The sequence below is a fragment of the Sabethes cyaneus genome, chromosome 1 (genome assembly GCF_943734655.1).
Source record: "Sabethes cyaneus chromosome 1, idSabCyanKW18_F2, whole genome shotgun sequence".
Classification (NCBI taxonomy): Eukaryota; Metazoa; Arthropoda; class Insecta; order Diptera; family Culicidae; genus Sabethes; species Sabethes cyaneus.
In genome coordinates this window covers 94930194-95074372 of record NC_071353.1, presented here as the reverse complement: position 1 = coordinate 95074372, position 144179 = coordinate 94930194, and the positions used below count along the sequence as shown (strand labels likewise).

The window sequence follows — 144179 nt, the reverse complement described above, 5'->3', positions numbered from 1 at the left end:
ACCTTATTTCCGACAAACCTTGTCCACATTGATGGAGTGCCCTTTAACCAACTTAGTACTATCGTAGAATCTGTCCACAGGAATGCTACCGCAGGCAATCTAAGTGATGTTCTTATTTTTTGAAACAGCTCCGCGGAAAGTGCGGCACCGCAAAGCTCCAGCCGGGGAATTGATTGCTTTTTAAGGGGAGCCACTCTTGATCGCGAAGTGTGAAGTGAAACCTTTACATGGCCATTAGCATCGGTCGACCTCAAATAGGCGCAACTACCGTATGCTATTTCCGAGGCATCGGAAAACAGCTGCAGTTCTATTTCAATCGCCTTTGGTAACAGAACGAAACGATCTATACGAAGCATATTGAGAAGTGAAAGCTCTGAATGATACATCATCCACGATTCGTGCAAATGTGTCGGTAATTCACGGTCCCAGTCCCAAACTGTACCGTTTTCATCCACGAGTGCCCACAATGTCTGCATAAAGGCTTTAGCAGTCACCACAACTGGCCCAACCAATCCTAAAGGGTCAAAAATTTGGGCTATATAGGATAATACACACCGTTTCGTCAACTTGGTATTTGGAGTCAATTTGAGGTGGATTTGATATTTCAGCTGGTCAGTCATTGGCTCCCAATGTAGACCAAGAGTTTTTATGGTTTGATCTCGATCGAAGTTTACGTCCGATTGCAATGCACGATTTTCTGGAACAACATTCATGATTGCGGTTTGATTATTTGTTGCCCACTTTCTTAGCTGCATGCCTCCTGCTGCTAACATTAAATCCAACTGCTTCTGCAATTCAATTGCCTCTGCAACTGTCGCTGATCCTGAGAATAAATCGTCTACATAAAAATCTGTTTCAACGACCTTTGCTGCTATCGGAAACCGTCCTGCCTCGTCAGTCGCAAGTTGCTTTAAGACTCGTGTTGCTAAAAAGGGTGCCGATGCGGTCCCGTAAGTGACTGTCTTTAGTTCAAATGCCGTGATTGGTTGATCAATAGATGAACGCCAGAACACTCGCTGAAACTGAATGTCATCTGGATGTATTAGTATCTGGTGATACATCTTTTCAACGTCTGCGATCAACATGATGGCATGAGTTCGTGCTCGCATAATTATTGACCGTAGGTCCTCCTGCACTATCGGTCCAACAAGCAAACAGTCGTTAAGAGAAGGTCCCGTGTTAGTTTTACAGGATGCGTCATATACAACCCGAACCTTCGTTGTAGTACTACTTTCACGAACGACTGGATGGTATGGCATATAATAAGACGGCACCTTTTCGTTTGTGTTCTCCGTTACCGGTTCCATATGCCCCAGTCGATGATATTCACTCATGAAATCCACGTATTGCGCGCCAAGAGTTGGATTGCGAGCTAATCGTCTCTCCAGAAGCTGAAAACGATGTAGAGCAGTTTTGTTATTATCTCCCAGACTATGGATTAGGTTCTCTTTAAAGGGAAGACGCACTATATACCGTCCCTCTGGATCACATTTCACAGTTCGGCGAAAGAATTCCTCACAATAGGTTTCATTGGGGGAATAATTTGTCGCATTTTGTTCATCCTCTATCATCCAGAATCGCTCAATCTGTTTCTCTAAAGTGTCAACGGTAGCTATATTGCAGACGACAGGATAAGATACAAAGTTGCTGCTCGTTTTACCGGAGACCACCCAACCGAATTCAGAGTTGATTAAACATGGGAATGATTCACCGAGGGAAATCCGTCCAGGAGTAGCAAATATGTCAAAAAAGATCCCCGCTCCTAGTAGAACATCAATAGTGCTTGATTTGTCAAAGGCGGGATCGGCTAATGTGACACCATTTGGAATTTTCCATGTACTGGTCTCTAAATTAAGTGATGGAAGATCAATAGTAACCTTAGGCAGTATAAGTAATTCTGCACTAGTGTGAAAATCCGACGTTCTCGATTTGATGACTGCGTGAAATTGATATTTTACACGAGCTGAAGATCTCCCTATTCCAGCGATGGGTAGATCGACTCGCGTTTATTTTACGTTCATCAGTTGCGATATTCTCGTGGTTGCAAAACAGCATTCGCTACCAAAGTCTAACAATGCACGAACATGGTGTTCCCTTCCGACGTCATCGATAATAACGATTACCGCTGTAGCTAGTATAACCTTAGTCCGGCCAGGCATTTGTGAATTACAACTGGTTAGTCCTGAATGTGTCGCAGGTGGGTTTGATAGTGTTCGCTGACTCGCGTGTGCATTGGTTGGTGGTGGTGGGGCAATAGAACGAAGGTCGGCTGCAGTCGCGTGAGATGAGTGTTGAGATGTTGGATTGCCTTGCGTGCACAGCAACGTATGATGTTTAGACCCACATTTTTTGCAATAATTCTCCGATGCGCATTCTCGTGCAAAATGTCCCTTACGAAAACAATTGCGACACAGCTGATTTCTTTTGATGATTTTCTCCTTCTCTGATACTGGCAGACGAGCAAATGTCCCGCATTGCTAAATTGTGTGACTGTCAAGGCAGGCGATGCACTTCCGTGGCCGATATTCATTAAATGCTCCGTGTGTACCCAATCGAGGCTGGAACGACCGTTTGGGTTGCGCGGCTGTGGCTGTCCGTCGGACGGCTTGTTTGCTATTTGTTGAAGCACGTTGACCCTACGTTGGATGAACTCCGTGAGATCTCGAAAACGTACGGCTCTTTGTGATGCTGAATGCTCTTCCCAATCTCTTCGGGTTACGGAATCCAATCGGCTGGAGAGGAAATGTACTAAAAGTAGATCCCAATATTCGGTTTGCTCTCCCAGCTGCTTCAAAACCTTCACATTGGCTTCAAACTTCTCGACCAAAGAATGTAAGTCGCTGGCAGACTCACGACGAAGAGTGGGAAAATCGAACAACGCCTGTACATAATTTCGTTTCAAAACAGTGGGATTTTGGAAATGCTCAATTAGCAAATTCCAGCAAATGAGATTCAATGCGTCTCCTGCTAGTGACGACCGAAGGTAGTAGAATTTTTGTATGCTCAACAGATCAGTCGATGAATGTTCCAGTGAAACAAACAAATCATGGAAATTGAGCCAATTTTCGAAATTTCCATCGAAGATGGGCAGTTTTACATCAGGAAGCCTGACACGGCTTGTTTGATTACTCGGGGCTGCCACAGTGGGTGGCTGGGGAGTTGCAGTAGCGGAGGAATGTTGCAGCAAAAACCCTTTCACCTTGTAGAAGGCCGATTCAAATTCTGCTCTCTCCTTTAGGTACAACTCGAGCGCGTCGGGTGATTCATCTGTGGTTTCTAACTCGGCCTGCACGGTGGAGAATTCTGTCCATAAGGAAATTACTGCTTCTAACCGAACCGGTATCTCGGGTAGATCTCTTTCTGCGTTGAACTCAGTGACGAATTTTCGGATTAGCGAGAACGATGCTGCGACGCCGAGTTTTGAGGTTGCGTAATTTACGCTCCAGTCCGGACATGATAGCGGGATCTATAAATTGAGACCAAGTAGCTCGGACGAGAAAAACTATCGGAGTTGGAGCGGTAATTACCTTCTACAGGCAATGGTTTTGCCTTGTATAAATTTAATCCTGATTTTGCTGACTGGAACACGATGCGCTTCGTTGATTCGGCGATGCTGTCGCCCTTGGCGAATAGTAGAATAGTAGAATCCCCTCGGGATGACGTTGGTGAAATGATGAAGCGGGTGTCCGTCGATCTGATTTCTATTGAATTGTGCCTTGAATATAATTCAATAGAGCCGCGTCCAAAATGGCGAAAGGGTAGCGTCCTGATCGAGGTGTCCTGTCGAGTTCTCTCCACTATACGTTTATTGGCAGCCGGGTGAACGGACTTGGTCGACGTTCATCCGGCTCGAAGGACCAGATGTCGATAGCTCCGATGGGGGCAGAAAACCAGCAGGACGGCACCTCCAACCGGGGTAGAAAACCAGCTCGGATACAGCTGACTCTGAACGTCGCGTAGTGCAATTTCTCGATAACAAACTATCGAACTCTTGTTTGGTTTCACTAGCCACTACCGATTTATTTTATCTAAATTGACGCAACACCCTTTTAACTTAAACAAACATATATTTAGTTATAATTAATCTAAACTTGTTTTAAATATAAAATAGACAATGGTTATGCGACCGTGTCGCCGATTTAATGGTCTTTCCTGCTTGGCGCCAAATTGAGTACTGTCTGGTCGCTACCAGTAGGCCAAAGGCTCCTGCCTCTGAGCCAGCGATTGTTTGATGAGCCGAGGTTGGCAATGACAATTGTAACTGGCGATTTATCGGTGGCCCTAGCGGCTTGAATTCGTCGATCCAGTTCTGCGCTGGTCCACGCAGTGTTTTCGTCCGAACAATATGGCATAACTTTCTACACTATTAGGGTGACCGTAAATCTACCTACCTATAGGGTGTTACAAATTTTTGTGTTTTTAAATGCGTCCAAAAAAGTACAGTGTCTCCACAAAAGTTGTAGAACACAATAAAATAAGCAACTTCGCTGTACATAGTAACTATCTACCTCTTACTGGTTGCGAAGAGTAACGATGTTTTTAAAAATGCAGTGAAAATTGAAAAATTGAGATATCGAAAAGCGGCTACGAAACAATTTAGATAATTAATTTTTACACGTCAAAACAAAAATCAGCCAAATCGGTCCTCTAGATACTGAGATACACGCACCGTCGCTGAAAACATATGGTTTCGAGGAGAGCGCGTTTAAATTATTGTAGGTACAGCATTGCACTTCCCTTCAAGCGATCCCACAGTTTTACTGTAAATTCTCAACGAGTCCACGTACCGAAAAATACTCTGGGCTCAACATTTCTGAAGATAAAAGGCTCCCCCTTAAATATCAATCCTGCCCAAGAAAAAAATATTCAGTATAGTAAAATAGTTCAGTACAAATTTATCAGTATATTACATACACATGCATATGTGTTGATGATAACTACCATAGTGAGTCTTATCAAAAAGTTTAATTATGTTCCGAAGGCGTGTCGAATTCTATCTCAAATGACAAATGATATAGTATAACAAAGGTTCCTTTCACCAATAGGTGGATTAAATCGGGTTTTTTTATTGATTAAAGAGATTTTAGATTATAAATATTTTATAAAATGATTTATTAATAGCTCATATACTACTGCATTTGTTATTCAATATCTTAATAATACTAAAATATGTTATTCCAAACTCTGAATATAGTCATGTTATTGCTTTGTTATTCAAATAACACAAGTAGTTATTCTTTGGCCTTAAAAGAGTAAAATTTTGATATTATTTTTTGTTATATTACCAACTATGTCAGCCAAAACAAGACCAAATTTTGATATGAGTTATTCGATTTCCAATAACACATTTTGATATTATTTTGCTCTTCGCTCCTGCTCGGGCTACTATCTGGGACTGGGTAGCACTTTGTGAAAACGAAAATAGAAGTGTAACGTTGGAATGAAAGATTTCAAGTGCTAATAACTACTAAACTACTAAAAGAAACTCAACAATTTATATGTCGTTGGAAAGATAAAATGATCAGCAATTTTATAGAGGGGCGAGAGAGCATTTTTATGGACGGTGTAAGAGGGGGGGCTCCGAAACAAATGAAACACGAATTTTTTCAAAACTCGAGAACTATTTAAGCAAATGGAACCAAAATTGGCATGTGGATTTTAGGAGGTAGGACTTTTTGATGATGTATTGAGAACCCTTCCTCTTATAATAAGGGGGGGGGGGGGCTCCCATACAAATGAAATACAAATTTATTCATATATCTAGAACTAATCAAGCAAATGGAACCAAATTTGGCATGTGGGGGTTTCAGAAGGCAAGAATTTTTACTATGTTGAATTGAGACCCCTCCCCTCTTTAGGAGGATAATATACAAATTTCCTCATAACTCGAGAACTAATCAATCAAAAGGAACAAAATTTGGCATGTGGGGGTTTTTAGTGGCAGTAAACTAGTAAAACCTTCTCGGAGCAAAATACAGTGAATCGACGCCGTCAACTTACGTGCTTGTTGCTATTCATGTCATATTTGCGATGAACGTGCTTTAATCATATTTAATATAATAATCTGGAGGCTGATCATTCATTACTATTTCAACCTTTATGATGCACTCAAGTGATTTTTAAAAGAAATCGTCTATGTCTCAATGGTTGCAGGCGTTGTACCTATGAACCTCCGTCCACGTATTTTCAAAGCCACCATTACAGTCAATGAAGAATTGAATCTGAATATTTCGCTTAAAGAATCTGACTAAAGAAATGGCATCGGAGCTCAGTCACTCGCGGCTTCCTGTCATCATTTAACCTGATTTGCTCAACGATGATTGTTGTGCGTGATTCTGTTCAATGTTACTTGAAAAAGTTCTAACAATATTTTTTTCGAGCTCAACATTTGGGCGATTTTATAAACTGTACGCTACAAACTTGATTGCCTGGTGTTTTCGTTAGGCAGCACGGATCGATTTCGTGATAATACGATGATATTTGTTGCCGTTTGTTAGCAGTCAACATTTTCTCCCGCGTTGATCGACTGATACTCCGCAAGTTTTTGAGCAAAAGATTCAGAAAGTTTCATCGAGATTCATGCGCACTTGGTTTCGACGAACCGAAAATGAGCTCCAATGTAATTTCATTAGTCAGATTCTTAAGGTTTAGCTATCTCTGAGAAACGTTCGACTAATTGACACCTCGTCAAAACATAGTTAGCATAACTTTTGAGCTTCTTTTTGGTTTTTAACAAAACTCTCTCGTTACTACTAGTTAATTTCATCAAAAAAGCATAACTGAGCAAAGCAGCACTGAATATTATTTTTCAATGCAACTAGTCCGCTGAATTGCTGTCTTAACTAAACTTTTATGCCCGAGGTTGAACAATAGTGAAAGATTTACTCTTGCTTCTATAGTCCGGTCCGACTTCAGTTCGATAAAAATATCAGATCTCATATGCATAGCATTTATATGTATTACAATTTTCTAATTCAATATAACTCGCACAAGTACTTTATGCTTTTTTTTTGTTAGAAGGGGATTTGACTACTTTGTCCATTAATTTGAACTTTTGTAGTATATCCCTGTTTACCGTACATGCCATGCAAGCCAATTGCCATTATAGACAACTAGTCATTTGCTCCTGCACGCTCCCAGTCAGGTATAATATGGTTTATGAAACCGATAACCTTCCCGGGATTGGCAGACCAAATTTCACTAGGAGATAAGCATCTCTTGTCAAGAAATTTAGCTCTGCTCGTGTAAAGCGCACTACAACTGCAGAGCAGGTGCTCCGACGTTTCGCTTTCAAGATTGCAGAAGCGACAGACATCATTTTCAACATGACCCATGTTCTTTAAATGATGTCTACTCGGACAGTGCCCTGTTACTAGGCCGGTGTATGTACACAGAGCTCTCTTGTTGAGCTGTATGAGCTTTTTAGTGGTTTTTACGTTTGGATTAATGAATCTTTTTGACTAGTTACAACCTCTGACAGCCATCCAATTGGTCGTCACCTTTTGTTCTTCCCAGCGTTTAAGTTCCATTTCGATTGTGCATTTTGATATACCGCAAAAAGGCTCCGGACCGATGAATTTCGAATTTTATGCTTTATGCTATTATCAGACTTAATTTATTGTACAACCAGAAATGTGACTTATGTCTAAAAACAACCAATTGTGTAACCCATTTAGCGATTTTGAATAAGACAAAAGGTTAATAGTATAACCCTATTGAATCGCTTTTCATTGTTTCCTTGAAGCAAAAGGTCAGTTTTAGATTCAACCCATATTTTCCCCCGTAAGTGTTAAGTAAAGCAGATTAAGGGTATACAGACGAAAGGTCAAACATAACAGGCAGCCTGGCCCATATTGAAGCTAATTTACTAGTTCTGTTTGAAGGAGTGTATTTACTGAGAAGGAAATCACAAAACAATATATTAATATTATTTAATCAAGATTAGAATAACTTCTCGTTCGTGGTAGTATAATAAGAATCCTGGTTAGAATGCTGAGAACAATGCTCTCCACAAAAAATGTTCTTCTTGAACCACATAGGGTAATTGGCTTATAATGAATACTCTATGAAAGTAGATAATATATAAAGATAAAGATAAAGATAAAGATATATATATATATATATATATATATATATATATATATATATATATATATATATATATATATATATATATATATATATATATATATATATATATATATATACATTAAACTACACATTTTTTAAACGGATTTAGGTCGATAATGCAGGTATAAAAAAACAGTAAACGAGAAAAAAATAATGATTTTGTGCATTTCGAAATATTATTTTCTCTTTGTCACATAATTATTCTTGCAATGTTTTGCCTTTCTCTGCTCTAACATAATATAAAGGTAAAACTGACTCAAAAAGTTTTTAAATTGCTTATCTAGTGAGATGGAACGATTCAGGAAGTGTAGGAAAGACTGAATAACAGGTGTGGTCGGTATCATTCTTAAGCATATCATACTTTTGTATTAACTAAACGATACGAATAACTAGTAAAACAGTCTTGTAAAATAGTAGGTATCAAACTACGTAAATTGTAAATACCGTTTTTAAAACGTATAGAAAATCTGAGATAACTGACAACCTCTTCTTTTGTTGCCGCTTTCCAGAACGCTGTGAAAAGAAAAACTTAAATTTATTCTCTTTTCCGGCAAATTATATAAAGGTTATAAAAACTATGTCAAGTAAACAACCTTCACTATTTTCCAACCGGCGTTCCATTCCATTATATCCAATTATTCCAATCCTCAATGATCCAGACACTGGAATATTAGGTACTAGCAAGCATCTGCCGGCTACCCAATGCTTGCGTTATCCCAAAATATCCTATTATATTTTAATATCCGTCTCCGTTTATCGTAATTTGAATCTAGGATAAATTGCTCTTTGCAAAATTATTATATCAAACTGTGCGGAAGTTAAATCTGTAGACCATGGAGACAAACGAAACGAGGAGGGATGATTAGTGGTGGTGAAAGTGTCTATGGGGGTTTTAATAGCTTTGGTGGAATGTTTCTCTGGCACTGCTATTATACATATACTATCGAGCAGCAGAATTGAGCCTTGCGCATAGTACTGCCCAGAGCAAAAGAGAAGAGATTAACACATGGAAATTATCACAAATTAGTGCGAAGTCAAGTAATTTAACTGTTAATGAAATTTTAAAATTTTCAAAATAGCAAAGTAAATATTTGATCTTCACGTTCCTTGTCCGAATCAGATAACCTTACCAGAATTAGGTCATTGCAAATATTTTATGATGTTTTGGTCCTCCCGATGTTAGAGAACTGAAGAAGGGGGAGCAAAAAATTAAGATTTTTATGCCCTTTTACGTTATTATTATCCATGCAAAAGCCCACCAATTTTGGCGGCTTTTCGAAAATTATATTCTTTGAACTACCACTTTTATTTTGTGCTAGAAGCTAGAAGCATCCATTTTTCGTGTTCTTTTGGCTTTAAAACCCATAGATAATAGATTTTAAACAAAAAAAAATTAGTGAAGTTAAAAAAATTTTTTTTTGCCCCTGACTTTCAACGCCAATATTGAAGGAGACAAAAACTTTAAAAATAATTTGCAATGGCCTTATAACAAATCATAGTATTATGCTACGACCGTGTTTAGAACAAAATTTAGAAACTGGGTAATAGTTAAAATATTAAAAATGCAGTCAAATCTGCTTGCCAGTCATAACAAAGCGTTATGTTTTGAACATTATTATATCAAAAATTGTAATGACGTCCACAACCAGGGATGGTTCGATCACATTGACTCAGTTTTGATTCATTTGACAGTACCGTCTCTGTTGCTACCATCTACTATATTGTTATTTTATTGCGACGGACTTGACAAAAATAGCAAAACTATTATCGGAAGATTCAATAATAGTGCTGCTGCTAAAAAAGGTTTGAAGTCAGTCCCGGCGGCGTAGTGGTTAGCATTCACGCCGAGGACCCAAATCCCAAACAAATTCAAATCCCAACCCCGCAGAAGTCACGAATGACCCAAAACTGGTGAAAGTGACTATAATCTAAACAAAAAAAAAGTAGACTAATCTCAAGTTTTTAGTCTTGACCTTGAAATGCGGTCATACATATATATTAATATTTTTTGAAACGATGGTTCTACAATTGATGAAGGGACGGTAGGGGAAAGAAAGCATTGGACAAAAGGTAGGAAACAAAATGACTACTTGTCAAGCGTAGCTATCAATATCCCCCCCCCCTTTCTCTTCCGCCCTTCCCCTCCTTCACCAAAAATTTTCATTTCTTTCCCCTACCGTCCCTTCATCAATTGTAGAACCATCGTTTCAAAAAATATAAAAAAAAGGTTTCATACATTTTTTTTACATTTTCATAAACAACATCCTTCAGTCAGAATTAAACTCCTGACAAACCAGAACCACTCTTGAATAAAGGTAGATTAACGGATAGCAATTCAAATTTTGGAATTTTTTTCTCAAGCTCAAGCAAGCAAGAAGAAAATTGATTATTAAAGACATATCGCCCGTTGTTGAAAAAAATTAGTGTACATTTGAAAACGGTCCGTAATCGGCTGTTCGGTGAAGCATCCGTTTGATGTCGAAACAGGAGCATTGTACGGCCGTCATGTCCACTTTGCAAATGCATCTCTTGATGCTACCAATCAACTGTTTGCGATTCGTGGCTCTCCAGTTATTTTTGTACACCAAGGAGCTCAAAATCACGAAGAAATCTTCGATTGGGCGCCATTGAAGCAGATTTGTCGGGTTATGTTTTATGGCCTAATGCGATGATGCTTTATCCTGCCAAAACACGTATTGTCCATTTGCATTAAGGGAACATAAACGACTAAAATTTTTGAAAAAATCATTATTTTTTTATTTCAGATTTTGATTCTGCAGTCTTTTCCGCTTATTTTGATACTAATTTTGTAATGAGCCGATCACGGGAAGTGGCCGAAAAACGATCCTACATATAAGCATTCCAGTGCGGCGTGAAACAACCTCTTTTGAGCTTTGTAAACGAAACACAGCCAGAGAAAAAAGAAAAAGAAAAAGAAGACAAAATCTTATGTTTTCATTCATCTTTTTTGCTTTTTTTTAGTTTTTCTCAAGCTGTGTTTTATCTACAAAAGTTATGAAAGTCTTTGCCAAGCTACTACTAACAAACCAAAAAAACTACAAGGTATACAGCCCTAAGGGTTGTACGAAAGGGTGACGTAGGACTGTGTCATATAATACTCATTAAATAATATGTCAAACTAGATAATCTGTCTTACACAATTATTAATAACTGCTTGATAGAAGCTCAGCCAGGTGTATCTGGGACTGGACAATAAAATCGGTGCATTTCTTGAGTCATGAGGATACAAGCAGTTCACTTCCCTACTATTCCCTAGCAATTTAGCAGTAAATAGAGTAAATAGAGCAGAGATAGTTTGAACATTGTTTCACGATCCACTATGTAATTTAAGTATTCACCAGATTTTCACAACTAATTTAAGTTGAAATTTTAGATTCAATTTTAGATTCACGAATAAACAAACATTTGTTGCCATCAATGCACTGAGTTGTAGTGTATTTTTGTAATTTCGCTACGAAATTTATTATGAACTTCTTTCTAAACAGCTCAAATAGCATGCGATAATTTTCTATAAATATGCTTACCTGTCATTTCATGTGACGGAATTATAACGGTATGCGATGGATTGATATCTGCGGGCGATGCCTCTTCGTGCGACAAACTTGCAACTTCACCTGCCGAACTAGAAGCACTCTCACGCTTTCGTTTGCGTGATAATCTAGTACGCTCTGCTCCTGTTAAGGATATCCTTGGTTCAGTTACTACACCAGCCACTTGTTCACGAATACGTTTACGGTGGTTACGTAAATATAACGCCTGCAACCATTTAGACATAGCGAATTCTTTAACAAATCACTACTGTATTTCACAAAGGTTGAAATAGCAATGAATGGCCAGCCCACAGATCATTGTAATAAATATGTTATGCGTAGTTTGATATTTGAACCAACTTCCTTCAAATAGTTTCTGGCCGTTGGTTACAAATAATAATCAAAACCATTTTGCACATTTGAGATAAATTCTGATTATGCTTCATTTAATTAGTTTGCGGCCCTTAAAAGGGCCATTGGTTACAAGTAACATCAACCTCTTCAGTGCAGTCAACAATCGGTGTTGCCACCAATAACCGGTCTTGCCGCTAAATGCCGTTGGTTTCGCCACCAATAGCTGTCGATGGTAAATGCTGACCGTCCGTCAGTGCGATTGTGCGATGAATGAGCAGACGGCGAACCAAGAGTACCATTTTATAGTCACTGGCACTGCCGCTGCTGCTTGTAAGCTAGTGAGGTGGTGGGGGAAACCAGATCAATTGCTGCTGCTGCTCGAATGATTATCCGACGCTGAATGAGCAAGCATTTTCCATGGAACGTTGAAACGTTAACCATTTAGAAAAGTGAAGAAAAATCTTTTCATTCTTCAATTACTATAGTTCTTATAAGAACTGTTTAAGACCACAACGGCCTACTGCTGAATTTGCTGCCCGTCAGTCGATTTGCTTCCATTTGCTGTTGGTTTGCGAAAATAACCGCCAAAATGCCATTGGGTGCCTCGAATTGTCATCGAAAATGACATTAGATGCCGCAAAGGTCCTTGGATTTGCCTCCAATAGCCGCCAAAAATGCTATCGTTACCTCCCGATTGCTATCCTTGTTGGCTCCGATCGCTGGTGTTTGCCGCCAAATGCCGTAGTTTTCGCCACCAATAGCCGTCGATGGTAAATACTGACCGTCCGTCAGTGCGATTGTGCGATGAATGAGCAGACGGCGAACCAAGAGTACCATTTTATAGTCACTGGCACTGCCGCTGCTGCTTGTAAGCTAGTGAGGTGGTGGGGGAAACCAGATCAATTGCTGCTGCTGCTCGAATGATTATCCGACGCTGAATGAGCAAGCATTTTCCATGGAACGTTGAAACGTTAACCATTTAGAAAAGTGAAGAAAAATCTTTTCATTCTTCAATTACTATAGTTCTTATAAGAACTGTTTAAGACCACAACGGCCTACTGCTGAATTTGCTGCCCGTCAGTCGATTTGCATCCATTTGCTGTTGGTTTGCGAAAATAACCGCCAAAATGCCATTGGGTGCCTCGAATTGTCATCGAAAATGACATTAGATGCCGCAAAGGTCCTTGGATTTGCCTCCAATAGCCGCCAAAAATGCTATCGTTACCTCCCGATTGCTATCCTTGTTGGCTCCGATCGCTGGTGTTTGCCGCCAAATGCCGTTGCTTTCGCCACCAATAGCCGTCGATGGTAAATACTGACCGTCCGTCAGTGCGATTGTGCGATGAATGAGCAGACGGCGAACCAAGAGTACCATTTTATAGTCACTGGCACTGCCGCTGCTGCTTGTAAGCTAGTGTAGGTGGTGGGGGAAACCATATCGGCTGCTGCTGCTTAAATGATTGTCCGACACTGATTGAGCAAGCTATCGAACAATTTCGCATGTCTGCGATGGGGATAATGCAAAATGTAATGTTAAGTGCATCGTGTGGGATTCACGTTGGCCATTGCCCTCTGATTCCGCTTGTCTTTGGGACCGGTGTTGCCGTCAATAGCCATCGATGTTGCCGATTGGATTGGAAAAGGGGTGTGGCTTACAAAGTGGTCTCAAGGTTATCATTTGGATCCAAATCCTTTGGTGTATCTAATTGTCGTCCGTGCCTGTGAAGCTAGGCGATAACAAGGGAAATGTATGGAAAAATTCGACCTTGAATATTTACACACATTTTCACTATTTAGCGTATAAAAAATTATTATTAGTATGTTACTATAAAATTGCTGGACATTTTATCTATCCAACGACATATTAACTGTTATGTTTCGTTCAGTAGTATAGTAGCTATTAGCGTTTGAAATATTTCATTCAAACGTTACACTTCTATTTCTCGTTTTTACAAAGTGCTACCCAGTCCCAGTATAGTAAACAAAGACGTAGTCCTACGTCAAAAAGTTTGTTCCAATACGTTGTGTATTTTCTGAGAAAAAGGTACATGAACTTTGAAAATCGTGGTTTTGCAGAAGCGGCATTTTATTCCGTCGGGGTTGTTCCACGCCGCACTGGAATGCTTATGTGTATGATCCTTTTTCGGCAACTTCCCGTGGTCGGATCATTACAAAATTAGTATCAAAATAAGCGGAACAGACTGCAGAATCAAAATCTGTAATAAAAACCCGATTTAATCCACCTAGTGGTGAAAGGAACCTTTGTTATACGGTCTTACTTGCTATTTGAGATAGAAATCGACACGTCCTCGGAACATAATTCATCTATTGGTTATCGTTGCGTAGTACGTCGGTTTACATAAAATTTTTGAAAATTGAATAAGTTTACAAAATTTGAACAAAATAGGAACACTTTTAAATTTTGATAGATCCTTTTTTCATGAAATTGCTGAGTAAGGATAAGTAAGTTATTATTAATCTGAGTAAGTGCAAATAAAAGTAAGTTGTAAGAGGAAATCTTATCCTTTAGCATATACATTGTCTAGTAAAGGTCTAGTTTATAGGTTTTTGAACTACGCATAGTTTCCTGTAATGCCATCCTATTTGAATCACATCAATAGAGTTTTCTTGAATAATTTTCATCAATTTTTATTAACTCATGCTGTTGTATTTTATACAACACGTGTAGGTTTTTCAACGCCATCTATATATATAAAAATGAAATGCTGTTCGTGTGTCCGGTATAGACTCGCAAACCGCTCGACGGATTTTGATAAAACTTGGCATACACATTGCGTTTGATGTGAGGAATGTTGTTAGCATGGTTTGAGACCCCTCTCCCCTCTAGAAGGGGAGGGGGGGGGGCCTCGCATACAAATGGAACACAAATTTGTTCATAACTCGGGAACTAATCAAGCAAATGGAACCAAATTTGGCATGTGAAGGTTTGCGGAGGCAGATATTTTTTCTGTGGTAAATTAAGACCTCTCCTTCCTTTAAGAGGGGGGAGCTTCGATACAAATAAAACAAAAATTTCCTCATAACTTGACTATTTATTAAGCAAATGGAACCAAATTTGGCATGTGGGGGTTTCAAGAGACATGATTTTTTTCTATGGATGTTTGAGACCACTCCCCCTCTAGAAGGGGGGCTCCCATACAAATGAAACACAAATTTCTCTAAAACTCGGGAACTAATCAAGCAAATGGAACCAAATTTGGCATGTGAAGGTCTTTGGAGGTAGAATTTTTTTCTATGGTAAATTAAAACCTCTCCTTTCTTTAAGAGGGGGGGCTTCCATACAAATAAAATAAAAATTGCCTCATAACTCGACTATTAATCAAGCAAATGAATTTGGAAGTTACTGGAGGCAGAATTTTTTTCTATGGCGTATTGAGATTAAGCAAATCATACAAAGATCATACAAATTAAACAGAATTTTTTGCAATATTCAAAAAGTAAGATAATATAATACTTATTTTAAAAAGAAAATTGAAGAGAAAATACATTGTTGAAATGAAAATATGAAGAAAATAATGTTGTGATTACACTAAGTTTATGGTTTCTGACCAGTTTTCAACTGATTTCAATCGCACTGCACTGATGTTTTATTACGATTTTGCCAACATTACCATTTTAAGGGTTGGTAATAAAACCCAAATTGTTACGTTGCACGCTATGTCTGAAGGCACTTATTATTTAACTTACATGCACCTCAGATTTCTCTTCACAAGATGTTAGTATTAATCAAAACAACTAATTTAGAGCAGGTCTTAAAATATTCTATCTTGGGTTTTTTGAAAAATTCAATTTTTAAGGTTATTTAGGGGTCATTCCCTCTCAAGTGATCATATCCGTTGTAGTTGACCACATCCGATTTCAACTAAATTTGGTATAATTACTTATTCCGACCCCACCTTCGTTTTCCCAAAGTTTTGTACGGATTGAACAATCCCCCTTGCAGTGACGCTTCTCCATTTTTCTCAGATTTTCGAAAATTCTCATTTTTCACTGCATGTCACTGCAAGGGGGGTAGTTCAATCCATACAAAACTTTGAGAAATTAAATGTGGGGTCTGAATAGGCAATTATACCAAATTTTGTTGAAATCGGAGTTGGTCGATTACAACGGATATGATCTCTTGAGAGGGGATGACCCCTAAATAACCTTGGAAATTGAATTTTTCAAAAAACCCAAGATAGAATATTTTAAGACCTTCTCTAAATTAATTGTTTTGATTAATACTAACATCCTGTGAAGAAATATCTGAGGTGCATGTAAGTTAACTAATAAGTATCTTCGGACATAGCGTGCGTTGGGCTGCTCAAGTCACAAATGCTGATGCGTTGGATTAGAAATCTGCTGCATGATTTAGGAATATCTAGGGTAGTCAAAAAGAAAGTTCTTGGTTGCAAGATTACAATTAATCAAATCTTCAGGATTATGCATGTACCCCCTTTTTAGAATGGCGTAGCAACGCGCGCCGGGTCCTCTAGTATTGTTATAAAGTTACAAATCGTTGTTTAACTAACGTATATTCTTCAACAAACTTATTGTAAGCAAAATATCATAATTATTCAATGCATTAATAATTTAAATTGTTGGGAAAATTTATGCAGCAAAACTATCAGCAAATGCAAAATGTTTAAAATCTATCCGTCTGCTGGTAGTCGAGTAATTCGGAGTCAAAATTAGGGTATTTTTTGTAATCAAAGTTCAAACATACAGGTATACTATTCTCAGCAAAGTTGTGTATTTTTACTATTTGTACAATTTTGTAGTACATGAAAAAGTCCTACAACAGTTACAAAAAGAGCAAAAATAGAAAAACTGATTTTACAAATTCATATACAATAAATAAGATATTTTTATCTTCGCTGCAGAGATAGAAGGTTACAGTCTTTAGCAAAATTTCTTGTAATAATATGCTCTATAACTTTGCAGAACACATCAATGTGTTATATTGACACTGAAGAAAAATATTTCTCTTATTTCACTTTTAGGGGGATTAATCAAAATTTAAATTCCACCAGACGATAGAGCTTTCAATTTCATAAAGTCTTCCAAAGGTTCGATAAACCTAAAACCAAGTTTTCCCAGTCAAAACTCTAGTGCACACGTTTTCTTTGGTTTTGGGCTATTGTGCGCGCGAGTAACCGTGTTACAAAAGTTGGCGCGAGTGTTCGACGGTTAATATATTTTAACCGGTAAAACCAATTTATATGAAATTTTGCATATATATTCGTAGAGTCAAAACCTCTCGTTTGATATTAAAATAATTGAAATTAGGTAAATTATCTTGGTTAAAATCATTATAAATTATTGTTAATTTTGGTGTGGTGTATACGGTTGCTCATAACTTTCAAATTAAACGTCCAATCAAGAAACCATTCAATAGTGATCTATTAGGATATATTATCTTTCAAATGAGACTAATAGCGCAAAAATCGGTTTAGCCATCTCTAAGAAACAGGCGATAATTATTACCTTGTCAAAACAGGTTTTTTAAGCACAACTTTTAAACTACTTGTTTATTTTCAATTAAAAATTCCTGAACAATTTAGCTTTAATAAGGGCTTTCATTTGATACTATGACCGTTGAAATCGGTCATGTAGTTCCGAAGAAACCCGTGTCACGTATTTTTCACATTTTTGCTTATAACTTTTAAACGGAACGTCGTATCACGAAACAACTCAATAGTGATCTACTAGACAATAGCACCTTTCGATCAAAAGTAATATCGAGCCATTCGGTTCAGCCATCTCTGAGAAACAGGCGATAGAAAAAATCATTACATACATACACACACACACAGACATTGCTCAAATCATCGAACCCTATCGATTGGTATATGTGACTTGGCCCTCTGGGCCTCGGATCAGTTTCGTGTTTTTCGACCAATTTTTAAACCTTTGTTATAGTATAACAAAAGTAAAAAAAATGATTTTTTCAAAATTTTTAGTCGTTTAAGTCCCCTTAACCATTGTAGAAACGGAATCGAAATTTTCTTCAAGCACTCGTTCTGGTAAGCAAAGCAAAGCCATAGGTATACACATCCTGTTGAGAACTTGACCCTTCTTTATCGGCAGGCTTCGCATCCGGTGACAATTACCCAGCTAGCACCAACTCGTATATCAATGTACGAGAATTATCGTAAATATCTCTTAACAAATTCGGAATCGTAAATAAAGCTTGATAAAGTGCGCCCAAGTTGATTTTCAATCGTATGTAATGATAATAGGGTATGTTGCTGCTCCGTCAAAATGGCCTATTCCCGTCCTATCCAACTCAAATTATTAAAAATATCAGTATTTTTATGACACACAATGCAAAACTAGTTATTCCCAAATATTTTAGTTTGTGGTCTATCATACGCAATCAATCATTTTTTATCATTAAAGAAGTTCTACCAGCCAAATTTCCTTCGTTTTTTCGTGCGACAAAAAAGAAAATGTGGACTAATCTTTTTAATTTCCGACATTCATAAATGAAAATAACTCACGCAAGGCATTGTCGTTATTCTACAGCCAGGAAAACTTGCCTGACCTGCAGAAATTGTGCAGAATAACATTTGTCATGCCGTCCTACACAAATACATGCGCGTTAGCTTCGTAAACATTGTTGTGATTTTTAGTTTGGACGATGAAAAATTTTGATGAACGGATTTTAAAACGGTACGACGAATTTAAGAAATAAAGTCAGTTGCTTAATTTCAATAATATGCCTTAATAATCGCTTTTCAATGATTTCAAAGTTCACGGATCGGAAGGTAAGTGTGCTTTAGTCAAATCAGCACAAGAACTTTTGGAGTATTCATTAAATCCATCCAACAAATGATGAAAATTATAATGGCTTTATTTACTACGACGGGAATTAGAAATAACCCCTACCTGAAATACATACGATTTTCAGCACACAATCGTATAGCATTACGGAGCGAGTCGCGCTTAGCCGGATATTATCGTATATAAATACTTATATAGTCGGAACGGTAATTATTATTCCTAATTACGTATATCGCTACCAAAATAGTACCGATATGCCAGTTTTGCGCATTAAATACGATTTACTAGCATGTATATTTGTACGTAATGCTGAATTTTATCTTTTATGTACACATGAAAATGCTAGCTAGATACGGAGCTAGTGCAACGATCCTACTGACTCTATATAGCAGCACCTCCCAGCCGAGGTTCGAACATACGGCGACTGGCTTGTTAGGCCAGCGTCGTACTCCGAAGCTAACTGGACGGGCTTCGTTCTGTATTGGTACACATCTTGATTGATTGCCAAACCAGAGGGCTTGAACCAGAGCAGAAAGTGACGCAATGTACAGCATCACTTTCTGCTCAAACTTGTATTTTATGTTCGGAGATGCAGTAGAACTATCCATGGAATAGTATTATTCAATTCCGGGAACATGCGTCTTCGAAAGCGGAAAGTAACCTTCGTCGTCCAAAACAAAGCATTTTCCGGAACAATTATTTACCAACTAGCGGCATTGGGATTTCATAATTAAAATCTATCCTTTAGTGAATACCTGGGCTTTTATCTTTTTTCGGCACTTTATTCCAACTCTTTACAATGTTTTGTAGATGCACTGGTGGGAACAATTGAATTTTTTTGCGGCATCCCGTTGACTCACGGAATCACTGTTGTTGAAGGCACGAGAAAGAGAACGAAGTCGTTCTGCGTCCATAATTTTGGCTGGTCTTCTACTATTTTGCTTGCGAGCAGTTCTTGGGGATCTTAGGATATGGTAAATAGTCAAAGCCGCAAAATTTTGCCGAGATCTTTGTGTAATTTGTAGAAGAGTACAACGCGCTCGCGAAATGCTTCTTGTTTTGACGCCTTTTTGAGCAAAACTTGGCAAGCATAAACAAAACTAAAAATACTGGCAGAAAGAGGAGAGAGAGAAAGAAAGAGAGAGAGAGAGAGAGAGAGAGAGAGAGAGAGAGAGAGAGAGCTTAATAAATATATTGAATCTATTCGATATCCCAAGTAACAAAGTGATTTTTATTGTACTCTTATTATAGCTTTCAAGACCAATTTTAATCTTAAATGCCATCATAAGAGTGTAATAAAACCCAAATTGTTACTTGGGATAGCAGTGGTTTGGCAGTGTTATACGAAATTCTTTCAAACATACTTAAGGGGATCTGGACGTCAATTTTTTTTAAAGTTCTATATTATAAGTTTCGATGTTGGAAAGCATGCAGGACAATCCGTCACCTTGTCTCAGCTTTCGCCGCATCTAGAAAGGAACTCTCGGCGTCTACTTTCGATTCAGATTTGGGTTGAATTATTCAACTAGGAACTTTTAGTTGATCGAAACGTTAGCGTAAAGCTTACCTTCTTTTTTTGACTGAAGTCCCGAACATTTGATACAAAATACACGAACAGCTATAGCAGACACTGCACGAGTAGCATTTTCCCGACAAACTGACGCGGTTGATTTTCAAAACTACCTGAGTGTGAGTGATGTGCTACGTGAGAATTTTGGGGGCATTCTCGAGTCCTTTCGAATCGCGCAGAAGGTTGCGACAAGGGGTTCGACTGTCCTGTATGTTATTCAGCATTGCTATTGAAGGTATGTCCCGGCGAGCGGGCATCTAAACGGAAGGACGATCTTCAGCAAGAGTAGTCATCTAGCCTTCGCAGACGACCTCAACATCATTACTAGAAACCTTGGGACGGCGGAGGAAATCTGCACCAAACTAAAAACAGAGGCTAGGATGATTGGGTTAAAAATCAATGCGGCAAATATCCAAACCTTTGGTGGGAAGAGGTTTAGAGAACGCAACGTTTGCCTCTTATGGACAATGACTATTGATGTCGATGAACTGGAAGTGGTTGATTAGTTCGTATATTTGGGATCTCTGGTCACCGCCGACAATAATAGTAAGGAGATTCAATGACACATTGAAGCTGGAAGTCGAGCCTACTTTTCCCTGTGCAAGACGTTTCGATCTAGGATGCCGCCGCCACCGCACAAAGCGTACTACGTACTTGAGACAGTAGCTTTGCTTACGGAAGACGTACGTGCACATGCCGTATTTGAACGATAGCGGAGAGTGGAGTGGGCGTATGAACCACGAGTAGCAGGCACTATGGCAGTAGTACACTAGTGGCAGGATACTACGGTGGGCCGGCCACGTCGCAAGGATGCCAGACGACTATGTAGTAATATCAGTTCTCTTCAAGGAAAAGAGGGGCCCAACGTGCTATGTAGCTCGACCAGGTTGAAGCCGACTTGCGTGTGTCGAGACGCGCAACCAATTGACGACGAGTAGCCCAGGGCCAAGTACAATGGGGAGGAATTCTTAATACGGTGCGAGAGCCACCTTGGCTCTCGGCTGAAGAAGAAGTTGATACAAAATAGACGGATTGCGTGCTAACTTATCTATGGAGCCGAAAGCACTCTCTCAGAATTTAATGATACTTTGTGTATGTAAAGAATTCATGTAAATAGTACAGACGGTGGATAAAGTACAGACGCGCCGAGAGAAAAACTGTCTAATTCGGCAACACTTTTTTTGTTTATTTTATTTAAACAGTTTTGGCAACCAATCAGAATTGGATCAATCTTCCTACAATCAGCAGTAAGTTGCGTGAATCGCGAGGTATGTTTCGTGGAACTTCGGCGAATGATGACGCATATTTTGCCAATTGAACAAGCCAATTGAATTTTTTAAAGCATTATATGATATATTGAGGGTAACTAATCCATATGTTGCAAGTAAATCAATAGTTTAGGTTTTAACATTTCATGTAGATTACAAAACTTAGTCTTCCCTGCCTATACGAAACACAAGTTTGTTTACTTCGCTCATTTGACGGTTCGATTGATGTTTTATGCCGCGCTCTTTGCGCGTTTGTACTTTATCTACCGTCTGTAGTAAATAGTAACTTTGCATGCTTAGTTTTTCCAAATTGGTTCAGACTAACTTTCTTCTCTCTTTTTTAAATTGTAACTTTTTAAAATTGAAAATTATAGGAGTTATAAAGAAAAGATCTATGGCTAACTTTTAGAAAATGTTCTAAACTTTCATAAAAAAATCAGAGGGGTTGTGTACAAGACACGACCACATATATAGGTGACGCAGGACTACGTAAGTCTCTTTGTAGTGATAGTAACCAGTGATGCCAGATCAGCGGTTTTCCCGCTAGCTTTAGCGGGATTTCAACTCGGACAGCGGGACTTAAAAACCAAACAGCAGCGGCTAGCGGGAATCTAGCGGTTTTCTTAAATGACTCAGCGGGATCTCGATTTAGCGATATTTGGTAGGCGAGAAGCCTCCCAGTTAGCCTCAAGGTACACTCAAGTCGCTTTTTACGCGAAGGATACGTCCCGCGTAAATTCCAAAATTCGCGTAAAAAAACCAAAATTTCGTGTAAAAAAAACTTTGTAGATTTCAACACTACGCGAAAAAATAGACGTTTTGAGCACATCCGTGTAAATTCCGAAATTCGCGTAAAAACCGCGTAAATTCCGAAATTCGCGTAAAAAAACCGCGTAAATTCCGAAATTCGCGTAAAAATAGTCGCGTAAAAAGCGACTTCAGTGCACAATGCTTATCTAATAAACCATTTGTCGTATGCTAAAATCTTGGCTGGGAGAGGCTGAGAGATAGGATCGTTACACTAGCTCCACACTCTTCAACTCTAACTCTAACAGCTGGTTGCAAACTCTGTCGCATAAACATAGAAGGTCAAGTTTTGATAACAGAATGTAGCATCTAAGCTTTGCTTTGCTGTGGAGGCGTGAAGATTGCTGCTTGAACAAAATATCAGTGAGAACAAAGAGCCGATGCGCTTTACCGATATTTTTTATTTTTGTGTATCTTATAAATAAATATTGGAAACATTTCTTCTATTGTCACCGAAAACCACCATACTAAAAAATTAAATGAATTTCCCAGCTATGCTGAAATTTTCATGGTTTTTACATAGCTAGACACAGAAAGAAATATGTTCGGAAGGCTTCTTTCGAAATTTCAGTACGTGTTTTTAGACTCCTTAATCTTATAAGTTTTGTCCGTGCACGAAATTTCGTATTAAACGTAATAAATTATATAAGCAATAACAAGAAAATATTTCTTTTTCTCTCACCTGCAACCGAATTCGCTTTAAGAAAATTTCCCAAAAATTTCTTTAAGGAAAGAAATTCTTAGAATCTCCTTCTCTACCAATAATTATCTTATCTTTTTTCCGCATTCCGAGCAACTAAAGAAAAAGAAAATTACAATGTCTGTGGAAAGAAAAAATGAAGTTCTTTTTTTGTTTTCCGCTAGATGGCATCGAGAGCTTTTCTGTAATTTCTCCCTATTAGGCGTTGAAAAATCATCCAACTTAGTTTTTTGTAACCTTTGAATTCATCTACAATAACCAAAATGTTTCACAACATTGTACTGCCGCCAAATTTCAAACAAAACACTTCCGAAGAGATTTTCAAAGTTTTCTTATTTTGAAAATCCGATTAAATGCCTTAAGAGATTTCACAAATTCAATCCTATTTTATCAACAGCACATTTTTTCACTACACTTCTAATGAAACGGCAAGCATGCGTATTCATACAGAGTCGTATTATAACCGAACACTACAGCTATAGCACATTTTTCCAACATAGATATCAAATTCGCCGAGGTTTAATCGTTTCGCAGTAAAGAATTTGCGATCTGTTGGGACAACGCACTTGTGTCATTTTTTCTGCAACACTTTCCTAACACAGACATCAAATTGGACTAGGTTTAATCGCGTTCGTACGAAATCTGCTGGCACGAGGGGGTTTTATCACTCTTTCTGGCGTACTTCCCAAGCAAGGACATCAAATGGTCTAGGTTTAACCGTGGTGTTAAGAAATCTTATTGAAATGAGGCAACTTTGTCATTTGTTTTGGCTTATTTCCCAGGCACAGATATCAAATTGGTATAGGTTTAGATCATCGCAAAAAATCTTCCAACCAATCACGAAGCGAGAGTTCAGGTAAAACATAGGTTCATTATTTTCAATTTTTTAATACTTCAACATCAAGAATCCATACTTTTCTTTATTTGGGTCAATTCTTAGAAGATTTTCCGATCGATTGGTGTAAGAATATTGAAAATCGATCGGAAAACCGCTGAGCTAATAGCGTTCAAAACCTATCATTTTTCGAGACGCTCGCATTTTTCGATTTTTTGGAATGACACCCTATCTCAAAACTTGCCGTAAGACGTAGTCCTACGTCAAAAATACTGAAAAAATAAATTTCTTCACTGGAAAAAAAGCTTTTCAAATCTCAAAAATTGATGCAATTTTTTTGAAGACTAACGTCAAGGCGGACTTTTGAGCCTACTGTACATCACCGCTCAGCACAAGTTTAATGTTCCGGAGGAAGTAAAGAAGCAGAAACTTTCAAAGTTGGGGTCAGTCCCGGCGTAGTGGTTAGCATTCACTCCTCTCCCGCCGAGGACCCGGGCTTAAATCCCAATTCCGCGTAAGTCACGAATGACATAAGCTGCTAAAGTGACTATAATCTAATAAAAAAAAACTTTCAAAGTTTGTGTTTGCGAGAGTATTAGATAGGCACTAAATTACTTGAACACCCCCAACACGATCCACACGATCGCTGGTAATTAGGTCCCTTTTTATCTCACGCTTGATTCGTTCTGTCCTTTATCAGTACCGGTCACTATCAGCAGTGTAGAGTTTCTCTTTGATCTCTATCATTTCGGTCTCGCCGGCCAGCCGAATGTAATACATAGATGTACCAGTTAGTTGTAACCAAACCGTCGCGATAAATACACTCGCTTTCGTTAAGTCACGCAATAAAGTTTTTTAGTCTACGGAAGTGTAGTTTCTATCATAGAAACCAAAGTGTTCTCTTTCAACAAGACTGTCCGAACGAATCGGATCCTTTGCGCTATCATTTCTGGTCCTTCGAACCGGATCATCCGGCACCAGACAGGATCGATTCGCGGACACTTGTTGAATATGACTTTGTGCAACTCGCCTTAATTGCGAGATATTGAGCAATCGTTCGAACACGGACAAGTTCGAAACGTTGGACTGATGAAAGTGAATAGTGCATGCGAACAAAAAGTGCAGTTCAATCAGAAATTGAACTAAAATAACTGCTGAAAATGTGGATGAACAGAGTGGCTGACAAGGAACAATAGATCAGTGACAACGTGGTGCATATTGCGACGCCATCACGGTGCGCGTTGGGACGCCATCCCGCAGAAATACAAAGCGCCTTTGTGAAGAGGAATTCATCGCCATTATGAAGAGTAATTCCGCGCCATCGTAGAAGACCGCCGCCATTCGGAGGAGGTAATGTTTGGCAGATATTCCGGATTCCAGGGAAGTTTATGCATGTTAACGGTGGCTTGTTGCATGTAGCCAACCGTATTATTCAAAACTGGTCAATAAAAATTACGATTTGCATGTGAATTTGCTGGGTTCCGCTGCTGTCGATTCCTCTGTTGGTTGCTTCCCCTGTTGCTGTCAATTGGGTTGCAGAATTTGGACTATTCTGTACCACGAGGTCGCGTAGGTGGAACGTAGAGTCGATCTGTCAACTCAGTAGTCATCTATTACTGCAGTAAAAGTGATTAGTGGTTAATTATTCAATTGTTCGGCTTTCAGCGGCATTACCCGTGATAAAAATGAGTTCGAATGACGATTTACGAACACTGCGCACGATTCAGAATAAGTTAGCTGTGGTGCAAACTTTCATTAAAAATTACCATGACAGTAATCAGTGCGAAATTGAAGTGCGATTGCAGGTGCTCGAGGAAGCTTATAAGGATTTTTTCCCTCTTCGTGAATCGATAGAGCTGATATTGGATGAGAGTGAGGAGACCAGTAGTATCGAAAGTAGCTCGAAAGTATCCAAAGAAGAGGCGAAAAAGATCCGCGATGACAGAAACACACAGCAGCTTACCGAATTTGAGAATAAATACTGTGCTGTGAAATCCCAGCTTCTGAAGCTACGGCCTATACCTGAACCTCATCAAGCCATAGGTGCGAATCATGTCCAAGCAGAACAAACGGCATCGTTCACAAAGGTCAAGCTCCCCGAAATCCGTTTACCTTCGTTCAGCGGAAAAACTCGCGAGTGGATAGTTTTCCGTGATACCTTTCTGAGCTTGATTGAGCAAAACCCGAACTTAAACTCGATGAACAAGTTCACATATCTCAAGTCGTCGCTTACAGGAGATGCACTTCAGGAAATAAATTCTATCGATCTCTCAGCTGCTAATTACGAAGTAGCCTGGAAGGCTCTTCAGAGATGGTACGAAAATAAAAAACTAATCGTCAAGTCACATTTAGATGCACTCTTCTCGCTTGAACCTCTCAGGAAGGAGACGTGCGACGGATTACACTATCTAGTGAGCGAGTTTGAGAAAAACTTACAAATGTTGGACAAGCTGGGACAAGACACTGCCAATTGGAGTACTCTTCTAGCTTATATGATGTGCTCTAAGCTGGATGCAACCACACATCGTCATTGGGAAATTGAACACAACAGCAAAGACGTTCCAAAGTACGAGGAGTTGATCATCTTTCTTCGGAATCAGTGTTCAGTTCTCCAGTCCATGATTCCGCAGAAAACGTCCGCTGCTGAATCGCAACAGTTTAAATCATCAGCTTGTCATTCCGTTGTTAAGGTTGCTAACAAATGCCCGTTCTGTGGAGAACTCCGGCATTCACCATTTCAGTGTACGAAATTTCAGAGGATGAACGTATCGGAGCGAACCGAGGCTGTGATGAAGACGAGGCTTTGCAGAAACTGCCTCTAACCTGGTCATTACGCTGGGTCTTGCGAGAAAGGAGTCTGTCGCATACGAAACCTCTTAGAGCAAACCCAACTACACGACAAGCACAGCCCAAGCCGCAGCACTCAAACCAACAAGCACACACTCAGTTATACACTGCACTTGCAAACACATCCAATTCACACAATACAGACTTACAAGCCAGTACCAGTTATAGTCATGCTACCGATAGGCGTACCAGTCAGACTTATGTTGCACTTCCTGAAACTTCTACACCACATCAAACCCAGCTAGCATTTTCATATGTATAAAAAAGGAAAAAATCAGCATTACGTACAGATATACATGCTAAATAAATCGTATTTCATGCACAAAATTGGCATATCCGTACTATTTTGGAGGCGATATACGTGATTACGAATAATTTTGAGCGTTACGACAATATAAGTATTTATATACGATAATATCCGATTAAGCGCGAGTTGCTCCATACTACTCTACGATTTTGTGCTGAAAATCGTATGTATGTCAGTCATTATCATTATATACGACAAAAAATCAGTTTGATCACACTTTATACAGCTTTAGTTACGATTTGGAGTTTGTTAGGAGATATTTACGATAGTTTGCGTACATTGATATACGAGTTGGTGTTAGCTGGGAATTCTATTGTCAACGGCTATCGTTAAGATCAAAGACCGTTTCGAAAACAGTTTGTTGGCAAGAGCATTGCTGGATTACTGCTCCCAGCATTGTCTTATGACAAAGGAGTTCTCGAGAAAACTAAAGTTCCGAGGTACTCCTACGTACCTCTCCATTCAGGGAATCGGATCCTCCCAATATGTGTCCACAAGGCTGGTGGCCGCAGAAGTAGCTCCGAGGTCCCGCAAAACCTGTTCTTTCGAAGAACAAATGCAGTTTTACGTCCTTCCGAAGCTTACGGTATCGCTGCCTACCTTGAGTTTCAACCTGTCGGAATGGAACCTGCCCGATTCATCGTTTTTGGCAGATCCAGGATTCAACGCATCAGGTCCGATAGATATTATCATAGGGGCAGAGTACTATCTGGATCTACTTAGGGAAGGAAAAATTCTGGCAACAGAAACAGGACCCACCATACAAAAGACTGTGTTCGGTTGGGTCGTTTCCGGGCGTGTTGCGAGCGGCTCCATAAATGTTCCCCGCTCCATCGTCAACATTTGCGCTTCGGCAGACATTCAAGAGCAAGCCATCAAGTTCTGGGAGCTCGAGAAGTTAAAGAAGAAGAAAAAGCGGCAGAAAATTCCACGACTGGAGCTGTCATCAGCGCTACTGCTTGCTCACCTTTAGGAGAAGTGCTGGCTAGCATCACCACCGCCCAGATGGAAGAAGTGGTCGACACAATACTTCTCCAATCTACACAAACGAACCAAGTGGACCAGGAAGCGGGATAATATTCAGGTTGGAACAATGGTGCTTCTGAAAGAGGAAAATCTTCCGCCACTCAAGTGGCTCTTGGGTCGTGTTACTGAGATTAACTCTGGAAGTGACGGCAACGTCCGAGTAGTGACCGTGCAAACCAAGGAAGGCAGCTACAGACGAGCAATCAGTAAAATCTGTATACTGCCTATCTCCGACACCTTCTAATTCACCCAAGGGGAGACAGTGTCTCCTCCACCGGTGGGGGCCGGAAGGCCTCCACACCCCAGTAAGTTATGTATTGTTTTATATTTCAAAAAGTTAATGGAATATTTTATTCGCAGTCGTATCGTTATCTTGCTTCGATTGCAATAATTGCATGATGCATGTTGCAGTTAAGCTGAGTAAATCAGCCTGTTCAGTTGTCGGTGCTAGTCGCTAATGCAGCCAAAAGGGTTGTAATTCACAATACGCAAGGTAAATTCTGTTCCACGTTTGATGATTTTGAGGTACAATCGGTCGACGCAATTCCGGAGGTTGAAGAGCGCTATTCCATCTCCCGGACACTACGCTATAATCGTCGACGGAAATGGCCATTCCGTTTCAACGGTCTCATCGCAGTAGTCGTCCATATGAAGTCATCGCAGCCGCCGACAGATATCCACGAGTCATCAACGTTTCGTCAGTAAAGCACTTCCACCGCGGAAGGAGCTATCATCGGGCGCCAGTAGGGCGTCAGCGGAGGCCTCAAGGCGTGTGTGTGTGTGTGTGTGTGTGTGTGTGTGTGTGTGTGTGTGTGTGTGTGTGTGTGTGTGTGTGTGTGTGTGTGTGTGTGTGTGTGTGTGTGTGTGTGTGTGTGTGTGTGTGTGTGTGTGTGTGTGTGTGTGTGTGTGTGTGTGTGTGTGTGTGTGTGTGTGTGTGTGTGTGTGTGTGTGTGTGTGTGTGTGTGTGTGTGTGTGTGTGTGTGTGTGTGTGTGTGTGTGTGTGTGTGTTGTAACGCTTTTGATTAAGCCAACGTTTCCCAGAGATGGCTGGACCGATTTTAATGATCCTAGTGTCAAATGAAAGGTCTGGGTGTCCCATTGTTTGCTATTTAATTTCATATTGATCGGACTTTTAGTTCAAAAGTTATGTATAAAAATACGAAAAATATGGGATTTCATCATCTCATAGGTCCCTTAACCGATTTGACCAAAATTGATTGCATATGAAAGGGAAGTCTTTCAAAACCTTAACTTCAAGATTTCATGACGATTGGGCTTGTGGTTTGAAAGTTACATAAAGAAATGTGGAAAAAATGTGTTTAAAACTGCTTTTTGTTGCATATTAGCATTAATTCAATACGATACATCCTACAATTTATTATCATTTGAAAGTTACTGTTGAGATCTATAAAACGAAACTAAGTTACTGAAAATCGGACGATTGATTCAAAAGTTATTCAAACTTTAACACTTAAGTGCCGTATATTAAACCGTTAAAATGTATAAAATCGAAATAAATTAATCAAGGGTCGATTGTATTCAATGTATGTATTATGCATGTGTACGTATGCATGCATGCGTCTATGTATGTATGTATGTATGTATGTATGTATGTATGTATGTATAGATGTATGCGTGTATGTGTGTATGTATGTAGATGCGATTTACAATTTTAAAATTTGTATAGAAATTCAAGAAGAGCGAGAAACATTTTAATTGTCATTTTCTTCACTTGCAATCGAACGAGCAAGACAAAAAGCGAAGATAAGTATTTCATTTAATCATATAGGTATAGTGGTGTATAGTATTAAAAATACTAATGAGTTGATTTTCCCAAATGAATTTATACGAATTGCAAACAAATTTTGCGCATCAATAGATGCTTTTCCAATCAATAGATGCTAGAGCTTAGAAATTTTATATGAAAAACAGAAAGAAAGGACACTAATAATCCTGTACGATTTACGAATACGAATAAATATGGGTCCACTCATACCAGCAAAAATAACAAGCGTCGAAAATTCTATCGATCATATTTTCCATCCTCAAGCATGTTTATGGCGCTGATTTTGTTTCTTTGATCTTATCGTTTCCTAAAACATCTAACGGGCAATATCATATAAACGATACGATCAAGCTAATGACTATTTTTTCATTAAAGTTTATTCAAAAGAAGCTCAAGTTTTGATTTTCTTGCAAAAATAATTAACTGAAAGAGCGCCAACTAAGAATAAGTCCAATTTCTCTTTTTTTCATTTTTCATATATAATGCTCTACTCAGTTATTTGTGGATCTTGAAAAATAAGGAACGGATATTTAAAAATATAGTCAAGTTAATTATAGATGTTCCTGAGAAATTAAAATATAATTATTGCGCCAGTAGAAAGGCTAGGTCACACCGCTAGGTGGATTAATTCGGGTTTTTTGTTTACAAATTCAGTTTAAAAAGCACCCTCTCATTTGATTCAGAGCATCATCGCACTACCATCGGGGACTGGATTCAGCAGAGGATCAGGTCGCAACCGCAACCTGTCGTAACCATCCCCGTCAGTCCAACCAATCCATCGGTCGATCATAAGGCAATCTAGCCAGCGCGCAACATCGAACCCCGAAGCAGTCGGAAGTCGAAGCAGCAGTATGTTCCAATCCCAGTCGACGAATGTCAAAACAGCAGACCGTCGACGGAAGGTCGTCACCATTCTACAACGTAGCAATCTATCAGAAACAATATCAACCATGACCGTCGAATGCATTTCTCCTGCAGTCGAATGCATCGGCACCACAGATCAGCAGCAGTCGCAGTCTAATGTTTACAACGAATCGAATCACAATCGCTCACAGTAGCAGATGATCGCACCAAGCAGAATCAGCTGTAACAGAATAATAAAACCACCGTCTGATCAGTATGCAGTATGTAGTCGATCAACCAGGCGATCGGTATATACAAAGCAAAAATCCCAAATAGTGCACTAGTATATAAGAAAATTTGTTCACTAATCAGTTAGAGTAAGACAGTAGTTTTAGATTGAAATCTGAGAGATTTCAAGGCGGCCGGCATGTTTGCGAGAGTATTAGATAGGCACTAAATTACTTGAACACCCCCAACACGATCCACACGAACGCTGATAATTAGGTCCCTTTTTATCTCACGCTTGATTCATTCTGTCCTTTATCAGTACCGATCACTATCAGCAGTGTAGAGTTTCTCTTTGATCTCTATCATTTCGGTCTCGCCGGCCAGCCGAATGTAGTACATAGATGTACCAGTTAGTTGTAACCAAACCGTCGCGATAAATACACTCGCTTTCGTCAAGTCACGGAATAAAGTTTTTTAGTCTACAGAAGTGTAGTTTCTATCATAGAAACCAAAGTGTTCTCTTTCAACAAGACTGTCCGAACGAATCGGATCCTTTGCGCTATCAGTTTGCTGAGAAATACATGGTTTGGCAAGCGATCTGCTCATGTGGCAAATGGAGTGTGCCGTTCGTAATTGCCGGGACTGTAAACGGACAGATCTACCTCAAGGAGTGTCTACAGAAGCGTCTCCTTCTTCTGTTGAAGCATCCAGGGCTTCGACCGATCCTTTTTTTCTACCGCAGTCACACCAACGCGCGTTCAAGTTCACACCGTCCGTTTAGAGGTGGAATACGAACGCTATGCATAACACAACTGGCAGTTTGCTCAGTCAAACGCCGAATGCATGCAACAGAATGAACGCGTTCTAAAACGTTTTGCAAAGCAAAACGGGAGATTGACTGTTTGCTTTTGCTGAGATGCCGCATGAATTGTAAGACGGCAGCAGCACAAGCGGCAGATTGACTGGATAAGAAAAACAGTCAAATGATCGTTCAAAAAGCGGAGTTTGAATGCGGAAAGTTCGCATTCACGGCAGTCACATTCAACTTGCGATCCCTTTTCAAGCCCTGGAAGCAACATGATCTTCTGGTCGGATCTAGCTTCGTGCCACTATTCAAAGGATGTCCTGGAGTAGTACAAAGCCAACGGGGTTACTTTCGTACCCAAGGACATGAACCCATCCAACTACTCCTGTACGCCGCCACCGCCGACACTATTGCACGCACCGCAACCGCCGATGATTTAGAACCGGCGCGCCGCCTGGGTCCTTTTTCCCACCCACGCCGACGATGTAGCCCTACATTGACAAAAATGCGAGTCAAAATGTTGACAGCACATAGTAAACCCGTTTTGTAAATTCATTTTTATAATGTACCTTTAATTTAGATTCAATCAAACTGTTGTGTAGCTGTACCCTGAGTGTTATCACGTGCCGAAAACAACTAACGTAAACGAACTTCAGAATGACGTTTTCTGTCAAACTTCTCTCTTGCTTCCCGGTTTTCATTTCTTTTTAAGGAGATATAAGGGACTAAATTTTTTGAAAAACTCAAATTTTTTATTTTCAATTTTGATTTTGCAGTCTTTTTAGTTTATTTTGATACTAATTTTGTAATGATCCGACCGTGGGAAGTGACCGAAAAACGATCGAACACATAAGCATTCCACTGCGGCGTGGAACAACCTCGCCGGAATAAAACGCCGCTCCTGTAGGAACACGGTTTTCAAACTGTATGTACCTTTTTTTCAGTAACTGCACAACGTATTGAAACGAATTTTTTTGGTTTTATTGATAAAAGCTTGGCGAAGACTTTTATAACTTTTGACCTTAGTAAACTAAACACAATTTGAGAAAAAGAAGATGTCTGAAAAATAAAAATTTGTCTTCTTTTTCCTTAGACCAACCTAGTGTTTTTGTCTTGACCTTGAAATGAGGTCAAGCATATATAATTAATATTTTTAACGAAACACAGCCAGAGAAAAAGGAAAAAGAATATTTTTTTGAAACGGTAGTTCCTTTACAATTGACGAAGGAATGGTAGAAGAAAGTAATGAAATTTTTTAGAGAATGGAAATAGAGGAAAGATGACAGAGAGGTGGGGAGGGGGGGGGGGGGGGTTATTAGTAGCTACGCTTAACAAGCAGTCGATGTGACTCTTACCTTTTGTCCAATGCTGGAAGGTGCATGTGTCGAATCAAGCTATAATCTGAGGCCTGATGGTAAAGTTTAAAGATACGTCGCTCGCTTAATAGGGGGTTGTGCATTCTCCTTTTGTCCAGCGCCTCTTTCTGCCTCACTCTAAAAATTTCATTACTTTCTTCTACCGTCCCTTCGTCAATTGTAAAGGAACTACCGTTTTAAAAAATATTCTTTTTCCTTTTTCTCTGGCTGTGTTTCGTTTACAGAGCTCAAAAGTTGTAAAAGACTTCGCCAAACTTCTACCAACAAAAAAAGTTGTTCCGACACGTTGTGCAGTTTCTGAGAAAAAGTTTGAAAATCGTGTTTTTACAGAAGCGGCGTTTTATTCCGTTGAAGTTGTTCAACGCCGCACTGGAATGCTTAAGTGTTAGATCGTTTTTGTCCACTTCCCGTGGTCGGATCATTACAAAATTAGTATCAAAATAAGCGGAAAAGACTGCAAAATCATAATCTGAAATAAAAAAAATCAGAGGGGCTGTGTACAAGACACGACCGCATATGTAGATGACGCAGGACTACGTAAATCTCTTTGTAGTGATGGTAGCATGCATCCATGCATGTAATCATACGATTCTATATGTATATATACTATATGCAGCATATATACATGCTACATGCGTTGTATGTAACATTTATCAAAGTAGTAACATTGTAAACGTTCAATCCTCAATAGATTTCAGAGCTATTTCTATGTGCATATGGAAACAATTTAACAAAATCAAGAACATAAATTGCTTTCCTGCTACCTTACAGAAATTAAAGATTGTTTTTATTACCAATCGTTCCTCCACGTTGAAGGGATTTTACCAATTCAATCCCATTTTATCAACAGTACATCTTTTCACTACACTTCCAATACAACGGCAAACATGCGTATCGATACAGAACCATATCTATCCAGCTTTTTACGCGCTATAATGGTGGCCGCTATAAATTGTGTTCGTGATATGCGAACAATCTTTTCGACAACTCTGCATACATCAAATCTGGCACTCTTCTCTTGCAACACTACCGTGCTCTTTCTTTCGTTTACGTCAAAGAAGGAAAGCAAAACTGTGCGAAATGTAAACAAAACTATTGCCTTCCTTCTTTTGCGTAAACGAAAGAAAGAGCAATACTGCCGTACAGGAGAAGAGTGCCCAGTTTTGATGTATGCAGAGTTGTCAAAAAGATTGTTCGCATATTACGAACACAATTTATAGCGTCCTCCATTATAGCGCGTAAAAAGCTGGATACCTATAAAGAAGGATTTCTGTCTGTCTGTCTGTCTGTCTGTCTGTCTGTCCGTATGTTCCTTATAGAATCGAAAACTACTGAACCAATCGGCATGAAAATATGCATGTAGAGGTTTTTTGGGGCCAGGAAAGGTTTTAGTGATGGTTAGAAACCCCTCCCCCCACTAAGAGGGGGGGCTCCCATACAAATGAAACGCAAATTTCTGCATAACTTGACAACTAATCAAGCAAATAGAACAAAATTTGACATGTGGGTGTTTTCGGTGACAAGAATTTATTCTATGGTAAATTGAGAAGGGGAATTATAACTCCTCTCCTCTTTAAAAGGGGGGCTTCCATACAAATTTCCTCATAACTCGAGAACTAATCAAGCAAATGGAACCAAATTTGGCATGTGAAGGTTTTCGAGGGCAAGAATATTTTCTATAGTAAATTAGGACCCCTCCCCACTTTAAGAGGGGGGGCTCCTGTACCAAAGAAACACAATTTTCCTCATAACTCTAGAAGTAATTAAGCAAATGGAACCAAATTTGGCATGTGGGTGTTTCTGGAGACAAATTTCTTTTTGTAAATAAGGACCCCTCCCCACTTTAAGATGGGGGGCTCCTAAACAAACGAAATACAAATTTCCTCATAACTCGAGAACTAATCAAGCAAATGGGTCAAAATTTGGCATGTGGGTGTTTTTGGAGACAAATTTTTTTTCTATGATGAATTGGGACCCCTCCCCACTTTAGGAAGGGGGGCTCCTATACAAATGAAATGCAAATTTCCTCATAACTCGAGAATCAATCAAGCAAATGGAACCATATTTGGCATATGAAAGTTTTCTAGGGCATGAATATTTCCTATGGTGAATTGGAACCCCTCCCCACTTTAAGAGGGGGGGCTCCTATACAAACGAAATACAAATTTCCTCATAACTCGAGAACTAATCAACTGACGTCATCAAAGTAGAAACGCGTTTTCACGCTTCGGCTTATAATTCAGTCAATTTTCAATAGATTTCCAAGATATTTACACCAATTGATCGTGAAATCGATTGAGAATATTAAAAATATAGAAAACTATTGATTTTGTTTTTGAAATTGAATCTGAAAAATTTTTGTTTTTGAATTGATTTTGAAAATTTGAATTATTTTCATATTTTTGCCTTCCCTCGTCAGTGCTTCCCTAGCACGGATGACAGAAATATATACGATATAAACTATGGGTTAAGCTTCCTTATGATTGTATTTAATTTACGCCCTATAGAATCCGATCAAAAATGGTTGAGCTTCAGCTGTTGCTGCTTCCCACGGATAAGGCAACAAGACATGCAAATTCACCAAGCGAGGTGTTGGAGCTGGAGCACTCGTTTCGCTGCCGTGAAGGAATATCTGGCTGCTGATGTTCTAGAATTGGGAGGACATATGCTGCTCGCGACAATGAAACGATCAGAATTATCGTCACTTGCAGCTGGCCATCCGCAACAACGGAGAGTTGAACAAATTGCTGTCCCGTGAGAAGTGTCTTTGCGAACATCCAAACTGTTTTGTTGCTGCCCAAGAAGACGGAAAAGAAGGTTTAAATTTTCAGCATATCACGTCGAGAAACCGTTCTTTTAAGAACGAAACATATGTTCATGAAGATATGAGGAATTTTTGCTCACTGATTTTAACTCTATTTAATTTAGATTGATTCTAATGTTCGCTTCTTATCAAATAATTTTAACCGATCACCTGTCGTGGTTTTGTTCGCTTGTTGCTGCTGGACGCTTGTTGCGCTGGTTGCAGCCAACAAATATACTAGCTCCAAGTAAATGTGTTCGGCCAAGCGTCAAAATGAATGAAATTGGATTTAATCAAATGAAAGAGTTTTAGTAACATCTTTTGCATCTGAGCAACACAAATTTATCCATCACCAATGCTACAGTAATAATACGTAGCGTAATTTTTCTTTGGCAGCAATAGGCGAACGGCTCACTGGTAACTTTGCTCTTTTGTTCAGACAGACAGACAGACAGACAGACAGACAGACAGACAGACAGACAGACAGACAGACAGACAGACAGACAGACAGACAGACAGACAGACAGACAGACAGACAGACAGACAGACAGACAGACAGACAGACAGACAGACAGACAGACAGACAGACAGACAGACAGACAGACAGACAGACAGACAGACAGACAGACAGACAGACAGACAGACAGACAGACAGACAGACAGACAGACAGACAGACAGACAGACAGACAGACAGACAGACAGACAGACAGACAGACAGACAGACAGACAGACAGACAGACAGACAGACAGACAGACAGACAGACAGACAGACAGACAGACAGACAGACAGACAGACAGACAGACAGACAGACAGACAGACAGACAGACAGACAGACAGACAGACAGACAGACAGACAGACAGACAGACAGACAGACAGACAGACAGACAGACAGACAGACAGACAGACAGACAGACAGACAGACAGACAGACAGACAGACAGACAGACAGACAGACAGACAGACAGACAGACAGACAGACAGACAGACAGACAGACAGACAGACAGACAGACAGACAGACAGACAGACAGACAGACAGACAGACAGACAGACAGACAGACAGACAGACAGACAGACAGACAGACAGACAGACAGACAGACAGACAGACAGACAGACAGACAGACAGACAGACAGACAGACAGACAGACAGACAGACAGACAGACAGACAGACAGACAGACAGACAGACAGACAGACAGACAGACAGACAGACAGACAGACAGACAGACAGACAGACAGACAGACAGACAGACAGACAGACAGACAGACAGACAGACAGACAGACAGACAGACAGACAGACAGACAGACAGACAGACAGACAGACAGACAGACAGACAGACAGACAGACAGACAGACAGACAGACAGACAGACAGACAGACAGACAGACAGACAGACAGACAGACAGACAGACAGACAGACAGACAGACAGACAGACAGACAGACAGACAGACAGACAGACAGACAGACAGACAGACAGACAGACAGACAGACAGACAGACAGACAGACAGACAGACAGACAGACAGACAGACAGACAGACAGACAGACAGACAGACAGACAGACAGACAGACAGACAGACAGACAGACAGACAGACAGACAGACAGACAGACAGACAGACAGACAGACAGACAGACAGACAGACAGACAGACAGACAGACAGACAGACAGACAGACAGACAGACAGACAGACAGACAGACAGACAGACAGACAGACAGACAGACAGACAGACAGACAGACAGACAGACAGACAGACAGACAGACAGACAGACAGACAGACAGACAGACAGACAGACAGACAGACAGACAGACAGACAGACAGACAGACAGACAGACAGACAGACAGACAGACAGACAGACAGACAGACAGACAGACAGACAGACAGACAGACAGACAGACAGACAGACAGACAGACAGACAGACAGACAGACAGACAGACAGACAGACAGACAGACAGACAGACAGACAGACAGACAGACAGACAGACAGACAGACAGACAGACAGACAGACAGACAGACAGACAGACAGACAGACAGACAGACAGACAGACAGACAGACAGACAGACAGACAGACAGACAGACAGACAGACAGACAGACAGACAGACAGACAGACAGACAGACAGACAGACAGACAGACAGACAGACAGACAGACAGACAGACAGACAGACAGACAGACAGACAGACAGACAGACAGACAGACAGACAGACAGACAGACAGACAGACAGACAGACAGACAGACAGACAGACAGACAGACAGACAGACAGACAGACAGACAGACAGACAGACAGACAGACAGACAGACAGACAGACAGACAGACAGACAGACAGACAGACAGACAGACAGACAGACAGACAGACAGACAGACAGACAGACAGACAGACAGACAGACAGACAGACAGACAGACAGACAGACAGACAGACAGACAGACAGACAGACAGACAGACAGACAGACAGACAGACAGACAGACAGACAGACAGACAGACAGACAGACAGACAGACAGACAGACAGACAGACAGACAGACAGACAGACAGACAGACAGACAGACAGACAGACAGACAGACAGACAGACAGACAGACAGACAGACAGACAGACAGACAGACAGACAGACAGACAGACAGACAGACAGACAGACAGACAGACAGACAGACAGACAGACAGACAGACAGACAGACAGACAGACAGACAGACAGACAGACAGACAGACAGACAGACAGACAGACAGACAGACAGACAGACAGACAGACAGACAGACAGACAGACAGACAGACAGACAGACAGACAGACAGACAGACAGACAGACAGACAGACAGACAGACAGACAGACAGACAGACAGACAGACAGACAGACAGACAGACAGACAGACAGACAGACAGACAGACAGACAGACAGACAGACAGACAGACAGACAGACAGACAGACAGACAGACAGACAGACAGACAGACAGACAGACAGACAGACAGACAGACAGACAGACAGACAGACAGACAGACAGACAGACAGACAGACAGACAGACAGACAGACAGACAGACAGACAGACAGACAGACAGACAGACAGACAGACAGACAGACAGACAGACAGACAGACAGACAGACAGACAGACAGACAGACAGACAGACAGACAGACAGACAGACAGACAGACAGACAGACAGACAGACAGACAGACAGACAGACAGACAGACAGACAGACAGACAGACAGACAGACAGACAGACAGACAGACAGACAGACAGACAGACAGACAGACAGACAGACAGACAGACAGACAGACAGACAGACAGACAGACAGACAGACAGACAGACAGACAGACAGACAGACAGACAGACAGACAGACAGACAGACAGACAGACAGACAGACAGACAGACAGACAGACAGACAGACAGACAGACAGACAGACAGACAGACAGACAGACAGACAGACAGACAGACAGACAGACAGACAGACAGACAGACAGACAGACAGACAGACAGACAGACAGACAGACAGACAGACAGACAGACAGACAGACAGACAGACAGACAGACAGACAGACAGACAGACAGACAGACAGACAGACAGACAGACAGACAGACAGACAGACAGACAGACAGACAGACAGACAGACAGACAGACAGACAGACAGACAGACAGACAGACAGACAGACAGACAGACAGACAGACAGACAGACAGACAGACAGACAGACAGACAGACAGACAGACAGACAGACAGACAGACAGACAGACAGACAGACAGACAGACAGACAGACAGACAGACAGACAGACAGACAGACAGACAGACAGACAGACAGACAGACAGACAGACAGACAGACAGACAGACAGACAGACAGACAGACAGACAGACAGACAGACAGACAGACAGACAGACAGACAGACAGACAGACAGACAGACAGACAGACAGACAGACAGACAGACAGACAGACAGACAGACAGACAGACAGACAGACAGACAGACAGACAGACAGACAGACAGACAGACAGACAGACAGACAGACAGACAGACAGACAGACAGACAGACAGACAGACAGACAGACAGACAGACAGACAGACAGACAGACAGACAGACAGACAGACAGACAGACAGACAGACAGACAGACAGACAGACAGACAGACAGACAGACAGACAGACAGACAGACAGACAGACAGACAGACAGACAGACAGACAGACAGACAGACAGACAGACAGACAGACAGACAGACAGACAGACAGACAGACAGACAGACAGACAGACAGACAGACAGACAGACAGACAGACAGACAGACAGACAGACAGACAGACAGACAGACAGACAGACAGACAGACAGACAGACAGACAGACAGACAGACAGACAGACAGACAGACAGACAGACAGACAGACAGACAGACAGACAGACAGACAGACAGACAGACAGACAGACAGACAGACAGACAGACAGACAGACAGACAGACAGACAGACAGACAGACAGACAGACAGACAGACAGACAGACAGACAGACAGACAGACAGACAGACAGACAGACAGACAGACAGACAGACAGACAGACAGACAGACAGACAGACAGACAGACAGACAGACAGACAGACAGACAGACAGACAGACAGACAGACAGACAGACAGACAGACAGACAGACAGACAGACAGACAGACAGACAGACAGACAGACAGACAGACAGACAGACAGACAGACAGACAGACAGACAGACAGACAGACAGACAGACAGACAGACAGACAGACAGACAGACAGACAGACAGACAGACAGACAGACAGACAGACAGACAGACAGACAGACAGACAGACAGACAGACAGACAGACAGACAGACAGACAGACAGACAGACAGACAGACAGACAGACAGACAGACAGACAGACAGACAGACAGACAGACAGACAGACAGACAGACAGACAGACAGACAGACAGACAGACAGACAGACAGACAGACAGACAGACAGACAGACAGACAGACAGACAGACAGACAGACAGACAGACAGACAGACAGACAGACAGACAGACAGACAGACAGACAGACAGACAGACAGACAGACAGACAGACAGACAGACAGACAGACAGACAGACAGACAGACAGACAGACAGACAGACAGACAGACAGACAGACAGACAGACAGACAGACAGACAGACAGACAGACAGACAGACAGACAGACAGACAGACAGACAGACAGACAGACAGACAGACAGACAGACAGACAGACAGACAGACAGACAGACAGACAGACAGACTCACGCGTGAGTTTTTCTGCATAGCATAGCATTGACATGCTTCACAACTGATTTTGATTTTTGATGTGTTTTGAGATTTTGAGTTTTTACCATTACTGCTGTCTATACTGAGTCGCTGATATTCCTCGCTTTGAGAATTACTGCGTCACGTCACATGCACAAATAAGTACTGTTTCCGAGTAAGACAACAGTTTCAAACAAGCTGTTGCAGTACATAGGGTACGGGAGGGTATTCCCAGCACGCTACTAATTTCGGCATATATTACCTTTTTGGCTATACTTTCCCAAATAACAACTTTGTCGCTATATAACAATACTGAAACGAATGTAGCACTCATAAGCTTTAATGTGTTATAACTATTTTTATAAAAATGTCAGTAATTTGCTAAATTTTGTTCAATGAACATCAAAATCACTGTTTTTCCACCGGCACGTAATTAGGCTGAAAAAACCAGCAGCAATCGCTTTCGCGTATCCGCTCTTGATAATGGTTTGGAAAACACACAATTATGATCACGTTTACTTATTCTAGAAACTGAACAGCTGTGAATATGGTATCACAGAACAATTCTACTTCTTTTTATCACGGAAGAACACAAAAATTCCCTTCTGATATGAAAATATAAGTCAATTTTCATTCACTAGAACTTGCAGCATTTTGTTTTCAATTTCAGCATATGGTGCTCTAGTTACACTACTACCAATGTGTGAGGCAACTACTCCTTCTATCTGGTTAACATACCTAGTAACACCACTGACAACCACTTGCTTCTGGTGCTAGTGTATATGTACGATTCAATCATACAATAGCACCAGCGGTTGTCACTAATTATCTAGCAAAACTAATTATCTTCAATGAGCCCGGAATGTAGGCAATACCGAAACGTCAGTTTTTGTAAAGCATCTAATCCCTGTGCAGGCAATTTTGGCCCGTCGGATTTAAAAAACACAGACACCACTACAGAAAATGGGCTCAATTTAGCCGCAGCAATTTCATCATTTCTCGCGACTATAACTCAAATTCAGTAGCGTTTCATTAAAACCAAAGTACACGCCGATATTCCGCAAATAATATCCTATCAACTGGTATAAAAATCTTGTCTCGAATAAATATAGTTTCAACGTAATTCCTGAATATTGTTCAGGCTACCGCTTAATGGGCTGGAAATGCCCACCCGTACCCTATATGGATACAATCTGACAAGAGGAAAGAGAGACCGCTCACCTTTCTATGACATTTTACTTTCAGGACATCAATTTCGACTAAATTAAATGTTTAAAGATAAACTCGGTTTGAAGAAAAGAGTAGGCTTTATGCTTTAACAAAATTGTCTACTTTCAGGACATCAAATTGGACTAGGTTAAATGAGGTTGACGTAGTCCTCCGTAAAAAAAATTAAAATATTTCCTACCTGCCGCTCGTCTAGCTAACTATTTTTCATGAAAATCCAACGTTTGATTTTTGAGCTTTTTTTGAGTGTATTTCCATGAAAAAATAATCATTAGCTTGATAGAGCATTGCACCGGCAGATCTAATTACACTCTTTTGACAGCACCTGGTGGTTTGTTTACATGGTGCTAGATTTTGAATTAAGTTTTCTATCTTCGCCCGGCAGATAATGATCGAAATGTTTAGTTTTTATTGAAAAAAAGCGCTTTATATGCATTTTAAAGCAATTGATCGAAACCGCTGGATGAGACAAAAAACGTGTAAACTCTTGGTGGTTAGTGGTGTCATTTGACGGCAAAACGACGTCACCTTAAAATGATCTATTGCATCGTTCTTATGATGTAGTTAGGGGTTGTACAGAGCTTAGACAAAATGATCGAGATAGGCAAGATTTAATCAACTTCTGCAATACAGTAGGATTTCGAATTTGGCAACAAATGCGTGTCGCCAAAATCGAAACCCTTTTTCGATATGAAAAAAATTAATGTAAATGCTTTAGAAATTGACTAAATATCATTAATCAACGATTGCAACCATTTTATGTTTAAAAAATCCGACAAGAGCTATCCGTCCGGTGCAAATAAGTTATTGGCACCCTGCGGTAAGACGTAGTCCTACGGCAATGAAAATATTATTGTTCGAAACCACATAATTTTTTTTCCTTAACATACTGAGGGCATCATTTTTTCGTCATTTAAAGCATGTATGCGGAAATTGATTGATATGTATACCGTGGACCCCCGTTCGTTTGACCGTTTTTAATCTGAACACTTTTTAATTTGAACCCCGTTGGTTTGCACGACGTGCAAATTAAAAATGGTTCAAATGTCATTCTCAACATGGCATCATTTGCTTATGCATACAATGCACATAAACACGATTTGTTTGTACTGGTCTAGCATGTTTAATCAGTTTCACAATCTGTTTAACAACGATTTAGATGGAAATTCGATCGGAGAATGAAATATTCGCTGCTTGCAACTGCTAACTAAATCAAACCATCAAAACAATAACAAAGAGCAGGGCGGCCAGTTCGTACGAGTTTCAGTATATTTAGGGTGGCCAGTTGTTCAAATTAAAAAGTAACCCCGTTAGTTTGCATGAGGAATCGTTCAAACGAACGGGGGTCCACTGTATAAGCTCATTTTTGGAAGTGAAATGTCTTGTGTTGCCAAAAACGAGAACTTTTGTTGGCAAAAACGAGGCATGCCAAAATCGAACCATGCCAAATTCGAATCCAACTGTATAGGACATTTTTAGATAAAACCAATTGCATTCGACGAGAAAACTTTTCTTAGTTTTTTTTTAAATAATCCGAGATTCCGTCAGTGCATACCGGAGATATCCCGGATTATCCAGATTATGTCAAAAATTGATTTTGTTTCACCGCTTCTATATTTTTCTAGTATGAAAATTCATTCACATTTCTATTTTTTACAAAAACTATACCATGCTGCATCAAAATCCGGACGGTACCAATATCCGGACACCTTCTCTAATTTATCCTCAATAAGCAATAATATATACAATTTATGAGGTGTAGCAATGTGGATTACTTTGCAAATATATCTAAGATCCTTTCAACATAATCGGTGGTTAAGTAGGCTGCGCGAAATAACTTTAATAAATCCAAACGTAACGTTGGTGTCAAACAGTGTCTTCTTTCTGCGAGTTTTTTCAGATTACTAAAAAGTAGTGCTTTCGCGATTTAAGGTTTTGGGAACTTATTATTACGAAGAAACCAACTGTTTAGGCTTTGTATCAACAAAGAAGGTTAGTTTTAATTAATTGAGACGGTGGCATTGATTAAAGTGGTGAAATAAAGTGTATTTTTATAAATAATTTTGCTGTCCGGATTTAAAATCATGTTTTTAAATCCTGACTTGTATGATGGTAACTACCTTATGTTTTTCTTAGAAAATGAAAGGACACGTTGAACCAGGTAGAAGGTGTGGTAAGAGAAAGAGTCTCGATCCCCGGAACCGTCAAAATATTTAGAAATCTAAAATACTTTAAGCCATTTAATGTAGAAATACTTAATCACTTTCGTTCTCTGGTTATGTAAGGGTCAGTGTAGCACTTGACTAAAATCGTACCATTAATAACACCAAAGTGGCACAAAAAGTAAAACAAATGTATACAGTTATGATTTTTAATACTACATTTTAGAAGTGATTAGTTGTTTACTTATAAGCATACATTTCTTAGACAAAACATGAGAAAGTTTTGCCTGTCCGGAAAATGATTCAAAAGTGTCCGGATATTGATTCACTGAGAGGTGAGGTGTCCGGATTTATGAACAAGACAAGCCAGTTTATTTCTCTTATTTTAATGTATTTTATTGAGTTTTCATTGTAAAATTGACGTGTTATTGCAAATTTAAGCACTACATTTGATTATAGTATAAAGCAGTTACTAGAATGTTGCGAAATTATTGTTTACGGAGCATATTAAACAAATGACCTGCTTAAATGTCCGGATATTGATGCAGCATGGTAATCAATTTGCAGTTGATTGGTGGAAAGAGAACGTAAATCCGTCGAATAATAACCAAGATATGGTCATATGGCACGGTGAGCCAGAAGGGATCTATTCTAATGAGAAGTTGTTTGTTCTTCTAACACCGTATCATGCTCAAAATGATCGGTTGTGCTTAGCTTTGATCATGGACGTTCCAAAGCACAAACGGAATGTACCACAATACCAAAACTCATCAGCGGTCATGGTATGGGGATGCATTTATTGACAAGGGTATGAAAGTTGATGCAAAATACTATCTAGAAATGGTCTTAGAACAAAATTTGATACCTTACGTTCGGGGAATGTATGGTGAAGAAGATTACGGTTTTCAACAGGATGTAACTCAAGCTCACACTGGAAATCTTGTGAAGACGTGGTGCAAAGCCAATCCGATGGATTTCGTATCGAAAAAGGAATGGCCTCCACGTTCTCCTGATTTGAACCCACTGGATTTTTGTATATGATGGTACTTTAACGACTTTAACAAGCGTTTGAAGCGTGTAAAATGCGATTCAATAGAGTAATGATTGTTAGTTGCGTTCTGTATCTATGAGTAAACAACTTCGAAAAGTCAAATTCGAAATTCAGCCTTTATTTTGAAAAATATAGGACTTTGTTTATGTTCGAATACATAAATGTCACACTGTACACTGCCGATGTACCAATTAAATTCCGGTTTAGATAGGAGAATACTTGAAGATTAACTGCTTATCGACGTTGTTGGACTATTCAAAAACTGTTTCAAGACAATATAAGCATAGTTGAAAAGATTTTATTTTTCGCCCTTCTGGCCTCTCGCTTATTGAATAGCGATGGAGAAGCTCATAATTCATTTGACACGTGATTATTAGCACACGCAGTACACACCAGCGCATAGTGAGTCTGATGTAATGTAACTCTTCTCAGGATCAATTTCTCGTTTTTCTGTTGATTTTATATTTTATAAGTGAAATTGTATAGCAAAGGTGAAATGACACATGTGTGAAAAGTCGCGCTTTCACGTGGAATAGATAGAACTATTATAACTGAAACATCTTGAAATAGATTTCCACGTTGATTACTTCACTTTGAAAATAATAATTATCCTTTATAAGTGTTTATCGAACAAGTCTGCCATATATTATACGGATGAATTCTTCATCCAAATTGGAGTCAAGAATCGCTTTACAAGAATGCCCACGCCTGGTCATACTTCGACCACTAAGCGTTGTTTCGTATTGCTCGTAAAACTCTCGCAGAGCATCATTAAGTGAAAAGAATTCAACCACATCGTCTGTTATGAGCTCTCTAGCAACATCAAGGAGATTGGTGGTGGAAGTCGTCCCTCAAGCTATAAACGAATTGGAAAGTAAATATCGCAAATTGGTCTCCACGCACACGTAGCTTACGTTTCGGACATTCCGCACTTTATCTCTCCAACTTACATACACACCTCAATTAGTGTACTTTTTGTTACGATTGGTTGACTCCTGGTGGGCGGTCACAGTAGCGACGACAGTTATCCCCTCCATCATACACGAACTGCAAAATTCTCACTCATACACACTCTATAGGTTTGTCTCACTGAGAGAACATCACTACAAGAGAAACCGGCGTTGGTTTCGAATAGAATGCAGAATAGTCGTTTTATGCTTATGATCCCAACAAGGATAAGAGAAGAGCAATGAGTGAGTTCAAACATTGCATTTGGGTGCGAGATATGGGATGTTAATGTAGAACACTCACCGCTAACAAACTTATGTAGTAACATATCACTTGATATGCTACAATTAACCACCCGTTAGCGTGCTGGGCTTGATATCGTGAAATGCAGCAGCATGACATTGTGTATATCGTTGGCAATACATGTGAATCTACTATTATTATACTTTTCAGAATAATTACCATTCTTTACATATTACGGTTGTATTAATCGGCGAAAAGTGTTTAATGCAATTAACAACGATCAATTTGACGTCAATTTTCTATTCAATGTAATGGTGAGATAAAGCTGAGCTGTGATAAAGCTGAGCTGTGATAAAGCTGAGTGATGCCTTCCGATTTAAAATAATATCGTATACTACAGTAGGAAATGCGCGTCGCCTATGTTGCCAAAATCGAGACCCTTTTTTGATATGCAAAGATTGAATTGGCGTTAGAAATTGATTAAATACTTTTAAACAACGATTGCAACCATTTTATGTTTAAAAAGTCCGCCAAGTGCCATCCGTCCGGTGCAAATAAGTTTTTGGCAACGTACGGTAAGACGTAGTCCTACGGCAATAAAAATAAGATAATAAGGCTAGATCTCTTTTTCATCTGCCTCACTCGCGGACACTCAATAAAGAGTAATTCAAAATAGTATGTAATTATGTCGAGCAGTCTTGGGTTGCCAGAATTAAAGAATAGCGATGGAAGGTTTAAAATGACAATTTTTGAGAGACGCTTTAGTCCAATACCAACTTAGGGATACTAATGAATATACCTGAGTGGGAAAGCCAAAATATTAGCCTTGCAAATGATTATTATGTTTTTTACTATTTTTTACTATTGGCCACTTTCGGAGATATTGTACTATTCGGAGAAAGTACTATTTTTCGGCAACACAGTCAAGGGCATGAGGCTTCAAGATATTGCTATGATATTATGACAAATCGATGTGTTTTGAAAATATAGACAAGTTTCTAGAACATCGTGGGCCTTCAAAATCCCACCAAAAAAAGTTAAATGGATTTTTTTTAGTTTTTAGATGTTGCTCATACAAAAAATGTTGTAGATCGTTTATTTGAAGAGATAAAGCCAAAGTGCCTTGGGCAAAGATTTTTCAAATTTTATTTTCTACAAGTTTGCCGAAGAAGCGTTATTGTTTTATCAAATCGTTGAAAAAATAAAAATTTTATCTCCTTTTTAAGTGGATTAATCAAAAATTCATTCATGCCAAAAGTTGCTTTTGATGATATGCAACAACTTTGTCATAGATAGTATAACACTTTATTTACGTTTTTCCTCCTAAAAAAGTCAGTTTCGCGTTTTTCGCTTTTTAAACCACTGTGCATCCCCCCGCCCCACATAAACATCCCGCGGTTCCAGAGCGCCGCGTCGGTGATGGTTTGGGTGGCCGTATCCAAGCGTGGGAAGCTTCCACTAGTATTTATCGAGAAAAACGTGATAATCAACGCGTACTATAAGACCGAGGTTCTGGAGCAGGTTGTGGCCCCGGCACTTCGTGACCTCTACGGGAAAGATCACTACATCTTTCAACAGGACGGCGCACCAGGCCATACGGCAAATATCGTTCAAGCGCGGTGTCGAGAGAATTTGATTGATTTTCTCGATAAGACTTTGTGGCCTCCCAATTCCCCGGATCTTAATCCCCTGGATTTTTATGTAGGGTTGTAGATCTGGGACGAGAAGAATATCTTGTACAGTAGGACTTCGAATTTGGCAACAAATGCGTGTCGCCTGGGTTTTCGTGTAAGTGCGAACAGGATTAAAAATCTCTTTAGATTTCGCAGTCGCGAATAGGTACTGCAGGAATTTTTTCGGAACTGTTGTCTTACAAGGCAACACCGCTGAAGTGATATTTATGCATGTGAAGTAACGCAGCAATTCTCAAAGTGAGGAAAATCCGCGACTCTTTTATCAGAGAATAGTTTTGAATGTTTCAATTGCTGCTTTTCGTCAGGTAGTTGCCTGCATCCTGCAATTCTTTACATTCTTTAATTTCTTTCGAAAATAATGCAGAAAACAAGGCAAAAGGGATCCGTAGTGGAGTTGTACGAATGGGTGACATAGGACTATATCAAATTATTAGATCAAAAACTAATGTAAACTGCATTTCTGGCACATGTATGTTTATAAGAATCTGTGAGTGCCGTTGTTTAAGTGAATGTTTAAAAGAGAAGAGCGAAATATTCAAATTCAAATTTGAAAATACGTAAGCGGGGGTTCATAGGTACAACGCCTGGAACCATTGAGACATAGATTTCTTTAAAAAACACTTGTGTGCATCATAAAGGTTGAAATAGTAATGAATGACCAGCCGTCCAGCCCACAGATTATTGTATTTAATATGATTATGCGTAGCTTTAGCTTGATATGTTTCAATAATCTTACTTTTACTCGTTTGTGACCTTTAAAAATGCCATTGGCTACAAATAACATTAAAGCCAAAGCACGTTCATCGCAAATATGACGTTCCATTCGAATGGCCTTCTTTTTTGACATGAATGGCAACAGGCAAGTAAGTTAACGGCATCGATTCACAGTCTTTTGCTCCGAGAAGGTTTTACTAGTTTACTTTCACAGCTTACCGCTTGTTACATAGCAGAAAATATAGCACATACGCCAAAATTTCTGTTTTATTTGTATGAGAGTCCTTATCTCCCTACCACAGGGGTGAGGGGGTTCAAACTATCATAAAATAACAAATAAATTTTTTGTGCAACGTAAGAGCACCACAATCACTAGACACAATCGCGGACAAGACACTTCTAACTCTTACAAAATGTTAAAATAAAACAAATTACTTTAAACTTACACGTCGACCGGTTTCAGGCATCATATGCCTATCTTCAGGACGAGAGCCGATGTCCAACTGTAAGAGTTTGTAAGAGTTTTTGTTTTGTAAGAGTTAGAAGTGTCTTGTCCGCGATTGTGTCTAGTGATATCATAAAATAAATTCATGCCTTCATAAACCCCCACATGCCAAATTTGGTTCCTTTTGCTTGACCAGTTCACGAGTTATGAGGAAATTTGTATATTATTTGTATGGGAGCCCCTCCCATACAAATTCCATCCCCCTCCTAAAGAGGGGAGGGATCTCAATTCACCATAGAAAAAATTCTTGCCTTCTGAAACCCCCACATGCCAAATTTGGTACCATTTGCTTGATTAGTTCTAGATTTATCAGGAATTTTGTATTTCATTTGTATGGGAGCCCCTCCTCTTAGAAGGGGAAAGGGTCTCAGTACACTATCGAAAAAAATCCTACCTTCTGAAACCCCCACATGCCAAATTTAGTTCCATTTACTTGATTAGTTCTCGAGTAAGTGAGTGAAGAAATTTATGTTTCATTTGTATAGGAGCCCCCTCTCTTACGCCGTCTGTAAAATTGCTCTTTCGCTCCCTCCATAAGATTTCTGGTCATTTTATCTTTCCAACGTCATACAAATTGTTCTGTTTTGTTCAGTAGTTTAGTAGTTATTAGCATATGAAATCTTTCATTCCAACGTTACACTTCTATTTTCGTTTTCATTAAGTGCTACCCAGTCCTAGATAGTAAACAAAGACGTAGTCCTGCGTCAAAAGTCACTCTATCAATATAAATATGAGAACGGATGGTACGGTTGTCCCCGATTCTTCTTCCCCTGTAGATTCGAAAATGTATCATTGATCAGATAATGTTTGATCTCGATACATTTTAACGAATCATCTCTGCGGCATATGTTGCTCAGTGGGCCTGGCCGATTTAATACTTACTTTGTATATACATATATTTGATATACAGTTGGATTTAGAATTTGGCAACAAATGAATGTAAATGCGTTAGAAATTGAGAAAATATTATTAATCAACGATTGCAATTATCTTATGCTTGAAAAGTCCGCCGAGAGCTATCCGTCCGGTGCAAGTAAGTTTTTCACAACGGGATAACAAACTGACAGCTCCCATATATAAAAAACGTACCTCGAAATGCTGGTTCCTGGTTCCGCTACTAACCTTTGAGTGTGGTGAATAACTCGAAATAATAACATTGCATGAATTTTCATGCAATACGCGTGCAAATTTTGTCTTTCAGTATACTATTTAGAAACTATTGTTTCACCCAAGACCGTGAAAAAATGTTGGCATGGACCGACAATTCCAAAATCATTGTCGTAAATGCTTATTGCAACAAAGTTGATCTACCTTTTCATTCTACTTTTTTCGTTGAAATCTGCGTAAACAGATACAGAACGCATGCTTCAAGAACCTACAAAAAGGCATTTGTGTAAACGAAAACCAAAACAAGTAAAAGATTGTTTTTCTACATATGCTGGTTGGTACTGCAAAAAATTTCCACTCGGTTTGTTTACGTTTGTATATTTGCCGTGTGATGGATTAAGTAAATCTTATTTGCTTACGACTTTCATCTTATAGCGAATTCATAAATTAACCTGGGTTCGTGCCAACTCGAACCCGAAATTTATGAACGATACGGGCAGTTTGACAGATCGACCCGTAAACCGTAATGCTAGACAGTTTTAACCTGCGCTTCAAACTGAATGCTGTCAGTTTAACCGAAATGCAATCTCGGTTAATTTATGAACGCTTTGACAGCACTTCGATTAAAACTGAGTGCCAATCGACCTGAGGCAGGTTAATTTATGAATTCGCTATTAATTACATAGTTATAAACAAATACAACAAAGAATAAAAGCTATCGATTTACTATCAGCAAGATAAATGTGCAATTTTGTAATACGCGCATTTCAAATGTAACGCAAGATGAGCTTTTGCCTTCATAATTCATGCTACAAAAGTGAACATTTTCCTATAGAAATAATGCATCACTTATTATGGACGGCCCGAAAATGCGATTGCAGCGCCGCTCACAACACTGGTAGCAGTTACGGGAAACATGCACTGAACTGTCATTATAATAGGGGGTAGGTTGAATATGATTTGATTTGATTTATTTGATGTATAGGCTTTGCCCGTTATCACACTTAAAGATGTACATATAGATTCTAACAAGTAAATAAATACATAAAAATTTTACACATGATTATTAAAATACTGTTTAAGGTTATGTTTAGGTTTTTCGCAACCTGTGGTAAGACGTAGTCCTACGGCAATAAAAATATTATTGTTCGAATCATTCTATAACAACAATCTTTTTTTAATGAACACACTGAGGTAGGGTTGCGAAGTCTGAAAATTACAAAAACCGGCCGGTCGGTCCTGCCTTCAAACAATGCGGGAGGGGAAGGGGCATATTTTTACAGGATTTGCCTGGAATGTGTGATGTGCGTTAATGACATATTATTTGGGTAGTCGCCGGAAGACGGTTGACAGTTTCCCGTGAAAATGGGATGAACAGTCAGTTGTGGAGATAGCGAACGGTAAGACATCACAGTCGAAACCACAACGAACATTGAATGGATTATTGAAAATAGCTAGTTTCAGAGTGACAACTACTTGCTTCTGGTGTTAGTGGGCAACTGATTGTATATTACCGCCAGAAGCAAAGTATTGTCACTGCAAAACTGGCTATCTTCAATAAGCCACTGCTCAGGATAGCTAACAAATTTATCAGAAAATTTACAAATCAGGCAAAAAGTACAAATCCGGCTACATGTGTCGGAAAACCGGCCTTTTTATAGGATTGACCTGCTCCCGGCTTTACAGGCCAAAAACCGGCCACTCGGCAACCCTACACTGAGCGCATCATTTTTGCGTCATTTAAAGCATGTATGCGGAAACTGACTGATATTTAAGCATATTATCTAAATATCTTGTGTTGCCAAAAACGGATGCTTTTGTTGTCAAAATCGAGGCATGTCAAAATCGAGGCATGTCAAAATCGAGGCATGCCAAAATCGAACCATGCCAAATTCGAAATCCTACTGTATAGTTTATACAGAGTAAATATTAATACAGACAAGATGTGCGTTTGAGATTAGCTCTAACAAGCATTAGGATCAAACTGGCTGAGTGTACATTAGATTGATTGATTGATTAATTGATTGAATTTGCTAAATATTTTGTGCGCGAGAATTTGATTCTACAATCTATTTCAAAGTGAATATTTTGTTTTAAAACCAATTTTAAAATGAATTTTTTGTTTTTACAGTCTATCTAATATTTTGTGTACAAATCACTCACGTGTGAATATTTTGGAAATTTGTTGTATAAGTGTTGAACAAAAAATAATTTTTTTTTCGAATTTGATTCAGCAATAAGAAATTGATGGGTGGGCTATACAAAACCTGTGATAATTTAGCATCTTGTCTATAGAAAACAATAGTATTCGTTGTAGGAGGAACTAAATAAAGAAAAGAATGAATTTTCCTGTTCAATTAGCTTGTACCAATAATGGCGCTAATGTTTCTTTAATTGATTTTAGTGTTGCTTTAATTATGTTATTTCGTATACGTTGCTACCCGAAACAAACGGGTAGCGCAACTGAATGACTGTCTTCTAGCTACAAAGTTGAAACAAACGTCTTCTAGCTGCACCTAAAATAGTGTCAGATTGCAGAAATTCGATATTTTGGCAAATCGCATATTTTGGCACTGAAATCGCTTTTACGCGGTTTGTTTTTTACGCAAATTTCGGAATTTACGCGGTTTTAACGTGATTTTCGGAATTTACGCGGATGCGCTCAATTAGTCTATTTTTTCGCGTAGTGTTGAAATTCACTAAGTTTTTTACGCGAATTTCGGACTTTACGCGGTTTTTTTATTTACGCGGAACGTATTCTTCGCATAAAAAGCGACTTGAATGAACTTTAATTTTAAATGATGTAGTTCAACTATTAATACTCAAGAAGTAGTATCGTATAATGAACGTAATTGTTTTATTTAAAATGCTACGGTGACGACAATATGCGCATTAGCACAACTATAGGGGCTACCACAACTATTGGATCAACTACCCTAATTATATTTTTGCACAACTTTAAAGAACTTTTTGAAAATATTTAGAAAGTAGCATCCGACACACGTCGCGATGTTGATATAAGACCATGCGACTTTATGATACAGGATTTATGGTGCGGTATAGAGCTAGGGAAATTCTCAAGTTTTATAAGTTTTAAAATTTGTAAACTTAAATTATACAAAACTATAAAATGAGGAAAATGTACCATTTAATTTTACTAATGTAAATTTTAAACTTAATAGTAAATTAACAAATCATAATTATTCTGACAAGTTCAAAATCAACTTTGCGTAACATAGAGGTTTGCTCAAAGGAGTAGCACAAGAAAGCTTTTAAATTGAGTAGCGTGTAAATAGAACAAATTGCTGTTTCATCCTCAAAAACGAACCTTACAGTTCAGATCTGTCAATGACGACATTAAACTGGTCTAGCAATGGGTGTGGAAACATGGGGAAGATAATCTCTTAAGAGAACCGTATATATTTTAATTACTTATCGTACTTAATTTGATGTAGACATTTCCATTTCTTGGTACAGGAAGGGTGGGTAAACGAAAGTATATCATTGCGGTAGGCTAGCATCGCAATTTAGTATGTTGACTCAAGTTAGCTTGAAGTGGTTTTTAATAGCCGTACTCTTTAGGATCGTCTACTGGTGCGAATGTATTAGTGCCATACACAGATTACCGTGAGGAGAATTGGGGGCGTGGCATAAGCGGCTACAAGAGCGAGATTTCCAACGGAATCCAATTGGAAAATAAAAATGAAGCATACACGTTTGTGTAGTAGTGTATTCCGGCAGACGTACGACGTTGTACGTACCCCATTCGTATGCTTGTATTGAATTTATCTTTCCGCTTTTCCCAGGAAATGCGACATGTGAAAATTGTACAAACAGTCAGTCGTTGCTCAGTGAGCATTAGGGACTACGTCTTTTAGGATTTCTTCATTACAACGTGAAGTGTTAAAGTCCGCTTTGATAGATTGTGTGCCCGCGGTAAACTGAATAGGAATTTTGATCTAGCAAACGTGAATAACCTACATTTAAAATGAAACCACATTTTCCAAATATCAGCTGAAATAAATGCTAGTGTTACATGGTGCAGTATAATATAATTTTTCAGCGTATTTTGTTATTGAGAATAGTGACTAGTGCCACCGTTAAATTCGAGCTAAGTGGATACTATGGTTATGATGCAGTCACCAAAATCCGACTCCGGACAGCCGGGAAGCCCTCCTTTGTCACAGCCAAACTCTCCTTCGCTTTCGCAGGGAAAAAGTCCAGTGATTAACGAGAAACTTTCTAGTAATATGTTACTAAGCCTTACACCAACTGCAGCTAGTCCATCGGAGACTCCACAATCGAATATACATTCCCCACAATCTTTCAACTCTGACGGATTGCTGATTAGATTTCAAGATTATCAGTTATTAGACAGCAAAAACTTTGAATTGAAGAATAAATTTGCTCTTCTCTCCAAAGAGAAGAGTAGTCATCGCTCTTCAAATAGTGATCATATAGTGTATACTAAAAGTGACCGTGATCTTTTGGAACCAAGTGCGAAATTTTCGATAGAAAGACTTAAACAGTTGGCCGATCATAACATACACAATCGTTTAAGCCCATCTGATCTTGACAAAGTACCTTCTGGAAAATACTCCATTGACCATAGTGCAAAATATGTGGTGCCAAAAGAACCCGGAATGCAATCGATACAAAATCAATCTTTTCCGTCGGTACTTTCCGTCCCAGTGATCTCAGCGCCGTCGGTACTGACCAGCTTACAGACGGTCGGGCAACATGCAGCCTTCGAATCTTCCAGACAGCAACAATCATCATCTCAACACCCGGAGCATATCAAACAAGATTCACATCCACCCCAACAGCATTCCTTCGCTATTAAATATCCGCCGAGAAGTGTTTCACCGGCGGATTTAGATATCGAGAGATTCAAGATTGCGCGGTCTATAACAAATGGAAAGGAACTATCGGATTTTGGCTTTCGGATACAGCTAGGTGGCCTGTCAAGCAATTATGCAAGAAGTGATACCAGTGAAGAGCTGATCGTAGATGGAAATGAGGATAGTTCACACGATGCTACTTCGGTGAGTAATTGGTCTATCTTCAGTAAATATAATCACAATCCAGCTCGTTGAAAGCTATTTAGCAATGGTGGGCACCGCGAACCGAAAATTTAGCGACTAATCACTGATCTGCTAACTGAAAAAGTTAGCTCGCTAATCGCTAAACGCTAACTGATAAATTCAGATTAGCGAAAATTTCGCTAACCGCTAATCGCTAAATCTAAATTACCCAAAAATTACTACATCTTTGTTTGAGCATATCTATACCTATAAAAATGGATATCTGTCTGTCTGTCTGTCTGTCCCTATGTTCCTTATAGAATCGAAAACTACTGAACCGATCGGCGTGAAAATGTGCATATAGGAGTTTTTGGGGCCAGGGAAGGTTCTTATGATCACTAGCACTAGCAGATCACTAAGAGGGGGGGCTCCCATACAAATGAAACACAAATTTCTGCATAACTCGAGAACTAATCAAGCAAATGGAACAAAATTTGACATGTGTGTGTTTTTAGAGACAAGAATTTTTTCTATGGTGAATTGAAACCTCTCCCCACTTTCGGAGGGGGGCCTCCTATACAAATGAAATACAAATTTCCTCATAACTCGAGAACTAATCAAGCAAATGGAACTAAATTTGGCAGGTGGGGGGTTTTGGAGGCAGGAATTTTTTACATGATGGTTTGAGACCCCTCACCCCTGTGGGAGGGGGATAAGGACTCTCATACAAATAAAACAGAAATTTTTGCGTAGCTCAAAAACTAATCGAACTCGAGAAATTTTAGACTCTCATAAAACATTAATCAATAACAAGACCACCAAAAACCATCAACATTAGATAATTCAGCGCGAGACGGCCACAGGCCGCGAGTGTTGCCGGCGACCTGCCGTCGGAAGCGCCATCCACTGCGGGGGCAGCCCCCCGTAGAGATCACCTCTATCTAGGTTTATTCACCCCTGCGAAATGATTTTCCGCTTCCGATTTTCGCGAAATGCTATTCTGCGAAACTCTATATTCCGCGTTATGGTCAACCGAGAATTGGTGTTCCGCAAAATGGTATTCGGCGAAATGGTTTGTAATGATGGCGAATATTTAAATGCTATCCGCTTTATTTTATCAGGCTAAGCAATGGGAGGAGTTGTTTTCTACTTTACCGTGAGGAAAATTTGTATATTAAAACACCCATGAACTCCCCAGAAACTTGCAAAACTCAAGATTGTGACAAAGGTCATCCGAGATTCACGATTTATGTACAACACAGTTTAATTTGTGGCAATACAAAGGTTGTCGGATCAGCTAGTACTATATATAGCGCAAATATTGCGGAGTTTCCACCTATTTAGAATATACGCGAAAATCATTAGGGTGGTTATTTTCTGCGTTTACCACACATGTTAGCAATTCAGCAATTCAGCGTTGTTAAAGGTGCGATGCACCATCAGTTTTTCGTTATTGCCTCCCTGCGGCCCTCCTTGCCTGACAAGCATAGTTTTAGTGTATTTAGTAAGTACAGGATAATTTTTATTAAAAAACGAATTTGCGTAAGACTCGTAAAATTGCTGCAAGGTACAATAACTGTCATAACAATAATTTTTGGACATAGGGTAGTTCATCCAATAGTTGTGGTAGTACCAATAGTTGCGCTACTATTCATTATTACTGCATATTTTCGTCACCGTAGCTTTTTAAATAAAACAATTACGTTCATTACATAAAACAAGTTCTTAGGAGTATTGGTAGTTAGACTACACCATTTAAAATTAAAACATTATTTGCTAAACTGCCGATTTTCTAAAATCTAATCCAACTATAGGCGCAGTTGAAGCGCACAACTATAGGTGCTTATTTCTATAGTTGCGCTAGAATGTTTTTTCACGTAGCAGTTTAGCAATGTATACGGAATAACACAATTAAAGAAACACCAAACTTAATTAAGGGAACATTAGCACAACTATTGGTACAGAGGGATTCCACGCTAAGTGACGAAAAAATAACAAATTTTTTAATTCATCATTTTTGATTTAGCTGAAACTTTGCATAGCTGTTCTCCTTAAAAAATGGTGTCATTTTATCATATCAGATATTTTTTCGACTGCTTGTAAATTAAAAATACATGAAATTTTCAAAATATTATAACTTATTTGCCCTTCATTCGCCAGCAATGAAACTTTCAGAAAAAGTAGTGTTAACAAATGCACTATTTTAGAAATTTAACTTTTTAGTTTTATTTGTTTTTTGCAACAAAAAAACATTTTTACGGTGTCTTCAGCAAAGTTGTAGATAATAAAATTGCCTTTTTAAAAAAAATATGTGCACTGTTAAAATATGCGCTTTTTTAGATATTTACCCTCTTAGTTTTATTTTCTTTTTTTTTCTCAACAAAAAATATTTTTTTTCGGTGAACATATATTTTTTAGAAAGGCAATTTTATCATCTACAACTTTGTTGAAGACACTATTTCGATTAAATGAACCATTTTTCCAATATAAATTATTTAATGGATTAGCATTATTTTTGGTTAGGCCCTTTTGAGACAGCAGTCTAGATCTTAAAAAAATATCTGATATGATAAAATGTCATATTTTCTTAAACATAACAGCTATGCAAAGTTTCAGCTAAATCAAAAATGACAAATTAAAATCGATTTGCGAAACTCCGTGGAATCACTCTACAATATAATTGAATCGGAAAATTTATTTTTTTCTTTATAAAGCTTCTCATACAACGAATGCAATTGTCTTGCCTTGTGACAAATACTTTGTGTTTGATAAATTTATATCTCACAAGCATTAATTGAAGCATACACCTCAATAAACAAGAAAAAAATCAGAGGGGTTGTGCACAAGACACGACCGCATAGGTGACGTAGGACCACGTAAGTCTCTTTGTAGCGATCGTAGGATGTATCCATGTATGTAATAATACGATTCTTCATGTATACAAGCTACATACGGAACGTTTATCAAAGTAGTAACATTGTATGCATTCAAACCTCAAACGATTTTGGAGTTATATCCATGAATTGATTGAATCTATTTTATTAAAACGAAGCCAAGTCAGTAACTAAGCCAAACAGTAAATAATTTTTTATGATCCGTTTCTACGTTGAATAGTGCTTTTCCTCTGGTAATCGGCAGACGCTACGCGCGAGTTTCCAAAAAGTTGAAAGTTTTGCGCAACTTTTCTGCGGCTTACAAAAAAACACTGATGAAGCATTTACAACCTGCAGATGTTTTGGAAGTGGCAGAAAATGTCGCCCGTGTCCAGAAAACTTATTTCCGTCATTTGTTGGTCGTCCGCAATGGCGAAAAATTCAACTTTTCCCTCGTTGCCTGTGTTATTATGGTATTAACTGGGCAAGAAAATATAATATACTCTTCAATCGTTGTGTGGCCCTTAAAAGGACCGATTGTTTGATTATCATAACTCCAGCTTGCAATAAACTTGCACTAACGCACTTAACGTAATTCTCTGTTCGGTAAATTGGAGTACCGATAACCGCTAAACAGGCACGACTTGTTGCAACGTGACGTGGGATGCTTCTGATCGTTTTGTTGTCACGTGCAGCATATTTCCTGCTAATTCCAGAACTTCAGCAGCCAGATTTTTCATCACGGCAGCGAAACGAGTGCTCCAGCTCCAACACACGCTCAGCATACTTTCCTTTCCTCAGAAACCGATGAATACGACCGACCGGGAACTGCAGACGTGCACGACTGCGTCTCCGCTCGTATTGCCGATGGTGGTACATCTCAATAAAGAATTTTCAAGCCAATTAGCAACCAACGAGAAAGAACACATGAATAAATTGCTTGATCAGGAATTTCTTGGCAAAGTCAGACATTTTCTGTTTTTCGAATATACTTCTGCAAAATTATTTCGCAAACGAGCTGTTCTTACGACGGTATTTTATGTGAACTTTGCACACCTAAAAAAACTCACACTGTATAAACAATGCACTTTGAACTTTCTCCATGCACATTTTCAGTTGATTTTACCCAACGGTTCAAAAGTTGGAGCAATTTGAGTGTGCCGTGGACCGAATTTTACCGTGGACACCCTTTATGACTACTGTTAAGGGGACATGAACGACTAAAAATTTTGAGAAAATCATTATTTTTTATTTCAGATTTTGATTCTGCAGACTTTTCCGCTTATTTTGATATTTAATTTGTAATGATCCGACCACGGGAAGTGGCCGAAAAACGATCACACACATAAGCATTTCAGTGCGGCGTGGAACTACTTCGGCGGAATATAACGCCGCTCCTGGAGAACTACGATTTTCAAACTTTATGTACCTTTTTCTCAGAAACTACACAACATATTGGAACAAACTTTTTTTTGTTTTGTTGGTAGTAGCTTGGCAAAGACTTTGAGACTTTATGAGGTTTATAAACGAAACACAGCCAGAGAAAAAAGAAAAAGAAGATAAAATTTTATTTTTTCAGGTATCTATTTTTCTTTTTTTTCGTTTTTCTCAAGCTGTGTTTTGTTTACGAAACTGAAAAGTTATAAAAGCCTTTGCCAAGCTACTACCAACAAAACAAAAAAAGTTTGTTCCAATACGTTTTGCAGTTTCTGAGAAAAAGGTACATAAAGTTTTTAAATCATGGTTTTTCAGGAGCGGCGTTTTATTCCGCCGAGGTTGTTCCACGCCGCACTGGAATGCTTATGTGTATGATCGTTTTTCGGCCACTTCTCGTGGTCGGATCATTACAAATTTAGTATCCAAATAAGCGGAAAAGACTACAGAATCAAAATCTGAAATAAAGAATTTTTTTTTTGTTAGATTATAGTCACTTTAACAGCTTGGGTCATTCGTAACTTCTGCGGGGTTCGGATTTGAACCCGGGTCCTCGGCATGAGAGGCATGAATGCTAACCACTACGCCGGGACTGACCCAAAAGAAATAATGATTTTTTCAAAAATTTTAGTCGTTCATGTCCCCTTAAGAGATAAATCAAAATGAAGAGCTCTATCACAAGGATAGAAGAGAGGAAAAAATTCATGGTATTTTGTCGATGGATCGGTTTGTTCAGTATGTGTCAAATAGTGAAACATTTTATTATTGATTTTTATTAAATTTGTCGTTTGACTTAACTGAAATAAAAAATTGAAAGGGTCGTGTTCCAGACATGATCGCGTAGTTGGTGTAGAAGTACGCGAGGCGCCGTAAAGCTTCATATGTCAAGAGGTAGGAGCTAGCAGCAGCACCACGGTGTATGTAATGATCGCCCGTGCCTGAGAAGCAGTGCTATCATGCGTTAAATGTTTGGGGAGCTTGAATGGAACCTTGAAAGCTTTAGTTAATTTTTACAATCTAGCGATTAGAAAACAATCTTCTTATGAAAAAATCAGAGGGGTTGTGCACAAGACACGACTGCATAGGTGACGTAGGACCACGTAAGTCTCTTTGTAGCGATAGTAGGATGTATCCATGTATGTAATAATACGATTCTTCATTTATACAACCTACATACGTAACGTTTATCAAAGTGGTAACATTGTATAGGTTCAATCCTCAACCGATTTTGAAGTTATTACCATGAATTGATTGAATCTATTTTAGTAAAACGAAACCAAGTCAGTAACTAAACCAAACAGTAAATAAATTTTTATGATCTGTTTCTACGTTGAATAGTGCCTTTCCTCAGTTAATCGGTAGACGGTACACGAGTTTTCAAAAAGTTGAAAGTTTTGCGCAACTTTTCTACGGCTTACAAAAGAACACTGATAATAAAGCATTAACCTTTCGTTACTCGCGCCAGTTCGATTTATAGGCATACTAAAACCTAACATAATTCACTCGAATATTAATGACACTTGGTTGAAAACTTATGAAACTTTTTCCACCGTTTGAAAGATCTTGGTCTGCGGATCAACTTTGCTGAAAACAGTAAATTTCTTTATTGCTGGAATCTTAAGATACCGAGATAAAGTTAACGGTTCACAGGTGTTGTACAAAATACAACAGCGCGAGTAACGGAGGGTTAACAAGCTGCAGACGTTTTGGAAGTGGCAGAAAATGTCGCCCGTGACCAGAAAACTTATTACGTCATTGGTTGGTCGTCCGCAATGGTGAAAAATTTAACTTTTCCCTCGTTGGCTGTAATTATGGTATTAACTGGGCAAGAAAATATAATAAACTCTTCAATCGTTGTGTGGCCCTTAAAAGAACCGATTGTTTGATTATCATAACTCCTGCTTGCAATAAACTTGCACTAACGCACTTAACGTAATTCTCTGTTCGGTAAATTGGAGTACCGATAACCGCTAACCAGGCACGGCTTATTATAACGGACCAACCGGAAAGCCTCAGCAGCTATGCGATCAACGAAGCTGTTCGTGTATGGTCTTGAATCACGATGAAATACCACTCCAAGTGGCCAGCTGCAAGTGACGTGGGATGCTTCTGGTCGTTTTGTTGTCGCGAGCAGCATATTTCCTGCTAATTCCAGAACTTCAGCAGCCAGATATTCCATCACGGCTGCGAAATGAGTGCTCCAACACACACACACACACACGCTCAGTAGCCGACCGGGAACTGAAAACGTGCACGAGTTGACTTTCAAACGATGTTGGCAGTATCTCAGCTAGCGTTTGAATAATGCTGTTCGCCGGCTTACCACGTATTATGTACCAGAGCAAGCGACAAGAATCGGCCACACCTATTTTTCATGGTCCTTCATTCTATCGTCTACGTTAAATAAAATAGAGCATTTCAATTTCAGTCTGAACAAAAGAGCAAAGTTACCAGTGAGCCGTTCGCCTTTTGCTGCCAAAGAAAAATTACGCTACGTATTATTACTGTAGCATTGGTGATGGATAAATTTGTGTTGCTAAGATGCAAAAGATGTTACTAAAACTTTCATTTTATTAAACCGATGGTTTCATTCATTTTGACGCTTGACCGAACACATTTACTTGGAGCTGGTACATTTTGTTGGCTACTTCTTACCTTCCGAGAAGGCCAACTCAACCAGCGTCCAGCAGCAACAAGCGAATAGAAGCGCGAGAGGTAATCGGTTAAAATTATTTGATTAGAAGTGAACAATTAGATCAATCTAAACTAAATAGAATTAAAATCAGTAAGTGAAAATTCTTTAAATCTTCATGAACACATGTTTCGTTCTTAAAAGAACGGTTTTTCGACGGTTTCAATGACGCGCATTGAAAATCAATAGTTTTCTGTATTTTCAATATTTTCAATCGATTTTCCGATCAATTGGTGTTTATATCTTGGAAATCTATTGAAAATTGACTGAATTATAAGTCAAAGCGTGAAAACGCGTTTCTACTTTGATGACGTCATTTCCAACAACCAATCACGAAGCGAGAATTCTGGTAAAACAAAGGTTCATTAGTTTCAATTTTTCAATAGTTCAACATCACGAATCCATACTTTTCTTCATTTGGGTCAATTCTTAGAAGATTTTCCGAGCGATTGGTGTAAGAATATTGAAACACGATTGGAAAACCGCTGAGCTATTAGCGCTCAAAACCTATCATTTTTCGTGACGCTCGCATTTTTCGATTTTTTGGAATGACACCCTATCTCAAAACTTGTCGTAAGACGTAGTCCTGCGTCAAAAACATGCAATTTTTAGGTCCCACTTGCCACGGGGTACCTTATTGCGTTGTGAGTTTGGAATAATACTCTGCGGCGGTAAGGCGCCGTTCTGCTATATTTCGATCTCCTATCGATGTTGCATCCATTTAATTATAAGACTGAAAACATGTGATTTCATATTAAATTTTTGCAAGTAATGTTTTTAAAGGAGAAATTGACAGTAATTAAATTTTCGAATTTCGGAAGCCGTTTTTAGACCCAAAACAAAAACTTTGTTTTTAAAAATATATTCACTGCATTCTTCTTACCAAACGAGAATATAATTTCATCAAGAGATTTTATTTCAAACAAAAAACAACAGCTTTTAAAATTCTCAAACTCAATGATGACTCATTCCTCCTCAAAAACTTTCAGCCTACATTTGTTCGTAATAGATAAAACATTTATTTACAATGTGACACATAGGTATTCGAACAAAAATCATTTTATGCTTGCAGCGGCATATACAATTAATACAATCAAATTAAGATCATGTGTTTGGCATCATGACTTAAGTCTTGATTGACGTAGTTTCATTTTTGTATTGTGTCTCGTTCGGTGTGCACCTACCAGAGTTCGAGTTACGGTCGTTGATAATAAATAAATTGTGAAAGGATGCTACAAGCGGCACTATTTTCGTGACTTCAAACATCACGGCATAAAAAGAGGATTTGTATACTATATACTAAAAAGATTTGTCGAGACGGGATATGCTAAAAACCGTAAAAATAACCAGAAGAAAACGAAGCGTTAGATTTGCAATGGTCTAAAAGGTTGTTCGAGAATGAATTCGTCGCAGTTGCGACCGGTCCGCACGGAAAATGGCAGTTCAGCTGAATATCAAAAGGAAATCTCTTCGTCGAATTCTAAAAATGGATCTGGATACGAGAGCGTTTAAAAAACGTAAAATCCATGGATTAACGAAAACAACAAAACAAACATGGCAGGAAAGATGCAAACTGCTGCTCTGTCGGCACGGTGTTTGATAAGAAGTTAAGATATAAGAAGTTGTTTGTTCTTCAAACACCACCACATGCTCAAAATGATCGGTTGTGATCGGTTTCGATCATGGACGTTCCAAAGCACAAACGGAATCGATCATACACATACGCGTTCTAGTGCGGCGTGGAACAACCTCGACGGAATAAAATGCCGCTGCTGAAAACCCTCGATTTTCAAACTTTATGTACCTTTTTCTCAGAAAATACACAACGTATTGGAACAAACTTTTTTTTGTTTTATTGGTAGTAGCTTGACAAAGACTTTTATAACTTTTGAGCTTTGTAAATGAAACACAGCCAGAGAAAAAAGAAAAACAAGACAAAATTTGATTTTTTCAGTCATCTTTTCTTCTTCTTTTTCATTTTTCTCAAGCTGTATTTCGTTTACAAAGCTCAAAAGTTATAAAAGTGTTTGTCAATCTACTATCAACAAAATAAAAAAAAGTTTGTTCCAATACGTTGTGTAGTTGCTGAGAAAAAGGTACATAAAGTTTGAAGATCGTGGTTTTTCAGGAGCGGCGTTTTATTCCGTCGAAGTTGTTCCACGCCGCACTGGAACACTTATGTGTATGATCGTTTTACGGCCACTTCCCGTGGTCGAATCGTTATAAAATTAGTATCAAAATAAGTGGAAAAGACTGTAGAATAAAAATCTGAAATTAAAAATAAATGAATTTTTCAAAATTTTCACTCATTTATGTCCCCTTAATCGGTTTTAGTTTGATTGTAGTGAAGGATGATGAAGTGCATTTAGTGATAAGGTGCGGTATTACCCACACGGTAGAATCGAGGGCTCCACCGTTATATAAGATAACACTGCTCTTCAACCCTATGCCCTCGGTTTGCCATGAGTCCAATCAGTTCAACAAATCGGGCGTGCTTCACCGCACCAAGCGATTTCGTAAATATATCCACTCTCATATCTTCGGTTGGGCGGTATCTAAGACAAACAAGATCGCGTTCAACCAAATCCAACGAATCTGGCGGAAACAAAAATGTAGAACCAAAAATAAAGCATCCACAATTGAATATAAATAAATGGTTTGCAAGCTTCATGGAATTTCTATTCACCAGTCTTTGTACATACTATACCATCCTTAGTGGACAATGTAACGACTCAATTTACTCTGTGACCCACTGTGACTTTAGCCCACCCCATTTGAATATTCCGTTCCATATGGGCCAAAATACTTCGTTTACCCTATCACTGGAGTCTTTATTTAATACACTTCTTTTTTACACAATATTTTCCGATAAATCTTTGTTGCCCTTATTATCATATTTAAATAATGAAAATTCATTACTTTAGTAACATAATATTTTTTTTCCATAGGGTTGTCCTGTCGATCTGACGCGTTCTATAGATAGCAGCAGTGCGAAATCATTGGCCACCAGTGACCAAGAAATCACACCAAAGCGATTAGCATTTTCCGTGGAAAATATTTTGGACCCAAACAAGTTCAATGGTAAACAAAATCAAAACAATAACAACTGCAGTGGCATCAATCACAACAACAACAATAACAATAATAGCACTAGTCAAAACGATAAATCCAACTTTCATAGTAATATTAATAACAACAACAATAATAACAAATTCTGGAGCGGATTTGATCGAGATGACAGAGCAGATGACGACCAAAGTGATTCACGATCAGGTGAGTTTTTTTTCTATATACTTTATACTATATTAAACAGGGTCTCAATCAAACTAGACATGTACCATTCTGCGGCAATCGATTTACAACCGGTCTACGAATAGTTTAAACCGATCTAAATTTGTTTGCTCGTCTACCCAAGCCCTCGTATTCACTCAGTAGGACCGTATGAATCAGCAGACATCATGCAGTTGAGGCATTATCTGGAATTGCAAAATACTTTATCCCTTCTAAGCTTACTTCAAGCTTACCGGAGAAATTGCCGCGCAGAAATTGCAGTAAAAAGTGCAGATTCAATCAAGCAAACCTGCAAAAAATGTTCAAAAGAATCCCCTATGTCAATGGAACAACCGACAAATATCAGTGCACAGTGCGTTTCGTTGCAACAAGGCTTGCAATGGGGCAATGCATGACCAGCTTCGATTGCACAAACGATTGATTGCTCTATCCGTAGCATGAAGCAGCAACGATTTCTGCATCATGCATACAAAAAAAGAGATAACACTTAGGTAAATAAACGGTCAGGGCAGATAGCATTAGTCAATCGGTACACCAGTCACTTGCCTTATAGTATGCTCCGGTTTCCTGATGAACGAGCTAGTTTACCATAAACGTTAACCATGTCAATGATAGATAGATCGTTTTGAAGTTTTTTCTTTATTTTCACTGGATTTCGCAATCCTTTCCTTTTGTTTTTGCGAAATGATTCAAAAGATCTAAACATTATCAAATTTTTACTTCAAACTGACCATCATTAATTTTCACTCAAAATCTACAAATTTACCATAACATAACAAACTAATACCATTCTGTTGGTTAATATATCTAAAATATTCCTTTTCCTGATTTTAGTCTGTGCTCCTAAAGTAGTGGTAATGTTCCTCTAATTGTGAAAAATTTGCCTATAATAGTGGAATTTTATTTACCGCCCTTAGTAACGCTTGCAGTGAGCATGGTAGCAGGTGGATAACAACGTAGGCTTGTTACAATGCTATGGTTTGTCACGCATTTCTTAAGTAATTGCACCGTATTGGTCTACTCAAAAGGGATTTGTAATTTTTGCACCAACATCGAAAATTTTAACTATGTTCCTTAGATAAAACTGTTCACAAATATATATAAACAATAGAAAATTGATATTCTATCGAAATTATTCCAAAATCCGCCTTAATTAAGAAATGTTTCGAGTTTCCACTATTACTGGTACACCCACAATCACTGGTACATCTACCCTAATAACATACAGAAATTCCCCGAATAAAGCGATGGGTGGTGCTGTGCGCCCATAACGATATCTCAGCTATCCATTAACGAATAAAGTTGATGTTTGGTAGTTGACTAAGTTATACCACAGTCTAACAATGTGCCAAAAATCAACTTTATTGATTAACCCGTTAAGCCCCACACTTTTCTCAGCAGGGATAGAAAGTTGAAACTTTCAGGAAAATTCCCTTTTAGGTCAACTAAGAAAAAGCCGCTGACCTGTATTTTTAATTTTGACCCTGTGTCTCGCAACGCTACGTTGCGAAAACGCAACGCTGGGCGTTAGAAGTATACCGTTTTTGCATACCTTCATTATTATGCACATAAATACTTCATACTTTTTTACCGTTAAATCAAACTTGGATTTTTTTTTGGGATTTTGAGTATTAATAAAGATTAAATGAACGACTAAGAGTATTACATGTTATGTTTTATGATAGATATCGAAACATTTGGGTTGGAGACCATCTTTGCACTAGACGCATAGTATGCAGTTTGAATGCTAAATGCAGGTCATCGCAGATGATTAAGTGCCTACCAACACGTTCCGAAAAGGTTGTAACATTAAATTTGGGTCCATGAAACTGTCGTTGCTGTCACTCGATTCCTCCAGATATTCCGAAGGCAAAGGTACTTAAACAATTTTATTACGCTCTTATACGCAGCCGTTGTACTGCTCCATCTGCCATCAGTGTTTGAAGCTGCGAATTGTATGTTATGTAAACTTTTATAAGGTTTCCGGGATATTTTGAAGATAAGATGTAAAGATGTAAAGAATGTAAAGGTAAGTTTTACATTCATTTGTTTACTAAAAAGCAACGACATCAAATGAAACACCACTACGAACGAACGAAAACAAACGTTCCCGTTGCAAATTTTGAATATCGTTTCTTTCTAGCGTTGTGTTTTCGCTTAAACTTATCTTAAAATTACAAAAATAATCAAAATTATGAAACAAAGTTTTTTTTTGCAAGCAACCGATTCTTACTAACACTTATTAATAGTTCAGGCGTTAATAGAGGTAAAATCGAGATTTATGAGCATTTTTCCTCAACTGTCTGAAAAATAGCAAAACCTGTTGTTTTGTCACAGCTGTAATTATGTTACATGTAACATCTGACTTTTGAGCAAAAACAGGTCGATTAGATTTTTTTCCAATCTTTCCTTGTTTCTTAGGGTCCAAGTTGATATCTTAAACCGGGCCTTCTCTAGAAACGAATGAAAGTGCGTTGCGTTTTCGCAATGCTGGGAGGAAATGGGTTAATTGACAACTAAGAAAACGCCGTGGGCGTACACCACCACCTACCACCATATCCGGGGGATTGCTGTAATATTGCAAGCATGAGTTTCATGCGTTGTTAGAAAGACGACCATGTCTCGATGCACTGTCTGTAAACGGCCTTTGCTTTTAGAGCCGCAAAGGCACATTCGAAATTTGTTTTGAATGGATATTTTAAAGAACAAATTTCTTTGGTCATTTCTTCAGACATTGTGGTGGATATCAATGTTACAACACTCTAACCATCACTCTCACCTTTTGTTTTTCACAAGGCATTAAATTTGTTTACTATGATGAATTTAAGTACCTTATGCAGTAGGAAACGTATGGTGAGAAAAAATTTTTTGACGTAGGACTACGTCTTACTTTAATAGGGTGGCACGTTGGAGAAGCAAAAATGACCGCGACACGACAAAGTGATAGATTTTGAACGCTTATAGCTCAGTCAATTCTGAATATATTTTTATGGTTTGCATACCATTCGAATCACAAAATATCAGCCTTTTGTATAGCTTTTATTAGAAGATTGTATTTTGTATGTAACTTCTGGAATTTCCGCGTAAAGTTGAACAATTTTTCCAAATTCCCTACAGTATTTGTTCAATTGTCGCCATAGTTACCATATGAAATTGTTATTAATAACATACAATCAATTTAAGTGAGAAGTGAGTGATTTTGTGCATCTCACTCTACAATGTCTCAATTGCTTCAAGCAAAATATATGCGTAAATACCGCAAGCGAGTCCGTGAGCAGGCATTATTAACTGGACCAGCAAGAGGCCAGCGTTGACGGTGGCAGAGCACTGTAAATTCTACCATTTGAGAAGAAAAGGAAATCGTAGTGATTCAATGTATTCTGAAGTGGGCAATACATCGTTAGATGATGCATCGCACGAAATAGCTGGTCCCTCCAACGTTGAAGTGTAAGAGGCGAACCAGCCGCAGGCTGAAAACCTCTCTAATATAGAATAAAAAAAACGTTGAAGTGTGGCGCGAGGTGACCACTCATCAGTCATCAAACATTTTCGGCTTGTTTATGGATATACCATTCCATGCTTTCAACTTGCCGGATAGAATATTATAAAAAATAATGTAGGTTCAAAATATTAATATGTGAAATACTCGCAAGTCGCAACCTGTGCTTTATTATCATTGCTCAAATTTGAAAACGACCCCGTTGGAAAGGTCTTGCGGGTCAAATCGAGGCCCGCTGTGTACTCTAAGCATGACGTTCTTCAGCCCGATTGGACACCTATTGAAAAGCAATCTGCAAATATTAAGGTGAAATTAGCAGTCATCGATTCTGCCAATTTCATAAACAGTTTTTTCGGTTGAAACAAAAATTCTGTTAATGAAAATATATTTGCTGCGTTCACATTGGCAAGAAGAATGCAGTATTTACATTTTTGCAAACAGAACCCCACTTTTGAGCCCAAAAACTGCTTCCGAAATTGAGCTCTCCGACGAAAAGTTAATGACTGCTAATTTCCCGTTAAGCTAAATAGTAGCATTAAGTGCAAACGTATAGAATTTCCTTTAGTATGTGCGAATGCTCTTACTGTACACAAGAATCAAGGCGGCACATTTTCTGAAATCGCGTACGAGTATGGCAAGGGACAGGAACAGCAGTTGGTGTACGTGGGAATGTCAAGAGTTATATCGATTGATGGATTGTACTTGACGAATAACAGGCAGGCAGATATCCTTGCGCTCAGCGAAACATGGATGGACAGTAATGAAGTTATTTCCATATCGACATTAGTGCCAGGAGCTTTTCCTTACCAACCGGTAAGGAGATGACACCATGTACCTGATTTTAACGGCTAGTAAGTTTTTGATTAGCCAAATCATTTTTTTTAATAATTGATACTCTGTAGTGTTAATTCACCACTGTCTTAACCATGGTTAAAATATCAAAAATTATAACTAAACTGCCTCTAATTAATACCTGGTTCATAACAAACCATGTAATGATTTTATTTTAATTGTTTGTGTTAAAGGTTAATTGTCAACATTTCAAGATATTCCAAAAATAACACAGGTAATAAAGATATATTACCAAGTATTAGTAACTGTGAAGTGAATTTAATATATTTTTAAAATGATGATTAAATTAAAATAAGTTTTGCAAGTAACATATTTTATTATAAAAGTAATTTGCAAGTAACATATTTTGTTATTAAAGCGAAATGTGTCATTCTTAGTGGTGGAATCTGTATAGCTCATTCATAACGCAATGTGCTACTTGTATCTAAATCTGTTAGAAACTTGAATTTGCTTCCAATTAGTTTATTTTCGATTTGTAACATAATATGTTAAAAATATCAAAATATGTTATAAAACAGATATAATCTTGTTATGGCCTCCTGATCGGGAAGGTGTACAATCATAAAATTTGAAGGTTATTTTGGTGTGCAATAATTGGGTTCGAGTAGCTAAGCAAAAACGCATTTTACACGATTTTTGTGAGGAATTTCACACAGATGGCTATGGGAACCTGTTTTATATTAGTTTATTGGTATAGTAAGCGGTTTTTCCAAATAAAACTTTCATTTATTCTAAATCATCAAATTGCTGTAGACGAGTGCTTAGCTGCAACAATGGACAATTTACCTTAATTGCTGAATCTATGGTAAAGCCATTATCCATAAAACAAATTTCATTCGTTCGTGACGTCGGCCTGAATATAAATCGTGGAAAGAAACTCAGCGGTAAGTCAAAAAAAAGCTTCATAATTCATATCTGCCTAAAAGTTTTTGCTGGCTTGTGATTGGTTTATTACAACCAGGATTACCATATGAATTTTTGAAAAGTCTTCACGAATCAAGAAAAAATGTTTTCATTTGTCTTCTTCCGGGTTTCCAGAATTTCCCACCCATTTAAAATGCATGGTGAAGACATGTCTTCAGCTGTCTTCAAGTGAAGACATTTTAAAATAAATCCTCAAAAAGGTCTTCAAAATGAAGACATGTCTTCACTTCTGGCATCTCTGATTACAACCACTACAACCAGTATTTTAAAATTTAAAATTCAGCTCAAGGTTGTTTTTCATCGAATCAGGATGAACGACGTCATACTATTTAGCGATAAAATTAATATTTTTTTCAATAGATTTGTGTAACATGTAAATTACTTTTCTAAAGGATTCACTTCATAGTAGCGAATAGCTTAGAGTAATTTACTCCTATCTTCGCAATCCATTTTGCGCACCATTCGTGAGCTTTTAATGGCTTCATGCTTGTTGCAACTGAAAACGAGTGCAGACCATTGCGGTTGGCAGTGCATTGAATCAAAATGATAAAAAATCTCCACGCAATCTATTTTCTCGAAACGAAAATTTACATAAACCCAATTGATTTTCATTTACTCCCTCTGATTGGACGGGTAATATTCAGTTCGGTTCCCCATCTCCTGTTTTCCCATATTTCAAAATAAAATGGGTAGATTTCGCTTCCGAACGAAGCAAGTTCTCTGTTTATTATGCCGCTCGATGGATTTGACTGATGTTTTTAATTAAAATATCGATCGCAGCGAATTGGGAAAAAAATAAAATTGTTTTTCGTGCTCAACGAGTTGCCGGCTTTTTTTTTGTAAATCACTACTTGAAAGATTCAATTAACTGATTGTCTTATTAACTAAATTTGTGATTGGGGCTTAGATTAACTCATCATTATTTGCACATATTGATTGTTCATGCCTAAACTAGAACGACTTACGTTTTGACTGCAACGGGATGTTTTGGGAAAGCTGAGTTATGATTTTTTTTTGCATAACTTTTTTTCTACGCCGTCATTTTTACAATTACATGAAATTTTACTATATGTATTTTTAATATTTGACGTGGTTATCGACTGTATTCAATAATTCTTTAGACTTGGGTTTTATCGGTTCATCACTGATCACTGATCACTGACTGATGAGCCGATAAAACCCAAGTCTAAAGAATGTATTTTTAATCTAATGTTCACATTACATTCAATAGTAAATTTTAGTTCACTGTCAGTCCTCTGTGCTATTATAATATACATAATTGAAATCTTCTAAAAATAATTGTATAACTACTTTCCTATCTGGCTGTCTAAATAATCTCAACACTGTAAATTTGAAGTTTTCAAAACTAATATATCTATATTTAGTTCGTCCATATGAGTTTTGGCCATTCGTGATTCGACCGTTTGTGTTTGTGTAGGTAATTCGATTCACCCAATGCTTTTTTAAACTGAGTAGATTGGACATCTTGCAAGCTAACGGCAGATTTCCCAACGTCCCAACGTTTGGTTCCATTTGCTTGATTAGTTTTCGAGTTATGAGGAAATTTGTATTTCATTTGTATGAGAGCCACTCCCCCCCTCTTAAAAGGAGGAGGGATTATAATTCATCGTAGAAAAAATTCTTGCCTCCAAAAACCCTCACATGCCAAATTTGGTTCCATTTGCTTGATTAGTTCTCTAATTATGCAGAAATTTGTATGGGAGTGGTGTTAGTGGTGTGAAGGGTCTCTAACTATTATAAGAACCTTCCTTGGCCCCAAAAACCCCTGCATGCAAATTTTCACGCCAATCGGTGCAGTAGTTTTCGATTCTATAAAGAACATACCGACAGACAGACAGACAGAAATCCATTTTTATAGGTAGGTATAGTTTTATTATTTATTTGGGATAATTCTTTTATTACTTTTCAATCAATCTAGCTCTAGAGCCAGGAAGTACGGAGACTAGTTATAATATGCCCTTGGATAAGAAGTTTCATTCGCACCTCGAAAGTATCATTCTTATAACCAGCCCCGTTAGTAAATTTAGAATTCAGTAGAAAGGATCTGGAGCGACCTGAGAATAAACCCATACTAAAGTCACTTAACATCGAATGGCCTGATTCTACTAAGATTCGAACCCACGACCACTCGCCTGTCAAGACAGAGTAGGAAATCTTGCGGCTACAGGGCCCCCTGCTATTAAGGATAGACAACATAAATAACCTGGGAGGGCACCTTGTGAGCGGCGCTGATTAGCGTAATGCTGCGGTAATTACAGCAATCGATCCAATTACCGTTTTTGTAGATGGAACAAACTACACCTTCAACCCACTCCTCCGGTGGTTTCTCCTCGTCCAAAATCCTTGAAATTATTCAGTGAAGTACCGTTGCTATTGGTTGTTGGCGATTTTAGTAAAGTTCTACCAGAAGTTGCTCTTTTTCCGGCGGTTTTTCGTAGTATGTTGGGCTTAGGTAGATTGCCTTACTAGGGCCACGCTATCGTGTCTCGAGACGCCATCTTAACTTTAATGCCAAGACAACACATTTCTTAAATTAGCTGTCCGCTCCGGATCAGACTCTGCTGTCATAAGCCACTCCTAACCTGTCACTAACAGATGGCATAACTGAGATGGAGCTATCCTAAAATTACCGTAGTCAAAAACAACAGGTCTTGAACGACTTAGCTGGGTACGGGCAGCAAACAGCACGACTGGGGTAGATTATCCAGTGGAAGCCCCTGCGTAAATGCGTAAATGCGTAAATGTCCTAAAGAATATAGAAAACGTGGCGACCGAGCCAAAACTTCTGATTCCAAAAAGAACAATGACCATTCCGGCGATATATAAAGATAAATCGAGCGGTAAAAAGCAAGATGCCCGTCGACAGGAATCGGTTAGCAGTTAAACGGTAGTGAGCTGCCATAGCCATGGAAAGGTTTTGGAAATGATTGCATATTACTAATAAAAGAAATTGCTATAGAGACAAACAAATGAATGCACACCTGCAAATACTAGGCACTCGAGGATGGATTATTTACACTTTATGATTATTTTCACAAAGCCTTCAATCGTTCTACACCGTTGATGTTGATAAAAATAGAGTAACAAGGAATCATATACAGTCATCCTTTTTCTTTATAAAACATGCTATGTATGAATGCAATCGTTACACGGTCATTTAAAATTTATAATTCAATTTTCACAGTGTATTTCGATTTTGAAGGGGGAAGCTGGCGAACATCCCTTTTTCGAATTTAACGTAGCGTGAAATCGTTCTTGTTAACGCTGGCGTGAACAAACCCGACTACGCTCAACAAGAACCTCAACACCAGCCATGACTTTTACCGTTTTGCCTTTCTAGTATATAAATATATAGTAGCAAGGTATAGCAATCACTCAAAAACCCGGAAATGCAAAGAAGGTCGTGTGGGCCGAAGGTCATATACCATTTGACTCAGTTTTCAAAACTGAGCATTTTCTCACTCTCTCTCCCTCGGTGTGTGTGTGTGTGTGTGTGTGTGTGTGTGTGTGTGTGTGTGTGTGTGTGTGTGTGTGTGTGTGTGTGTGTGTGTGTGTGTGTGTGTGTGTGTGTGTGTGTGTGTGTGTGTGTGTGTGTGTGTGTGTGTGTGTGTGTGTGTGTGTGTGTGTGTGTGTGTGTGTGTGTGTGTGTGTGTGTGTGTGTGTGTGTGTGTGTGTGTGTGTGTGTGTGTGTGTGTGTGTGTGTGTGTGTGTGTGTGTGTGTGTGTGTGTGTGTGTGTGTGTGTGTGTGTGTGTGTGTGTGTGTGTGTGTGTGTGTGTGTGTGTGTGTGTGTGTGTGTGTGTGTGTGTGTGTGTGTGTGTGTGTGTGTGTGTGTGTGTGTGTGTGTGTGTGTGTGTGTGTGTGTGTGTGTGTGTGTGTGTGTGTGTGTGTGTGTGTGTGTGTGTGTGTGTGTGTGTGTGTGTGTGTGTGTGTGTGTGTGTGTGTGTGTGTGTGTGTGTGTGTGTGTGTGTGTGTGTGTGTGTGTGTGTGTGTGTGTGTGTGTGTGTGTGTGTGTGTGTGTGTGTGTGTGTGTGTGTGTGTGTGTGTGTGTGTGTGTGTGTGTGTGTGTGTGTGTGTGTGTGTAACGCGGACCGATTTTGATGATTTTAGTACCAAATGAAAGGGCTAGTTGCCTCATAGGTCGCTATTAAGTTTCATGTTGATCGGACTTTTAATTCGAAATATATATATATATATATATATAAATACGAAATATACGACAATTCATTTTCTCACAGGTCCTTCAACCGATTTGAACAAAGTTAATTGCATATGAAAGGGCATATGAAACCTTGCAAACCCTTAACTTCCAAATTTCATGATGATTGCGCTTGTAGTTTGAAAGTTATATAAATAAATGTGAAAAAAAGTATTTAAAACATATTTTTGTAACATAAAAGCATCAATTCAATGAAAACCATCATATAATTTATTATTATTTGAAAATTACTCTTGAGATTGTCAAACGAAACCGAGTTTTTGAAAATCGGACGGTTAATTCAAAAGTTATTCAAACTTTAACACTTCAACACAGTATATTAAACCGTTAAAACGTGTAAAATCAAAACATGTCAATCAAATGTCGATTGTATTCAATGTGTGTGTGATGTATGTGTGTATGTATGTTTATATTTATGTATGTATGTATGTATGTATGTATGTGCGTGTATGTGTTTAAAATTTGCAATTTTGAAATTCAAGAAAAGTGAGAAACATGTCAATTGTCCAAAGTTTTTGAAACCTCTTAGTGGTATACGAACTCTGAAGTTAAAGAAAATGTTCGGTATGTGTATCTTCACTGGCCGGAATAGGACCCCCAGGACGGTAGTGTTATAAGCGTGGAAAGTGATAACGGTAAACTTCACTTTGGACTGTGACCTTATTTGTGATCGATAAAACAACTTTGATACTCGAGTGGACTGTATATTTATTGCATACGACCTGCACGGTCGGTATGCGAGAACGAACTGATTACAATCTATAATCTGCGCGATAGCACTCAGCTATCACTGATCTAGTACGATCCGATCGCCGATGATAACCGATGCCAGTATTAAGATTGATAACCATGTATCTCATGTGGTAGGCCCCAGAGAGCAAATAATAATGTTGATAATAATAATTGGACCTCAACGACACTATCAAAATGCTATTTAAACTATACGTAACAGAAAAGAAAAAACTTTTTCCGATTAAATTCCACTATTTAATATTTATTCGCGACAGATACATATACGCTTCGAAATCAGACGCTGATGAAGCCTGCGCGTCGTAAGCGAAATACGTATCTGTCGCAAATAAATACTAAATAGTGGGATTCAATCGGAAAAAGTTTTTTCTTTTTTTTTATATCAGATTTCAATTATTATTTTCTTCACTTGCTGTTACTCGCACTTTAACAAGAAAAGCGAAGAAAAGCAGTTAATTCAAGCATTCAGGTATAGTGGTGTACAGGAAAAAATACTAATGAGTTGATTTTCCCAAATAAATTTATACAAATTTCATACCAATTTTGCGCACCAATAGATGCTCTTTCCAATCAATAGATACTAGAGCTTAAAATGTTATATGAAAAATAGGAAGTAAACGTTGTATGGTAATAATTTTGTACGATTTGTTCTCGTTAGTGACACTTTGAAAGACAGAAATCTTATGTCATGTATCATGTTTTAATAAATAAATCGAAAATGACTAGCACTGGAAATCATATCGATCATAATTCCCATTTTCAAGCATGTTTATGGCACAGCTTTCGCACTATTTTTTTATCTCCTCTAGTTTTTTAAACCCTCTGACGGGCTACATTGTAAAAACGATGCGATCAAGCTAATGACTATCATTTCATGAAAGTACATTCAAAAGAAGCTTAAGTTTTGATTTTCATGCAAAAATAATTATCTGAAGGAGCGCCAGCTAAGAAAAAATTCAATTTCTCTTTTTCATATCTCTATTCAATTATTTTTTTAATACAGATATATTGTAAACTTGAAGTCAAGCAAACTAATAGTAAAATTCAATCATTTTGTTGTATATATCCTTATTCTTCAAATAGGGTTACGGACCCTCTTCGTCATACGTAAACACGATCTAGACTTTATAGCGAGTTTTTACAAGAATTGATCCACAAGTACTAAAGTTTTTTACACCAGATAAATCTGACACATCTTGCCTGTACATGCCTATACCCATTTAGCCTGAAAAAATATTTCGGAACTTACATTTCTCAGTGGAACAATTTTTCATGCTCCAGCGGGAGTTGGTCATACGAAAATTCACTTCGTCATAAACAAGATTTCTTTTGTTTATCATGGAGAGACAGCAATTATTTAAAAAAATCTATGCACGTATTCTTTGAGCCGTGTGCATGAGCTACCCAACTACTATAAAAAGAGCCGAAATAGTTTGAATCACAGCTCAAAATTTCAAGTAGTTACTCTTCGTCATAATAAAGCTTCTCTTCGTCATAATCAAAACTAGTAGAAAAATCAAGAGGACTTCTATTTTTTTGAACAAATATTGAAAAATAGTAATTTTCTAACATAATCTTATCCTCGATAGCAAAGAGACAATCCATAAATATCAATACCGGATTGGTTTGACTGTAATTCGCATCCAAATTGGTTGTAATGCTGGTTTCTTGTCAATATGTCTGGAGAGTAGACAAAGACCCGCGTAGATGAACCCATCCAGCACCCTATTCGCGCAATAAGTTTGCGAAAACGCAATGCTGGACGTTAAGAGTACATCGTTTTTGCATACCTTCATTATTGTGCATATAAATACTTCATACTTTTTTACCGTTAAATCAAACTTGAGATTTTTTTTGGGAGTTTGAGTATAAATAAAGATTAAATGAACGAGTTAATTAAATTAATTGTTATGTTTTATGATGCAAAGATGGTCTCCAACCCAAATGTTACGAGATATACATTTGGGTTGGAGACCATCTTTGCACTAGGCGTATAGTAAGCAGTTTGTGTGCAAAATGAACGGCATCGCAGATGATTAAATGCCTACCAACCGTTCCGGAAAGGTTGTAACATTAAATTTGGGTCCATGAAACTATCATTGCTGTCACTCAAGATTGTGCCACGGGGGTGAGATTGTGCCAAAAACCAAAAATGTTTATTTGTGAAAATTTATTATATTTATAGAAACTGGTGACCTAAATTCAAAATGATCATGGACATAACATATTTATTCGTAACTTAGAATGGAACACAGATAATATTAGCAAACTATTTAGCCTAAACAGGGTTTCAAAGTTCGCGATCAAAAATACCCGGAAACAACGCTTGTAAAAAATGCTTGCTATCTTGAAGGTATATAAACTAATCATTTAGGCGACATCCATTTAGTACGTCACGCAAATTTTGACCAAAATCAACCCCCCCCCCCTTGTCACATTTCGTCACACATTCGGTGACCCCCCTGAGAAAGTACGTCACGTCACGGTAACCCCCCCCTTCACAACAAAAAAAATAGATATTCATTTCAACCTTTTTATTTAAAGTTATCAAATGAATTTCAGCAAATAAAATAAGGAAAATTTTCGAGCTTATAAGTCATCGATTCACGGATTTTGAAGATGATCAGAAGTCGCTGATGTGAAGTCGATTAATGTTTCGCGCATATCCACGTCCTTTACATCCATCCACTCAAATTCGTCTGATCTAGTTGAAAGAATCAGGACTTCCTGCTGACGTCTTGCAGCAACACGCATTGGAAGATTTTGTCATTTTGTGTATTCATTCAATCGTGCAATCATTCAACACTACGTTAGATGCGAAATTTAGTCCGCAAGTGGCATAAATTCTATTCTTCAGATAGCTTTTGAGTGAGGGGCAGTATAAATTATACCGAAAAACCTTAAAAGCAGCCGTGGAACTTCGGTATGAGTTTATGTTGATCGATTGAGTTTAGCACGAATATCAAGGGAAAACATTGCCGTGGGACTCTGGTAGCACCCCGTAGCCCCTCAGGAGTTTGTGTGTCTGCTATTTGCGGATGCAAAAATCTTTTAGATAGGACGGTACTCAAGCAGCTCTTCAGCGGTGTACTGCATATTCTGTAAAGCCTTAATGGAGAGTTTATACTACATAGAAGAATAAATGAGTCCTGTTCACACATATATGTTGAAAAAAAGTTTTCATTCAAAAAATTTAACTATTTGTTTTAAAATCCATCAGAACGTTAATTTTATAGAAGCCTTCAATAGTAGTATGTTAAAATGAAGGCTAAATTACAATTTCCCGAATAAATTTTTCATTTGATTTTTTTTTTCATGTGACGTCACATAACTTCATACCCCCCCCCCCCTCCCCCATACGCCACAAATCGTCACGATTAGGTCTACCCCCCCTCCCCTCTATAAGCGTGACGTACTTTATGGATGCCCCCAAAGTATTCATAAATAAAATATGTTGCGCTAAAAGCTTCTCAGTTGGCTTCGTGGCCCTCGAGGCACTATATGACCTCGACATGATACTCTTAAGAAGAGTTCCTTCTTTGATCTTGTGTATTTTTCGATAAACATCGTGATTTCAAAACTTATTGTACGATCAGGCTTGGCATACACTTTTCGCTTTTGGGACGATTCAAATATGACGTCCACCAAATTTATGCTTTTTTAAACCCCTCCCCCCTCCCCCCTCTGTCCGATTGTGTCACAAAACTCAACCTCTCCCCCCCTCATTGGACGTCACACAAACTAAAAATAAAAATGAAAAGCGTGTTGAAAGTAAAAAGTGATTTATAAAATAGCTTAACCTGTTAAGAGTTAATGTATGATTAAAAAAAATATAGAAAATAACAATTCATAACAAATAATAACTGCGAACAAAGGCTCTAACAACATTCAATTGCAAATTGTTACAAATCAATGAAGAAATGAAGCTTTGCTTTCAATTGAAGTAGCACGGCTCCGCTTCAAAACAAGCTTCAATCTGCGTTGGCGAAGCAGGTTTCACTACATCGTGACGATAACTTTTAGAGTTCATTGTACTTTTCTATACAATATTTAGTAAAAACATAGAAACTTTGATTGCAAATGAACTGAAATTGATGTGTAAATTGATCCTTCAATGTAACGCTTGGTCTATCTAGTTAACATTGACAAATTATGCCTGACTTTCAAGCGCCGTCAGCTGGAACGATAAGTTCGAAAATCGAAATAAATCGATGAGTTATGAATGACTGAGAAACATATTTTTGCTGCCTTTTGATGAAAATGCACTTTTATTCGACGGATGTCACATTTGCCTAGACCTCCCTCCCCCCCTTTGTCACAATCTGTTTCAAAATTGACACCCCCCTCCCCCCCATCAGCAATGGACGTCATTATTGAATGATCCCTTTGCTCTTTTGATTACTGCTCCTCAGCCAAGCAGAATTTGAAAATGTGGTGTATGGGGCATTTGTAGAACAAGTAATTATATATAATACTGCTGAAGAAAGTGAAGTTTCATCTTTAGTATTTACGGCGTAGCAGCCTTATAGCGCCATAAATACAAAATGCACAGTAATGCTTACTTCAGCAATATTGTAGATAATAACAAATTCTACAAACGCCCCATACATCACTTTTTCAAATTTTGCTTGGCTGAGATGCAGTAATCAAAAGAGCAAAATCGAAGCGAAAAGTGTGTGCCAATCCTGTGTACGACGCGTTGATAACGCGTCATCCTGGATACTAAGTTAATGTATTAACCGAGTTGCGCCAAGGGAAATGTCAAGGTGGCAACTGCACTAAATAAAATTTCCGATAAATGTTCCGTGTTTACAAACAGTTGAATTTTTGTTTTACTAACTGATGCAGTTAACACACTCAACGGGCAGCAAATTTGTATTTATGCGAAAAACTTCGCATCGCATCGCATCGTCACCATCGCATTGGTTCAGGAGCCATATTTTCGCAAGGGTGAAAGTTCGACGCTTATTGGAAACCAGAAATTTGCTGTTTCCAGCAAAACTGGTATGACAAATCCTCGTTTGATGCCCAGGGCATGCATATTGTTGCATAGGTCAATAAGTGCATGCCTTATCTCTGAGTTGACTACTCGAGATATTTGTGCAGTCACAGAACTCGTCGTGGATGATGTCCATAGGCGCTATGTCTACTGTTCTGCATACTTACCACACGATGAACCGTCTCCCAGCGACGATTTCAGATCAGGGCTTCCGCTCATTGTAGGCAGTGATGCCAATGCCCATCACATCATTTGGGGCAGCTCGGATATCAATCTGAGAGGCTCTGATTTGATGGAATAGTACCAACCTTGGAATACTCAACATTGGCAATTGTCCAACTTTCATACGAGCTGGTAGAGAGGAAGTGTTAGATATAGCACTCTGCTCTAACAGGATCAGTCGGGGGGCTCCGTAGCCGCAAGGTTACCGAGTCTGCTTTGACAAGCGAATGGTCGTGGGTTCGAATCTTAGTAGAATCAAGCCATTCGATGTCAAGTGACTTTAGCATGGGTTTATTCTCAGGCCCCTCCATTTACCCTTCCTTCGTGCTGAATTCTATATTTACCCTCTGAAGCCTCTTGACAGTGCAAATGTCCCTCCTATAGTTAAGTGTACTGGTCAGAGGTACGAATGAGTCCTCGCCAGGGACGGCTATAATATGGGATAGTGCTGGCAGCGAGGAATAAGTGGGTAAAGTAGATCAAGCTTTGAAGGAAGGGTAAACCCCAATACACGCAAGCACGCATACAATTTAAAATAAGCATATCGCTCACTCAATAGCGATTATAGCAAAAAGAAATGCAGTGCAGGTCATACAGCAAACACCCGGGCGATATTACAATAGATCAACTATACTGGTCGCAGTAATGAGTCCACACATGGAAAAAAAACAGGATCAGTCATGAGTTGGCGCAATGGCATGTTTCAAATGAGACACCAATATCTGATCATTGCTTTATATATTTTGATCATTTGGGTGTCTCTTTGAACGCTGCAACCTTTCGCAATCCGAGATTTTCTTACTGGGAACTCTTTGAGGAGGAACTAGCAACGAAATTTCAAGGATTCGAACCGACGATTGAGTCATCGATCGACTTGGATGTGGCTGTAGATGTCACAACATCTTTTATTGCGGAAGCTTTTGAAGTAGCTTGCCAGCTAAAAACTATTAAAACGACTAGAGGAACACCATGGTGGAACTCTCATCTCGCGGAACTAAAGAAACGATGCAGGAGTGCCTGGAATAGACGTCGTAGGGATGGCGTGGAGCATTTCAAGCAGGCCCGGAAAGCCTATGCAAAGGCTCATCGATCTGCTGCACGCACGAGCTGGCACAGGTTCTGTAGCAACGTTTCCAGTTTCGGCGAAAGATTATCAGGTTAATAACATTCGAAGTTCGAACGGTGAATACTGTTCGAATGACAATGAAATCCTTGAATGTCTCTTTTATAGTCACTTTCCGGGCTATGTGGAACCAGAAGTTCGAAACGATCCAGAAATCGTTTTAGGTGGCTTAGACTCATGGGCTTTTGCTCGGAGACTTGTCACAACTGAAGCGATTAAGTGGGCCGTGAACAGCTTCTCTCCATACAATCTCCTGGAACAGATGGAATATACCCTATTCTACTGCAAAAAGGATTCAAGTAGTTCAAACACATTCTGAGAAGGATGTTTGTGTGTAGTATTGCCATTGGGTACATCCCAACTCAATGGCGTGAAATAACCATTAAGTTTATTCCTAAAGCTGGACGCGCGACATACGAGCAAGCAAAAAGTTTTAGACCAATCAGTCTAACGTCTTCTTGCTTAAATCACTTGAGCGGATTGTTGATCACCACATCCGCGAAACAAGCTTAGTAGAAGTTCCTCTTCATTCAGCACAACATGCTTATCAAAGTGGCAAGTCTACAACCACTTTATTACATGATGTGGTGGATAAAATTTAGGTTGCTTTTTCACAAAAGGAATCTTGCTTAGGAACTTTTTTGGATATTGAAGGCGCGTTTGATAACGTATCTTTCGTTTCCATTTTGGAGGCTGCTCGTTATCATAATGTGCCTTCAATAATCATAAAGTGGATAGAACAAATGCTTAGTAACCGATTGCTTTTTTCGTCCTTACGGCAAGCAAGCATTTGGAAGCAAAGTGTTTGTGGATGTCCACAAGGTGGCGTTCTCTCGCCTCTTTTATGGAACCTTGTGGCGGACGGCCTATTGAGGAAACTCAATGGTCTAGGCTATCCGTCATATGGTTTTGCGGATGACTATCTCATCCTAGTAGTTGGAAAGTGCATAAGCACATTATTTGACTTAATGCAGCAGGCACTACGCGTCGTGGAAACGTGGTGCCGAGAAACTGCACTTTCGGTAAATCCGAGCAAAACATCTATCGTCTTATTTTCAAGACGTAGAAATACCAATGGAGCTCGCGCTCTGCGCTTTTACAATTCGGATGTTGATGTTGTGAACGAAGTGAAGTACGTGGGGTTGATTCTCAACTCCAGGCTTGACTGGTCCACAAATATTGATTTCCGAATTAAAAAAGCGTGCATGGCCTTTGGGTAATGTAGACGAGCAATTGGTAACTCTTGGGGACTTAAACCCAAATACATACACTGGTTATACACGGTCGTTGTCAGACCAATATTGGCGTATGGTTGTCTTGTATGGTGGCAGAGAGGGGAAGTTGTGACTGTCCAGACAAAGCTAAACCATCTTCAAAGGATTTGTTTAATGGCAATATCTGGTGCATTTACTACAACTCCTACTGCCGCCCTAGAAGCTATTTTCAATATTAAACCTCTACACTTCCACCTGAAGCAAGAGGCACTAATATGTGCTTATCGACTACACGCGATTGGCCTTTGGCAGTCTGTGGACGGTTCCACTGGTCATACTCGATTGTGGTCGCAAATTGTTGCTGAGGACAAGTTTGCCCTTGCTCCTAGCGATGTAACGCTCATGCGTACTTTCCCGTATAGGACTTTCTCAAGTGACTTTCCTCCTAGAGAGGATTGGATGTCAGGCTACATGGAAAGGAAAATTTCCGACTATGTGGTCTGTTATACCGATGGTTCCTTGTAAGAAGGTCGCGCGGGTGCTGGTGTTTACTGCCGTGAGCTGGAATTGGAGGAATCTTATTCGTTGGGTAGTTACTGCACCGTTTTTCAAGCTGAAATCTTTGCAATTATGTGCGGAGCTCAGATTGCACTTCAGAAAGAACCGATAGGCAAGATTATCTACTTCTGTTCTGACAGTCAAGCCGCTATAAAAGCCCTTTGTGCGGCTAATTCTAAATCTAAAACAGTCATCGCCTGCCACACCCAATTAGAAGAACTAAGCATTCTAAATGCCGTTCATCTGGTTTGGGTTCCTGGCCATTCTGGTATAACCGGCAATGAATGGACTGATGAACTAGCAAGATCTGGAGTAGAAAAGTCGGTTTTCGGACCGGAACCTGCTTTACCAATTGCGGCATGTTGGATAAAACAAAAGATTCGATTTTGGTTTTCATCTGAACATGTACGTTATTGGGAAAATCTTGAAACTTGTCGTCAAATGAAAAGTTTCATTGTTAAGGCTTGTGAGAAGGTTGCGAAATTTCTTTTGCAACACTCAAAGGTAAATTGTAGTATTCTTGTCAGATCACTGACTGGTCACTGCAGACTAAATTATCACATGGCTACGATTCAGCGAGCTGAATCGTTTCATTGTAATTTATGTGAATTCGACTACGGTACACCATATCACGTGATTTGCAACTGTCCTGCAGTAGCACAATTACGTCATAGGATCTTTGGATCCTACGTTTTAAATGAATCGGATTTTAGGAAACTAAAATTACGAGACATTTTGATGTTTCTTACCGAAAGCGGTATTGAGCTATAAGCTCTTATTTATCATGAGTATACCCCCGAGGGGGTGTACTTTTGATAAGTTAACTACCAAGGATTGCAGTATCCCCAGGTACAAAAAACTCTCGGTATATATATGTTTGTGTTTGTCCAAATTCCTCATCCACCCCTTCCTATTCCTCCTATTTTCCTTCCCGTCCTCATCAGGTAAATGATGACACGGGCAAAATGGGCAAGGCATAAATCTTCCACTTGATTGTGAGGAACGTGCTGCTCGAGCCAAAGATGCTGATACCTGATACCTGATAACACACTCAACGTACACATTTAAAAAAAGCACCGAACTCGGTAATATTTTTTCAAAATCTCAACAGCCGACCATTCAGTAAAATTTTTTTATGTTACCAAACGTTACTAAAGATCCGTAAACGTCGATATGCACCATCGACATTGAAATTTCGGTAAATTTTACCGAATTTTTAAGTGTGTTGGTACTATTATAGTGAATACTGTACTGTGTACTTAAATATAATTGAAAAATATCATTTTAATTTGCAAGTCTTGATACTTTATCGAGTTTTAGTTTGAAGCAGGAACTCTTTAGAAAAACAAAATAACAAGATTACGGCATTATATTGAATATGTCATTGTCAATAAACAATATATTCTCTACTTTCACTATTTTAGATTGTAAACTGTGGATGTGGGTGGGTAAAAATGAAAATATGTATATTTATTAGAAATTCGAGTGATTCAATGGTATAACAAAGATTTATTTCACCATTCGGTGTGTTAACTCGTGTTTCTCAAATTAGTAAAAGATATTAAAGGCTTAATCGAATTAGAACCATTTCGGTTACAATTCAGCGCGAAATTGCCGTGTAAAAGCAACCCTATTTAACCAGATAAAAACAGACATGCTTCGCTTCTGTGAATTAAATAGGTCTGGGTTTGGTTGAATCTTTTCCCCGAGATTCACGCAATCATTAAATTAATTACACGGATGAGTAACATTTGCGCTACCGTTTTCACGTGACCCCAATCTTTAGATTCGCTGTCGTTCATTGACTGTGAGAAAAGCTTTGAGAAATTGAAATTTGAATTTAATTATCCCACCCACTAGTGATGGCTAAATTGACAGTTCATAAGGAACATTTTACTATATCTGGTGTTTAACATATTTATAATTTGCTCTACGCCGTTGCTTTATATCAGGCTTATGCAAATTATAAATTCAAATTTTTCAGCAAAATGCAATCGAGTGGAAAACAGTGTAATGTATGATTGACTAGGATTGGTGTGCATAAATTTGGGACCCTACCGTCTTCTCCTGAGTATTTTATTTTCTCGACATAATATTTTAAATAACATAAATAGTTTATGGAGTACTTTAAAATTCAGGAACATTAGTAAAGCCAGAAATCACAGCAACTGCAATAATTGATGGGTCCAAAATTTATGCATGCACAAATATCTGTCTTTCTGGCAGCTCTGGTGGCGAGCAACCAGGTAAATTGACAATTATTTTTTAAGGTCTCGGCACTTGTTCTATCCTAGGGATGGTATTCACACCACACCATCAATTTTATTACGTACTCCTATCATTTCCTTCATCTATTGTAAGGACTATCGTTATAAAGGCTTTTTAAATGTCTGACTCCATTATTAGGTCAACACGAAAAACACGTTGTCCAACTGTTTACATGGAATATAGAAATATCATCAAAACGAAGTTATTCTTTAAAGAAAAGTAAGCAATTACTTACGCGTAAATATGAATAATTTATTGTTTGATATGCAGCTAACATTTCAATCGTATCACGAAACCGATTTGGAAATCAATTGGAAAACTTTTCCATGATAGCGTTCCATGAACTAATGATAAAGCTCTTAAATTTGATTCCTGTGGTTTGACCACTTTTATCATCAAATTACCTTACATCAATTTGAACTCGATTCCAACTTATTTTCCCTATCTTTTTTGAGTGTTAGAAAAACCATTGGCATTGCTGTTTGCACTTTATCATTGTTATTACAGCGCGCCGCAATCTACAAGCTAACCGGTTCTATACCACAGAAAGTGAGGGTTGGTTTATTCCTTGCTTATGTACTCTCTTTTCCCCATTTCTGCTTCAGTGAAAATAGAACCCCGCGATTTTCCCTCTGTTTCCCATTGCTATCCCCCACTCTAATTTCGTCGCCCTTAGGCTCTGCCTTTTCATGTTGTTACTGTAAGTGTAGCAAAAAATGCGCATGAGTCAACGATAGTCCTTCATAATTTAACCGTCCATGGGTTCTAACAGCCAAACTGAATATAATAATTGAACCGAGATTTACAATTAGAAGCAATCAATTTATTTGAACACAAGTAGTGCTGTTCTCTAAGAGGCTCAAAGCACGATTGTCAAAAAACAAAAATTCTTGGGAAGCCTCCGCTCAATTTGTCATATATATATATATATATATATATATATCCCGAGCAGGAGCGAAGAGCAAAATAATATGAAAACAATATCAAACTGTGTTATAATGGTATACCGTGAAAGCACCTAATTCCGATCACCTAAGGCATGATTCATCTTTGAGTCCTCACTGAAAAATAATACTTTGACATTTGCTTACATGGTATGTGTCTTTAGCAAGTATTTTCAATTATGTTTCATGGAAAAATATTAAAATGCCCAAATTATTTACCGAAAGTTACAAAAAATGCATCAAAGTATGATGTACCAGTGCACCTAATTCCGATCATCAATTTTAAGGGGTGATTCTAATTCCGATCACAGGTGCATCTAATTTCGATCACGTCATGATGAGCTGTTAAAGTATTTCGGAGTATTTCAGTATAGAAATCGCGCATCCAGCTATTAACAAAGTTCTAGCACAAAATTGAAGTCCTCAAAATAATATGTTATTATAATAAGAGAATAGGTATCAATAAGATAATAAGTTCATAACTGTACTGTCACTGTCGCTCGTTTGCAGCGTTAGAGAAGCAAAAAGTCTGAGGTCCTCAGTTGGCCTCGAGGTACGGCACTGGTCTAATAAGCTCGACGTCATATGTTCGAATCTCGACTGAATGAGGCTGTAAGAGTCATAGGATTTCTAGCACTAGTCCTACAATTGTCCCGCACTCTTGCAACTGGCTGCGAAGTCTCTCGTATAAAGATAGAAGGTCAAAATTCCAAATCGGAATGTAGCACCGAGGCTTTACTATGCTTTGTAGTAAGCAAGAAAACACGCAAGTTTATTTTGCTTCTTTGTTCTGAAGTAGCAGAAGCCACAAGCTTAGTGTGTGTAATGGTCGTCTGTGCAAAACTATCGTACGGAAAATATATGGAAAATTTTAGCTTGAAGGTTTTCGTTCATTTTTACTATTTAGCGATTGGCAAACAATCTTTTCAAGAAAGCCATACAATTGCTGCATCATTTATGATCAAAATCCGTTTTAAATTGGAAGAGCTATTAGCGTTCAAAAACTTTCATTCTTTTGTGACGCTGGCTTAATTCCAAATTTTGGATTGACACCCTGCCATAAGACGTAGCTCTACGTCAAAAGATTTCAATAATACTACCATGTTATCATGTTGCGAATAATTCTAAAATCCAAATAGCAACTACGCTAGCATGTATTTTGCGAGTTTATAACTTTGACATAGTGATCGGAATTAAGAGCAGAAAAAAAAGTTATGTTCATAATTCCGATCAATCACTTTAATGGAATAAATTCCGCAAATTTAGCATATTTTCAGCCAAATTTGATATAGAACGGTTATATATGCTTGTATCTACATGTTATCATAGAATACCGAAGAAGGTAATATGTTTCCACGCTGTTATGATCTTAGCAAATTTGATCGCGCGATTAGCACTTCGGCTAAGAAAATACATTTTAATGACATTTTTTGCTACTGCCTATCGAATTTAATTTATTGTGAAGTGCATGGTGTCCCAAAGGCAGTCATTTTTCAAGAACTGACACATAAACACATAGCACAATAACTGAGCAAGCTCATTTACTACAGATTTTGGCTCAATTTTCTAAAAATTTACTATTTAGTTTGAGTGATCGGAATTAGAAGCTGATCGCAATTACGTGCGGTCACGGTATTTTGTTATTGAATAGATATTGAGATACATTGATAACACATTTTGTTATTGAGTAGATATTTAAAACAGTGGTTGTAAGATAAGTTTAATAACTGATTTTGTTATCATATCTTATTTTGGCCTTAAAATGACATTCGATATATTTCATAAAAAAAATTTTTATTGATTAACCCTTTATAAGGCCGTAGCAATTATTTTGCCACCAACGAAAAATATTTGTTTTGCGTCTATAATGACATCAATATAATTAGGCTTATACAAATTTGAAAAAAAGTTTATGTCACCCCCCCCCCCCCCTTTGAAAATTTTCGAAACGTGAAGGGGCAAAAAAATAAAGTGTCATATTAGTCTGTTGCATTTTTTTTAGTGACAAGCAGATTTTTTCACAGTTCAATGAGTTTACATCTCTAAATTATCCAATATATAGAAAGTTATAGTTATCTCGTTAGTCTCGATCAACTTTCTTTCGCCAACTAAGCTTTCTGATTCTGCTGCAAGTCACAGGCAACTATTGTGCTAAATCTTTAAGTTCCCGATGTCGAAAATTGGGGTGCTTGCAATCAGACTTTCGGCTTGATTCCATTTTAATTTACCTTGTTTTAAGAGAACCGAATTAGATGGAGGCAACAATCAATTAAACAATATATTAGTGAAATTTGGTACCGCTTTTGACGGAGATATTCCGATTTTTGAATTGCAGTGGGATTATTTTTTTCCGTCAGAGGTACTAGATAAGATGAAAATAGAATTTTTCGGGTTTTCGGGGCTCAAAATGAGTCGTTTTACTCCGTAATGTCCAAGTAACTACCCTAATTTTGGAGGTAGGGGACGTAAAACACAACGATACAGTTTTTACCATTCATTGGATGCATGCAGCATGCAGGATGTCACTGAACTGTTCGAAACTTGAAATTTTCGAAACGGTGTGCATCCTTAATATACAAAGGTAAACATGTTATTGTTGGAGAACAAGCATCAGCTGAGGAGAGGCCTGATATTCATGACTAAAAGGTTGACCAAGAAACGTTCCAAGTAATAAAGTGGCAGGGACTTAAACTGCCATTTTCACAATATGGTTAGATTACGATACTATGTCGGGGTTTCCGAGTTCTGAACTAGTAAGTGACACGGATTTCGATTCTTAAAAAAAGCAAGGTAACTAACCGAGTGGTTCAAAACAAAATTCAAATGAAGGTCAAGTTATACGTTTGTGGCTCTCTAAGGTAATCATGTGGCACTCCACTATTATCAAACTGGTTCATCTCTACCAGGATGCTTACTTTATGTGCTTGGGTTGAAAAATTTCGAAATTTGAAAGTCTTGAACTAAAATTTAAGTACTGTACAAAATATCTGTATTAAAATTTTAATAATATGGAAAAATAAACGCTGGTTTCTTCTCTTTTGTTTGGTTATTGAAGGTTTAATGTTATTATTTTTTTCTTGCCCCCCCCCCCTTCAACAATATTTTGAGACCAGCACATAAACTTTTTTTCAAATTTGTATAAGCCTTATAGATGCAAAATAAAAAATTTTTGTTGGTGGCAATATAGTTGCCACTGCCTTATAAAGGGTTAAAGAGATTTTAGATTATAAATATTTTATAAAATGATTTTTTAATATCTCATATACTACTGCATTTGTTATTCAATACCCCTTAATAATACTAAAATATGTTGTTTTAAACTCTAAATACAGTCATGTTATTGCTTTGTTATTCAAATAACACAAGTGATTATTCTTTTGGCCTTGAAGGAGTAAAATTTTGATATTATTTTTTGTTATTTTACCAACTATGTCAGCCAAAACAAGACCAAAGTTTGATATGAGTTATTCGATTTCCAATAACACATTTTGATATTATTTTGCTCTTTGCTCCTGCTCGGGTAATGGCAACTATTACCTGTTATTTAATTTATGTGAATTTTATGTGGAATAATAAGTCGTGCCTGGCACCAGTGGTTGGAGATTTCGTGAAAAGTAATCATTTGAATCGATGAACATCCCTCATGAACATACACTATTCGCCTGCCTCGCCGATAATGCACGCATCAGCTTTGAATTTTACTACGAACAGAACCTCAATGTGAACATCAGAATTCGTTCAAAAATTGAATATTGAACATTGAGTGTGTTCGATTTATCGGATATAGAATGCCCGGGGACGTCGGAAAGTATTCAAAATAATATAGGGTGTTTGCAGAGTGCATACGTATTGGAGAGCTGTTGGGCAGGCAAAAGTGACAGCTCCATATAAACTATACGGGCTGGGAAGGGCGAGATTTTTTAAATAATTTAATTTCTTAATTTAAAACAGAAATTACTGTTTGCGTTATATGTATAGCAAGGTAATATATCTGTTTACTAAATAACAAATCTATTTTCAACAAACAAGCTAAAACGCGCTAGAAATTATCAAAAATGTAACTATTAACTATGTTAGCGGGTTAAAACTGAACAAATATCAATAGCCAGCGATTATATTCGGACAACAAAACAATAAATTATACTAATATCAATGCTACATTCCGTTATTTTGAACTTGGGCTATGCGGCATGCTGTGTCTGAAAGCCGTATTTTTGGGTCGCCGATTTAAGACTAACTCGCTAAAATATTAGTTGCTAAATGTTAATATGTATATCAGGGTACATTTCTTGGTTGATTTAAACATTAATTGTTTTGAATGGATAAATAGTTTAAGAAAAAATGATCATTTTATCCAACGCGTTTTTGCTGCATCGAATAGGAAAAGATGCAATGTGTGCCTAACAGACGTCTTGCATGTGTGTGTAGCAAAAGCCCTATTACTACGAAAAGGGAATAGTTTAAGTAGTGTTAGTGGCTTTACAAGCAGCAGAAGGCGGTAATTCGCATTTTTGCGTTGCTCACGATATTCGTATATTCAGCGATGCTATGAAGCGTGAGTGTATGGTGCTCATTGTTATAGGCGACTTGAACCACTCGCGTAGCTGTTTTATCATGATAAAAACCGTTGTCGATGCTCGGCGTATCTATTCATTTTGCGAGTTTTCCAACCTCTGCTGGCACGGATCAATTTTCGCACATGTGCCAATGAAAGTTAATTCAGTTTGTTCTTATTGATTTTAGATATCGTTCATCTTCCGAGCTGAACAGACGCGTTTTTGCTATCGTTCCGTGGAAATCGAACGCAAACCAATGTAGGGTAAAGAACCGATTTTAAGCAGTTTAAGCGGGTCACTGATTGTTTTACCTTATTACAAGCGATGGGTTGACTAAGTGGGGGATATCAGCATACCAACCTTCTTGCCATCTTTAGTTCTTCAAACTGTTACCATTGAAAGACACTATTGTTGAGCTAAACTTTTGATTTTTCGCTTTAAAAGTTGGAGCGATGGAACTAATTTTGATCAGACCGTAAATTATTTTCACCCTCAAGGTGCTTTTTTAAGCAGTCCTGAAATCTGAATTTTTATACGCCCCCATAAAAAATCCCTCGAACTTTTCCTCCTATTCAGTAAGTTCGCGTTCCTATCCGCGATCAACTAATCGGCATCTGCATTAATAGATTTGATGTTTTTGGTCGGTAGATGCGTAAAATGCAATCTGTCTAAATTGTTTATCGGGGCATACACCATTCGGCAAACGGTATTCATCGTCTCTTTTATTCTCTTGTGTTCTTATGGAAAACTGCGAGTTTGACTTTTCACTCGCTGTTCATAAGGATGGTGGGAGAACAAAAGAGGCAAACATAGCAGTGCACACAGTTCGGCTAGAGAACAGTGTTGTCAAAGCAAATAACATTGAAATACATCGTTGCTTCATTAAATCACTGAGGAAATCTTCGAAAATTATTGAAAAAGCTGTCTTTTTTGTTGTTTTTAATAAAGAAAAATTAATTATGAACATACATTTCTCTTGAATGTATTGAGCCACGTTTTCACCATTGGAGGTTTCAGTTAACTTCAAACCTATAATTGTTATTTCCAGAACCGAAACAGTGTCTTGGCAACACGATAGTTCATCAGTTATGCTGCAGCTGCTGCTACTGGTGAACAGGTTCCGTCAATTCAGAATTTATTTTCAGTTTTGTTACAGAATAATAAAACTTTCGGCTATTGACAAAGCCTTAGATAATAGAAAAAAGATAGTGAATAATATGGTAAGCAGGCTTGGCATACACTTTTCGCTTTGATTTTGCTCTTTTGATTACTGCTCCTCAGCCAAGCAGAATTTGAAAAAGTGGTGTATGGAGCATTTGGAGAACAAGTAATTGACTATAATATTGCTGAAGAAAGTGAAGTTTTATCTTTAGTATTTACGGTGCTGTAGGGTAGTAATGCCGTTGGTAGCAAAAAGAGTGCTCTTTTTGCTACCAAGAGGGTAACAGCCTTATAGCGCCATAAATACAAAATGCACAGTAATGCTTACTTCAGCAATATTGTAGACAATAACAAATTCTACAAACGCCCCATACATCACTTTTCCAAATTTTGCTTGGCTGAGATGCAGTAATCAAAAGAGCAAAATCGAAGCGAAAAGTGTATGCCAAGCCTGATGGTAAGGGTTATGGGACAATTGAGTGCTTGACTTTTAGAGTGGTTGTAATGTGATGGATTGGTTAGCGAGGTGGCGATTGCCTTCAGCAGCTGAAAAATGTACGTTTTTGGACAACAAGTTTTAATTCATCATATTTCTTGTCGGAAACTCAGTAAATTGTGTTTGTGTGAATTAAATGCATGGTTAAGTGATTTGTGAAGATGTTCCTTTCAAAAGATTTTGAAAATATGAATAAAGAAGTGCATTTTCGGCTCATTTATTTTCAACTGAATAAAATAGGTGACACTGCTTAACTCGTTCCTTACCCTATTAGTGCATTATGATTCTCTTCTTGCTCATCGCTGAGCCGTTTACGGGTCGCTGTGCGTGCAAACGACTCCGCGATGGGCCGTCGAGAAAATACCTTTCATATAGACTTTGCAAATGTGCCAAAGAGACCAGATAACGCAAACGTGCATCGTTTTTGTGCGACCATATTGGGATTACAGCAACGTGAAGTGCTACGAATTCAAAATAGTAGAACCCTCGGTGCTTCATTCGTGAAAGTCGTTAATTTGGAATTAGCGCAATGAATTTGTGAAGGACACGACAACAAGTATGAGTTTACTACCGACGGGAAAGAATACCCGCTAAGAATCACTCTGGAGGAGGGGGTAGTGGAAGTGAAACTTTACGATTTGTCTCAAAACGTATCAGACCAAAAAATTGCTGATTTTTTAGGAAAGTACGGAGACGTTATTTCAATACGAGAGCAGCAATACGGGGACGATCTGAACTTTCCTGGTATTTAGACGGGTATTCATATAGCCAAGATGATAGTAAAACGAAACATGGAGTCATGGGTTACCATAGACGGTGAGATGACACAGGTGCCATTCTATGGACAGCGTCAAACTTGCCGCCACTGCCACGAGTACATCCACTGTGTCACTTGTGTGCAGAATAAAAAACTACTAGTGGAGAAAACATACGCCGATGCCACCAAACAGATGGCTCCCACTTCATTGCCCTTGAAGTCAAAGAAAAGCCTCGCACTCGTCGCGAAACAAAATACTATCTCAAACTCCGTTACTCCGAGCGAGTCAAAAACTGTTAATATTACAGCCAATGTGAACAATACGCCGCCACCAAAACAAACACCCCGTCGACAACAACAGAGTTGGTTGGCGCCGCCAATAATGACCGAACAAAATTTTCCTGCGTTAAACTCTTCCTCGATATCGACTCTACCCACGAACAGCGGGCTAATGATCTCGTCAACAGGTGAACAGCTAGCAGTGGAATTGCACGCCAAACTGCTGGTGGCAAAGTCGATGGAAATGAAACAGATACGTCTGTCGGCTCATCCAGCTCCAGAAGACTCCGAACCCGTCACTGCGCAGTAAGCAAGAAGGCCCGTGTGGAAGACGACGACGAAGGCGACATGCGTGATGAGCGTAACCAACTATCCTAATGGCTGAGTTCTCTAGCTATAACCTCGCAACCATCAACATCAACAACAGAACAAACACCACGAAGATTAACGCACTTCGCAATTTCTTACGAACGCTAGAAATAGACATCACTTTCCTACAAGATGTAGAGAACGAGCAGCTCTCTCTGCCTGGCTTTAACGTAGTCTGCAACGTAGATCAAGCAAGACGTGGAACAGCAATTGCACCAAAAGACCACATCACATTCTCCCGTCCCTCCAAGCAACTGTCCAGCAATTGCAGCTGCACGACCTGTGGTTAAAACTGTATCCCACGACCCTCGCACCCACCCCCATATTTCTCATAATGCGGCATCCAGGCTAGATCGGATTTACGTCAGCAGTGGATTATGCCAACAGCTGCGAAGTGCTGCCGCACATGTATGCTCATTCACAGACCATAAAGCAGTATCAGTCCGACTCTGTCTGCCCAATCTTGGCCGTTAACAAGGACGTGGTTTTTGGTCCCTCCGCCCTCACCTCTTAACTGAAGAAAACAACCAACAATTTGGAATCAGATGGCAGTATTGGAGTCGTCAACGCAGATGTTACTCCAGCTGGATGGCTTGGTGGCTGTCATATGCGAAGCCAAAGATCAAATCGTTTTTCCGCTGGAAATCAAATGAAGTTTTTAGAACCTTCAACGCTGAACATCAACAACTGTATACACAGTTAAAGCTCGCGTATGATGGATATTACCAAAACCCGGATATGCTTCTGACTATCAACTGCGTAAAAGCGCAAATGCTACTGGTACAGCGTCGCTTTGCACAAAATTTCATCCGCATCAACGAAATGTTTGTTGCCGAAGAGAGCCTATCCACCTTCCAGGGCGATAGAAGACGTAAAAAAACAACCATTTCAGAGGTGGAAAACGAGCGAGGAAATCAAATTCAAGGTTCCCAGCAGATCGAACAACACATGTACCAATTTTTCAGAGAGTTGTATACGACGGAGGAGACGAGGCAGAATGGCCAACAAAACTTTCAATCCGAGAGAGTAATATCGGAATACGATGTGAGCAACGCTGCTCTAAAAGCAGAGATCATCATTGATGAACTAAAAAAGGCCATAAGCTCGTCTCAGACACGAAAATTCCCAGGAGTTGATGGCCTACCAATTGAGTTTTACTTACGAACCTTTGACGTTCTATATAGGGAGCTCTACTTCGTTATCAATGAAGCGATGACGAATGAACTTCCTGTAGAGTTTGCCGTTGGCACAATCGTGCTAATTAAAAATCAGAGGGGTTGTGTACAAGACACGACCGCATATATAGGTGACGCAGGACTACGTAAGTCTCTTTGTAGTGATAGTAGCATGTATTCATGCTTGTAATCATTCGATTCTTCATGTATACATTCTATATGCAACATATATACATGCTACATGCGTTGTATGTAACATCTATCAAATTAGTAACATTTCATACATTCAATTCTCAAAAGATTGTGCATTTGAAAACAATTTAACAAAATCAAGAACAAACTATTGCTACCTTACCGAAATTAAAGATTGTTTTTTTTACCCATGGTTCCCCACGTTGAAGGGATTTTACCAATTCAATCCCATTTTATCAACAGCACATCTTTTCAATACACTACTAATGAAACAGTAAACATGCGTATTCACGGGAAACTAGCAGTCATTGACTTTTCGTCGGAAAGCCCAATTTCAGAAGAAGTTTTTCGGCCCAAAAGCGGGATTGTGTTTATAAAAATGTATATACTGCATTCTTCTTGCCAATCTGAACACAGCGAATGTATTTTCATAAACCGAATTCAAACAAAAAAACTGCTTTTGAAATTGGCAGAATCGATGATGACTAATTTCACCTTCAGAGTCGTATTATAACCGAACACTACAGCTGTAGAACATTTTTCCAACACAGATATCAAATTTGCCGAGGTTTAATCGTCTCGCAGTAAAGATTTTGCGATCTGTTGGGGCAACGAACATGTGTCGTTTTTTCTGGCACGCTTCCCTAACACAGACATCAAATTGGACTAGATCTAATCGCGTTCGTAAGAAATCTGTTGGCACAAGTGGGCTTTGTCACTCTTTCTGGCGTACTTCCCAAGCAAGGACATCAAAATGGTCTAGGTTTAACCGCGGTGTTAAGAAATCTTGTTGAAATGAGGAAACTTGGTCACTTGTTTTGGCTTACTTCCCAAGCACAGATATCAAATTGGTATAGGTTTAGATCATCGTAAAGAATCTTCCAACCAATCACGAAGCGATAATTCTGGTAAAACATAGGTTCATTATTTTCAATTTTTCAATAGTTCAACATCAAGAATCCATACTTTTCTTCATTTGGGTCAATTCTTAGAAGATTTTTCGATCGATTGGTGCAAGAATATTGAAAATCGATCGGATAACCGCTGAGCTATTAGCGCTCAAAACCTTTCATTTTTCGTGACGCTCGTATTTTTCGATTTTTTGGAATGACACCCTATTTCAAAACTTGCCGTAAGACGTAGTCCTACGTCAAAAGAGGTGTGACGATAGAACAGCGAGAGCGTATCGTCCGATCAGTCTACTCAACGTAGATTTTAAAATACTCTCCCGAGTAATCAAACCCCGATTAGAACAAGTGCTACGGACGAATAGTGTACTGAGCAGTGCACAGAAATGTGTAAATTGCGATCGCTCAATCTTCCAAGCTACTCTCGTGCTCAAGGATCGCATTGCCGAACTCAACGTGAGAAAACAAAGAGGAAGGATGATCTCGTTCGACTTCGATCAGCGTTCGATCGAGTTTCGCATGAGTTCTTGCATCAAACCCTACTCTCGATGGGATTCAACGAAAGCTTCGTCGGTTGGCTCTCCAGAGTCACAGATGCTTCCTCGTCACGGCTTCTAGCAAATGGGCATCTCTCACAGCCGTTCCGAATTGAACGATCGTTTCGTCAAAGAGATCCGATGTCTATGCTGCTCTTTGTGCTCTATCTGCTTCCCCTCCTGATACGAATAGAGCGTGTATGTAGTGAAGATCTCTGCGTCGCATATGCCGATGATATAACGATAGTGGCAACCACAACACAAAAAATCGAGAGAATATATCAGGTTTTCGATAACTTTAAGAGCGCAGCTGGAGCAAAGCTCAATCGACAAAAAACTATTGCTATCGATGTCGGTTTTGTGAATGGTTACCCACTAACAATACCAGGGCTACGAACGGAGGAGAAAGTAAAGGTGTTGGGTGTAGTTTTTACCAACTCAATACGACTGATGGTTAAACTAAATTGGGATTCCTTAGTATCCAGAATAGCTCAAATAATATGGTTGCATAATATGCGTTCCCTTAACCTACAGTAGAAAGCAATAATGCTGAACACTTTCATCGCTGCAAAAGTGTGGTACATGGCATTAATTATTCCACCGCAATGTTTTCACACCTCAAAATTAACGGCGGTTATGGGCAAATTCTTATTTCGAGGACTCCCTGCGCGAATTCCAATGCACCAATTGGCGCTTAACAGAGAGCACGGTGGTTTGAAGCTACAGCTTCCAGCGATTAAATGCAAAGCACTCTTGGTAAATCGTCATTTTCATGAGTTCGAGATCCTTCCCTATTATCAATCCCTTCTCAGCCAAAATATCCATACCCCTGCCGATCTTCCTTGTCTTAAACTCCTCTCACAGCAAATTTTTTTGCTACCTGACCAGATCCAACAAAACCCCTCCAGCAATCTCATTTACCATCACTATTTGGAGCAAATCGAGCAATCACGGATGGAAAGAAACCATGCTGGGTTGAATTGGAAGCAAATCTGGACGAACATAGCATCGAAAGGGTTATCGACAAACCAGCGCACCGATCTCTATCTGCTGGTAAATGAAAAAACCGAACATTGTGGACTGATGAATGTCATCGGACGAGCAACCACTTCTGCCTGCACTGTGTAATAAATATAGAGCGTTTGCAACATAAATTCTGCGAGTGTCCTCGAATAGCGGCGGCTTGGACATACATGCAACGGAGGTTGACGACGACGCTCAGGGGATGGCAACGGCTCTCCTTCGATGATCTTATCATACTACACCGCATGTCAAGAGAGACTAAAAATAATATTTTAAAAATGTTCATTAAGTACATCAACTTTGTAAATGCTAATGTTACAAACAGGATCGATGTGAGTGAACTAGATTTCGTTTTGAATTCAATAGAATAATCAATACTCTTAATGACTTAAATAAGTTATTTAATCAAAGGAACTAAATAAACTATATTTTGATAAAAAAATATTTAAAAAATTACGTTATATCTAGATAAAAATAAAGCATCGAAGTTGTTTTGAATCGAGGTTGCTTTATATCGAGATATTACTGTATTTCCTTTCTGATAAGATTGACAGTAAGTAAGAGAGGAAAAAATGGTCACATTTTGTCTTAGCAAGTTACTAGGTACCATCAGGGTTACCACATGCACAGATTATTCTGTGTTTAACAGAAATTTAAAAGAAATCGCCTGTACAGAATCTGTATGCATAGAATACAGTTGAATTTCGAATTTGGTATGATTCGATTTTGGCATGCCCCGTTTTTGGCAACAAAAGTATTCGTTTTTGGCAACACAAGATATTTAACTTCCAAAAATATGCTTAAATATCAATCAATTTCCGCATACATGCTTTAAATGACGAAGAAATGATGCCCTCAGTATGTTCATGAAAAAAAGTTATGTGAATTCGAACAGTAATATTTTTATTGCCGTAGGGCTACGTCTTACCGCAGGGTGTCAATAACTTATTTGCATCAGACAAATAGCTCTTGTCGGACTTTTTAAATATATAATGGTTGCAATCGTTGATTAATGATATTTAGTCAATTTCTAAAGCATTTACATTAATTTTTTTCATATCGAAAAAGGGTCTCGATTTTGACACGGTTTCGATTTTGGCAACATAGGCGACACGCATTTGTTGCCAAATTCGAAATCCTACTGTACAGATTTTCGCCAATTACACAGATTAAACAAATTTTTGAGCTTTTTCATGCGAGTGAAAGAGACGAAAATAGTCAGCAAAATGACTCTCCGTCTCTTTTACTCTCATTGTTTTGCATTGTACAGACTTTTGCACAGATATTTTTCCTCGCTGTACAGATGGCCAGATTTTTCCAACAAAAAACACAGAATTATATGTGGCATCCCTGGCATGAGTTGCCATTTTGAAATCTGTGTTTCTGGTTTAAAAATCTGTGAAAATCTGTAAAACTATCGAAAAAAATCTGTTACTAAATCTGTGTTACATCGTTATGCTCTCATGAAGAAAAACTAGCATTTCAATGTTTTTGAACAATATGGTTCATTCAATATCATCCATACGCTTCGTAAATTTTGATTTTGATGTGCAGTAATTTCGGTTTTGTAACTTTACCTCCCGGTTTTTTGTGCCATTTCGCTTCCAGTGATAAAATTGATAAACTCTTCTTCAATATGTAGCATATCTGTGAAAATCTGTGATTTTCAAAAATATCTGTCACCTGTGATCACAGATTCTGTGCTTTAAAATGACGAAAAAATCTGTGATTTTACAGAAAAATCTGTGAAAATGGCAACTCTGGTGTCTATTAAATTTTCTTTCCGCGGCGTTTAATATATTTTCTATCTATAGAGTTGTGCCAATGCATATTGCATGGGCATATGCATGGGCATTTTTTAGTAGAAAATGATAAAAATGTAACAAAATCGGCCTTGTCTTGCTTTGGAGGCAAATTGTTTACCGACAATTGCACAATTACTCCTGTTAGTGTCAAAAAATTATCGTACGTAGCAAAACCGGGCTGAAAAATATAATGCTAAGAATCAGCTTCTATAAGCAGTGTCTACCTGGTATCGTTCCCTTGCTGCATTTATCACCGACTCAATTCTGTATGGGTAGCATACGAAATTAATTATGGCAATTATAATAAAACCCTATACTAATTACTCCACTAAATATTGTTCAATATTTTATTTATAAATTGCGTATTTAAATTATTTCGTGAGCAGCAGAGGTGAAACTGTCCGACATTTCGCAATTCGCAAAACGATTTAGGCTGCATATTGCGAATGCAAATAAATAGCCCTACAGACGGTCGAGAGGTGAGCCGCTAGTTAATACCCACCAGTGTTGTACCTTTCTGGGTTGTATGCGATAGCATTGTGAATGAAAGCACACCACATCATCGGAATGTGTAGCTCGTAATTCATTTTAATTTTCCGCACGATGCTCACGCTAAATGTTAGTGACGACCATTTCGCTTTTCATTTGCAGATTGCATTTATGCGCTGTATGCATAATTATGTATGTCCATATTGCCAGCAAGTTAAATTAGTGTTTTTCACTAATTAGCATGGGCCGGTGAAACTTCGAAAAATGTAATTGGACATGAATATATATCTAAACATTGTTAATGCTAAAGACATTTAAACAAGAAAAATTCTACTGTGCTCAACATATTTCCAATGAAAACAGCTAAAAGTCATCTAGTATGTACATGTACGGCCAAAAACCTTGAAACCCTTTACTACTTTCACTTTCGTATCTTCGTGCAACGTAAGAACTATTGAACTAATAATGTAATGTAGCTATACTGAACACTATCACTTATTGTTCTTACAAAATAAAAATGAGCATTTACCTTATTCGCCAACCGGTTTTGGGTAGATGTTACCCATCGTCGGGGCTAGGTCCAACCAGACTTGCTTGGCCCTAGCCCCTATTGCCGACTATTGCGCGCCAGAGCAAGCGTAAAAGAGGTAGTTCGGTTGGTAAAAGTGAACAGAGTGTATAAAGAAGGCTAGGGAAATCACACCTACCCGGGAGGCATACCAGTGCCGTTCCATTACCGCTCAACGAAATAGGGTCAAAAAAGTGGAAAGAATGACTAAAAAGATTCCAGCGAGGTCAATGAGGTCCACGGCTCAGGAAATTGGGTCTTCGGACTTCGCAATCCGGCGAGTAATGGCCAAAAATGCACTTCGCAGACGTCAATTTATGACTTCTGGGGCGATTAAGGCATCTCCATCGTAATAATTCTGTCATCTTTTTCTCTTGTGAATAAAACTTTAATCAGGATCAAAAGCTGAATCGAAAGAATGACAGATAGCTTGCACCAGATCGTAGTCAGGTCCCTATCATCATGTCAACACCCATGTTTCCGACCCATGTAATGACACTAGGCGTAGTCTGCAGCGAGGGGGATGTAATGCCTCCGTATTTCTTTGAACAAGGACTAAAGGTAACAGCCGATGTATACCTGAATGTTCTGAAGGGTGTTGTTGTCTCGTTGATGAAGGAGGTTGCTGCTGGTCGTCATTTCATCATCCAGAGACGGAGCACCTGACTATGATCATAAACAAAACATAAAAATGGCTTGCTGAAAATGTTCCTGAGTTTTAGGAGGCCCCCTAGCACTCCCAATATTAATCCTTTGGATAATTTTGCGTGGGGCGTCGTCGAGTGGGATACCAATAGGACGCCTTACAGCACCCTTAGGTCGCTGAAAGCTACGATCATCGAGGTAATGACGTCTATGAATCGAAACAAGATAAAACGTGCATGCAGCACGTCCAGGTGGACAAAAAAGTTTTTAGAAATAAAATAAAATAATAAAATCAAGCTTTTTTAAACAATATCATTTTCTTTTTGTTTTATTACACTGAGAAAAATTTTCGTATAGTTTCTGTGTGTCCCACGCATAAATTTTTGCAATGTGCCCAGTAAATAAACTTTATGTGCCAAACAGTTATCATTTATGAGTGCGCAAAAAATTTGCACATATTATTCATATATGCGTTTAATTTTTATGTGTACTTCTGGGCGGATTGTATTTATATGTGGTACATACATGATAATCATACAGATTTTCATATAAAAAATTTTTTCCTGCTCTTCGACTATATCGTACCGACAGTTCTTAACAACAAGGTCGTCCGAGTCAATTTATATCACCCTTCCCTTCCCTTCTTCAGTGTATCAACATGCTCCCATAGACTCGGGAAACCATCACAAAAGTATAAAATTAGTTCAACTAACCTCATAGCCGTAATAAAATCTTGCAACTCGAAGCACTAAACATTGCATTCTATAAGTTCTATTACTTTTTCGGTCATTAACTACACTGTTGGGGAAGAATAAATGTTTAATGCGAGAAATCTAGATTCAGGCAAACTGAAACTTTTTGATATTAGGCCAAAAATATAGACTTAGCGAAGGTGAGAGTCGAACTCACAGCTCCCAACCTCCAGTTGAGCGTGTTGTTTAACCAATTACACCACTAATTGTTTGCCTGAATCTACATTTCTCGCATTAAACATTTATTCTTCTCCAACAGATAAGATAAGCCGACTGCTATACGTCGTTAGAAAAAAAATTAACTACACTAAATACTGAGATTAGTGACCAATTGATATTCATCACTATATTTTCACTTTTTCGCCGTCGGTTTTTCATTAATTTTTTCAGCCGTTTCAGTCGTCAAATCACTCGCGAAACTTAACTTGAGGCACACAAAACTTTAATTTACCACCTGAACAGTTATTTAGAGAGATATTATAATTATTTTGCCCAAATTGTTCACTTGAATTGATAGGAAAAACTTCACTTCATTTCGATTGCAATTCCGAATCCGCGACCGTCGCTGTTATACGTTGCCAAGGAAACGGACGTTTATATTAAGTGATGCCAACGTAAACATTTGAGTATGAAATTGACCAATTATTTTCGCAATTAAATTAAATGTCGTAGAGTGTCGATAATATACTTATAAAATTCACTGATAATAAAATTCACCGTAAACAACATTTTATGTGATAGAATTACTGTCGGATCTAGTTCAACAGCAAAAATAGATACGCGATTCTACGTTTCATAATTGTTCATAACAGCCTACTACTAGCAACTCTATTCTTAACAAAACGATAGTGGCAACAAATACTGAAATCAGTAAAAAAGCAACTGGGCTCTGACGACCTTCACATTAAAGTAAACTTATTCTATTTTCAAAGTTGTTCTAGATATATTAAACTCATAACAGTCAGATACAATATTAAATTCGCGAGAACACACATCAATCGGGTTATTTTGGGTGAAAAGAATACGATGTAAAGAAAGTGAAAAGTAATCCGCTCGCCGGGTAAGCCTAGAAGGTACGTTGAACCGAATCTGATCTAGTAGCTCCGGGCTATCCACGTTATTTTCCGGAAGTTCGTAAATGAAAAATCCTTGTAACATACGAACAGGATCATCCCAGGGTAACCTGCGCAGAGCGTACCAAACGAGTTGATGCTGGATTCGTTCTATCCCGTTGATTTGAACAGCATAGTAAGATGCCAACACAACCACCCCGTATTCAAGAATAGGGGGCATCCATAAAGTACGTCACGCTTATAGGGGGGAGGGGGGGTTGACCTAATCGTGACGATTTGTGACGTAGGGGGGAGGGGGGGTATGAAGTTATGTGACGTCACATGAAAAAAAAATCAAATGGAAAATTTATTCGGGAAATTATAATTTAGCCTTCATTTGAAGATACAACTATTGAAGGCTTGTATAAAATCAACGTACTGATAGATTTTAAAACAAATAGTTAAATTTTTTGAATGAACACTTTTTTGAACATATATGTGTGAACAGGACTCATTTATTCTATGTAGTATGAACTCTCCATTAAGGCTTTACAGAATATGCAGTACACCGCTGAAGAGCTGCTTGAGTACCGTCCTGCCTAAAAGATTTTTGCAACCGCAAATAGCAGTCGCACAAACTCCTGAAGGGTTATGGGATGCTACCAGAGACCCACGGCAATGTTTTCCCTTGATATTCGTGCTGAACTCAATCGATGAACAAAAACTCATACCGAAGTTCCACGGCTGCTTTTAAGGTTTTTCGGTATAATTTATACTGCCCCTCACTCAAAAGCTCTCTGAAGGATAGGGTTTAAACCACTTGCGGATTAAATTTCGCATCTAAGGTAGTGTTGAATGATTATACGATTGAAGAAATACACAAAATGATAAAGTCCCTCAGAAAAGTTCTTCCAAGGCGTGTTGCTGCAAGACGTCAGCTGGAAGTCCTGATTCTTTCAACTAGATCAGACGAATTTGAGTGGATGAATGTAAAGGGCGTAGATATGCGCTAAACATTAATCGACGGCACATCAGCGACTTCTGAAGCATATCCGATTGCAGCAATTGAAGATCATCTTCAAAATCCGTGAATCGATGACTTATAAGCTCGAAAATTTTCCTTTTTTTTTATTTGCTGAAATTCATTTGATAGCTTTAAATAAAAAGGTTGGAATGAATATTTAATTTTTTTGTTGTGAAGGGGGGGGGATTGTCGTGACGTGACGTACTTTCTCAGGGGGGGTCACGAATGTGTGACGAAATGTGACAAGGGGGGGAGGGGGGGTTGATTTTGGTCAAAATTTGCGTGACGTACTAAATGGATGTCGCCATACTGCGCACAATTGAACAGTAAAGCGATTTCAGACAACAAATGTCATTGAACTGCTGCGAATTCCTTTTGACAAAGCCTAGCATAGCGTAAGCCTTAGCAGTAGTAACAGCAATGTGTTAATGAAACATAATTTACTGTCCGAAAGGATGCCTAAGTATTTTACAAAGTATGGTGTCGACTAATTATTGTTTGTAACTTTTTGGGAAATGGCGAATGTAGTCAAACCAAAATCGTAACAAATTTTCAGTTACCCTCCGACGTTTCGCTTTTTATTTTTAAAGCTTTTTCAAGGAATCGCTATAAACATTTGTATTTTAGATATTTAACAATTTGTAGTATTTATCATGTACTCATTAACTAATCTGTTCGTTGTCTATATTATTTTGTCTGAAAATATCTAAAATTGTCACTGCTGTCGTATGTTTCCTCCTTGGGTTCCTATATATGGTAATTTTGATTGTAGATTTTGTCGTTATATTCATCTATTGCTAACCTGTAGTTTGTCATTTGCTATGAATTTTTAGTATCGTTTGTCACTATAATTTTTAGGCTTTGGTTCTGTTTCCGCACTACCGATCTAAGAGTCACCTAGTTTTACAATTATTGTTCATGTGTGTGGATATCTTTGATTAGCCAGTTGGGGTGTAGGGGTGTTCTTGGTTTTATTTTGTACTATTCCAGCACATATACTATTTAATTCTACGTCTGTTCTTTTGTTGATTGCGTTTGAGTTGTTGTATATGTGACACATTTGTAGTATGGCTAGTGACGATCGTTTGTAGCTTTGGTCTAATATTTTGGTGGATGTGAAGTCGAACCTATGTTGTTCGTCTATGCAATGGGCGATTAAAGCTGTTTTTCCTTTTGATCTTGTATTTCCCTATCTGTGTATGTATGTCCTATTTCTATTAGTTTGTTTAGCTTGTTTATGGTTGTTTGATGTCCTGATAGTCTAGTTTTAAAAGCGTGGTTGTCACAAAAACTAAAACATAACGTAATATACGAAATAAGTTGCCCAAACTGCACAGCCTCATTCATTGGAATGACATTATATTGAATATTACCGCCAGAAGCAAAGTATTGTCACTGCAAAACTGGCTATCTTCAATAAGCCACTGCTTAGCTGGATAGCTAACAAATTTATCAGAAAATTTACAAATCAGGCAAAAAGTACAAATCCGGCTTCATATGTCGGAAAACCAGCCTTTTTACAGGATTGACCGGCCACCGGCTTTGCAGGTGAAAAACCGGTCAGGCCGGCGAAAAACCGGCCACTTGGCAACCCTACTAGTAACTGAAGTTCAAGTAAATTGCTGTACCAAAATTTATATAATTTTTCACGTGGATGAGACATGTCGACAAGTGCATGGCTATATTGCTAACCAATACCTGCCAGTCTATAAGGTGAACCTTACGGAATTAGGGTATGGGAGGGTTTTTTAAACACATTAAGAGGTTGCTTCTATTTGTACGGCGCAGGCCTAGTTCTAGTGGAAAACAGATGGCTGTGATGTTCTTTTAATAAAAAATAGTAAATAGTCAAACATTTAAATTTTTGAGAAAATACTTCTAAGATGTTCAAGTGGTATATCGACAAAGTATTTATTTAACGAAAAAAAAGGAAACTAGGCTGAATTTATAAACAGGCGAAAATTCCCTACATATACGAGGGAAGAACTAAATTTGAATGGTGCAGTTCATTTGGTTCTTCTATGGGCATGCTGGAGTGATGGATCATGGTATTAATAATTGAATAATTGATTATTTCAGAAGATTATCACTCGTGCTCACAATACGTAATATCGCTTGAGAGCGATGTAATTAAACGATACATTTCTATCATTTGCAACATCTGTTCATGTTTAATGTATGTAGATATGCAGCTGCACATGCATTGGTTATTGAATAAATGAGTCTGAAAATGAACCAAGTGGTTTACCAATTTGAGTTTCGAAAGAGATTATGTCTTGAATTTCTAATGACAGGCTGGCCGAACACAATTTCTCAAATCCCCAGCTGGTCATCTTCTCTGATTGTGATTTTATTATTCACAAAATTGGTGTCCAATTTGCAGATTTCAGGACGTTGTCTGTGGCCAACGGCTTGTTGGTGTAAGGGCAGCTGGTGGATTGTCTCGAGGCAGACAGACGTACATTTTGTCCTTAACACAGCGAGACTGATAATAATTACGCAATATAAAAGCCCCCTCATTCAGCATTCGAGCTTCGCCATCATCGTCCTCTCGGCGTTATCGATCCCGTGGGGTCGGTTCCGAGTATTTTGTCTCTAATATTAATTCACTCATTTTTTCTATGGTTAAACAGAACATTCTCTTTCTTCATGCTGCATAATATCACAAATACACAGTACGATCCACAAAATAAACGAACATGTAGAAATAACTTCAACAGGGGAAATGATTCGCTTTGCTTTGTCCATTGACTTAAACAGCGCCAACGAATACTATGATCAAAGCAAGCATGTCGCAAGGCAGAAGGGAGAAAGTCCAATTATCTACACCCGCCTACTTCGTCCTCCATTCTTGTGTATTGGTGTCTGCGGCGCTGCTATCACAGTGTATGCAGAGGAAAATTGAGCGGCTGCCTGATGGTGCAAAAGTGTCCCACGAGAGAACGTGATCGCTGTTATTTCGTAGTTTAAAATTTTGTGTTCATTTTGTCACTCTGCACTGTTTCGTCGTCGTTGCCAGCAATGGTTATCTTGACTTTACAGCCACAATACGTCGTAAATCGAAAGGACGGGCGGGGTAATTTGAAGGTACGTCTCGTGAAATGATTTTACATAAACCTGTGAGGAGCAAGATGAGCGTTTCATGCAAAGCTAGGATCAATTTAGGTAAGCGTAGCACTGAAACCAGAAGTTTACGATTTAGTGGGTTGTTAGTGGTGCTACTGGAGGAGCGTGTTAAGTAATCGAGTTTTCATTATCATTAACTGTCCCTTGTATATTTTCTACGTTGCATAATGGGGGTGTTTTTCAAACCAGTACATAATTATATTTATTGGAGATGTTGCGTAATTGACGCAGTTATCAATAACATTTAAATGCAAACTGGAATACGTAATATCAGAACCATCTCGCTTAACTATTATCTTGTAGGATCACTTACAGCCTTAATTACCTGCTTCAATCGGTTTGGAATAAAATTAACCAATTTATCAAATATTCCTGTACAAATTGTTGATCACTTTTTACAAGAGCTCTGTTTAATGTATCACACAATTCCCATTTCTACGCTCTTCACGGGAACAAATTTAATCTCCATAATGCGAAAAATGCAACAAAAAATGTTAATTTTGATCACTGAAAATAACGTCAATAGTTATGTAACAAATGTATGAATACCAAAAAGGCAGTTGCCAAACAAAAAAAGGACGTGTTGGTGGCGGAAAATAGTGAATCGGTTTATACTGAAGGAGATTCAAATACAGAATTACCGTTTGTAGCTGATGAAGATAATCCTACTATATTTCCAGTTATTACAGTTAAAAACCATTTGAGCTCAACATGGGCCGATACTTGATAGTTGTTTTTACTATGAAGCTTTTACTGATTTTGTTGAATTCGTTAAAATAAAAATGCGGTTTGTATTCACTGCATAAGTACGGGGGAAGGTTTGATGAAGGTTACGAATTTTAATGGGGGGAAGGGGTTATATCAAGCCTTACTTATGGTTACATAGGGGAGGGAGGGGGTTAAAAACCGCAATTTTTGCGTTACGTAATTTGTGTACCACGCGTCACATTCATTATAAGTCAGGTAAGACAAACTGCTGCTATGTTAAAGAACTTTTGCATCGTCCTGATAAGTGAATGAGAAGAGATACGACGAGAAATGTTATTGAGGTCTTTTTGAAAAGTTACGCGAGATGACATTTGTGTGACTGGTCACCTCATATGAGAGAATGCTTATTATCAAGTACGTGTTCGGACAACCTTCGACAGTATGGAACGAAGGTCTTGGTTAAGAGTCTGATATGACATGGAATGGCTGGAAAAGTGGAAAAAGATAGAAATAGTGCCAACCGTTTCAGTCCCTCCCTGTTTACTAGTTAAAAACGAATAGAAGCATTCGTTTCTCTGTTTTCTCATGAACATACTGCTTGTGGATGCTCGGCCTCGGCGTAGGGCTAGCGTTACGCCTTCTCTATTTTGGACATTTTCCATTTGATTTTGCCGTGAAAAAACCGAAATAAAGTACGCGTAACGCCTGTCCAAAATATATAAATCACCCTAAATATTCAATTTGCGAATTCTCCAACTTCTGCGCATTAATTTGTTTCTCTATTTTGATTCGTAATATTTTTAACTTTTTCAACTGTTTTGCTAATTCTTTGAAAATTGTAACTTAATTTGCTCTGAAATTACCCGATGGTTCTTTGCAAAGTAAATATTAGGAAACTGGTAACTCGAAAATGTTTTTTTCCATCAAACAAAGAAATTTGTTTCCCAAGATAGCACAACAAAAATGCAATGCATTTACATGCGTTTTATTGATAGTTATCTATAAGTCTATAAGGTGCTATTATTAAAAACCGATGACGTCTTATGTGTAGTAATTATTATTTATTCATTTTAATTCAAACCGACTCGTGATCTGAATTAAATAGGCTTGGAGAAGCCACCTGGAGTTACACAAATTATGCATTCCCCAAGTGATGCAAAAACTCAACATCTTTTCTTGTGTACATACATAAAACATAAATACAATACATATCTCAATAATATTGGTCAAGTGTTAAAAATTAAAATACTGCCTTCGACGGTTGTATTCAGTTGCCAAATGCCGGATCGGTTTGTGCAGGTCGTAAATGGTGCGGTGTATTCCCACATGTAAAAGCTGTTTGTTGGTATCATTGAGGTCGCAGTGAATGGTGTAGCAGGAGTGATGACAGTATAGTAGGACTAGTTACTAGTATTTTGTGTCATATTAGCGACATTTTTCCGTCGTTGCTGAAGCGTAGCAATACCAATTAATAGATACAAGTTCTCGTACGATGGCAGATTATCAGGATTCGTCGAAGGTAACATACGGCATATTTTTCGAACGAAACGTTTCTGGATTCTTCTCATACTAAGAGACCAACTCTCAAAATGGGGGTCCCAAACGGCGCAACTTGTTTCCAAAACCGAGTGTACCACCGAGCAATAAAACTGTATTTTTGGAAAACCTAATTTTTCTAAAGATCCTCGACAACAAGAAAAAATTGAATTTTATAAATCATATAAAATTCTACACAACCGGTCAGGAGTCAAGAAAAAATAAGAACAAGCTATATAACAATACAATTTTTTTAACATGGAATGCAATTACTACAATGTCAAGCAAAATTTCGTACCCTTGGGATTTATTAAAAATCAAAATAAAGAAAAGCACAATTAAAACCTGCTGTAAAGATATTACTAGGTACAAGTCGTTCCCCCGGGGAAATCTCAAACTTCTCCGACATTCCATACTCATCACCGCAACGCTTATTAGCGCTAAGTATGTCATGTATGTTCACTTGTGAACAATCAGTGAAACATATAGAAGCCAGGATTCAAAAGGGAGAACAGAATAAGATAAATGGTTATCTCGTGTGCATTTGTCACATTTGCGCCGAACAAAACTCCCTTGTACAAAGGTACGTGGACACATGGCCTTTCCTCATGGAAATCGAATTGAAATAGTGTTCAGTAACTCATATTGAGGGTTAAACATGTTTAAGGGGTTTGTTTCAGAGCTTCCGCAAACAGCAGCATTGTCGTCCCCGATGGGAATTAGTTAGCTTTGTTGATGATTGTTCACGCTAATTGAAAATCAGTTTGTATTTGATAACGGTGTCCCATGCAGCAAGCGAGCACTACACGTAAAACTCATCATCACATTATCAACGTGCTAATTGCCACAAGAATTTTTTTTAAAAAGCATGAAGCTAACTATATAAAATATTGTAAATTTTTTGATAAATAATTATGTTACATTATGAGCTCGACATAATAATTATATTAGTAAGTTTTTGGATGGAAACATTATTTGGAAAATATAAGAAAAATTTACTGTCAATTACATTGTAATTTGCGTCAGTTTTAAAACTGACTAATTTGTAACACAATAATTGTGATAATAAATTACAAATTTTTAAAATATTCACTGCATTCTATGACTTAAACTTTAATTTCAACTGTTTCTGCAACAACGGAAAAATATCAAGGGCCATCTACATGTCAACACACTTGAATTCATATCAGTTATTATCGTAAAAGGATAACTGAAAATTGTAACTATACCAGGACAATTCGCATCATATTTTAACAGTTTATTCATTTAAATTAAACATTATCGTAAGTACGATTAATTAGTTATTTCGTATTATCAATTAAGAATAATTCGTAAACGAATTCAATTCTCGTCCTGAAGTTTCTATTGCTGGTTAATATACCCTGCATCTTCATAACGAATCCATAATCTTTGTCGTGTACAAAATCTTGGTTTTTCCTCTATAGCTGCAGGTCCTTTGCCAAATCAGTTTCCGTTGCATTTTTGACGTTGGACTACGTCCTTGTTTACTATCTGGGACTGGGTAGCACTTTGTGAAAACGAAAATAGAAGTGTAACGTTGGAATGAAAGATTCCGATATCCCAATCGGCGAGTCGTACGTTCTAGTGTGGCACTTACTCTTGGTACATTCGCGCTAAGCTCTTCCATTCTATACTGAATGCTGTATGTTCAATTTTATTAATGTGTTCGATCATATAGGCTTACATAAGATCATTCGATCTTATGTAAGCCTATAGAAGATTTTTTTAGATAAAAGGATCTGTTAACTTCGTACTGAAATCATTCACATAGATAAACTGAACCGTTTCTGAGAAAATTGGATTACGAAAATTTCACATTTCGTTACTCAATTAGTATAGCATGTACTATGTACGATGTAAAAATTAAAGGTGAAGAAATATTTATTGTTTGGTTGTTTAGCACCCTACTGCTTATACCACACTGCTGCTTTCAGAGCCTCACCTTTTGCTTCTGTATAACAGATTTCGTAACCAATTGCTATTTTACAGGACTATGCAAAGCAAAGCAAAGCCTGGGTGCTAATTCCGTTATCGAAATTTGACCTTCTGTTTTTATACGACAGACTTCGCAACCAGCTGTTAGAATACAGGACAGTGCGGGGTCGGTGCTACGATCCTATTGACTCTAACAGCCTCTTCCAACCGAGATTCGAACATTCGACGACTGGTTTATTAGACCAGCGTCTTACCTCGAGGCCAACTGGGAGGACTATGCACTAATAATCTAATAATAGTCAGTCCCCAGGTAACCAATCACCAGTATTGGGCACCGCTAATTCGCTAATTCGCTAACCGACCGATCGAGAAACGCTAATTATACTTTATAATTTATACTCAGACTAGCCGAATTCCTGCTGATGCATTATTCCAAATGAAATGATGCTGTTTATTTTAAAATTAATAAACTGTAAACCATTTTATCCACTACAATAAATTTTGATCTTAGTTTAATTAAGAAAAGCCGTGTAATATACAATGTGACACATATATATATTCGAACAAAAATCATTTTATGCTTGCAACGGCATATACAATTAATACAATCAAACTAATACCATGTGTGTGTATTATCGTGACTTAAGTCTTACTTGACGTAGTTTCATCTTCGTTTTGTGTCTCGTTCGGTGTACACCAGGGCTTGTTCGTTCACTTTGACTCAAAGATGATTCATTTGACAGTACCGTCTCAGCGGAGCAAAATTTGACAAAGTTGTGTATGGAACATTTGTAGAACTAGTTATCATTTTCAATTTTGCTGAAGAGTGTTTTGCTGTATCTTTTGTTATTACGATGATACAATGCTAGTACGTCATTAGTAACTAAATGAGCATTCATTTAGTCACTAATAAGGTACTAGCATTGTAGCACCGTAAATACAAAAGATACAGTAAAACTTTATTCAGCAAAATTGTAGATAATAACTGGTTCTACAAATGTCCCATACATAACTTTGTCAAATTTTGCTCGACTGAGACGGTATTGGCAAATGAATCAACATTGAGTCAAAGTGAACGAACAAGCCCTGCACGTACCAATGTTTGAGTTACGGTCGATGATGATAAATAAATTCCTAATCGGTGTTGCATGCAGCACTATTTTTCGTGACCACAAACATCTCGGCATAAAAAGAGGATTTGCATACTATACAGCAAAAATATTTGTCGAGACAGGATCTGTTGAAAACCGTAAAAAAATCGACAAAGCGTTAGAACTGCAGAGTTCAAAAAGGTTGTTCGAGAACGAATTTGTCGCAGTTGCGACCGATCCACACGGAAAATGGCAGTTGAGCTCAATATCAACAGGGAATCTTTTCGTGGAATTTTGAAAATGGATCTAAATGTGAAAGCATTCAAACAACGTAAAATCCATGGATTAACAGAATCAACAAAACAAAAACGGCAAGAAAGATGCAAACTGCTGCTCCGTCGGCACGGTAATTCCGAAGTGATCTTTTCTGATGAGTAGTTGTTTGTTCTTCAAACCCCGCATCATGTTCAAAATGATCGGTTGTGGTCGGTTTCGATCATCGACATTCCAAAGCACAAACGGAATGTACCACGATACCAAAATTCATCAACGGTCATGGTACACTGAGAAAACTTTTCTTATATTTTCTATGTGTCCCACATATAGATTTTTGCAGTGTGGCCAGTAAATGATCTTTATGTGCCAAACAGTTATCATTTATGTGCAGGCGAAAAATTTGCACATACTATTGATACACTCAACCCCCGCTAATATGAAAAACACCTTGTTCAGATCAGGCGAATTCATTTTTAATCTGAATATTTGGTAACTCTATTCACTTTCACACACGCGCAAGGCGCGCACCCTATGACCTTGTTGTCGAAAACGAAAACAAACGTTTTGAAAACATGTCGAATATGCGCGAATTTTGAACATCCAGATTGTAGAAGAGCAAATTGGCTCGACAGTATCAACTAAAATGATCTATTTTGAGTACTGGAGAGAAATAAGTTGCTGCTGCTGCTGCTGCTGAACAAGAGGAAACGTAAGTTTTTTTTTTTGCTTTTTTTTTTTCAATTTGCCCGGTCAACTTAACCGTCAATTGTATGTATGTGTATGACGCTTGATCAGTTTTTAATGTGAACGCATTCATACCAACGGGGTTCAGATTAAAAATGTTCAGATTAAGGAAGGTCATTCCAGCGGGGGCACACGGTATGCGTATAATTTTTATGTGTATAATTACACATACTAATCATGTGTATTTCTGAGAGGATTGTGTTTATATGTTGCTCATATTGATCATATGGAATTTCATATTGAAATTTACTATTAGTTATGTGCAGAATATTTTGAGTGTATGGGGAGGCATTCAAAGAGAGGGAAACTTCCTCTTGTATTTACTGAAAAAGGGGTGAAAGTTAATGCAAAATACTATCTAGAAATGGTCTTAGAACAAAATTTGATGTCTTACGTTCAGGGAATGTATGAAGAATATTACTGCTTTCAGCAGGATGGAACTCCTACCCTCACTGCAAATCTTGGGCAGACGTGGTGCAAAGCCAATCTGACGGATTTCATATCGAAAAAGGAATGGCCTCCAATCAAATTTGTATCATACAGTGCATAAAATCGCCTAAATGTTGAACTCGAAAAAATATTGTTCGAACTTTTCCTAGCAACTTTGAACAGAGTCACGCAAAACAATCATCGTTGAGCAAATCAGGTTTAATGATAACAGAAGGCCGCGAGTGACAGAGCTCCAATGTCTTTTCTTTAGTCAGATTCTTTATACCTAGTGTTTTGTCTTGACCATTGTAATGAGGTCAGCCATTTTATTATTTTTTTATAACGCTAGTTTTTTTTTATAATCGACGGAGGGAAATAAAGGTGTTCATAGAGAAGGCGTGAAGGGTAAAGAACGGAAAATTAAGTAAGGGAGGTGTCATTGAAGCAACGCGGAGATACTATCAACACCTTTGTTTCATCACATACTTCTATCGTTTCTTCCGTCGACTTAAAAAATACCGTTCCAAAAAAATTAGCCAATTATTGTAAAAACCATACAATTGTACAAATTCAACGCAGGCTCCAACGTGCTAATTATCACAGGTGTAATTATTACAGCCAAACATCTTCGCTATGGAAACCGCATAATTAGTCACCGTTTGCGATACCACAAGAGAATAATCGTTTCAACTGCTGGTCATGCAAATCGTTGTCTATCTCTAGCGAACATTTACAAACCGATAACGATGGGGTTTTCTGTTGGAAAGTTCATTTCACGGTCAGTTAATTTTGCCGATAATTATTCCGATGTAAATTAATTATATTATCAACACTTTGGCATTTAGGCAAAAGCACTCGAGAACGAAGTAGCAGTCGTCGATGTATGTTTCAAATTAAACGCGTATGAGACAGCATTGTTACGGTTGAATAGCTGTATCGCAAACGCACCATGAATTGATAACATTAATCGAAAAGGAGTATATCAAATAGAATCAAATTTATAGAAATGAGAGATTATAATTTTTAAACTTTTCTTCCTTTTTTACAGATGACAAAACAACCTTCTAGCCTTTGTCTAATATTTTTACTGACAATGACTCTTGTTGTCTGTTACCAACCGCATTTCATATTGCATGTTCATGCAGTGAAAAACGAAAAAAATCAGGCTCGAATGTGACGCTTTCGAAAATAAGGAATTTTTCATGACAAATCGTCCTTTTTCAAACATCTTTATATTTTGCTACGTGGAATATGAATCCAGCTTTCAATTCATGTAGTGCGTTCAGCATTTGGTTGGTTCCTGGGGAAGCAAATGGCGAAATTGCTAAGGGTGTTCATTTTCCCCCCAGTTCCCCTACTGCGTGCAATATTTTCTCTCCTAGCGTGCGTAAATATTTGTAAGAGTCATTTAATTTACTTTATCAACACCTTATTTAGTTTTATTACAGTTAAGTCATTCCCAGAAATATATTTAAAGACAAACGATATTTTTTGCAAACTTGAATGAATATATGTAGAAAATTATAAATTAACCGTTCAACGGGTAAGGCTTCAAAGCTACATACGAATTTCGTTTTGAATTGACAATTCAAATCGAAATATGTGTTCAGAACCGATTTCTTGATATTTTGATATTAATGTCACAAAATTATGACTATGCGTCAGAGTCATCTTTTAGAAGGAACTCAGGAAAATAAAAAAAAATATGTGAATATTTCCTTTTTTACTTTCGATGAAAATGGGCATCTAGAACAAAATGATTGACCTCAAAAATTTTCTATGATTAATTTACTTGCTTGATTTCAATTTTGTAATATATCTGAATTGCAAAAATAACAGGGTAGAGCATTAGATATGGAATTGCATTAGAAAGAGAAGTTGGAATTTTTTCTTAGTTGGCGCCCCTTTTGATAATTGTTTTTACATGAAAATCAAGACTGGAGCTTCTTTTGAATACTTTCATGAAAAAATAGTCCTTGGTTTGATCGCATCGTTTTTACGATGATGTCCGTTAGAGAGTTAAGAAAACGAGATGAGATCAAAAAACAATACAAAAGTAGCGCCATAAACATGCTTAAAATTGGCAAAAATACTGGGTTTTCCAGCGCTAGTGTGTTTTGATGGCACGAGCGCTCCGATATGCGCAAAATTTGTTTGAAATTTGAATAAATTTATATGGGAAAATCCATTCATTAGCATTTTCAGTTCTATACACCACCACCTATGTATATGCCTAAATCAACCACTTTTTTTATTTTTCTGCTTTTCTAGTCCGATTGTGAATTACAGCTAGTGATGAAAATGACAAATAAAATGTTTCTTACTTATCTTGTATTTCACTGCAAATTGCAAAATTGTGCAAATTTTACACACATACATATGCACATACATAGCCACATACACACACAGATACACACACGCAGACATACATACGCACATGCATCACACATACGTTAAATACAATCGACCCTTGATTTATACATTTTGGTTTTACACGTTTTGAATGGTTTAACATACGGTACTTAAATGTTTAAGTTTGAATATATTTTGAATGAATCGTCCGATTTTCGATTACTTGGTTTCGTTTGAAAGATGTGAACAGTAATTTCCAAATAATAATGATTGTCATTTAATTAATCTATTTATATAAGTGGGTTATGTCTGTACCGAAAACCAGGTCTCTGACAGGACGTCATAAGAGGCTTATCGATAACTAACACTTTCGTAGCAATGGGTTGTATTCTCAGTCACCTCACTGGTCGACTGCTGGACTGCTCGGTTGGTTGACTGGTTGACTAGACTGCTCGACTGGACTGGTCGATTAGACTGCTCGATTTGATTGCTCGACTGGACTGCTTAATTGTACTGCTCGACTGAACTGTTCGATTCGACTGCTCGGCTCAACTGCTTGATTGGACAGATTGACTTGACTGCTCTACTTAGCTGCTCGACTTAACTGTTCGACTTAACCGCTTGACCCGACTGTTTGACTAAACCATTTAATTCGACTGATCGACTAGACTACTCGATTAAACTGCTCTACTGGACTGCCCGATTTAACTGCTCGACTTGACTGCTCGACTCGACCACTCGATTAAACTGCTCGACCGGACTGCTTGCTGAACAGCTTGATTTAACTGCTCGACTTGAATGCTCGACTTGACAGCTCGACTTGACTGTTCGTCTCGACTGCTCGACCCAACTGCTTGATTCGATTGCTTGATTCGACTGTTCGACTCGAGTTGCTTGTCGCGATATCATATGGTCGGTGTTAAAACAAACCGGACCAAGTCACAATTTTGAAAAAATGAGTTAATGATAGCAAACGATCAAGAATTTTCTAAGCAACATTTTACTCTAATCAGACTACATAAATGTTGCAAACAGCCAGAGTTAGCAGATGATGCATGCAAACTGTGAAAGCGTTTTCTCGAAGTCAGTATTTTGCCACTTGGTTCTGTCTGACTTAACACCGATCATATGAATCAGTTTGCGACAGACAATAGACGGTTCAGAGCCCCTCACACAAAAGAGCCATATTGCCCGCCTATAGAATCAGCACAGTGGAGATAATGTTTTTATTCAGTTAAATAAAATCCACTGCGACCATAAAAACTATTTGTTTCAGTTTCCGGCTATGACTCTTTTATGTACAACTTCTTAGAGCAATATTATGCAATATAAGAACTCAAAGAACTAATACAAAGATTAAACATCTTCGCAAATACTGGCCAATGGAATGTATCCACAGTTTTAAAAATTCTGAACAGACATTTATATTTTCCGGATCGTAAGATTCGGCTCAACTAGTGCAAATATATTACAAAAATATGTTTTAAATGCAGTAGAAAGACCAGGTCACACCGCTAGGTGGATTAATTCGAGTTTTTTCACATTTCTTTATGTAACTTTCAAATCACCAGTCCAATCATTATGAAAATTGGGGGATATAACTTTTAAAAGGTCTCTCTCTCCCTCTCTCTCTCTCTCTCTCTCTCTCTCTCTCTCTCTCTCTCTCACACACACACACACACACACACACACACACACACACACACACACACACAGAGAGAGAAAATGCTCAGTTTTTGAAACTGAGTCGAATGGTACCTGACACTCGGCCCGCAGGACCTTCTTTCCATTTTCAGTTTTTCGAGTGATTCCTATACCTTTATGCTATATATCTATATAGTTGAAAGGCAAAAACATGGCGTAAAATTTATCATACTATAAAAAAAGAATTTGAAATCGATATGATGTCTTCAGCAAAGTTCCACATTAAAGGGTGTCCCACATCCAATTGCACCACGGAAGAAACACTATAGAAAATTACTCAAATGACCGATCCTTTTCACTTTCACTTTTTCATTTTCAAACTTTCAGACAATAAAATATAAGTCATTAACAAGCTTTTGGCATATTTATTTCATTCAACTTCAGTATCATAACCGTATGCTCGCACCTTACGCTTAACTCCACTCGTAAGGTTCATAAGACTATGATTTCATAAGACTTACAGTCGAGTTATTCATACCGTAGTATCTTAATTTCTCTATTAAAATGTCATCATGGGGAATACAATCAAATGCTTTTCTTAGATCTATGAAGATGCATGCCATAAATTCTCCTTCGTCCAATCCTCGAATTACAAAATTAACTAGTTCCAGTATTGCTGATTCAGTGCTTGACTTGGGAAGGAACCCAAATTGATTTGAGTGAATTAAGTTATTTTGGATTAGATATTCCTTGAGTTGCGCGTTGAGCACTTTTTCTGGAATTTTAGAAAGTGCTGGTAAAACGGATATCAGACGATAGTTAGTTTCATCTTGTTTGTTTCCTGATTTGTACAAAGGTACTATTCTTGCAATTTTTAGTGCATCTTCGAACACGGTGGAACCTATCATACTATTTACAAGTTTTGTTAATATTGATGACAAAGACTGCGTACATCTTTGCAAAAACCTAACTGATATTTTAACTAGACCAGTGGCTGCGCTTGAATTCAGTTCAGTTATTATTTTCAATATCTAATACTCCTGGACATGAGTAAAATTGAAAACGGTATCTATTCCTTGTGGCATATAAATTCGAAATTATATAATTCGGTACGGTAAGTTGCCCAACATCGATAAAGTAGTTATTCAAATAATTAGTAATGGCTTTATCATCAGGCAACAGAACACCGTTCTGCATAATAGTTAGCGATGTGTTACATTGTTCAAATAGAACTTCTTTTAACAAATCCCAAGTTTTTTTGCATTACTACCGCAACTTATTATTTTTGATTTATAGAAGTTTTCTTTAGCTGCTTTTGTCATAATCTATTTCGTTCAGTTGCATATTTTCTGAATAATTCGCTTTTTATTTCAGAATTCATTGGAGCTTGTTTGTATTTCTTATATAATTTATTTTTATTCAGAATTTCTCTCATTAGCATTGGATTTATATACGGTTTACGTATATTGAACGATTTATTTTGGGTTATTTCTTGTTTATTTGCATTAACAATTTGAGTACATTTTTCAGTAAGCTGATTGAAATTACTACAATCCTGAAAATTTTGCGCAAAAGAATCATTAAGGAAGTTTTCGTACTTTATGTATATTCTGGTTTTCATTCGTTCAGCTTTTGGGACAGTTATGTCAATTGATAGAATTAGTGGTCTATGATCTGATATGTGGTCTTCTGTGTCCCTTACAATAAGTTTTAGTTTGTGCTTCAATCGATTTGTAATAAAATGGTCTATTGTTGTGGAAATAGTATTAGATAATCGAGTTGAGATAATCGTAGGATTTAAACCAGTGATGGCCAAACTGCGGCCCGCGGGCCGCATGTGGCCCTTCGAGATGATTCGTGTGGCCCGCGGACTGATTTGAAAGATGGTGGACTTATGAGAATTTTTTTTTGTTGACAGGAGTCCCTTAGTTTAGTCGTAATGCGTCGTGCATGTTGTGAATCTGAATGCTACCCGGTTTAAATCTTGTGGTGGTTCCTAGAAAATGGTTTTTTTGTCGCATATTTTACATTTTGTTATGCACAAGAATGGCCAGAAATTATTGCGGCCCGCAGCATTCTTGGGCGATCTGATTTGGCCCGCACCATGCCTGTGCCTGGGCACCACCGATTTAAACTATTTAAAATCAAAAACCCTTGGCTCTCAAATCTACAACGATAGTTTTGAACAAGCTCATTTGTCTCATCCAATAGATTCAGATTAAAATCACCGCAGATATTCAAAGTATCATAATTCGAGATTATTATATTTGAAAATTATGTATTTACATTGTATGTGCATTCCAAACATTGCACTTTATACTAATATTTACATTTTTTTTGCATATGTGAACCTCTTCCCCTCTCCCCTACGGCTCCTTGATGATCGTTCGAAAAAAACATGATTTGCGGTACCATGGATTGGCGCTGGGGGTCTTATCCAAATTGAAAAATTCCAAAACGACATGAAAGTATATTAAATTATCTCGTGTTTGACCCATCCTTTTTTTAAAATGCGAACGCATAACAAAATGGCGAACATTCAAACATAAAAGTAAGGTTCTTAGTCGAAAAAATTGACTAAACATTTCTAAAAAATACAAAAATAGTAATATCAAAAAAGGATGGGTCAAACACTAGATAATTTTGTTGAATTTAAAACAAAAAAAAGAATCATGAGAATTGCTTGAGCCGTTCTTGAGATATTTATGGTACCGACTTTCAAAACCTGGTTTCGAGAAAAACGACGTTGAACTTTTTATTCGCCGTGTAATCGCTCCAGACATGCGCGGTACAAATAACTGTAACTTTGTCAATTTTTGGAATTCATTGAAATGACTTGGAACATATATGGTCAAAATGTTAATCTTTCGAAATAATTAATAAAAAAATTTCGATTTTTTTAAGTTGAAAAAGTACTATGCCCCTTAATTGCCGAATGTTCAACCGAGGAGGGCGGCTTTGTCGCGAGATATAAACCGTCGATAGTTTTGAAAGCACATGTACTGCTACTAGGTAAAGGTCCGAGTTAATATCAGCACCCCGTAGGTAGCGTACATTGGTGATGTTCGAGAAAAACCGGCCCTCGATGACAATATGGTCGATTTGGTTCGAGGTTCGTTGGTCCGGTGATCTCCAGGTGGCTATGTGGGGAAATTATGAATATAATTAAATTTACATGACAGAAAAAGATACAAGCGATAAAAAAACTACAAGGTATACAACCCTAAGGATTGTACGAAAGGGTGACGTAGGACTGTGTCATATAATACTCATTACATTGATAACATGTTTTAATCGATGAAGTATAACTTTATGTCTGATCATTAGATCAAAGACTAATGCAAACTGCATTTATGGCATATGCATATTTGAGTATCTGTGAGTATCATTGTTTGAGTGTTTATTTGTAAAAGACGAGAAAAGTATTCTGATTTAATTCTTCATTGAATCAATGGTGGTTTTGAAAAAACCGTTTGAAATTGTTTGGTGGCCCTGAAAAGAACTATGCTTGAGCTGATAGCACTTTTTAAAAATCAGTACTATAATTACTGTTGCCAATATATAGATGGATGTCCCTATTCGGTCCTTTAGACTCTAGGATGATGGTTTCCCGCTAATACAGGAGTGATAGGAAATACCAAATCACTGTAAAGTAGAAATGCATTAGTTTTATCAAAATACTGACCGTCCGTCAGTGCGATCGTGCGATAAATGAGCAGACGGCGAACCTAGTGTGCTATTTTATAGTCACTGGCACTGCCGTTGCTACTTGTAAGCTAGTGTACGTGTGGGAGAAACCAGATCGGCTGCTGCTGCTCAAATAATTATCCGAATGGAACGTTAACCATTTAGAAAGTGTAGAAAATTTTTTCCATTCTTCAATTACTATAGCTCTTATAAGAACTGTTTAAGACCACAACGGCCTGCTGCTGAATTTACTGCCAGTCAGTCGTTCCGTTTCCATTTGCCATCAGTGTTGGTTTATGATAATTGCGATCGAAGTTGCCGCCAAAATGCCATCGGCTTTGCCTCCCATTGCCATTAATGTTACCACTAACAACCGGTGTTGCCGCGAAATGTCCTTGGTCTTGCCACCAATTGCCATCCCAAGTCCTTGGTTTGCCTCCAATTACCAGTGTTTCCGCCGAAATTCCATCGTTTTTGCCTCCATTTGCCATCGGCGTTGTCGCCAATTACTGGTGTTGCCTCACCAATAGCCGTCGACGGTAAATACTGACCGTCCGTCAGTGCAATCGTGCGATAAATGAGCAGACGGCGAACCAAATGTACTATTTTATAGTCACTGGCACTGTCGCTGCTACTTGTAAGCTAGTGTAGGTGTTGGGGAAAACCAGATCGACTGCTGCTGCTGCTCAAATGATTATCCGACGCTGATTGAGCAAGCACTTCCCATGTTTACCATGGTACAACGCAAAATGGAACGTTAACCATTTAGAAAGTGTAGAAAATTTTTTCCATTCTTCAATTACTATAGTTCTTATAAGAACTGTTTAAGACCACAATGGCCTGCTGAATCTGCTGCCCGTCAGTCGATCCGTTTCCATTTGCCTTCAGTGTTGGTTTGCGATCATTGCCATTGAAACTGCCGCCAAAATGCCATCGGGTATGCCTCGAATTGCCATTAATTGCCGCAAAAGTACTTGGATTTGCATCCAATTGCCGGTGTTGCCGCCACAATGCCATCGTTTTTACCTCCAATTGCTGTCGGTGTTGCCGCCAAATGCCGTTGGTTTCGCCACCAATAGCCGTCGATGATAAATACTGACCGTCCGTCAGTGCGATCGTGCGATAAATGAGCAGGCGGCGAACCAAGTGTACCATTTTATAGTCACTGGCACTGCCGCTGCTACTTGTAAGCTAGTGTAGGTGTTGGAGGAAACCATATCGGCTGCTGCTGCTTAAATGATTGTCCGACACTGATTGAGCAAGCTATCGAACAATTTCGCATGTCTGCGATGGGGATAATGCAAAATGTAACGTAAAGTGCATCGTGTGGGATTCACGTTGGCCATTGCCTGCTGATTCTTCGCCCGTTTGTCTTCGGGGTCGGTGTTGCCGTCAATAGCCATCGATGTTGCCAATTAGATTGGAAAAGGGATGTGGCTTACAAAGTGGTCTCAAAGGTTATCATTTGGATCCAAATCCTTTGGTGTATCTAATTGTCGTCCGTGCCTGTGAAGCTAGGCGATCACAAGGGAAATGTATGGGAAAATTCGACCTTAAAACTTTACACACATTTTCACTATTTAGCGTATAAAAAATTATTATTAACATGTTACTATAAAATTGCTGGACATTTTATCTATCCAACGACATATTAACTGTTATGTTTCGTTCAGGAGTATAGTAGCTATTAGCGCTTGAAACATTTCATTCAAACGTTACACTTCTATTTTTCGTTTTTACAAAGTGCTACCCAGTCCCAGTATAGTAAACAAAGACGTAGTCCTACGTCAAAATCAGTTTTTTACATACACGCGGACAACCTGGAATATCTTTGGTGCCCATAGGACTACTGCGAATCTTACAATAGAAAAGTTGGAAAAATTCCCCCGTCGAATGCAATTGGCTTCATCTAAAAATGTTTTATTTTGTAGAAACTATATCCGTTTAAATTTCGACAAAATTTGGCTTGTCCCGATCATATTGTCTAACCCAGATATATGGTCAGTGTTAAGTTAGACCGAACCAAGTGACAAAACGCGTTCAAAGTTTGCTGGTCTGTATGGTCTATAGCACAACAAAAAGTTTATCTATGAACAACACGAAACAACACAAAAGAAGTGAAAATATTGGATGTTTTTGAAATGATTCATAATTTTTAGCTCGAATTTTTCCTAGAAAATTCATTAAAATACCTTTCAATTTCTCTTGTCAATGTTCAAAATCGATCCAGTGGTTCAGTACTTATGATTTTACAAAGATAGGAAAGTTTATGTTGTAAAAACAATAAGTGTCTATTCAAATAAATTAGTAGTTCTTACGTTAGCTTAAAAATTCGAAAAGTGAAGTTAGGAAAGTAGGTTAAAAATGCTTTTTTGCGGATCCACCCTAATTCAGAAAGAACCACCCTAGGGGCCAAATAAATAAAATACGGGTTAAATTTTTTTCAAAAAAAAATAAGTTAAATAAGTTAAACATAATACTATATAAAAATCTTACATTGTGAAAAACGTTGCTTTTTAAATCTCAAACCACCCTTTGCCGTTTTAATTTTATCACTCAGAGTTAATTGTGCTCTTGTTTAAACAACGTCTCAATTTAAAAATTACCATGCCTATTAAAAATTTTGAACGAAACCGTTGACAACGAAACCGAAGGAAACATAACTCTGTCAGCGATTGCCGCCTTTCCGGAAAATAAACCTCCAACTTTCACAGCATGGAGCAATTGATATGTTTGCTGTGATAATAAAATGTCGAGGCATTTATTTATGATGGTGCGCTGTAGACACATTGACAGTTACTCTATAGCGCTAAATAAACGACGACAACGCCATCATCGACGGCATTGGTAGCATCTGCGCGCAAAAATGATAACGATGGTGATGAAATCATAAAATAATTGCCATAAATAATAATCTCCTCAAAGCTGCTTCGTTTTCATGTCAGCGCCGGTCGATGGCAACAAAACATAACAACTGAACTATATATTTATATATAGCAACTAGACTGCAATCATGTCGCATTGAGCTGATGGTGACGACGCCACGCGCTGCTGAAGCGTGAAATTAATTAATGATCTGTTTACTGATTTCTCTTTCCGTCTTTTCTTTCTCGCACGCCTTTACATCGGCTGGAAAATATCAACTGCAGCAAAAGATATGAACGATATCGAACAGGACGAGCTTGGAGATGATACGATGGGAAGCGACATCGATGACCACGCAAGTGAGACCGATTCTAAAAAGGATGGCGGCAGCAGTCGATCGGGTGATGGCAAATCACAAGGCAACAGCTCTAAACCCAGAAGGTTTGTATTGTATTAACATTTTTGAAAAGATCACCTCACTTTAATGAATATAGTATTACTGCCGGTATAATCATAGAACACTATGGTAAAGTGACCAATTTTTTTCTGGAACATGCGAGTTATATTGAATGACCTATTTGCCAAATTGGTTCTGAAGTACATAACAAATTTATTTGGAGGCAGGTCAATACAAAATTACATACATTTTTCAGCTGAATACTAGTTTCAACAACTCTTCAAAAATAGAGAACTTCTTAACAAAATTTCTCCAAAATTCCAGAAAAAAATCTGTTTCAACATATTTAACCGGAAAAAGCAAAGCCTTTTTTTTATTGGGGCACATATTCGATTACATAAAATACTTAAGAGTATCTAGAGTACTATCCTATATCATATTGTGTGTTCAATCACAAGTGACCAAACTCGTGACTTTAGTCATGACCTTGAAATGCGGTCAGGCATATATTAATATTTTTTTTGAAACGATGATTCTACCATTGATGAAGGGACGGTAAGGGAAAGTAATGAAGAAGGATTTTTTTTTCCGGGAATGAAGGGGAAGGGTGGAAAGGAAGGGGGGGGGGGTAATAGGTAGCTATGCTTAACAAGTTGTCGTTATGACTCCTATCTTTTGTCCAATGCTGGACACGTACACGGGTCCTGGTACACGGGTACCAGTGCGCGACACGCCCTGGCAGGTGTTGTGGGTTCAAATCCGGTTATAATCTCTGATTACAGCTTGGTTCGACCCATGCACCTTCCAGCATTGGACAAAAGATAGGAGTCACAACGACAACTTGTTAAGCATAGCTACCTATACCCCCCCCTTCCTTTCCACCCTTCCCCTTCATTCCCGGAAAAAAAAATCCTTCTTCATTACTTTCCCTTACCGTCCCTTCATCAATTGTAGAATCATCGTTTCAAAAAAAAATATTAATCACAAGTGGTAACTTTTCAACACTATTAGAATTGCATTATATACTATTATTCTGATTTCTTATGATTTGTTACGACAATTAAGATTATTTAGCAGTAGGGATTACAACCTAAATGTAAGGAATGCAAAGCCTATTTGCTACATTCCGTTATCGAAACGTGGTCTTTTATTTTTATTCGACTTGCTATCGCAGCCAGCTGTTATAGTACAGGATGTCCTACATTAAATTGCATCACGGAAAAACGCTGTAGAAAATTATCTATTTTACCGATTCTTTTCAGATAATAAAATATAACCCATTAGTAACCTTTTAGCATATGTATTGCATTCAACTTCAAAACCATAACCGTATGCTCGCACCTTATGCTTAATCCATTATGTCCTAGCGTGTGATATGTCATACCCTGTCTGCAAAACTTCAATAGTTAGCATTATTAATATATCACTACAAGAGAGATATGACATCAATCTGATGTGTGTTGTGTGTGTGAGATAATCTGTCAATTTTTGTCATTTCATCTGTATTTTCAACAGTACAAAGTTGTGATAAATGGCGGAAAAAAGTTGGAAAAATGGCAAAAAAAACTTTGTCTCCATAACGCATGAAAAAGTGTACATTTTGTGACGAATCAGGTATCAGCATCTTTGGCTCGAGCAGCACGTTCCCCACAATCATGTGGAAGATTTGTGCCTTGCCCATCTTGCCCGTGTCATCATTTACCTGATGAGGACGGGAAGGAAAACAGGAGGAATAGGAAGGGGTGGATGAGGAATTTGGACAAATACAAACATATATATACCGAGAGATTTTTGTACCCCCGAGGGGATACTGCAATACTTGGTAGTTAACTTATCAAAAGTACACCCCCTCGGGGGTATACTCATGATAAATAAGAGCTTATAGCTCAATACCGCTTTCGGTAAGAAACATCAAAATGTCTCGTAATTTTAGTTCCTAAAATCCGATTCATTTAAGACGTAGGATCCAAAGATCCTATGACGTTATTGTGCTAGTGCAGGACAGTTGCAAATTACGTGATATGGTGTACCGTAGTCGGATTCACATAAATTACAATGAAACGATTCAGCTCGCTGAATCGTAGCCATGTGATAATTTAGTCTGCAGTGACCAGTCAGTGATCTGACATGAATACTACAATTTACCTTTGAGTGTTGCAAAAGAAATTTCGCAACCTTCTCACAAGGCTTAACAATGAAACTTTTCGTTTGACGACAAGTTTCAAGATTTTCCCAATAACGTACATGTTCAGATGAAAACCAAAATCGAATCTTTTGTTTTATCCAACATGCCGCAATTGGTAAAGCAGGTTCCGGTCCGAAAACCGACTTTTCTACTCCAGATCTTGCTAGTTCATCAGTCCATTCATTGCCGGTTATACCAGAATGGCCAGGAACCCAAACCAGATGAACGGCATTTAGAATGCTTAATTTTCTAATTGGGTGTGGCAGGCGATGACTGTTTTAGATTTAGAATTAGCCGCACAAAGGGCTTTTATAGCGGCTTGACTGTCAGAACAGAAGTAGATAATCTTGCCTATCGGTTCTTTCTGAAGTACAAACTGAGCTCCGCACATAATTGCAAAGATTGAAAAACGGTGCAGTAACTACCCAACGAATAGGATTCCTCCAATTCCAGCTCACGGCAGTAAACACCAGCACCCGCGCGACCTTCGTACAAGGAACCATCGGTATAACAGACCACGTAGTCGGAAATTTTCCTTTCCATGTAGCCTGACATCCAATCCTCTCTAGGAGGAAAGTCACTTGAGAAAGTCCTATACGGGAAAGTACGCATGAGCGTTACATCGCTAGGAGCAAGGCTAAACTTGTCCTCAGCAACAATTTGCGACCACAATCGTGTATGACCAGTGGAACCGTTCACAGACTGTCAAAGGCCAATCGCGTGTAGTCGATAAGCACATATTAGTGCCTCTTCAGGTGGAAGTGTAGAGGTTTAATATTGAAAATAGCTTCTAGGGCGGCAGTAGGAGTTGTAGTAAATGCACCGGACATTGCCATTAAACACATCCTTTGAAGATGGTTTAGCTTTGTCTGGACAGTCACAACTTCCCCTCTCTGCCACCATACAAGACAACCATACGCCAGTATTGGTCTGACAATGACCGTGTATAACCAGTGTATGTATTTGGGTTTAAACCCCCAAGGGTTGCCAATTGCTCGTCTACATTGCCCAAAGGCCATGCACGCTTTTTTAATTCGGAAATCAATATTTGTGGACCAGTCAAGCTTGGAGTTGAGAATTAACCCCACGTACTTCACTTCGTTCACAACATCAACATCCGAATCGTAAAAGCGCAGAGCGCGAGCTCCATTGGTATTTCTACGTCTTGAATAGACGATAGATGTTTTGCTCGGATTTACCGAAAGTGCAGTTTCTCGGCACCACATTTCCACGACACGTAGTGCCTGCTGCATTAAGTCAAATAATGTGTTTATGCACTTTCCAACTACTAGGATGAGATATTCATCTGCAAAACCATATGACGGATAGCCTTGAGTTTCCTTAGTAGGCCATCCGCCACAAGGTTCCATAAAAGAGGCGAGATAACGCCACCTTGTGGACATCCACAAACACTTTGCTTCCAAATGCTTGCTTGCCGTAAGGATGAAAAAAGCAATCGGTTACTAAGCATTTGTTCTATCCACTTTATGATTATTGAAGCCTCCAAAATGGAAGCGAAAGATACGTTATCAAACGCGCCTTCAATATCCAAAAAAGTTCCTAAGCAAGATTCCTTTTGTGAAAAAGCAACCTAAATTTTATCCACCACATCATGGATTAAAGTGGTTGTAGACTTACCACTTTGATAAGCATGTTGTGCTGAATGAAGAGGAACTTCTACTAAGCTTGTTTCGCGGATGTGGTGATCAACAATCTGCTCAAGTGATTTAAGCAAGAAAGACGTTAGACTGATTGGTCTAAAACTTTTTGCTTGCTCGTATGTCGCGCGTCCACCTTTAGGAATAAACTTAATGGTTATTTCACGCCATTGAGTTGGGATGTACCCAATAGCAATACTACACACAAACATCCTTCTCAGAACGTGTTTGAAGTACTTGAATCCTTTCTACAGTAGAATAGGATATATTCCATCTGTTCCAGGAGATTTGTATGGAGAGAAGCTGTTCACGGCCCACTCAATCGCTTCAGTTGTGACAAGTCTCCGAGCAAAAGCCCATGAGTCTAAGTCACCTAAAACGATTTCTGGATCGTTTCGAACTTCTGGTTCCACACAGCCCGGAAAGTGACTATAAAAGAGACATTCAAGGATTTCATTGTCATTCGAACAGTATTCACCGTTCGAACTTCGAATGTTATTAACCTGATAATCTTTCGCCGAAACTGGAAACGTTGCTACAGAACCTGTGCCAGCTCGTGCGTGCAGAAGATCGTAGAGCCTTTGCATAGGCTTTCCGGGCCTGCTTGAAAGGCTCCACACCATCCCTCCGACGTCTATTCCAGGCTCTCCTGCATCGTTTCTTTAGTTCCGCGAGATGAGAGTTCCACCATGGTGTTCCTCTAGTCGTTTTAATAGTTTTTAGCGGGCAAGCTACTTCAAAAGCTTCCGCAATAAAAGATGTTGTGACATCTACAGCCACATCCAAGTCGATCGATGACTCAATCGTCGGTTCGAATCCTTGAAATTTCGTTGCTAGTTCCTCCTCAAAGAGTTCCCAGTAAGAAAATCTCGGATTGCGAAAGGTTGCAGCGTTCAAGGAGACACCCAAATGATCAAAATATATAAAGCAATGATCAGATATTGGTGTCTCATGTGAAACATGCCATTGTGCGAACTCATGACTGATCCTGTTAGAGCAGAGTGCTATATCTAACACTTCCTCTCTACCAGTTCGTATGAAAGTTGGACAATTGCCAATGTTGAGTATTCCAAGGTTGGTACTACTCAAATATTCCATCAAATCAGAGCCTCTCAGAGATATCCGAGCTGCCCCAAATGATGTGATGGGCATTGGCATCACTGCCTACAATGAGCGGAAGGCCATTCGATTGGCAGTATCTCACCACATTTCTGAAATCGTCGCTGGGAGACGGTTCATCGTGTGGTAAGTATGCAGAACAGTAGACATAGCGCCTATGGACATCATCCACGACGAGTTCTGTGACTGCACAAATATCTCGAGTAGTCAACTCAGAGATAAGGCATGCACTTTTTGACCTATACAACAATATGCATGCCCTGGGCATCAAACGAGGATTTGTCATACCAGTTTTGCTGAAAACAGCAAAGTTCTGGTTTCCAATATCCGTCGAATGAAAGTACCCCTTGCGAAAATATGGCTCCTGAACCAATGCGATGGTGACAGAGCTATTAAAAAGGTTTTCACATAAATACAAATTTGCTGCCCGTTTGTGTTGAAGATTTATTTGTGCAACTCTAACTCTTTGACTAGCGGAGTATATGCACAAACAATCTCCAACACAGATCAGACAGCAAATTGTAAGCGAAGCCAATTAAGTTGGCCAGAACGCACTTGGCGTAAAACCCATAAGGGAAATTGGGCAGGACTACTATGCTGTTCCCACGAAACGCAAGGGACAACAAAGATCGACCGTACCAGAGCCCCGCATGGCACAGTAGGGGCAAGATGCCCAAAGCACTCCGTTCGCGACTGGCATGTTTTCACCCCTCCAGCCATTCAGTCATTGGCACGGAGATAGACCTTGACTTAGGGGCACCTGATTTGCTGACTCCCGGCAGCATCAGGTCCCGTGGCTCAATTTTTGCCCAAACGTACAATTCGGCACCAACCGCCAAAAGGCGTAAGTGCAGATTGTGTAAAACAGACCGATTAAGTCTCTCTCTCTGTGCTAAGCCAGCTGAGGAAATAACTCTATCCCGGTGTGCTCACACCCCGCAGCCTCGCCTTCCGAAAATCCTGCGCCGAACTGCATGATTAGGTAGCCGGAAACCACACGGCGAGTGTTCCACCTTCTCTGTCTGCATATTTCAACCAAAGTTGCGTACCACTAGGTGCGCAACTTTGGCTACCGTACCCCAGCCGGCACCTCGTGGAGGTAGAGATAGGAGTTAGAAAACAGAGGTGATATATTTGCACATGTTCACTCATTTGCCAGCCTAAATATTATTATTGAATGACCTATTTGCCAAATTGGTTCTGAAGTACATAACAAATTTATTTGGAGGCAGGTCAATACAAAATTACATACATTTTTCAACTGAATACAAGTTTCAAAAATAGAGAACTTCTTAACAACATTTCTCCAAAATTCCAGAAAAAAATCTGTTTCAACATATTTAACCGGCAAAAAGCAAAGCCTATTTGCTACATTCCGTTTTCGAAACGTGATCTTTTATTTTTATTCGACTTGCTATCGCAGCCAGCTGTTATAGTACAGGATGTCCTACATTAAATTGCATCACGGAAAACGCTGTAGAAAATTATCTATTTTACCGATTCTTTTCAGATAATAAAATATAACCCATTAGTAACCTTTTAGCATATGTATTGCATTCAACTTCAAAACCATAACCGTATGCTCGCACCTTATGCTTAATCCATTATGTCCTAGCGTATGATATGTCATACCCTGTCTGCAAAACTTCAATAGTTAGCATTATTAATATATCACTACAAGAGAGATATGACATCAATCTGATGTGTGTCGTGTGTGTGAGATAATCTGTCAGTTTTTGTCATTTCATCTGTATTTTCAACAGTACAAAGTTGTGATAAATGGCGGAAAAAAGATGGAAAAATGGCAAAAAAAACTTTGTCTCCAAAACGCATGAAAAAGTCTACATTTTGTGACGAAACATTACCTGAAATGTAAAATGATGTTTATATGTAAAGTTTACCACAAAATTCTATAAGTAATGTATGTAATATGTAAACAAGTTTGTAATTTGTTTGTTGAAAACTGAGCGTATGAAATATAAAACCTTGAAACCAATCCAAACGGCGATTTCGAGTTTCTTGACACATTCTAGCCATAATATAATGGATTACACAGTTTTACTTCATTTGGTCCAAATTTAGGTATACCCCGCTTCGTACCACACCAAGGTATCCAAGGTAGCACGAAGCCCTCGTGTTACTTCAACCGAGAAAGCAGACGCTTCTGTGGATACTCATTGAGATGGATCTGCCACGTTTGCAGTCCCGGTAGTCACGAATCGCTTGCCAAATCATGTATTTCTTGGCAAACTTTGAAAGTTTCTGCTTGCTTATTTCCTCCGAAACATCAAACTTGTGCCGGGCGGTGCAGGACAGTAGCCCCGGAAGCTGCCGGAAGTCCGCCTTTACGTAAGTCTCATCATCCATGATGAGACAATGAGGCTTCGTCAGCATCTGGGTGTACAGCTTCGGGGCCCGTAACTTTCCCACCGTATTTTGTTGTTTGTCACGATTTGGAACCTTCTGCACTTTGTACATATGCAGTCCCTCCAGTAGCCTTGTGAATACACGCTCCGCACCGGTAGCGATGCACAAGCATTCCGCTCCGATCATAACTAACACGCACCCCGTTTTGGTACATTTTTTCGCATCAAACGGACTTGACGGTCGGTGCCGAATTTTTCTATTTGGTACGGAGCGATGTGTGTTCGGAGAGCTCCGGGCGGCACCTAGGCAAGAACGTCAGCCGAACACACGCGCTGGAAAGCACCCACTGTAGTTCGTAAGTGTTTGTCATTTCTCACCAAGAAGTATATTCGTTCTTTTACTTTGCGAGCAAAACCGTGCCAGCTCACTAGCCGGCACCAAACTAGAGCGCGGAGCCCGAGTGCGCTAATAGCTCGGTTACGTACACCGAATATGAACGTATAATTAAGAAAATACGCAAAGTAGGTACGAAATCATGCGAGCCTTCGCATCGTGCTCATCCGTGTATAGTCGAAGACAAAGCCCCAGTCGGGTTTTTTCGTTTTTCTTGAGCGTGCCAGCATGTAGCAGCGGTACTGCTTTGCGTATCTGGATTGGTAGCAGCGATTTCATAATTTTCATTATTTTCCCCTACCGTCCCTCCATCAATAATTGTAAAAACCATCGTTTCAAAAAATATTAAAAACAAGTCTCTTGTTCACGGTGTCCAGGGCAAATAATGCACCAAAGAAACAGTGGTGTTGATTTGCAAGAACTCGAAATTCGTGTTGCCGTCTCGGATATGGCCCAAAATGAATACTTCCGCTGGTTTACCTAGAACCTGCCACAAGGCTGCCAGGCCATGGTACCTTGAAGACCAGATTTAGCTTCTAGTGCATTGACTCGTAAAATCTTGACCAAACCCATATTGATATGGGTTTGGTCATGTCCCAAGAAAGGTATGTATAGTGTATAACTGATTTCACAAAAATGACCATGCCTGGGTTGTTCTTTAACGAAATTGCGTTTGTTTCTTCACATCGGCTGGAAATTGACTCTAGTTTCCGGGAAAATAATGAACATTAATATATTTTTATACTGACGAAAGATACATGGAATAAAAAAATCAGTTATTGACATAGGGTTTATTTCTAATTTTCATCATTTGCTGGATGGATTTAATGAATACTCCAAAAGTTCTTGTGCTGATTTGACTAAAACACACTTACCTTTCGATCCGTGAACTTTGAAATCACTGAAAAGCGATTATTAAAGCATATTATTGAAATTACGCAACTGATTTTATTTCTTAAATTCGTCGTACCGTTTTAAAATCCGTCCATCAAAATTTTTCATCGTCCGAACTAGAAATCACAACAATGTTTACGAATCTAACGCGCATGTATTTGTCTAGGACAGCATGACAAATGTTATTCTGCAAAATTTCTGCAGATCAGGCAAGTTTTCCTGGCTGTAGAATAACGACAATGCCTTGCGTGAGTTATTTTCATTTATGAATGACGGAAATTAAAACGATTAGTTGACATTTTCTTCTTCGTCGCACGAAAAAACGCAGTAAATTTGGCTGGTAGGACTTCTTAAATGATAAAACGCATTTAAATAATCTCAGCTCACTTTGATTGATCGCATATGATAGACAACAAACTAAAATATTCGGGAATAACTAGTTCTGCATTGTGTGTCATAAAAATGCTGATATTTTGAATAATTTGTGTTGGATAGGACGGGAATAGGCAATTACGACGAAGCAGCAACATACCCTACCTTTCAATAATCCGGAATATCTCCGATGTTCTGAGTTCACTTCAGTCACTGTGGTCAAATACTGCAGAAAGCCAGTGAAAAGATAAGAAGGAAAATAAAAGGCAATATTATCCTTTAATTCTACTACCATGTCCTGGATAGCTTTTGATTTCTTTCTTATCTTTCAGGTATTCTACTAAGATGCTTAAGTAAACAATGGTTAAGCTAGCGAAATTTCCCTTTCAGGTGCAATAGTTGTATCTAATCATGTCTTCGGTCATTCCGTGTATCCCATATAGATTCATAACATTCTCATTAGATTTAATGAGATGCGTATTAATAAAACATTAAACCATTTATTTCATCCCGAATCGCTTTTGAGACCATTTTTGCTCTACTGATGAAATCAGTAGCTATTTCGGATTTACAATCTAAACTGACTAGTCCACATATTCAACCACATAATTCTATCTATAACATTTGATTCTTCATTCTACAATGGTACTACTACTCATCTTACCTTCCTTAGACAAATTCTGATTACGGCTTTTCATCTACTAATCGTTCTGCGAATATTTTGAATCTATAATATAATATAGTCAATCCTGTGACATTTCAATACTTCAATGATATAATGTTTTCTTATTGTAGGGCGCGTACAGCATTCACCTATGAGCAACTGGTGTCATTGGAAAACAAATTTAAAACCACCCGATATTTATCGGTTTGCGAGAGACTGAATCTAGCGTTAAGTTTAAGCCTCACCGAAACTCAGGTGGGTTTATAAAGTTCTTTGGTTATTCAATGAATTATTAGTAAATAGAACTATTTTATTTACACTACAGGTGAAAATCTGGTTTCAAAATCGTAGAACAAAATGGAAGAAGCAAAATCCAGGAATGGATGTAAATAGTCCGACTGTGCCACCTCCAAATAGCGGAGGATCTTTTGGTCCTGGATCGTACGCCAGCAGCCTTCTGTACCCACACGCTGTGCCCTATCCTCCGTATGGACCATACTTTCATCCATTAGGTGCCCACCACTTAGGTCATTCACACTCGTAAGCGCTGAACGGCAGATTTCGTTTGTTTTTATGAGAAAATTAAATTTGCTTTCTAAAATGGTCGGGTTGTGCAAACATGTGAATAAACCAATTTCGTAGAAATACAAAATCAAAGTCTCCGAAACCATCATGCGTGCAATGCAATGTATAGTACTAAAGATGCTAAGTAGATAATATATAATAAAATCGAACATATAATTTTAGACAATTTAAGAATTATTTGTAAAAACTGTAAAAAAGTGCAAACTACATTACTTTCAACTAAAAATATATTTGAAATTGAAAAGAAAAATGATGAGATTTCTTATTATTTTCATTGCGAAAATATATCACTTAATAGTATACATATGTATGTCTTATTTTGTATGCAATTATCCTATTCGGTCTCTCAAATCAAAGCTAAAGTAATCGTAGTAAATGATTATATCTGGCTTTAGTTTTTAGAAGGTCGCATAATCAACCCTTTTGCACGCATTATGCGACCTTTTGAAAACTAATGCCAGATATCTCTGGTACTTTTTTTAAAAGGATGTAAGTAACAATGTGAGATTCTCTTCGTGTCTCCTCTCACACGCTCATCTTCTATTCACTTTCGCGATGCAAATGCACTACTTAGGAGAGGACACATCAGCTTTGCACGAATCGGTTGGTTGCTGGGGTCACACGTTACACACTTATATTTTTTACCGAATACCGTATTTTTTTGACGTAATTAGAACTGCTGAACATTCGATAAATATTTCGGTGATGTCAAACGATACTGAGGATTCGAAAACGTTGATATCTATCACAGAAATTTTTACCGAACGTTCAGCAGTTCTAATTTCATCAAAAAATTACGGTGTTCGATAAAAAAATGTTAGTGTGTAAGTTAGGGATCAATCTTAACTTTCATAGCCCAGATTTTATTATTTTTAACTCCACCCTGTTCCACAACGTAACGCTGTTATGTATTGTCGGTCACTGGAGTGTAACACATCGCTACATACCTACCTTCTTCCAAGTGCGTTGCGTAATTTGTAAAGGATCTCTTAGCTAAGTGTGAACAAAATTTTCTTTAAAATGCATTTATATAACTGTAATGATCGGAAGAGATATTAACCGTTATGTGTGCAACAGGGTACCCGGGTACCTTTTCAGTTTTAAAATAGTTATAACTCATTCAATTTAAAACATACGTCATTGAAATTTTGCGACATCGTAAAACTCGTTGATCTTAAGTAATTGAGGTTTTTTGGTGCATATCCATAAAGGGGATTAGCAATGAGAGGCACTTGAATTTTTTTTATTACGTAGGAGGGCGACAAGGGCACCCGGGTACCCATGATTTGCTATGTTCATAACTTTGGCTATCTTAAACCGATTTGGATGAAACCAGTGGCATTTGATTCGTACATTTATCTATTTTTGATTAGATAAAGCATTTGGCCATCAAATGACATGTAGTTCCCGGGAATCGGTAATTCCGGAGCAACGTCCGGTAAAACGTGGGAAGCCGCTTGTTTTGAAAGAATATCAGCTTTCAGCAAAGCTATTAGCTTTCAACTTGACATTGTGGAGCCTTTTTTCATCTTATTATATAAATTGGTGACTTTAGATCGCATTGGCCATTCCAGAACTGGGTTCCTGTAGAGTTACAAATGGCCAGTTGGGTGCCTAATCTAATATTAGAATTGGTTTAGCGGATCTTTTAGATGTTTTGTGCTGATATGGCCAGTTTAGTACTGATTAATAATTTCGCAACTGGTTCCAAATGTATAACGGATGGTTCTACGTTTTGAACTGTTCTGATATTGCTAAGCATTATTTCGAATCCTGCGGTATCATCTGTGACCCCGTAGAAACCATTTTCGAAATAATCAATCAAAATACAGTAGACTCTCGGAAAAGTTAATCGATTGGGGAATCGGTCGATTAACTTTTCCGAACTATTAACTTTTCTGAGTAGTCCTAAAAGTCATTGAAAATGATTAATACAAAAGCTAAAAATGCATTCTGGGATATAGGATACATATTTTTATGTACCTGGAAGTTGTAATGGAAAGAAATATGTAGCAATATCTTTATGAAATAATACTTAGTTTCATAGTTTTTTATAAAATAATACCTTTCACTAAGTTTAAAACAGTCGGTTACACTAGTTTACTTTTGTTTTTTCGTAGTCTACGTTTTGATTAAAAATAAGCGTTCGCGCTAATTTTTAGTTCCTTGCTGTTCCTTCTTTTGCATTTAAAATTCAATCTTAGTTTGCGCTTTTCCAGTATATTTCCAAAAATCCTGAAGTAACTATATGCTCGTATTGAACTATTGTTGCAACTGTCCGATACAAGAGTTTAATTTAATCCCAGTTATGATGCGACACTGTATGAAACTGTGGAAAGGTGACAATAAGCCGAAAAATGAGAAATAAAGATAAAAGGTAAACACACGTGTGTGAAGAAACGCCTGGACAACCAATAAATTCAAACTCACAGAAAAGTTAAGGCAAAAATTAACTTTTTAGAGCGTTGCATGAGAGCTGATATACGCTTAACTTTTCTGAACAATTAACTTTTCAGAGAGTTAACTTTTCTGAGAGTCTACTGTACATCGAAATGTAAAAAATATCACTTACCGAACTAATTCCAAGAACTTTGATACCCATATTGCTAGGTTTTACCTCCAATCCTAGACTGGCCACCCATGACCCCACAGGAACCTACTCCGGAATGGCCAACCTAATTCTTCTCATTAAATGAAATAGTTCATATCAAATCAAATAGTCTGAATTTTTAGAGTTCCTATATCCGCATGACTGATTTTCTTGCAATACAATCAGTTCTCTACCTCACAGCGGACACTCTGTCGGAATTCCGGATTTTCCGACCCCGTATATCTTTTAATGGCCAAATGGCAAAATAATTCAAAACTAGATAAATTAACGAATCAAATGACACCTATTTCATCAAAATCGGTTTAAAATTGTTGATGTTATAACACTATCAATTTTGGGTACCCGGGTACCCTTGTCGCCCAGCTAAAGGTGTTTTTTTTGTCGCACACATAACGGTTAAAGAGAGTCTTTCAATGTTGCTTAGGTCCTTATGGAAAAAATATTGTCTGCATAATAGAAAAATGTTCCATTCGATGGCCTTAAAATATAAGCTGACTGGCTGCCATGTCCAAATTACAATTCAAATCACGGTTGGTAAGTACAGTAACAGTAATATCCTAATGCATTCAAGTCTTTGTTTATATACGGGGTAATGGGGTGCGTGAAAGAATACACGTCAATTTAAAAATCGTGTTGATTCGTAAGTTGTCGTAAAAAACCGCGTTAATTCAAAAATCGGATTACCTACGAATGGCTGAAACACAAATGGCCAAATCACGAATGACCGAAATAGTAAATAGCATAATGTATCTAATGGTCAAATCACAAAAGGCCGAAACACGACTGTTCGAAAATATTCACGGCCTTCAACCTGCACAAACGTTGGGTACATGCTATCCTAACTCGCTACCGCTCGCTCATACTTTACTAAGGGGTAATCCCTGCTAGTCAATAAACCTAGGAAAATGCATGTATCTAAATAGAAATGGTTTTTGCGAGGGGTTGCTCCCCCGCAGTGGCCGACGCTTCCGACGGCGGTTCACCGGCGCACTCAAGCCTTGAATCATCTAGAAAGCATTTGCTACTGACACGGTAATCAGGTCTCGCACCTTATAATGAACTACCAATACTCTGTACATCTATCAAACAACATAAAAAATAAGGTGAAAAGTGACTTGTTTTACGAAATGATTTTTACCTTTGCTATACTATGCTATGACAAAGGTTTAGGAATTGGTCGAAAAATACGAAGTTGATCCGAGGCCGAGTCACATATACTAATCGATAAGGCGTCTGTGTGTGTTTGTGTTTGTGTGTGTGTGTGTGTGTGTGTGTGTGTGTGTGTGTGTGTGTGTGTGTGTGTGTGTGTGTGTGTGTGTGTATGTGTGTGTGTGTGTGTGTGTGTGTGTGTGTGTGTGTGTGCGCGTGTGTGTGTGTGTGTGTGTGTGTGTGTGTGTGTGTGTGTGCGTGTGTGTGTGTGTGTGTGTGTGTGTGTGTGTGTGTGTGTGTGTGTGTGTGTGTGTGTGTGTGTGTGTGTGTGTGTGTGTGTGTGTGTGTGTGTGTGTGTGTGTGTGTGTGTGTGTGTGTGTGTGTGTGTTTTTTTTTTTTTTTAACGAGTAGGGAAATCTGCTATCAGACACCTGAGAAGACAGCTCAGGGAGTGGGGTTTGGTATCCCGTGAAGATCGTGAAGATCCAGACCCACTAAAACCCTACTCGAGTCTCCAGCCTCAATCCCCCCTGGAACCACCTTATCGGTATTACTTCAGGGAGGGGCTATTGTGCTTAACGCACGCTCTTAGATAACTACTGGACTATGGTAGTTAGGCTGTTTATTCGCCGTTGATCGGCTTTTCAGCGGTTTTGTAGCTCAAGTACGATCTGGGTAGCAGCCGCATTGACCGCACCCCAGACGTCCGAGCTAGAACACATCCTTTGGACTAAGTTATCCGGAGTAGTGTCCTGTCCGCTAACTGCCATCATGTTGCTTCTCACGCCCTCGAAACGAGGGCTTATGAAGAAAGCATGTTCTGCAGTTTCCTCAACGTCCGCGCATTCGGGACACTCGGGGGACTCCGCATGCCCAAATTTGTGCAGATACTGTCTAAAACAACCATGCCCTGACAGAATCTGTGTCAGGTGGAAGTTGACTTCGCCATGACGCCTGTTGACCCATCCGGATAGTTCCGGGATAAGTCTATGTGTCCACCGGCCTTTTGTGGAATCAGACCATGCCCGCTGGCATGTGATCATCGAGGCCGATCTTGTGGTACTCCGTATGCCTCTAGTTCCACGTTGGTTGAAGCACTCTACGTCCTCGCTGATGATGATACCAATAGGCATCATACCCGCTAAGACGCAGATTGCGTCATGTGAAACTGTGCAATACGCACTCGCCACTCTTAAGCACATGAGACGATAGGTGCTTTCCAGCTTGGCTAGATAGCTTTTGGTACCTAACGCCGATGACCACACCGGCCCGCCATACCTGAGTATGGACTGGACCACGTTGGCTAAAAGCCTTCGCTTGCTGCCATATACCGCAGAGCTATTAGACATCATACGAGACAATGCCGAAATAGCTGTGGAAACCTTCTTGCAGGCATAGTCGACGTGGCTCCCGAACTTGAGCTTGTCGTCGACCATGACTCCAAGGAGTTTTAAGAACCGCGTTGACGAAATAGTGCAGTCCCCGACACTGATATTTGCTTGCTGCACCGACTTGCGGTTGTTAACCACGATAACCTCCGTTTTATTATGCGCTAGCTCCAGTTTCCTGGAGCGCATCCAATCTTCAACAATGCTTATAGAGTGGGCAGCCGTCAACTCAACCTCTCTGATAGATTCACTGTAGACTTCCAAGGTGATATCGTCCGCAAAGCCGACAATCGCCACCCCTACCGGAAACTTTAGCTTCAACACCTCGTCATACATGACGTTCCACAACACCGGGCCCAGTATGGAACCTTGCGGAACCCCTGAGGTGATTGGAACGCATTTCTGACCCTCCTCCGTGTTGTAGCATAGCACACGATTCTGGAAATAATTTTCCAGAATTCTGTACAGCGACACCGGCACTTGGACGTTCCGAAGCGAGCTGGCTATGGAGTCCCAGCTAGCGCTATTAAACGCATTTCTCACGTCAAGCGTGACAACTGCGCAATAACGAATACCTGTCCTCTTGGGCTGGATTGCCACCTCGGCTGTCTTAGTGACAGACAAGATTGCATCCACCGTAGATTTGCCTTTTCGGAAGCCGAATTGGTTCCTTGACAGACCGTTTGTACCCTCCGTGTACTGTACGAGTCTGTTAAGGATACCCCTCTCCAGCACCTTGCCGGCAGTATCGAGTAGACAGATCGGCCTATATGACGAGGGGACACCCGGAGGTTTTCCCGGCTTCGGCAATAGGACCAGGTTCTGTCGCTTCCATCTGTCCGGGAAGTGGCCAGCTTCCAGGCATCTATTCATTACTGCCCCGAATAATTCGGGAGCCTCTAAAATAGCCGCTTTAATGGCCATATTCGGGATACCGTCTGGCCCCGGTGCCTTGCTCACCTTTAGGGATTTAGCGATATCAATGAGTTCCTCGTTCGTAACCGTCACTTCCTCCCCGACCTCCAAACCGCCGTCGCCCACGTTACTTTGAATGTTCGGCTGGGAGGCCGACCATCCTACGCTATGGTCTGAGATACTGGAACGTCGGCCGTGGGACGACTCAGCGGCCTGGGGCCAGGGCCTTGGCTCGTGGCGCGGAAAGAGGCCCTCGATGATCCGCTCCAGCATCTCTGGCGATTGCTCAGCGGGCGCCATCACACCCTTGGTCTTTGCCATTACGACTCTGTAGGCATCACCCCACGGGTTCGCATTGGCACTAGCACATAACCTTTCAAAGCAGTCTCGTTTACTAGCTTTTATCCCGCTCTTAAGCGCTGCGCGTGCAGCAACAAGTGCTACTCGACATTCAGCCCTGCTTTCATCCGAACGAGCTCTTTGCATAATTCTCTTCGCACGAAAGCACGCTCCGCGGAGTTCCGCAATTTCATCTGTCCACCAGTAAGCCGGTGACCTGCCATATCTACGACGACCTTTCCTAGGCATGGTAGCGTCACATGCTCGCGACAGTACCTCAACCAAATGATCAGCGTTCGGATCGGGCATACCGCGATCACCGCACTCTCTCCGGATCGCTTCCACAAATACTTCGGGATCGAAGTATGATGTCTTCCATCCACGGGTGGTTGGAGTGTTGGCCCTACTCGCCGCCTGCCGCCTCGTTATCTGACCGACACCATAGCGGACCGCCTGGTGGTCACTGTGAGTGTAGCCATTATCTACCCGCCAGTCTCCTATCAGACCAGGACTGCCGAAAGTCACGTCGATGATAGACTCCGCACCGTTCCTACTGAAGGTGCTTGTGTTGCCGACGTTGGCCAGATCTACGTTGAGCTTTGCCAGAGCTTCAAGCAGAATCCGACCCCTATGGTTCGTGCGACGACTTCCCCACTCTACCGCCCAAGCGTTAAAGTCGCCCGCCACAACCACCGGCCTTAAACCAGTCAGCACAACTGGTACTCGGTCTACCATCCGCGTAAACTGCTCGATAGACCAACTCGGCGGAGCATAACAACTGCAGTAGAACACTCCACCCACTTTGGCAACCGCAAATCCCTCGTCTGCAGTTGACACAACCTCCTGAACCGGGAACCTGCTTGTTGTCCATATAGCCGCCGTCGCAGACCTATCCGAGACCCAGTTGCCGTTTCCTGCAGGGACCTGATATGGATCCGAGACTATGGCAATGTCCATTGCTGACTTAGAAACTGCTTGGTGTAACAGCTGCTGAGCTGTGCTGCAGTGGTTCAGGTTGAGTTGTGTCACTTGCACTATGAACGTGGCTTAGTCGCCGGCACACCGGCCGGGCACCTTGGACCTCCCGTTACGTGCTTTGCGTCCCGTTTAC

At 38.8% G+C, this 144179-nt stretch overlaps 4 protein-coding genes across 4 annotated transcripts in view; 3 read left to right on the top strand and 1 right to left on the bottom strand.

The window, feature by feature from the left end:
- The window catches only part of LOC128745972 (uncharacterized), a 1986-nt gene extending 415 nt beyond the window's left edge, over nucleotides 1–1571 (bottom strand). Inside the window, exon 1 of the mRNA XM_053843028.1 lies at nucleotides 19–1571. Within this exon, the coding sequence (XP_053699003.1) occupies nucleotides 19–1571 (1553 nt within the window). The remainder of the gene's footprint in view (nucleotides 1–18) is intronic.
- A 24115-nt stretch (nucleotides 1572–25686) lies between these two features.
- Nucleotides 25687–26823, top strand: LOC128745971 (uncharacterized). The gene has a single exon (XM_053843027.1). It carries the CDS (start codon nucleotides 25687–25689, stop codon nucleotides 26821–26823), a length of 1137 nt encoding a protein of 378 aa, XP_053699002.1.
- A 735-nt stretch (nucleotides 26824–27558) lies between these two features.
- Nucleotides 27559–28128, top strand: LOC128745970 (uncharacterized). The gene has a single exon (XM_053843026.1). It carries the CDS (start codon nucleotides 27559–27561, stop codon nucleotides 28126–28128), a length of 570 nt encoding a protein of 189 aa, XP_053699001.1.
- A 26922-nt stretch (nucleotides 28129–55050) lies between these two features.
- LOC128745377 (homeobox protein slou) lies at nucleotides 55051–136625 on the top strand. Its single transcript, XM_053842438.1, has 5 exons — nucleotides 55051–55971; nucleotides 65898–66222; nucleotides 126317–126473; nucleotides 136213–136336; nucleotides 136407–136625. The coding sequence occupies exons 1-5, from the start codon at nucleotides 55051–55053 to the stop codon at nucleotides 136623–136625; spliced, it is 1746 nt and encodes a 581-aa protein (XP_053698413.1).
- Nucleotides 136626–144179: the final 7554 nt, after the last annotated feature.

Excerpts from the sequence above, each read along its gene's own strand:
- LOC128745377 (XM_053842438.1), top strand. The coding sequence starts at position 55,051 with ATGGTTATGATGCAGTCACCAAAATCCGACTCCGGACAGCCGGGAAGC. Across the intron at positions 66,223-126,316 it reads CCAAAGTGATTCACGATCAG|CAAAAGATATGAACGATATC; the intron begins GTGAGTTTTTTT and ends TATCAACTGCAG. Across the intron at positions 126,474-136,212 it reads AACAGCTCTAAACCCAGAAG|GGCGCGTACAGCATTCACCT; the intron begins GTTTGTATTGTA and ends TTCTTATTGTAG.
- LOC128745971 (XM_053843027.1), top strand. The coding sequence starts at position 25,687 with ATGAGTTCGAATGACGATTTACGAACACTGCGCACGATTCAGAATAAG.
- LOC128745970 (XM_053843026.1), top strand. The coding sequence starts at position 27,559 with ATGACAAAGGAGTTCTCGAGAAAACTAAAGTTCCGAGGTACTCCTACG.